This window comes from Rattus norvegicus, assembly GCF_036323735.1.
Source record: "Rattus norvegicus strain BN/NHsdMcwi chromosome 3 unlocalized genomic scaffold, GRCr8 chr3_unlocalized_1, whole genome shotgun sequence".
Classification (NCBI taxonomy): Eukaryota; Metazoa; Chordata; class Mammalia; order Rodentia; family Muridae; genus Rattus; species Rattus norvegicus.
The window spans coordinates 707,548-851,726 of record NW_026947362.1 but is presented as its reverse complement, the minus strand read 5'-3'; positions in this window follow the sequence as shown (position 1 = coordinate 851,726).

Below are 144,179 nucleotides of genomic sequence, written 5' to 3'. Positions count from 1 at the left end.
CAGCCATTTTTGGATCCATCTGTAAAAATGTATGGCGCCCCCTGTATAGGAACACTGGAGGTAACCTTAGAAAGATCACGGGAGTGTTTTGGATAATGTTTATCTATCTCTCCATGGAATCCACAGCATAATATAGCCCAAGCATCCACAGTGCCACACAAGATCTTCATCTGCTGACCTGTATAGGGCACTATGATCGAGGTTGTAAAAACACCAAAAAATTGTATGCACTGCTGGATCCTATTCATGGCTAAGCGTGCAACTGCTGTAGGATAATACTCTACTGATCTAGCTGGAGAAGCCTTGGGATTAACACAAAGCAGAGGGCCATCTTGCCACAACAATCCTGTGGGCTGCATGTAGGTGTCTGGAATGCATAGCACAATGTCTGCACCCTCCTTCCATCGATGTAAAATTGTGCCTTGTAATACTTTTTCAACCTTCTTTAAAGCTTCCCTTGCTTCATAAGTCAATTGTGTAGGAGAACCCAAGGCCGAATCCCCAACTAAAGTATTATACAATGGTTTTAATTAATAATTTGGTAATTTTAAATAACATCTGACCCAATTAATATCTCCTAGTAATTTTTGAAAATCATTAAGAGTCTTAAGATTATCTTTCCTCAATTCAACCTTCTGGGGGATAATGGTATAAGGACTTACTTTTGCTCTTAAATGATTTACAGACTGCCCTTTTGTACCTTTTCCGGGGCAATAATCAATCCCCTACCTTCTTGCAATTTAACTAAATTTCCATATGCTAAATCTAATATCTCTTCATTCATTGAAGTTAAAATGATATCATCCATAAAATGGAGGCATTTCATCGCAGGAGATCTCTGTCTTATTGGGGCAATGGCGATGCCCCCAAAAAGTTGACACATAGATGGGCTATTGGCCATACCCTGTGGTAAAACTACCCATTCATATCGTTGCTCAGGTTCTTCATGATTGCATGATGGTACAGAAAAAGCAAATCTTTCACTATCCATTGGACAAAGAGGTATGGAGAAAAAGCAATCTTTTATACCAATCACTACAACAGGACAACAGGCTGGCAGAGAGCATAAAAGAGGAAGCCCGCATTGCACTGAGCCCATGATTTGCATGTGTTGATTAATAACTCATAAATAATGCAACAGTCTCCATTTCCCTGACTTCTTTTTAATCACACATATTGGGGTATTCCAAGGTAATACTGGTGGTTTTATATGCTTTGTAGCCAGCTTTAGCTGCAGCAAGCTACTCAGAAGAAAGCAGCCACTGAGGAACCCACACCGGCTCCTCTGTTTTCCAGGTAATGGGAACCCATCCTCAGCGACCCCAAGGAAAACCCAGGTCCTCATGCCTTTCTCTCTGTTGGGCAGTTATAGGGCTAGTCCTACCCTGCAGGTATTTCCCTATTCCTTTACTGGGAAAATAGCCCACATGTTTCATAGTCTTTAGTGAAGTTTCATGATACTCAGTGGTCAATTTGAAACCCATATCTTTCCGCAAATCTCTCCCCCAAAGGGAAATGGGCAAATCCAACACATAGGGTTGCATAAATCCTGAATGCCCTTCCTGACCTCTCCAACTCAGTTGTTTTGCACTCATATCAGGAGCTCTTGCATAATGGAGACCTTGTAATGTTTGAGATGAGGCCTGTACTGGCCATCCAGAGGGTCAATCTTTCTTAGCTATTATACTTCTATCGGCCCCTGTATCTAACAGTCCTAGGATCCTTTTACCATCTACCCTTAGCTCCATTACTGGGCTTTGGTTTAAACCCAAGGCTAAAAATGTAAGGCCGGAGCCTGTGGAACTGAAACCATTCTCTCCCCTCTCCCTAGATTGGGCTGCAAATCTTCCATGAAGGCAAGGCAAAGTAATAGTTGGGCTATTCTTTCCCCAGGGGAAATGGCAGTAATCCCTTTCAGTGACTCTCCCATGATCTTGACTACCTCTGTATAATCTGGGTCCATAACACCTGGATGGACATGTAGTCCCTTTAAATCTGTAGATGATCTCCCTATAAATAACCCTACTCTGCCAGGTTCAAGGGGTCCTTTAAAATCAATTTCGATCAACTAGACCCCCTTCCAAGGAGTTCATACGAGTCTGGTGGTGGAGCAGAGGTCCAGTCCCTTAGTGGCTCTTGTTGTCCCCTCGTGACTCTGTTCTACATCCTGATTCTCGACTGGCCCATATATTTGTGGGCCCTGGGGTCTTGGACTGGCTGTCCATTTTTTGGACCTGCTCCACCAAAACCCGAGCTTAGAGGCTGCCCATTGATGTCTTTTACCGAGTGGCTCTCATGAGCCCAATGGTTCCCCTTTTTGCACTTGGGGCACAGCCCTTGTTGCCTTGGGCGTTGGCCACTTCCCGTACTGAATAGACTTCTCCTTTCTGGACATTGCCTTTTTAGGTGCCCCTGTTGACCACACTTAACACACACTCCTGAGCTTCCTCCTTTTCTCTGCGTCATCTGCATAACAGCAGCCGCGAGTCCAGCATTAGTCAAAGGTCCCCCTATTTCTCTACAGACCTTCATCCAAGCTTCAAGTCCCTTATTCTTGTAAGGAGTGATAGCGGCTCGACATTCCTTTGAGACTGTTCATAGGCCAACTGTTTAATCAAGGGCCTAGCTGTATCGGGGTCGCCAAAGACTCTCCCTGCTGCTTCCACTAATCGGGTTACAAAGTCAGAGAATGGCTCCATAGGTCCTTGAAGGATCTTGATGAGGTTTCCACTCACTTCTCCCTTATTAGGTAAGGATTTCCATGCCTTTGTTTCAACTTCATTAATCTGCTGGTAAACCTGTCCTGGATACCCTGTCTGAGCATTGGCAAAGCGTCCCTTACCGAGCAGCGTATCTCTATCCCAGGCATCTGGCTGCCCCCCCCCCCCACTACCAAGTTAGCTGCAGCCTGTTCATTGGCAAACTCAATAAGAAAAGCTCTCCAGTCCAAATACTGTCCCAGACTAAGACAGGCTTGAGCAAGTTTAATCCAATCACTAGGAGTCATGCAAAATCTGTGTAAGACCTCAACCTGAGGTATGGTAAATGAGGCCATAATTCCATACGTCCTACTGATTCCATCAGGGACTTGATCACCTTAAAGTCTAAAGGCTCATGATACCTTTGTTGATTAGCATCCACTTAAACAGGATAGGACAGATGCAGTTCTGTGCGGACTGGCTTCCACACTTCTTGGCAGAATGTACTACCCGGTTGTCGCATGCCCAATGTCTCACCAGCAAGAACGACGCGTGGCAACAGGATTCTTCGCCGAACAAGCCTTTAATGTACAGCTCCCTTGAACAGGGACAGGGGACCTCAAGAAGCAAAAGGGCTTGCCTTATATAGACAGCAGCTGAGGCTATGCTAAGTGTCCTTCAGGGATTGGTGGAGCATGAATTACCTCATTAGCATGGTGCTGCTCCCTCATTAGCATATTATCAGCCAACTGATGCCAGGTGCAAAGCTTGCACATGCTCAGTACCATTGTTCACCACAGGAGGGCGCCCTGCACCCGAAACTCTACTTCCTTCCTCTACAACATTGCAGGGAGGAGGAGCTGAGAGGAACCACCCAGGAAGTTCCTCCACAATTTTAGGCTTTTTCCTTTTCTTCTTCTGTCTATTCCTTAGAGACTGTTTCCGCATTTGATCTATCAACTCTTGTAACTCTTCTTCTGACTCTGTTTCGTCTGTTTCTTCCTCTGTATCTGGCTTTTCTGAGTCTGTCTCCTTTGTGCTTCCCTGCTTTTCTGACCTCTCCTCTTGAAGCATTTCTAGGGCAGCTTGCCCCTTCTCTATATTTGCCTGAAAACATTTTTGATCCTCAAGGCAACTACGCACTAAGCACCACAGTGGATGGACCCCAGGTAATAGAGTCCCCTGTTCCTAGGCAAAATCAAGGTCTTTCCCTAGTTTTTCCCAACTTGCCACAGTAAGATTATCTGAGACTGTGAACCAGGGGGCAATGACATCGCATTCACTCAAAAATCTCTCTGCGGTGCTCCTTTTTATTTTTAGTTTCTTATGCTCAAACAGCTCTTGAAGAGCCAGAAAAATTGGATGAGACTCTGAGGTAACCATGACAAAAACTTTCTACGCTGCTATGGCTAGATTCACCAAGCGTCTTCCTAATTTTAGTTCGTTTCTACCGAGAACATTCTTGTTTACTACCCTGAGAATTTATAACCACTTATTTCCCGCTGTCCTTATGGTCCCACCTTACCTTGGGAACTTTCCAGCGCTGCCCAGACTGCAAGAAGTTCTGATATCAGGAGGTCCCTATATGGGCTACCACTTGCCGAGTCCAACCTCGACCAGCAAGGAAGACACGATAGTGAAGACCTTCTTCAAGCAGTTTTACTCAGGAATTTTGGTACAATCTTTTGACCCCAGGGAACCCTCACACCACACTTAAATAGCTAGTGCTGCCCAATCCTAGCAAGCCAGGTGGGTCATGCAGATCGGCTGTCACTATGCGGAAGCCAGCAGGCCAGGCAGGCTTAGCCAAATGAGGACTAGTTTACTACAAGGAGAGCTCACCATTGGGAGGGTGGAAGGCAGAAACCAGCACCAACTTTGAGGCCTGGCACTTAGCAGCTGCCTACAGTTGCTTTTCAAGGAATTTACAATAAGAAATGAAAATACAATATTCATTCAATTAAAGGTCTGTAGGGAAAATACTAGACTTTGGGAAACAGAGAAAACCTAGAAAATTGAACTGTATGTCACAGGAAAAAACCTGTGACATACATAATAATAATATTCTCTAGACGAATCTCCTACACTCCATGTTCCTACATCTTTACTACCCATGCCAATCACCTGAACAACTTTCTCCATTCAGAGCATGAAACCAGTAGTGAAGCAGAGAGAAGTCTCTAGATTTAGAGAGATGGAGTACATAAAGTTTTCCACTGTGTCACAGGAGACATACCTGGAAAGTGTTTACTATTTGGCATCTAATTCAGAGAAATTGGGGAGTGACAATAAAGAGGATGAAGAGATTGGAAATGGGTAGAAGGATGGTGGCCTTTTATCTTGGTATAAAAAACAAGGAAGAAATATGTGGTCCTTTGGAAAGCTCAGAGAGTCCTCGGTAGGGGTTGAGTGGGATCGCTGAAGAGATAGCCTTGATCTGAGCCTTCCACATGAGGGAATAAAGAACTGTGAGGCTCTTAGAAGCATCTGAACTTCCCTTTTCTTATGGTTCCTGGAAGTCAAAGGGTTTATATCATTCATTTCTTTATTCCAAAAGCCAAGTGTTGTGAAGGGCACAGTTGTTTTTCTGAGAGGTCATGACTTTTACTCTTTTTCTCATGAAGAAAAGGCACTAAGGAAGGAGGGAAAAACAAGTATTGTGTCACTAACTAAAGGTAAACACATACATGATTTGGATACCTATAGTGCTGTTTGTGTCTGACACTGATATTTGGGAGAGAGAAGTGCTTCTAGTTGAGACTTCAATAACTCAGTCATTTCACTAGTATTAATCTACCACTTTTGATTTCCAAGTCAATATTTGTGATGACTTTGCATCTTTCTTTTCTTTTATATCTTTCATTTTTTTATGTTTAAACAAACATAACAAACATAGGGAGGACAAGGGCTTCTCTTTCCAGTGTTGCCCAAAAAGGCCATCCTCTGTAACATATTCATTTGTAGCCATAGGTCAGTCCATGTACTTTCTCTGTATATTGGTCTACTTTTAAAAAGCTCTGGTTCATTGGCATCGTTGTTCTTATGGGTTTTAAAGCACCTTCAGCTCTTCTAATTCTTTTTCAAAATTTAACCACATGTCTGTTTTCAGTTCACTGGTGTGCTACTAGCATTCACTTCTGTATTTGACATGCTGTATCTGTGTCTCTCAGTAAATATCTATATCCAGTTTCTTGCAGAATGAACTTCCTAACTTCATCAATCTTATCTAGGGTTTTCTTTGTTTTTTTTTTTTGTCTGATGTGTACATATATACTTTTGGCCGCTCTTACACCTATGAAGTTAATTGGAAAGTTAGCATGGATTCTGACCAACTATGTCAAGAATATAGAATTCAAAAATGACAATTTCAAAGAGACTTCCCCTGTTCTTATGAGCCTATTGAAGTAGACTTTATTTTTTCTCTTTTATTCAGAGCTGGGGACCAAACCCAGGGCCTTGTGCTTGCTAGTCAAGCGCTCTCCATTGAGGTAAATCCCCAAACCTGAAGTAAACGTTTAACTGGTCCTCAAGTCATTCTTGTCTCTGCACATCATCCAGTACCTTACGTTTGGCCTGAAGAAAGAATCATGGTAAATCATCCTAAACCCTCAATTCTGGCCATGGGAACACTGGAAGCTAGATAGTGTAGTACTGAAACCAAATGGGACAAGGAACAGAATTCAGTAGTGCATGTTGTCCTTTGCTCTCCTGATGTCTGGTAATTTTTCGATAAAATAAGAATTTGGGAGATTACCATTTGAAATAGGTACACAGAATTTACACTACTATACTTACTCTATATCTGGGCCCCATTTGTGACAATATCATTGCAGTAAATGGTATTTGAAAACAGAATTTTTGAATACATTGAGAAATATTTACAATGTCCCCTAACAAGGAATTTACAATAAGAAATTGAAAACCTAGAAAATTGAACTGTGTGTCACAGGAATGAACCTAGAATAAAAGTATTATCTAGGAGAATCTCCTACACTCCATGTTCTAAATCTTTTTCACCCATGCCAAGCCTCACAGCATGTAACCACTAGTTAAGCACAGAGAAGTCTCTAGCTTTAGAGAGAAGGAGTATATAAAGGTTTCCCCTGTGTCACAGGAGACATACCTGGAAAGTGCAAACTTGAATCTGATCAATGTAAGGAAAGGTGTTCATCAGTTAGGCCATGACAGTTTTCAGTGACATCATCATTAGGCCCTCCCTGAAAACTCTCTTGTAACCTGGAGAGCTCTAGCTTCTTCTGTGATGTCACAAGTGTTGTTGTGACTGCAACTGCCTCTCAGATATTCTTTCAGTAACTTTAGGGTTTACTAATAGGCATCTTTTTCAGAGCAAATTTGGGAGTGAAAACAATTAGGATGAAGAGAACAATAATGGGAAGAAAGAAGCTGGTCTTCTTTCTTGGTATAAAAAACAAGGAAGAAATATGTGGTCCTTTGGAAAGCTTAGTGAGTCCTTTGTAGGGGTTGAGTGGTATCGCTTAAGACATAGCCTTGATCTGAGTCTTCCACCAGAGGGAATCAGGAGCTGGGAGACTCTCCGAAGCATCTGCACGTCTCTGTTCTTATCTGGACTTCTCTGTTCTTATGGTTACTTGAAATAAGAGAGTTTATATGATTAACTTCTTTATCCCAAAAGCCAAGTCTTGTGAATGGCACAGTTGTTTTCCTGAGAACTCATGACCTTTACTCTTTTTGTAAAGAAGAAAAGGTCCTAAGGAAGAAGGCAAAGACAAGTATTGTGTCTTCTGCTCAGTGTAAACTCCTCCATGCTTTGGATACCTATAGTGCAGTTTGTGTCTGACACTGATATCTGGGATAGAGAAGTACTTGTAGTTGAGACTTCATCATCTCAGTCTTTCCACTAGTATTACTCTGAATAAAACTTCAGATTTCTGCGTCAATATGTCTTTTTCCTTGGCAGGTTTCTTTCTTTTATATCATTCTTTTTTATTTTTTACCAAAATTGATTAGTTTTATAACTGAATGTTTCTATATTTACTTTTAAAATATTATTTCATTTCCCAGTTTCCTGCCCATAAGATTCCTACTCGTTCCATTTCCTTCTTTTCAAACCAGCCTTTCTGCCGTAATGCATTCCTTGAACTGTGAGACAAAGTAGGGAATACAAGGGCTTCTCTTTCCAATGTTGCCCAAAAAGGCCATTTTATGTCACCTATCCATTTGGAGCCATAAGTTAGTCCATGTACTTTCCTTGTATATCGGTCTATTATGAGAAAGCGCTGGTCAATGGCATTGTTGTTCTTCTCGGGTTGAAAGCACCTTCAGCTCTTCGAGTCCTTTTTCAAAATTTACCAACAAGAGGTCTGTTTTCAGTTCACTGGTTTGGTCTTAGCATTCACTTCTGTATTTGACAGAATACAGTAAATATTTATATCTGGTGTCTCTCAGTAAATATTTATATCTGGTTCCTGGCAGAATGCACTTCTTACCTTCATCAATCTTATCCGTTTGGTTGCCTGATGAATACAAATAGAGTTTTGGTGGCTCTTACACTTATTTTGTCAAGTGGAATGTTTACATGGATTTTGCCCAACTATGTCAAGAATGTAGAATTAATAAATGACAATGCAAAGAGACTCCGTCCTGTTTTTATGAACCTATTGAAGTAGACATATAACTTGTCCTCAAGCCATTCTTCTTCCTGCCCATCATCTGGTATCTTTCTTTTGGTTTTAAGAAAGAATCATGGTAAAACATCCTAAACCCTCAAGTCTGGTCATGGGAACACTGGAAGCTAGATAGTGTAGTCCTGATATTAAATAGGACTGGATAACCAAATCCAATAGTCCATGTTGTCCTTTGCTTTCCTGATGTCTGGTAATTGTTTGTTAAAATAAGGATTTGGGAGTTTATCATTTTATGTAGGTATACAGTATTCACGCTGTTATACTCATTCTATAGCTGGGCCCCCTCTGTGACCAAAATCATTGCAGAAAATGGAATTGGAAAACAGAATTATTGAGTACACATTGAGGAATATTTACAAAATCCCCTATCAAATAATTAACAATAAGGAATTGAAATACAATATTCATTAAATTAAAGGTCTGTAGGGAAAATACTTTCCTTTGTCAAACAGAGAAAACAGAGAAAATTGAACTGTATATCAATGGAATGAAACTGGGAATAAAAATATTATCTAGAATTATCTCCTACACTCCATGTTCCTAAATCTTTTCTACCCTGTCTAATTTTCTCCATTCAGAACATGTAACCACTAGTGAAGCAGAGAGAAGTCTCTAGCTTTAGAGAGATGGGTTATGTATAGGTTTCTACTGTGTAACAGGAAACATACCAGGAAAGTGCGAACTATAATCTGGTCAATGTAAGGAAAGGTGTTCAGCAGGAGGGCCATGGCAGTTCTCTGTGACATCACCATTAGGCATTCCCTGTAAACTCTCTTGTAACCTGGAGAGCACTAGATTCTTCTGTGATGTCACAACTATTGTCATGAATGCAACTGCCTGTCAGATATTCCTTCAGAACCAATAGGTTTTACTAATATTCTCTAATTCAGAGCAAATTGGGAGTGATAATAAAGAGGATGAAGAGATTGGAAATGGGGAGAAGGAAGCTGACCTTCTGTCTTGGTATAAAAAATAAGGAAGAAATACGTGGTCCTTTGGAAAGTTCAGTGAGTCCTTTGTAGGGCTTGAGTAATATCGCTGAAGAGATAACCTTGATCTGCGCCTAATACATAAGGGAATCATGAGCTTGGAGACTCTCAGAAGCATCTGGACTTCCCTGTTCTTATGGTTCTTGAGGGATTATATATCCTTCATTTCTTTATTCCAAAAGCCAAGTGTTGTGAAAGGCACAGTTGTTTTCCTGAGAGCTCATGACCTTTACTCTTTTTGTCAAGAAGAAAAGGTCCTAAGGAAGAAGGGAAAAACAAGTATCATGTCCCTAACTCAAGGTAATCTCCTCTGTGCTTTGGACACCTATAGTGCAGTTTGTGTCTGACACTGATATTTTGGAGAGAATGTTCTTCTAGTTGAGATTTCATTATCTCAGTCTTTCCACTTGTGTTACTATGACTACGACTTTAAATTTCTGAGTCAATAATTGCGATGACTTTCACATTTATTTTCTTTTATATCATTCATTTTTTTTTATTTTAGCATAATTAATTCCTTTTAACTAGACGTTGCTATATATAAATTTAAAATACTATTTCCTTTCCAGTTTCCTGACCATAAGTTCCCTACCTATTCCATTTCCTTCTTCTCTAACCAGCCTTTCTGTCTTGTGACATTCCCTTGAACTGGAAGAAAAACTAGGGAGGACAAGTGCCTCTCTTTTCAATGTTGCCCAAAAAGGACATGCTCAGCAACTTATGCATTTGGAGCCATAGATCAGTCCACGTACTTTCTTTTCATATTGGTCTAGTGCAAAAAAAACTCTGGTTCATTGGCATAGTTTTTCTTATGGGGTTGAAAGCACCCTTAACTCTTCTAATCCTTTTTCAGAATTTACGAACAAGAGGTCCGTTTACAGTGCACTGGTTTGCTACCAGCATTCACTTCTTGATTTGACATGCTTCATCTGTGTCTCTCAGTAAATATCTATATCTGGTGCCTGGCAGAATGCATTTCTTACCTTCATCAATTTTATCTAGTTTTGTTAGCTGATATATACATATATACATTTGGTGGCTCCTACACCTAGGTGTTTAAGTGGAAAGTTAACATGAATTCTGCCAACTATGTCAAGAATGTAGAATTCACACATGACAATGCAAATAGACTTTCTCCTGTTTTTATGAATCTATTGAAGTAGATGGTTAACTGGTCCTCAAGCCATTTTTCTCCCTGCCCCTCCTCCAGTATCTTACATTTGGCCTTAAGAAGGAAGCATGGTAAATCACCCTACCCTCATGTCTGGGCATGCAAACACTGGAAACTGGATAGAGTGTATAGATATCAAATGGGACTAGAGAACTGAATTCAATAGTCCATGTTGTCTTTTGCTTTCCTGATGTCTTGTAATTTTTCGACAAAATAAGGATTTGGGAGTATCTCTTTGAAGTAGGTGTACAGTTTTACGCTGTTATAATCACACTATATCTGGGCCCACTTTGTGACCAAAATCATTGGAGAAAATGGAATTGGAAAACAGAATATTTGAGTACACAATGAGGAATATTTTCACACCCCCTTAACAAGCAAATTATCACAAGCAATTGAAATACAATATTCATTCAATTAAAGGTCAGTAGGGAAAATACTGGCCTTTGGGAAACATAGAAAACCTAGAAAATTTAATTGTATATCAAAGCAATGAAGCTGGGAATAAAAATATTATCTAGAAGAACTTCCTACACTCCATGCTCATAAATATTTTCTACCCATGCCAAACCCTGACTAACTTTCTCCATTCAGAGCATGTAACTACTAATGAAGCAGAGAGAAGTATCTAGCTTTTGAGAGATGGAGTATGTAAAGGTTTCCACTGTGTCACAGGAGACTGGCCTGGAAAAGGCACCCTAGAGTCTGGTCAATGTAAGGAAAGCTGTTTAGCAGGTAGGACATGGTGGTTCTCAGTGACATCATCATTAGGCCCTCCATGAAAAATCTCTTTTAACCTGGAGAGCCCTAGCTTATTCTGTGATGTCAAAACTGTTGTGATGACTGAAACTGCCTCTCAGAAATCCTTCAGGACTCCTAGTGTTTACTAATTGGCCTTTAATTCAGAGGAAATTGGGGAGTGAGAACAAAGAGGATGAAGAGATTGGAAATGGGGAGAAGGAAACTGCCCTTCTGTATTGGTATATAAAAAAAGGAAGAAATATCTGGTTTTTCGGGAAAGCTCAGTGAGTCCTTCTTAGGTGTTGAGTGGTATCTCTGAAGAGATAGCCTTGACTTGAGCCTTCCAAATATGGGAATCAGGAGCCGGGAGCCTCTCAGAAGGATCTGGACTTCCCTGTTCTTTTGCTTCCTGGAAGTCAGAGAGTTTATATCATTCATTCCTTTATTCCAAAAGCCAAGTGTTGTGAAGGGCACAGTTGTATCCTTGACAGATCATGGACTTTATACTTTTTGTTAAAAAGAGAAAGTAACTAAGGAAGATGGGATGGACAAGTATTGTGTCCTCAGCTCAGAGTAAACTCTTCAATGTTTTGCATTCCTATATTGCAGTTTCTGTCTGACACTTCTATCAGGGAGAGAGAAGTGGTCTAGTTCAGACTTCATCATCTCATTCTTTCCAATAGTATTACTTTGACTATTATTTTAGATTTCCAAGTCAATAGGTTTGATTAGTTGGCAGTTTTCTTTCTTTTATATATTTCACTTTTTTATCAAATTTTATTTCTTTTCTTAACTGGATGTTTTATATTTACATTTAAATTGTTATTTCCTTGCCCAGTTTCCTGCCCATAAGATCCCTAACTAGTCCATCTCCCTTTCTTCTATAACCATCTTTACTACCCCTTGACATTACTTGAACTTGGTGTCAACCCTAGGGAGGACCAAGGTCTTCTTCAATTGGTGCTCACCAAGTCCATCCTCTTCCACATATGCAGTAGGAGCCATAGGTCTGTTCATGTACATTCTTTGAATATTGGCCTACACCAGAAAGCTCTGTTTCATTGGCGTTGTTGTTCCTATGGGGTTGAATGCACCTTCACCTCTTCTAATCCTTTCTCAAAATCGACCAATAAGAAGTCCGTTTTCAGTTCACTGGTTTGCCACTAGGGTTCATGTTGTGGTTTGCCCTGAAGTTATCTGTGTTTGATGCTAATTCCACTGCCCCAAGTTCAGCTGCATTGTCCTGTGCTCAGAACTCAGGTTACTTCAGCAGAACCATCTCCCCATTGAATTTGTAAAGTATATGTGAGTGGCAGGAACAGGATAGAAGGAGGGTTATCATGGGAGGAGAAGAAGAATGGGTGGGAGAGAAGTTTGAAGGAAAAGGAGGAGACTAGAGGAAAAAAAGAGAGAATGGAAGATGACAGAGTGAGAAGCCATGGTAGGTGAATTTAAGATTCTGCTCTGTGTATTTACAGGTCGTTATTAATGTCCCTAAGGGATGGATGGTTCCCAGCTTTGAATGTTTAAGTGGGCAATTATATGTAATCAACTGGATCAAAGATTATTATGTTGTGTGTTTTTTTATGTGAGGGTTTGAGTATAGGAAAGTGTGTGGATTCATGAAACATTGCGCAGCAGGAGAGAGATTGTGTTTCTGCCAAGATATCTAGAAGAGAATTTCAGACACTTTGGTGCCAGAGTTAGCAGGGTAAAAAAATTTTTATTTTTTATTTTTATATTTTTACATGAACTCATTCACTTGTATATAATATGCTCTTGCTCTGTCTCTCAGAAAGTATCTATATCTGGCTTCTGGAAGAATGCACTCATTAGCTTCATCAATCTTATCTAGTTTTGGTGATATATAGATATAGATATAGATATAGATATAGATATAGATATAGATATAGATATAGATATAGATATAGATATAGATATATAATCTCCTTTGTGTGGCTCCTAACGCTATGGGAATAGGCAGAATTTTCACATAGATTCTGTGCAACTAAGTCAAGAATGTAGAATACACAAAGGACAATTCCAAATAGACTCCCTCCTGTTCTAATGAACATATTGAGTTGAGGTTTCACTGGACCTCAAGCCATTTCTCTCCCTGTTTTTCCTCTTGTATCTTATTCTTCCTGAAGAATAATCATGGTAAAATATCCACAACACTCAAGTCTGGCCACGGGAACACAGTAAGGTTGATAATGCAGAATTGATGTCCAATGGGAATAGAGAACCCAAATTGTATAGTCCATGTTGTCCTTTGCTTTACTGATGTCTGGTGATTTGGGGATAAAATAAGGATTTGGGAGTTTATCATTTGAAGTAGATCCACAATATTTACACTGTTATACTCATTCTATAGCCGGGCCACATTTGTTGCCAAAATCATTGCAGAAAATGGAATTGGAAAACACGTCCTGTACACAATTAAGACAATGAATAAGGGAAGATCCCAGCAGGCAGTACTCAGTGAACCAATGAATTATTAACAAAATAAAACAGGAAAATATAAAGGACATGAAGGTGGAAAAGGGAATGAATCCAGAGGGAGTAGAACAAAGTTTAGGATCGGTGTGATCAAAGTACATTGTAAACATGTGTTAAGAATAAATAAAAGTTCTAAAATAAGAAAAAAGATCTGAAAATATATTAAGGATTTTTATATCCTATGGAAGTCATTTTTCCCTAAAAGTAGAATAGAGTATCCTAACTTTTGTTAAGTTGCAGAAAAGTCATTGAAAAAACATAGTTACATTGGTTCAGTGCATGCTCTCTGCTTCATAAAAATATCAAACTGAGGCTCATTAATCTGTACAGTTATCTTATATCACCTGTTCAAATAAAATAAAATGAAACACTGTATGATGATCCTCCAAAACCAAACTTCACACTAGAGATTTAAATGCAAACCGAAAAATGCCCTGTTCTTAAACTGAACCATTTTACTCTCTGAAACTCTGAATACATATGAATATAAAAGTTCTAACCTGATACACAGCATATATTATGGTGTCTTTGTGACTTACATGGTAAGAGTTTTAGGGTAGCACATCACTTATGACATTCATTTTTAAAATCCTAGGACAATAGGATCTAAAATCCATGGGCTTTGGTCCTGACAGCCAGGGATTGCATTCTGTACATGATCACTTTATATTAATTAGCTAAACTCTGAAAGGCAATTTGCTGCCTCACAAAATTAAATTGATTCATTGCTATGGTCATGATAAGGATTTCTTGTGAGAATATATATAAATTTCTCATGACAAATTTTTGCTTTCTCTTCTGGTGTTTTGTGGGCTTTTGATGAGCTTAAACCTCTCCTTCCCAACATAGCACTGACAATAGATTATTTCTCACTGTCGATCCTAGACCCACTAAAGAAAGGAAAAACACTGAAGTTAGTATGGGCTTTGTTTTCTGTCCAAAAGATCGTTTTTGACTTCTTCATCATCTTCACCACTACCACCACCACTACCACCACCACCACCACCACCACCACCACCACCACCATCATCAACATCATCATCACCTTCATCATATAATTTACATGAAATTGAATTTGTAATTTTGATACAGGAAAGAATGAAATGAGAAATATTGTGCTTGAAGAAGAGATATTAATGAATACTAAGTCCTGTACAGTCATTTTAATGTTATAAAGATATTGCAAAACTTGCTTCAGATGATTGATTGAAATGCTAGTGCCCTATACAACAGGGTTTGAGAGTCCCTTAGTGAGAGAATTGTCTTTTACAGCAAGGCCTTCATTATCAGACTTTGATTTAACCCATCTACCAACGAAGTGAAATTGTCCCAGAAATAGAACAGTGCCTCTCCAGAAACAGCTTTTATCCACTGATACACATTTATTTCTGTTTCTTAATTGTCATGTTGATATGGGCTTAGGATACAATATGTTCTGATTTATTAATGATATTTTAGTATTACTTGGTTTAATTTTGAAAATTTCAAAGGATCATACCTATGCCATGATTGTATCCCATACAACATTTAATTTGATCTTGAAGTGTTTCATGAAAACTGAAGTATCGAAAATGTATATCTTCCCATTCAAAATTTGTAACATCCATCATGTGAAGCTCCCACTGAACCTCAGTGGATTGATGTCTCTGAAAGCATTTAAAGACTCTCCTGCTGCATTATTGCAACTCTACAGAAGCTACACTCTCATAGTGGCAGTTCCAGATTGGCTGTAAACAAGTCATTTTCTGTGCCTTCGAAATGGTTTAAAATATTTTCATTAACTTTTGATATGAAGCTAGTTTGGACTTTGAGAAAAGGGGTAGATAGTCCCTAGAAAGTATATTTTTAAAATTCTTTTCTTAGAATTAGACTTTCTTGTGCAATATATTTGAATTATGATTTCCCTTCCCTCTATTACGCCATTCTTCTATGCCTCTCTAATCATCTGTATCTACATTCTTCTGACTCTCATTAGAAAACAGTCATCTAAGGGATAAAAATCAAATGAAAGTTAATGAACTGGAGTAGAACAAACAAGCAGATAGAAAAGAGCCAATGCAGGCTACAAGAATCAGATACAGACACTGAGACCCAGACTTCCATTCACACACTCAGGAATTCCATGGAAACATAAAACCAGGAAAAAATATATACACAAAACATACCGAGTAAAAATTAATAGATAAATAATCAAATAACAAAAGGAAGTAGAAATTATGAAGAAAAAGTCCGGACACCTCATGAGACAAGGATTCTCCAAAGATGATGTTCAATTCCCTTAGTGCTTTATACACAGTCTACTCTTAAAATTAGTTTGTGTACCCAGTGAGATTCCCTTGGAGAAAATTAAGTTTTCATTTTCAAATGATTATCCATTGGAGATAACTTCCAGTTTAGAGATAAGGTGATGTGCAGGTCTTGACTTCTTTCAAGGCCTAATGAATAGGTAACGAGATCTGTGAGATGCTGTCCTCTGAGCATGATACAGCTGTGGGACTCAGGAACTCACAATAGTTACATCTATCTGACAGACGCTATATAATATTGATCCTGCCGATTCAAAGGAACTAAGCACAGTGCTCGAGATTAGAAAATGATGTAGCCACGGGTGTCTTGCCAGTTGTTAAATGTATAGCTGCATGCCCATGTTCACAGAAGAGGCTCAGGTTAAATCCAGAGGGTCATGAAGCAAAAAGATAAAAGACATCCACATGCTATGGAGATATGGTCCAAAGAGGATATGTTGTTTGGGGCAGATAAGAGATTGGGACTGTAGAGGGCTTCCATACATGTGTTGTGCATGTATGGAATTGTCAAAGAATGACTTGCTTTCTTAAAACTTCCAAATGTAAACACTAAGAACGGTTTGGCAGACAGTCTTTCAAATCTGCTCTATTTGTTTTTAAAATTGGGTCTCATTGTGTAGCTCAAATTGACCTAGAACTCCCAGTGTTCTGTCTACTGCCTCCCCTGCTCTTGTATCAGGTTTACTCAACATTGACAAAATTATAGAATATGTGTAAGTCTTCTGTTTATGAAGTTTGATTACATAATGCAATATTCTGTCATTTGTTTTTCATTTAACAATATATCTTTAATACATGTGCTTGGGGAAATTCTTCATGTAACATCATGCAATTAAGAAATGGTAATATACTCTTTTGTTTAAGTAATAGCCTACCTGTGTAATTCAGATTATTTATATTTTCATTAACTAAAGTTCATTACTGAAAATCAGCATGAACACTGACTCATGCACTGTACTCAATGGTGATTATTTACATTATATTTTGTATAAATTACAAAACACATTGTTGGAAGGATGTCAAGGCTCTTAAATACTGTAATACTTGTATAAATACTGCCAAATTTCCATCTCAGAAGACTCTAATAAATATATATTGCCATCAATTTTACATGAGAACCCATACTATACCATTCAAAATTAAATGGTACATTTATTTTAAAAAGGTATCAGTCTCTGACTTCTGTCAGTTCTTTAATTAGGGGAAGGATTGAAGAAGTTGAAGGGGACGGCAACCTCTATAGGAAGACCAGCAGTCGCAACTAATCCGGACCACTGAGATCTCCCAGACACTGAGCCACCAACCAGGCAGGACACACAAGCTGGTCTGATGCCCTGACACATGTACAGCAGAGGACGGCCTGGTCTGGACTAATCCTTGAGAGACTTGAGGTCCCAGGGGTTATGGTGCCTGGCAGGGTCTGGGGAGCATCCTCCTCACGTCAGGGGAGGAAGAGGTGGAATGGGATGAGGAACTGTGGAGGAGACCAGGAGAGTGTACAATGAAATGAATGTAAATAAATAAAATAATTTATAAAATAGTTTCACTCATAAATCAAATGCTAGATTCTTTTTAACATCTACATTGCAATTCAATCGTGAAGTTTAGCGTTTTACGCTTACTGAACTGTGTAAGCATTAATCCTTAATTTACTCTTCATAACTATTTGCGAATTGTCTCCTTTCTTATTACATTGCATCAATTGTGTTTGCATACGTAGAAGGCTTAGTATTCATAATATGTGCAGAAAATACATTCATGAATCTATTTATTTTAATGATCTGTTATGTGTGAACGTCTATGTATAGATTTTTGCACATGAACACAGGCACCTGGGGAGACCAGGAGATGTCAGATGCCCTGGAGCTGCTTTTACAGCTGGTTGCAAGTGGCTTCATGGATGTTGGAAACTGAACGTGTTTGCTCTAAAGAGCAGTAAGTGCTCTTAACCACTAAGCTAATACCACAATACTTATTCCATAATAAACTCAACCTATTTATAATTTTCTCATGTATTTTAGGGTATCTTTGAATTTGAGACATCTTGGTTCTGAGACTACATTCAGGCTTTATTTTTTCCAGTTTTTTTTTCCTTTATCACCGTAAGATGTGTTGGATTAAATATGTTAATATTATGCAGTAAATCTTTCAAATTTTTACTTATAGAACCTTGGATAAGTATCTGTTTCTTTCCTCTGCAATGACTATATTAATTTTACAGTTTGCAGTTCTCTCTTTCTTTACACAATCCATCTCATGTGTTTATGCTTTCATATAGAATGAAGTAAAAGCCTTTTAGTTTTTCTCTGAATATTTAATGTACTAAGAAAAGTTGTTGAATTTCCTATTTTAAGGCCGATACAATACATTATTTCTTTAAAATGTTCCTAGAGTTTTGTTTTTACTTTTCTTCTTATTATTGTTTTCATTAGTCTCATTATTAATATTCTGTGTAAGCTTTTATGTGTTCTGGTCATGTAGTGAATATAGAAATCTTCCAAACATATGTGTGTAGTTACCAAATTTAGGTTCTTGGTTTTTCATGGCATGAAATTTTATCTGCTAAACCACCTCACTGGAACACACTATGACATTTTAAGGTGACCTTTAGCTCCAGGCTGCTTTTATATATAAAATGTTTTCATCATTTGGCTTTTAATAAATATTTTTTGATTAGTGTAATATATTTTTCCATGTCCACTTGGTAACTCTAGTATGCTATTATAAAATTTAATTATATAATATAATATTTAAGTAATAATTTAGTCATAATTATTATGCATTTGATACCTAGCTAATATGAAATTATACTAGATACAATTGAATACATGCAATTAGTTACCTAAAGCATGAAGTTTGGTACAAAATTTTGTTCATTATTCCTATGCATTTGCATAAAACAGAGAATATTTCATCGTCACAATCCTGATGCCTATTTTACACAGTATCACAGCTACCAACTATCTGTGACTTTTAATCACTTAAAAGGAGTTAGAATTATATTGTTAAATGATATTTCCCCACCATCAAGTAAATAGATTTTATTTTGCTTCAATTAATTAAACAAGCTGTAGCAGGAAAATTTTAATTTCCTCTTTTTGGTTAAGACTAAATTTAACTTTTAAATCCTCCTGCCTATCAGAAAGTCAATATTCTTATACAGGAAGATGTGCCAGGCACAGGTCGTATTTCTAGAATATCATGTAATTACAATCATCAGTCTTGTCAGTTTCAAGTGATTGTTCACCTCATGCCTGTGAAACACAATTATCAACATGGCAGGATAGCCATAAGGGCAGTGCAGTGACATAAATATCTAGGTGATAGCCAACAGCTCTCTAATTTTTTTAAGTCCTGTTCAATGAACATGGATGGTGCTGGTAATTTAGCCACGTATATAAGGCTATTGAAGCTGTGGTTATGGGGGAGAATGTACAGCCCCTTACTTACTTCAGCCAGTATCATACCTAATAACAATCATAGCCATGTGTCCTTATATACCGAATTAATTACAGTCTCTGCAACAAACATCACAGTGAAAATCCCAGCCATAAAAAATGCAGGATAGAAACTTCACGTCCAGTCTCAATGACTCTATCTACAAAACGTCACTTGATTCAAGGCTGAGGAACATTACAGAAGAGGAGAAAGAAGATTGTAAGAGACTAAAGTTTACCATGAGATGGTGTCTCAAAGTAACACCAGAAATTACACTCATAACGTCTCACTAACATGACTGCCTAAACAACACCTGAGGAAGACAGGGAATTGGGAAGAATGGAAGTTTAGTTTTCTTTTTGTTTCAATTCCCTCTTCTTCTTCTTCTTCTTCTTCTTCTTCTTCTTCTTCTTCTTCTTCTTCTTCTTCTTCTTCTTCTTCTTCTTCTTCTTCTTCTTCTTCTTCTTCTTCTTCTATTTCGTCTTCTTCTATTTCTTCTTCTTCTTCTTCTTCTTCTTCTTCTTCTTCTTCTTCTTCTATTTCGTCTTCTTCTTCTTCTTCTTCTTCTTCTTCTTCTATTTCGTCTTCTATTTCATCTTCTTCTATTTCTTCTTCTTCTTCTTCTTCTTCTTCTTCTTCTTCTTCTTCTTCTTCTTCTTCTATTTCGTCTTCTATTTCGTCTTCTTCTATTTCTTCTTCTTCTTCTTCTTCTTCTTCTTCTTCCTCTTCTTCTTCTTCTTCTTCATCTTCTTCTTCTTCTTCTATTCCTTCTTCTTCTTCTTCTTCTTCTTCTTCTTCTTCTTCTTCTTCTTCTTCTTCTTCTTCTTCTTTTCTCTCTCTCTCTCTCTTTCTCTCTCTTTCTCATTGTTGGGTATTTCCTCTTTACATTTCGAATATTATTCCCTTTTCCAGGTTTCGAGTCCATAAGGCCCTTAACCCTTCCCCCTACCCTCTATAAGAGAGTTCAAATCCCCACACGGCCTCCCCTCACCTCCCCACATTCCCCTTCACTGGGGGACAAACCATGTCAAAAAATTGTTTCTCATTCCATTGTTTACAGCAAGACCATCCTTTGCTCCATGCAGTAGGAACCATGAGTCAGTCCATGTACAGTCTTTCTGTTGTGGTTTGGTCCCTGGACACTCTGGGTGGTTGACATTGTTATTATTATGGGGTTGCAAATCCCTTCAGCTCTTTCAATCCTTTCTCTAATTCCTCCAACTTGGGTCTCATTCTTGATTCAGTGGTTTGCTGATGGCGTTTGCCTCTGTATTTGACATTTTCTGGATGTGGCTCTCTGGATGGATCAATATCCAGTTATTGTCAGCCTGCACTTCTTAGCTTCATCCATCTTATCTAGTTTTGGTGTCTGTATATGTCTGGGCTACATGTGGTCCAGGCTCTGGACGGCAGGTCCTTCAGTCTCTGCTATAAAGTTTGTCTCCTTATCCCCTCCTGTGTGTATTTTGGTTCCCCTTTAAAGAATGAGTGAAGCATCTGCATTTTACTCATCCTTCTTGAGTTTCATGTGGTCTGTGCATTGCATGATGGGTAATTCAAGCTTTTTGGATAATATCTGCTTATTAATGAATGGATACCGAGTGTGTTTTTCTGTGATTGAATAACCTCACTCAGGATGATATTTTCTAGTTCATTCTATTTGCATAGAATTTCATGAAGTCATTGTTTTTACAGCTGAGTAATATTCTACTGTGTAGATGTCCACATTTCTGTATCCATTCCTCTGCTGAAGGGCATCTGGGTTCTTTCCAACTTCTGGCTATTATAAGTAAGGCTGCTGTGAACACAGTCGAAAATATTTCTCTGTTGTATGATGGACTGTCTTTTGGGTATATGCCAAGAGAGTTATAGTAGGGTCCTAAGGTCATGGAATGTCCAATTTTCAGAGGGACCTTCAGACTGATTTTCACAAGGCATGTTCAAGTCTGCAATCCCACCAACGATGGAGGAGTGTTCCTCTTTCCCCACATCTTCGACAGCATCTGCTGTCACCCGAGATGTATATCTTAGCCATTCTGACTGATGTGAGGTGGAATCAAGATTGTTTTGATTTGAATTTCCCTGATGACTAAGGAAGTTGAATATTTATATAGGTGCAACTGTTGGTTGCAATTTTGTCCAAATGACAGTATCTTTTAGCTTACAGAAGCTTTTCCATTTCATGAGGTCCTATTTGTCAATTCTTGATCTTAGAGGATAAGTCATTGGTGTTTTGTTCAGGAAATTTTCTCCAGTGCCCATGTGTTCAAGACTGTTCACAACCTTTTCTTCTTTCATTTGAGTGTATCAGGTTTGATGTGTAGGTCCTTGATTACCTTGGACTTAACCTTTGTACATGGTCATAAGTATGGGATAATTTGCCTTCTACATGCTGGTTTCCAGTTGAACCAGCCATCTATTTGGAAAATGCTATGTTTCTTCCTTTGGATGGTTTTATCTCCTTTGCCAAAGATCAAGTTACAGGTGTGTGGGTTCATTTCTGGGTCTTCAATTCATTTCCACTTGTCAATCTGTCTGACTCTGTACCAACACCATGCATTTTTTATCACTGATGCTCTTTAATACTGCTTGAGTTCTGCGGTGATGATTCCCCCAGAGGTCCTTTAATTGTTGAGGATAGTTTTCACTATCCTGGCTTTTTCTTAATCCAAATGAAGTTACACATTGCTCTTTCATCATCTATTAAAGAATTGAGTTGGAATTCTGATGGAGATTGCATTGAATGTGTAGATTGTTTTTGGCAAAATGGTCATCTTCATTATATTAATACTGACAACCCATGAACATGTAAGCTCTTTCTATCTTCTGAGACCTTTTTCAATTTCTTTCTTCAGATTCTTGAACTTCTTATCATACAGATCATTCACTTCCTTGTTTAATCTAACAGCAAGATAATATCTTTATTTGGGACTATTTTGAAATGTGCAAATTCATTATTTTCTTTCTCAGCCTGTTCATTGATACATTGAGGAGAGGAAGGTTCCTGGTATATTTGAGTTAATTTTATACCCTGACATTTTTCTGAAGTTGTTTATCAGGTTAAGAAGTTCTCTGGTGTAACTTTTGGGATCACTTAAGTATACTATCATATCATGTGCAAATAGTGATATTTTGATTTCTTCCCTGTCAATTTGTATCCCTTTGTCTTCCATTTGCTCTCTGATTGCTTCAGCTATGACATGGAGAACTATATTGAATAACTAGGGAGAGGGTGGTCTGCCTAGTCTATTCCCTGATTTTAGTGAGATTGCTTCAAGTTTCTCTCCATTTAGTTTGATCTTAGCTAGAGGTGTGCTGTATATTTCTGTCACTATGTTGAGATATGGGCCTTCAATTCCTGATCTTTCCATGACTTTTTTCCTGAATCGTTGCTGAATTTTGTCAAATGCTTTCTCCGCATCTAATGAAATGATCATGTGTCCTTATCTTTGAGTTTGTTTGCATGTTGGATCACATCAATTGTATGTCTAAGTGGGCAATTATATCTAATCAACTGGATCAAAGATTATTGTGTTGTGTATTCTTTATGTGAGGGTTTGTGTATAGGAAAGTGTGTTCGCACGAAACATTGGGTATCCGAGGAGTGGGTATGTGTTTCTACCAATATATCTAGCAGAGAAATTCAGACACTTCAATGCCAGAGTTAGCAGGGTAAAAGACAAATTTACTTTTTTATTTTTATATTTTTACAACAACACATTCACTTCTGTATTTGATATTCTCTAGCTGTGTCCTTCAGGAAATATCTATATCCTTGCTCCTGGCAGAATGCATTTCTTAGCTTCATCAATCTTATATAGTTTGGTGAGTGATGTGTGCATGTGTGTGTGTGTGTGTATATATATATATATATATATATATGGGTGTCTCCTACAATTATGAGGATAGGTGGAATTTTCACATGGTTTCTGTGAAAGAGGTCAAGAATGGAGAATCAACAAATGAAAATGCCACAGATTTCCTCCTGTTCTTATGAACATACTGAAGTTGAGGTTTCACTACACCTCAACTTCCTGCACTTCAACCATTCCACTCCAAGCCCTTCCTCCTGTATCGTATTATTCCCCTAGAAAGAATCATGGTAAAACACCCAAAACCCTCATGTCTGGCCCTGGGAACACAGTGCGGTAGATAATGCAGAACTGATATCAAATGGGACTAGAGAACTGAATTCTATAGTCCATGTTGTCCTTCGGTTTACTGATGACTGGCATTTTTTACCTAAAATAAGTACTTGGGACTGCATCTTTTCAAGTAGGCACAGAATATTTACACTCTTATATTCACTCTATGGCTGGGCCACATTTGTTGCCAAAATCATTGGAGAAAATGGAATTGGAAAACAGAATTTTTGAGTACTCATTCAGCAAGATTGATCATGTCCTGTACCGAGAAATTTACAATGAGAAAGTGAAATACAATATTCATTCAATTTAAGGTCTGAAGGGAAAATACTGGCCTTTGGGAAACAGAGAAAATCTAGAAAATTGAACTCTATTTCACGAAATATACCTGAGAGTAAAATTATTATCCAGAAGAATCTCCTCCACTCCATGTTACAATATCTATTCTACCCATTCCAAACGCTTGACTACATTTTTCAATTAAAAGCATGTAACCACTAATGAAGCAAAGAAAAGTCTGTAACTTTAGAGAGATGGAGTGTGTATCACAGGAGACACACCTGGAAAGTGCATCCTTGAATCTGGTCAATGTAAGGAAAGCTGTTTAGCTGGTAGGCCATGGCACGTCTCAGTGACATCCTTAAGCCCTCTCTGAAAAATCTCATGTAACCCAGAGATTACTAGCTTCTTCTGTGATGTCACAAGTGTTGTTGTGACTGCAAATGCCTCTCAGATATCCCTTCTGCACCTCTAAGGTTTACTAATTGGCATCTAATTCAGTGTAAACAGATATTTGGGAGGGAGAACAAAGAGGATTAAGAGATCAGAGATGGGGATAAAGAAGCTGCCCTTCTGTCTTGGTATAAAAAATGGAAGAAATACGTGGTCCTTGGGAAAGCTCAGTGAGTTCTTGGTAGGGTTGAGTGGTATCGCTGAACAGATAGCAAAGATCTGAGCCTTCCACATATGGGAAGCAGGAGCTGGGAGCCTGTCAGAAGCATCTGGACTTCCCCGTTCTTATACTTCCTGGATGTCAGAGAGTTAATATCATTCATTTCTTCATTCCAAAAGCCAAGTGATGGGAAGGGCACAGTTGTTTTCCTGAGAGCACATGGCCTTTATTCTTTTTGACAAGAAAATGGACCTAAAGGAGACAGGAAGGACAAGTATTGGATCCCTGGCTCTGAGTAAACTCCTCCATGCTTTGGATATCTATAGTGCCGTTTGTGTCTGACACTGATATTATGGAGAGAGAAGTGCTTCTAATTGAGATATCACCATCCTACTCATTTAACTATTATTTCTCTGACTACCATTCCCTGAGAGTGACTCATTAGAATTCTGAGTCAATAGTTGTGATTAGCTGGTAGTTTTCTTTTCTTTTATTTCTTATATTTTTTTAAATTTTTTACAAATTGTATTTATTTTTAAAAAATGTACATTTATATATGTACATTTAAAATATTTTTTCCTTTAAAATTTCCTAACATAATATCCCTAACAGGTCCCTCTCCAATTCTTCTATATCCCCCACCCTTACTTTCCCTTCACATTCCCTTTAAATGCAACTCAAACCAAGAGAGGACCAAGGACTTCTCCTTCCATTGGTGCCCAACAAGGCCATCCTCTACTACATATGCAGTTGGAGCCATAGGTATTTCCATTTTCCATCTTTGAATATTGGTCGCGTACCAGAAAGCTCTGTTTCATTGGCATTGTTCTTATGAGTTGAAAGGGTTTTCAGCTCTTGTTATCCTTTCTCAGAATCTACCAACAGGAAGTCCATTTCCAGTTTACTTTTTAGTTTACTTTTTAGTTTGACATGTTCTAGCTGTGTCTCTCAGGAAATATCTATATCCGTTTCCTGGCAGAATACACTTCTTAGCTTCATCAATCTTATCCAGTTTTGGTGGTTGAATATATAAACATATATATATATTTACAAATATATATACATATATATGTATATATATATTTACATATATATATATATATATATATATATATATATATATATACACTTTTGATGCTTCCTACACCTATTAGGTTACGTAGAATGTTTACATTGATTCTGTGCAACTAGGTCAAGAATGTAGAATTTACAAATGACAATATCAAATAGATTCCCTCCTCTACTTATGAAGGTATTGAAATTGAGGTTTCAGTGTTCCTCAAGCCTTTTTTTTTGCCCTGCCCATCCTCCTGTTTCTTATATTTGGCCTTAAGAAAGAATCATGATAAAACATATAAAACCTATCAAGTCTGGCCATGGGAACACAGGAAGGTAGCCATATCTGGATTTCCCTCCTTCTAGTGGTTCCTGTAAGTCAGAGAGTATATATCATTAATATCTTCATCCTAAAAGCCAGGTATTGGGAAAGACACTATTCTTTTCCTTAGAGCTCATGGCTCTTATTTTTTTGCCCTGGTCCTAAGGAAGAAGTGAAAGAAAAGTATTGTGTCCTCAGCTCAGAGTAAACTCCTCAATTATTTTGATACTTATAGTGCAGTTTGTGTCTGATACTGGTATTTGGGAGAGAGATGTAATTCTAGTTCATCATATCAGTCTTTCCACTATTATTACTCTGACTCCCATTGCCTGATATTTACCCTTTAGATTTCTCATTCGATATGTCTGATTAGCTGGCAGTTTTCATATTTTTAACTTATTAATTTTTTTTATTTTTTAGCAATTTTTTTGCTTTTTTAATTTGATTTATCCATATTTACATTTCAAATATTTTGGCTTTTCTGTTTCCTGTCCATAAGATCGCTATCTGGTCTCCCTACACTTCTTGTATAATCCCCCTTACTGCCCTTTTACATTCCCTTCAATTGGTAATAAAATCTAGTTTACACCAAGGTCATCCCATTCTTTTTTTTTTTTTTCGTGGTTCTTTTTTTCGGAGCTGGGGACCGAACCCAGGGCCTTGCGCTTCCTAGGCAAGCGCTCTACCACTGAGCTAAATCCCCAGCCCCCAAGGTCATCTCCTTCTATAGGTGCCCAACAAGGCCATTCTCTGCTACATATGCAGTTGGAGCCATAGGTTTACAATGTAAAATCTTTGAATATTTGTATAGGACCAAAAACTCTGGTTTGCTTCTTATCGGATTAAAAGCTCCTTCAGCTCTTGTAATCCTTTCACAAAATCTACCAACAAGAGGTCTGTTTTCAGTACACTGCTTTGCCACTACCATTCACTTCTGTATTTGACATGCTCTAGCTGTGTCTCTCAGGAAAGAAATATATACATTTCTTCTAATCATGCAATTCCAAGGTTAATCAATCTTATCTAGTTTTGGTAGCTGATTGTCTATCTATCTATCTCTCTATCTATCTCTCTATCTATCTATCTATCTATCTTTCTATCTATCTATCTATCTATCTATCTATCGCTATCTCTCTCTCTCTCTCTCTATATATATATATATATATATATATATATATATATATATATATATATATATATATCCTACAGCTATGAGGTTATTTGGAATTTTAACAAGGATTCTGGGAAACATGGTCAAGAAAGTAGAATCCACAAATGGCAGTGCCACATAGACTCTCTCCTGTTCTTATGCACCTAATGGAGCTGATGTTTCACTGGACCTCAAGCCATTCCTCATACTGCACATCCTCCTGAAACTTATGTTTGGCCTGAAGAAAGAATCATGATAAAACATCCAATACCCTCAAGTTTCTTCCTGGGAACACATTAAGGTAGATAATGCAGAACTGATATCAAATGGGGCTAGAGAAATGAATTCTATAGTCCATATTTATCTTTGCTTTACGGATGTCTGGTAATTTTGGGATAAAATAAGGATTTGGGACTTTATCATTTCAAGTATGTTCACAATATGAACACTGTTATACTCATTCTATAGCCTGGCCACTTTTGTTACCAAAATCATTGCAGAAAATGGAATTGAAAACAGAATTTTTGAGTACACATTCAGCTATATTTATTAAGTCCCATATCGAGGAATGTACAATAAGAAAGTGAAGTACAATATTCATTCCATTGAAGGTCTATAGGGAAAATACTGGCCTTTGGGAAACTGAGAAAAACTCCAAAATTGAACTATATTTCATAAAATGTCCCTGGTAATAAAATTAATATCCATAAGAATCTCTTCCACTCCATGTTACAAGATCTTTCCACCCATTCCAATCCCTTGACTAACTTTCTCCATTCAGAGCATGTAAAAACTAATAAAGGAAAGAGAAGTCTCTAGCTTTAGAGAGATTGAGTACACAAAAGTTTCACTGTATCACAGGACACATACCAGGAAAGAGCACCCTCAAATCTGGTCAAAATATAAGGAAAGCTGCTTAGCAGGTAGGCCACGGTAGTTCTCAGTGATGTCATCATCAGGCCCTTTCTGATCTCTTATAACCTTGATAGCTTTATCTCTGTGATGTCCCAAGTATTGTTATGACTGCATCTGCCTCTCAGGTATTCCTTCAGTACCTCTAAGGTCTAGTAATTGGCATCTAATTCAGAGTAAACAGCAATTTGGGAGTGAGAACAATGAGGATGAAGAGATCAGAAATGGGGAGAAGGAAGATGACCTTCTGTCTTGGTCTAAAAAAACGAAGAAATATGTGTTCTTGGGAAAGCTCACTGACTCCTTGGTAGGGTTGAGTGGTATTGCTCAACAGAAAGCCTTGATCTGAGCCTTCCACATATGGGAATCAGGAGCTGGGAGCCTCTCAGAAGCATCTGGACTTCTCTGTTTTTTTGGTTCCTGGAAATCAGAGAGCTTATACCATTCATTTCTTTATTCCAAAAGCCAAGTGGTAGAAGAAGGAGATACTTGAGCATCTTGGGACAATATGGAATATCCAGCATGCCCTTGTAAAGTTTGGCAACTTTCCACAAACCCTTCTTCATTTTTGGAAGATTCCAAGGCCCTTTGTACAGATGGAGAAGGGGTGGGCCTCACCTGAGGAGTAGTTGTAGCTTTTGATGTCTCTTTGGCAGCAGAAGATGGCACGAGACCCCTTTTGGCAGAAGGTGGAAGGTTGAAACTGTCTTCCTTATAGGAGAAATTTCTCAAGACTCCATCAGGAGGATCAAATCTTAACCCTGTGTTTCTAGAAACTGGATGCCTGTGGTCCACTTTGGTAGAGGGAGAATGTCGACTATTTCTCCCCAGAGTGGACATGTGAAATAAATCTACTTGGGTAGATGGGGATAGTTGTAAAGCATGCTGTTCAGATGCAGTAGATCCTAAGAAATCCTTCTCAGATGAGGAAGGTCTTAATGTACCGTGTATATGTGTAGAAATCCTGACTGTGATGTCAGAAACGGGAGTAGGTATTAGAGCTACCTCTGAAGATGTGACCTCTCCTAGAGCATCATGGACATATGTGAGAGGTCTGGGAGCCTCATGACCAGATAAGGATGTTTCTAGATATCGTTGTGTAATTGTGGAAGTTCCAAGAAAAATTTCTTCTGCTGGAGAAGTGGAAACAGACTTTCATATAGAAGTGTCAGGTTCCCTAGCCTGCTTGATAGGAAAAAGGCTTCCAAGGCCCCTTCAGGAGATAAGGTAAAATCCAGAGCCTTTGATGTATTTGGCAGATGTTCTGAGTCTGCATGTGGGTATAAAGAAGGACTGGAAACCCTTTGTGCATATTTGGAAGAGTGTGTAGATTCTTCTGAATTTGGGGAAGATTTCTGATCTTGAGGAGATAAGGAAGTTCCTATAGCCTCCTGTGAAGTTTCCGGAGGTCATATGCATTCTTTTGCACAAATGGAATCCATGGAATCCCTTTCCTCAAATATCGAGGATGCTACAGACACTGGTGTTTGCATATCATGTACCCCTATTTCGCGTTCACATATGGTTGGATCCATAACCTTCTCTACAGATGGAATATGTCCTAGACCATCCTTTGTACGTGTGTCACATACACAAGTCATTTCTAAAGATGTGGCTGTGGGTAGAAATCCTTTTGTAGATGTTTCTTGTCCAACAGTCTCTTTATGAGATACAGTACTACTCAGAGAAACCTGCTCAGTTTTGGGAAATTCTAGCATCTCTGATGTACATTTGGAAAATTTTGGAGCCTCTCCTTTCAAGAAAGAACGACTCCAGTCCACTGAGGAGGTAAGGGATGTTTTATCTTCTCTCTGAATTGTATAAATATGGAGTTTGCATGGCTCATTGACTGTGTGTTGTGGTAAACTTGGCTCTTTTGGGCCTGATGACATATCCGGAGGTTCCTTCTCAGTGGTAGAGGATATTTGAATAATTCTCCGTTGTATAGGGACATTTTAAGTACTGTGGGAGATGGTGAGGGTGCTAGAACATATATTTTATGTGAAAAAGGCACAAGAGTTCCTTGGGTGGACTCAGAATTTTCTCCCACATCTTGCGTGGGTGGGGAACTCTCAAGAGTCTCTTCTGAAACTGGCAATGGTCCTTGAACTAATGGTGTACATGCAGAAAGGTTTGTCTCTGCTTGGTCTGGTATGTGTATTATGAGGTTCGCATGGGGATTTGCGACTGTATTTTGTCCCTCTTGGACCATAAGTGATGATTTAAGCCCATTTTTAATCGTGGAGGACGTTGAAGGTCCCCTTGGTTTAAAGGGAAGTTCTGAAATCCCCTTCATCAGCAGAATCAGGTTTCAAACTCATTTTACACGAAGCAGATTGCATAAGGCACTTTGGTGGAGATGGAGGAAATCTTTGACTGTATTTGTGAGTGGACATAACTCTCTGCCCTGCTTTGGCAGCTGGCTTAGTTATTAAAGTCTCATGTGGAGAGGGGGCAGGATTTAATCCATTTGTGGAACATAGAAATCACTGAGATTACCTTTAAGAGAAGAAGTTTTGCAGCCCTCTTCTTCTGATGGGGCCTGTTGTACCTCCCCTTTATCAGAGGGGTCTTGTCCAACACACTATGGAGGAGAATTGGAAAGACTGGATACCTGTAGGATAGGGAATGAATATTTGAAACTCCTTTGGAAACTCTGTGGGACAGAGAGCTGATCACCCAGAAGAGTGGGCAATACTGAGACCACAGGAAAGGAGAGACTGCCACTTCTGCACACCTGTGCACACAACCCTAGCCCAAGAGGAAACTGCAGAGTGCCTCTGGACACATGAATATAGGAGCAGTCAAGCTTCAGGTGCCCTTCATTCCAAACTGCACCTGGATCTGAACTGGTTCAAACAGTATTCTACACCCAAATCTTGTGTGGGGTGGGTAAGTCTTAGACCATCAGAGGGGCAGAATCCCCTGAAAGCTCTGCTCACATTCCTGACTCAAGAAAAAACACTTAGCTCCCCCTGGGCCTCCTGTGCATAGGGACCTAGGAGCAGTAGGGGCAGGACATTTCTGGTTGCAGCCCTCATGGAAAGCTGAAAGTCAGCCCAAAAAGCAAGTTCAGGCCTGAGACCAGAGGTGAATCCAACTTTTCTGCTCGAAGTGAGCTGACTGGTGGACTCAGGACACGCAAAGGCAGAACTCCTCTTGGACCAGGCCCTTCCAGTTTCTAGCTGACTCCTGAACCTCCCTGATCCCGGCCCAGTACTCCCTGATCCTAGATGCTGTGGAAGAGAGAGCTGATCACCCAGGAGTGTGGGCAATACAGAGTGTACAAGGCACAGAGACTGACACTGCTGCCCAGCATTGACAACATCTCTGGCCCAAGACAAAACTGCATAGTGCCTCTGGACACAGGAATATAGGAGGAATAAAGCTGCAGGACCACCTTGTTCCAGACTTTGCCTGGATCTGAACTGAACTGGTCAAACAGCTCCCTGTACCCATATCCTGAGAGTGGGGGAAATATACCTTCAGAGAAGCAGACACTCCTGGGAAACCAGAGGAGACTACTCTCTGCCCAGATTCCTGACACAAGAGGAAAACAGTTTGTGCCATCTGTGCACTTTCCCCCCACAGAGAGACCTAGGAGAGGTATGGGAATTTCCTTCTGGTTCCTGCTCACAGGGACAGCTGAAAGCCCGTGAACAGGATAACCTACATGCATGAAATTCTCTGTTCCCATAACTGGGTAAAAGAAAACAGGAAAACAGGTCTACAGTGGTCCTGACAGACAGGCCTACAGGACGGTCAAGCCACTGTCAGAAAGAGCAAGACAAGCTAACTCCAGAGACAACCTGATGGCTGGAGGCAAGCACAGGAACACAAGCAACAAAAATCAAGACTACATGGGCTAATCAGAATCCAATTCTCCCATCACAACAAACACTGGATATCTAAACAAATCAGAAAAGCAATCTCTAGATTTATATTCACATTTCATCATGAGGATGGAGTATGTTAAGAAGGTTATAAATGACTTCCTTATGAAAATACAGGACAACAGAAAATACAGAAGTAAACAAGTAGAATCCCATAAGGAGGGAAACAAAAAGGTACCTTAAAAACTACTGAAAAAACAACAAAACAGGAGAAGGAAATGAACAAAACCATCCAGGAGTTAAAAATGGAAATAGAAACAATAAAGAAAACACAAAGGAAGACAACCCTGGAGATGGAAAACCTAGGAAAGAGACCAGGAGTCATAGATGTGAGCGTCACCAACAGGGTAAAAAAGATAGAAGATATAACCTAAGGAGCAGAAGATTCCATAGAAAACATTGACACAACTGTCAAAGATAATGGAAAACAGAAGAAGCTCCTAGCCCAAAACAGGAAATCAGGGATACAATAAGAAGATCAAACCAAGGATAACATATATAGAAGAGAGTGAAGACTGCCAACATCAAGGGACAGTAATATCTTCAACAAAATTAAGGAAGAAAACTTCCCTAATCTGAAGAAAGAGATGCCCATAAACATACACAAAGCCTACAGAACTCCAAATAGATTGGACCAGAAAAGAAAATCCTCCCATCACATAATAGTCAAAACACACAATGCATAACACAAATAAAAATATTAACAACAGTAAGGGAAAAGTTGAAATAACATATAATGGCAAACTAATCAGAATTACACCAGAATTCTCACCAGAGAGCATGAAAGCCAGAAGATCCTGGACAGATGTCATACAGACACTAAGAGAACACAAATGCCAGCCCAGGCTACTGTATCCAGCAAAACTCCCAATTAAAACAGATGGAGAAACCAAGATATTCCATGACAAAACAAAATTTACACAATGTCTTTCTACATATCCAGTAATACAAAGGACATTGAAGATAAACACACAGCTAGTGTTTCACAAATTAAATTGCCATTACTTGTCGAATAAGCTTAGTTTTAAGTGGTTATAGACGGTAAGAAGCATACTTTTCTATATAGACAAAACATGTGTTTCCCAGTCTGAATCACACATTCTTAGGGGAATTCTGTTCGTTCAAAGCGGGAAAAGTTTGTAGGAAGTTGACTTTGAACATAAAAACACATCTAGTGTTTTACAAAGTGAATTGTACTACTTGGCGATTAAGGTTAGCTTTAAGTAATTCAAGATAGTAAAAAGCATACTTTTCTATATAGACTAAAAAGCTTTTCCCAGTCTCAATCTCTCATTCTTTGGCGAATTCTGTTCGTTCCAAGAGGGAAAAGCTTGTAGGAATTGACTTTCAAGATAAACACGCAGCTAGTGTTTTACAAAGTGAATTGCTGTTAGTTGGCCAATAAGCTTAGTTTTAATTGGCTGTAGAGTCTAAAAAGCTTACTTTTCTGTCATGGTTTGCCTTGGATTTCTCTCTGAATTTGTAAAATAAAGGCAAGAGTGCAAGATTTGGGCAGATGGAGGAGTCGGGAGCGAGAGGGGAAGAGGTTCAGAGAATAGGGTGAGAGACGACAGTTGGTGACAGTTGAGCCAGTAGAACCTGAGGAGGAGGGAGAGGATTGGACAGTGGAGAGTGTTGGGAGAGGAGGAATGAAGATAGGTGGGAGAGCGAGAGTTTAGAGACATGACGGGGAACTGAGAAAAAGTTAGAGGAGTCAGGGGAGGAAAAGGAAAGGAGCGAGGAGAGAGTCGTCATGGGAGAAGGAAAAGCTGGAGACCTGGCAAATAAAAGGTTCAAGGGATGAGGGATTTGGGAGCTAGGAATAGGACAGTGTAGAGTGGATCTGCCCAATCTAGACGCTGGATTGTTTTCACATTAATTGAGTTGTGTTTCCTTTGTATGGGCCGATTCTGGTTGGAGAGGAAACTACAAAAAACTGCAACATTTACATTAGGAAGGTTGAGAACCACTCTTCCTGACCCCTCTAAGATATGCCTGTCGGTAAGAACTGGAGGTATAATCCCTTTTATTCAATCAGGCAAATCCAGAAAAACCAAAACACCACCATAAGGTTATGAAGGATAAACAGCCACTGTACCCACAGTGTCAGGACTGCTGACATCTTAGACAAACGATGTCAAAATGGAAATCACAGCACAGCATGACCATCCCCCTAAATGAAAAGCAGAGGAGAAAAACCAGTTCCTTGGTGGTGGCACCAAGAGAAAACCCTTGTCAGAATTGTCAGCAAGGATTTTAAAGCCTCTATTCAAGCGTTGTCAATGAAAAACTTCCAAAACGAAAGGATACACATCATCTTGGTGAGGTAATTGAATAAACAAGAGAAAATCTAATAGGAACTCACTGAATTAAAACAAACACTATGAGTAGGAATTAAAGGCATGTCTGGGCAAGATGAACAATGAAGTGGAGTTTAGAGCAGGCAGAAGAGGCTGGGGAGACGGCTCACTGCTTAGGAACACTGGATGCTCTTGCAGAGGATCAGGGTTCAGATGATCTGATAGACTCTTTGGTCAAAATACGCACACACACACACATACACACACACAAACACAAACACACACACACACACACCCACTCACATACACACACACACATACACACACATACACACAAACACACACAAACACACACACTCACATACATACACATACACACACATACAAACACAAACACACACAAACACACACACATACACACACAAACACAAACACACACACGCACAAACACACATACACACACACAAACACAAACACACACACACTCACATAAACACACACACACATACACACACACAAACAAACAAACACACACACACACACACACCCCATAGAGATAAATTTAAAAAAAAATAAAAAAGAACGAGCCAGGTATGCCCTTTAATCCCAGCACTCAGAAGCAAGCTGATCTCTGTGAGTTCAAGGCCGACCTGGTTTATACAGTGAGTTTCAGGCCAGCCCTACCTACATAATGAAACCCAGTGTCAAAATAAAACAGAGAAGAGTGTTCTATTTATTTCTGATAATGTAGGCAACAGAGAAACTATTTCTACAGCGAAAGAACTTACTGTTGAGAGAATCAGTGGCCTGGAAGGAGACCCCAATTCTTTGTGTCACTAACGCCATCACAGCCTCTGCAGGAAGCAAGAATGGGTACAGCTAACAGGAAGCAGGACGATCATGAGTAAAGCTGTGAACACGCATCAGCCCATCAGCAAAAGAAGCAGGCAGAAAACCAGCTGGGATGAGATGGCATCACCAACCAATGTCTCTGACTGACAGTCCCTAGTAGCAACAGGATGTTCTTTTCCTTCAAGTACCCTGGACTTTTCAGACACTCAGAAACCACAGAACAAAGTGTGGCAAATGCCTAAGAAAGGATGTCCTGTGGGACATATTTGTTTATACAGGTTTCATGTAGCCCAGGCTGGCCTCAAACACACTATGCACCCGAGGATGATTTTGAACTCCTGGTTCTCGTCCTGGTAATGGGACTATGGGCATGGATCACCACACCAGGCTGATGAGGTACTGTAGGTGGAGCCCAGAGCTGTGTGAGAGCCAAGTGAGCACTCTGTCCACTGAGCTGCATCTCCAGCCCCTCGGGATGTGTTCTGCTAATACAGCAAAACTAAAGTAGAAGACTTCAATGAGAGTCTCCCAGTCCAGAAACATTAAAGTATACATTCACAATAATACAGATGTCAAGAAATAATGAAACTATGTAACAGTAAGAAAAAAAGTAGAAGCTAGGAAATATACTGTCAAAATGTGTGAGACATAACTATGACGGTGCTAAGAGGAAACTTTTTTTACAACACTAATTTTTATCTACCTAATTTTAGCAACCTAATTTTTATCTACACTGGAAAGTAAGAAAATAATTAATTCAATGAAAAAATAATTGGTAAAAGGAACCCCAAAACACTAAAAATAAGAAATTAACAAAAAAAGACAATGAAACACAATTAGTTTTCTTTTTTAAAGCAAAGAATGGTATTTCATCGTCTCAGTTAGACCTAGTTAGAAAAATATAAGGTCCATACTCTTTGGTGATTTAAAAAAAAAGAAAGAAAGAAATTGCCGTGCTTTAGAGTTTATGCAGAACACTGAACCTGGTACCACAGACAAAAATTTAAAAATACATATTCATCATTTAAACTCTTTTTAATGACAGTGTTTATACTCAACTTGTCTCTCCTGTAATCTGTTTAATATCAGACAAGATTTCCATGGTTGCTATATGGGGATATACAGTGTTGAAATGGAAGCTCTGCATTGTATTCCCAACACAGACTCTGGTTGAAAACATCATTGTTTTTATCACGAGGAAACTAGCACAAGATCCAAGCCCAGTCTCCCGAGGCATTGTCCCATCTTAGAGCCATTTCCTCAGACAGCACTTCCCATGTGTCATATTTTTCTTCAACAATCGAAACAGACTTGTTTGCTGCACTGTTTGGTTTGCCGTGCTCCTTGGGAGATCCTGGACCATCAGACATGACAAAACTTCTCCCCCACACCCCCAAACTACAGCACTGGTATCAGCGTAGAGGAAATAGGAGAGACAGAAATGAAAAAGGAAAAAAAATCTGTTGTTGTTTGGAGAAGAGTCATGTAAGTAGGCCAAGCTGAACTTGGACTTTCTATGTAGCCCAGGTTGGCCTTGGACTTACTATGTAGTCCAGGCTTGCCATGGACTTACTCTGTAGCCCAGGCTGGCCTTGATTTACAATGTAGCCCAGGCTGTCTTTGGACTTACTATGTAGCCCAGGCTGGATTTGAACTTGTGATCTTCGCGAGTATTGAGAATATAGGTATTGACTACCACACTCAGCTTTGTATCTGTTATTATAAGTTACTCAGCTCTGGCCTCTCATTTGCCATCATCCCTCAACATCAACAAGAGCATCCATAATCACCCACTAGGATATTCCCATCCTTTAACTCATCTGTTAAGGTAAGATTTTACAGAACAGAGAGTCAGCAGGGTCCTCCTCCTTATTAGAACACATTTGTGTGGAGGGATTTGAGTGATTGTTTGAGTGAGCCAGTCATACCTTAACCTGGTTCTGATATTATGACCAAGACGGAAAAAAAAAAGAATAAGAAAACAAAAGTAAAGGAGATGGGTCCAACAGTGGGACTTGAACCCTAGCAGTTGAGGAGATGGCTCACAGGTCTCAGGTAAATGATGGGTAGGTTTTGTGGCCCACACAGAATCCCAGTCCAGGTAGGTAGAGATAGCGCAGATCCCCAGGGCAAGACAGCTGTCAAGACTAGTCATATTGGTGAACTCTGGGTTTGACTGAGAAATGCTGCTTCAATGAATAAGGTAGAAGAGAAAATGGATTAGTCCCTACATTATACACTGCACATGCACATATGTACACACACACACACACACACACACACACACACACACAGGAACAAAACAAAAAACCTTGGACTTAAGGCATTGCCTGCAATATAGTAGCACATAGTAGGAGGTGGGGATCTAAATAAGTGTTCCTTTCCACCCCCACAAAGACCAACATACTTATGAACCCTCAGCCCTGGATCTGTACAATCTGCTGAGGACTCCCAGATGTTTAGTTTAGTCTCCTCGCTCTCTAACATATTCTGGTATTCTGTTTCAGGAATCCTGAGCTGGGGCTGAGATGACTTGAGCCTCACTCCCAGTCTTGCATCCAAGACAACATTCAGCTGCCATGTACTGATCCTTGGAATTCCCTGCCAAGGTACCCTGAATTGCATTTCTCACAAGGCCACGCCATGAAGCCAGAGAAAGTTCGGCTCTCTTACTCTGCCATTTATTAGCTTAGAGTATTGGGAAATTGGCTCGACCTTTAAACCTCACTTCCCTCATGTATAACTGAGCAGGCGAACAATTCCAGTTCATCAGATCTACATTAGGTGTGAGTTAGAAAAACACATCAAAACGATTAGTGCCAATGTGTTTTATGAATGATAAGCAGTATTATTTATATGATTTGTAACATTGGAAATTATGGTACCTGGAACGTCACGGTTTTCATTATCTTTGCACAGAGGATGCAAAGAAAGCATCTAGGATGCAGAAATGCTTACTTTTTTGCTTTATTTCCAAGAAGCATTTCCTTCTGCTCCAATTATTTTTTTAAAACTTACTTTCCACTCCATCTCCCCTTAGGTGATTGGGTTAGAACGGGGTTTGGTGAGAGGGGTTATAAAACATGTTACAGAATATATCTACAAGATCAACTGTTGAGTTCAAATAGAGGCACCCTCCATGGACAAGCCATGCTCCCCCTGAAGCTATTGATTTCTTTTCTTTTTTTATTTTCATTGATTTCTTGTGATGGCTAGTCTTGGAGGAAAGAACCTCCCTCGAGGAGCTTCCTCCATCATATTGGCCTTGACTATGTCCAGGTGGCATTTCCTTGACTGTTGACTGATGTTGGAGGGCTTGGTCTACTGCGGGCAGAACCGCCCTATGCAGGTGGGTCTGTACTCTGTAAAGGTAGTTGAATGTGCGCTCAGACGCAAGTCAGTGAGCAGTCTCTGTAGTTCCTGTTTCACAATCCTGTCTTGGTTTTACTTGATGACAGGCTGGAACAGATAAGATGAAATAAGGATTTCCCTTCCCAAGCTGGCTTTGTTGAGTGTATTTATCGGAGCAACAAAAAAGCAAAATTAAGCAAAATCCCAGTGCCAGATGTGGGATGTCTTCCTGAAAGTTGATGACCAGCGAGATCCCAAAAGCCCTCACAACTTTACAGGTTGTTGCCATTGTTCTCCGTAGCCCTCCAGAACGTTATGGTAAGACCCTATTGCTGAGGACACTGTATCCTTTTGGTCACAGGTCACAGAAGGGTCGATCTGAAGCTGAGGTGGAAGCATCCTCTATAATGGCAAGCCTTCATGGTTCAATGGTGCTATGTAGGCTTCCAGGGGAGAAAATCATCTACAACCTTACTCGGGGGCGAACCATTCAAGCTAAAATGTCAGCAAGATGTGCCTCTGATGTGTTAGTGGCATCGCAGTCATGGGAGTAACCAGTGGCTTTCCAATCGGACACAAGGCATATTCCACACAAGGGAATACACACCAGGTTCTGTAAACTGGTCAAGAACCTATGGTTAGGGTGATATAGGCCCTATAAAAGAACCTAATGCTAAATACATTGTCGAACTTCCTTCCAAACATCCATATTTGTATCTACAGATCAGCGTTGCACTCAGCTCTCATCAGACAAGAAGCCTCTGACTACCATGGCCAGAGACGTACAACTGGACAAAGTGCTGGGAATCAGTGGTGTTGGACTGTTCAGGTGGAAATATGACAGCTAAGTCTTCTCCTCCACAGCTCAGAGAACATCATGAAAGAGTGGGTGGAAGGAATATAAGAACCAGAAGATGGGGAAGGGGACAGCAAAAGGACATCTTTTAGATTGGACCTAGTCATTGAACTCTTAAACTGATGGTGGCTATGGTCACGGGCACAAGACTGGGCCCCTCAACACTTCATTACAGATGGGAAAGGCCATGAAGACCCTCCCCTCCCTTGGCAATCAACATTTATTGGAGGAGGGGTTCTATCCTGCAGGCTTAGATTTTTCAAGACCTACTTTAGTAAGAGTTTTTAAACCCTTTAACCTTCCTCTAGCCCACCACACACCAGAGGTAGTAGAAAGGAAAGGACAATAGGGCAAACAAAGGACGATGTGGACCTGCTTAGAAATAGTTCTCTGGGGCGATTTCAATCTTTATCATCAGGATATCATTTCAGTTGACATGAATTAGCAGAGGTAGGTCGAGCTACTTGCAAACACCATTCATGAATCACCAAGGAGAGTTCAACCCAGAAGAAATTGCTGAGCTCTTCCAATAGGCCTGGGTTCGAAGAGGCAGCAAGAAGCCACCGCATTGTCACCACAAGAAGTTCTCTGGGGCTTTTCTCTCTACAAAGCCATGACAAACAATGGTCAGTGAAGAAGGAAAGGTGAACCAATGCAACAGCATGGTCCATGAAGACCAGGGTCATCAAAGTCCGTTGAGCATCAGCAAAGAGTGTCAAGTCAAGCCAATGCCGTGGTGTTGCCCACTGTTGTCCAGGGTTATACTCGTACCCTTTCTAAACATCACATGCCCTTGGCCCAGGCAGCTACCAGAAACACCATGTGTTTGTTTTCAGCAAAACATCCTCTCCTAAGACAGTTGCCAGAACAACATCCATGACACAGTTGAGTCTCCAAAGAAACCAGAAATTTCTGCTCCACTCCCTTCTTCATTCCTGTACCCACAGATAAGTTGTTCTGTCGAATACCTCTGTTCTCATGTAATTAATTAAACTTAGGAATTACACGCAGAAAGGAGACATGAAATAGGAGGGGGGACTTATTCAGAATATCGGTGCCAATTGGAGAGGGAATGGCGTGAGAGAAGGGGTTGACCGAGGGGATGACAGAGGAGGATGAGGGAGGAAGCAAGGGAGACCTGAAGGAGTGGATGGGAGAATGGGGGAGGGGGATGAGGGAGGGGAAATGGGAAGGGAAATACAGAAAGGAAAGTTCTAAAACTCATTATATAAGTATATGAAATTGTTAAACAAAAACATCAAAATCATCATTTTTTTTAAAACATAGTTTAATGTTTCTCTTTATAGAGGGTCAATCATTACAACTTAGGGTTTATTTTGTTGGATCAATTTTATGTTTAAGGCTTTTTTTTCCTTCAAACAATTGTCAGATGTGAAGTTTTATTTCGAGTCAGTGCGATCCAGGGTTCTGTGTGACTGAAAAATCAAGTCAATAAACACTTTGTATTTATCATCAAAATCTCAGTGAGTTCTCTCCAGTAATTTTCCTTTTATCACACTCCACCCACAGCCCTTCTCAAAATGCTGGCTGAATTAAGTACCTGCCACTGAATGGGACACAAGTTCAAACCAGTGGAAGTGGGAAAAAGTAACTAAAAGCAAACGAAGTAACAAACAGCAAAACTTCTTCCCTCTGCATCTGGGATTCCATTTTATGGTTTTGGAGAGTCTACTACACTGACACAATGAAAGAGTAGGGTCTGAGGTGGTGTTTAACTTAGTGAAGAAAGGCAGGCATAGCTGTAAATGGGGGTAGGCGGTGGTAGGATGTCAGGGTGGTTCCTCTCTCGATGATGTGTGTAAACACCAAAGCTGAGAATGAAGAGAACCTCCAAGTGAAAACGGCGATGCCAAAATTTATGAAAACAAGAGCGTTTGTATCACACTGACTGAACATTCACACAAATAAATCACACTGCACGTCTAGTATGCGTGTTTACACACATCAAGTGGTGCTGTGTTTGGGGGCTGTATAAACAATGATTGTGTGTGACAGGAGAGGTGGCTCGGTAGTTGAGAACCATTACTGCTCTTGCAGAGGACCTGAGTTCAGACCCTGGCACCAACATGGTGGCTCACAAGCATTGATTACTCTTGTTCAGTTCTGTGCCCTGCTCCTGTCTCCTGTATTGATGAATACACATGTGGTCTTGAGGGAAAACGACTTGAGCCCCGTGGCCTCCCATGTCTTATTGACAGCTATACCTGCTTTTCTTCCCTAAGTTTCTTGTGGCTTCTGTATATGTATCTTTTATACAGATTCATAAAAGCAAGGGAAACACCCATATATGGAATTTAAAACAAGGAAACAAACAAAGAAAGAAAGAAAGAAACAAGGAAAGAAAGAAAGAAAGAAAGAAGGAAAGAAAGAAAGAAGGAAAGAAAGAAAGCTGAACACCCTCCATGTCTGCAATGTGACCATCACACTGGAGTTGCTATGCTTTACCCATCATGATGGATGGTACCAGCTCAAATAATGGGTCAAAATAAACACTTCCTGTCTCTTTTTTTATTGGAATTTTATGTATTTAAATTTCAAATGTTATCCCCTTTCCTGGATCCCCTCTCTCCCATTCTCTCTCCCCCTGCTTCAGTGATGATGCTTTTCTTCCCACCCACTCCCATCTCAACACCCTGGCATCCCCCACTTTGGGGAAATGAGCCTTCAGAGGACCAAGGGCTTCTCCTCCTATTGATGACAGACAATGCCATCCTCTGCTATATATGTGGCTGGAGCCCTGGGACCCTCCATGTATACTCTTCGGTTGGTGGTTTAGTCTCTGGGAGTTCTGGGGGGGGGTCAGGTTGGTTGATATTGTTGCTCTTCCTATGGGGTTGCAACCCCCTTCAGCTCCTCCAGTCCATTCTTTAACTCCTCCTCCATTGGGGTCCAGGTGCTCAGTGGAATGATTAGCTGTAAGCATCCTCATCTGTATCAGTCAGGCTCTGGCGGAGCCTCTCAGGAGACATCCATATCAGACTCCTGTCGACAAGCACTCCTGTCTTCGTTAAGTTTCTGCCTTGTATTTTGTCATAGCAACAACAAGAAGAATCAATATGCACCCTCTTCATGTCAGGGCCATGTGAGTTATAGTCAGTGCTTCACTGAGCCCTGTGGGGTTCTCTTGGCTCCATCCATAGAGCCTGGAGAGGGCGTGGACCCTCACACGGACCTGGTGTGGCCATGGTCAGCATAGACGCTTGATGATCTATTCTCTGAGAAACAAAACTTCATGTCATTGATAAATACAATCAAGGAGAGTGTCACATGTAGCTATAGTAGAGTCTATTTTGCATACTTATTCTCAGCAACCCTCGTTGGGAGTCAGGGACACTGCGAGGCACCGAGAACATCTCAGTTCTATGGACCACCTTATGCATTCCGTGACATCATAGACCTCAGCCCTGGAATGCACATTCTTAGCTCAAATATCTAGCTCTTCCTTCCAGGTGTAGCTGTGTCTTGGGTCTATGACTTCTAACATGAATCAAAACCTACAGGTTTTGGAGAAAAATGGTCTCATGTTAATGGGAAATGTATCTGTAATGCATGCCTTCGATATAGTTATCCAAATGAAATTTATGGAAGGAATGGTGTGATCAGACACCCAAAAGACAACCTAAATCGTAAATTCAAATTCTTTGAGTGTTTATCCTAATGCAGCTCTGTGTGTGTGTGTGTGTGTGTGTGTGTTCACACATATTTCTGTGTATGTGCATGAGCACAACAGAGGGAGACCCTGCACATCTCTTCATTCATCTTCCTCTTCTTTAGTTATTGAGACAAAATCTCTTACTGAACTCAAAACTCACTGTCCCTGGCTATCATAGCATCCCACACATGTTATCCCCTTTCCTGGTTCTCCCCGTTCCCATTTCCCTCTCCCCCTGCTTCTATGAGGATGCTCTTCCTCCCACCCACACCCACCTCAACACCTTGGCATCCCCCACACTGGGGAACTGACCCTTCACAGGACCAAGGTATTCTCCTCCTATAGATGCAGACAATGCCATCCTCTGCTATATATGTGGCTGGAGCCATGGGACCCTCCATGTGTCCTGTCATTATCCCTCCAATCATGGGTTATGGGCTGTCATGCAGGTGCTGGTAATTTCACAGCAGGCACTGCTTCCCACAAAACTATCTATCCAGCTTTCATTTTATACATGTTTCCGGCATGCTGGAGATCCTGTATTTTGTTTATTTGGCCCATAGCTAGACGCTCTTTCTTGGACTATAGGTCAGTGATCTACCTTCCTAATGCTGCCCCCTTTAAGACAGTTCCTATGTCGTTACGACCCTTGATGACACAATTATTGTTGTTGCTACTTCATAGTTGTAATTTTCCTTCTGTTATGAATCATAGTCGGTAATTTTGCAGACTGAAGTTTGTCAAAGGGATCGTGACCCACACGAAGATTGTGAACCGCAGCTATAACCGGTTGGTGGCAAGATATATTTGAAGGACAACCTGGGGAAGACAACCACCAGCCCTGGGTCCTAAGGCCATCGTTTCATGGACCTAGCTCACCTCTTCACCTCCTTCAATATGGAGTCATGGGAGGAGCGTTTGTCACTTTGAATAAAACAAACCTTAACAGAAACACACGATGGATCGTTGTTGCTACCATGTTGTAATTTCCTTCCCCCAAACACCACATTTTAAACATCATCAAAAGCCAAGAAAATAGGCATAAAGATCTGTCTGTGTGAGGCACTGCCAACAATTCATTTCATTCACCTGGGCCTCAACTTTAGAAGACTGCAAGCATTAGCCATTTGAGAAATCCACTTCCTGCTCATGTTTCGTTGAAGAAAAAAATCAAGCTAAATAGAACAATAGAGATAGAGTGTACAGGACGGGTTGCATGGTTAGAGCTCTTAAGGAAAGCTCACACACAGTGAGGTATGTCAACACACCTCAGCTGACTCAGAAGCAAACAGGTGAGGACCATAGGAAGCCTTGTGCATGAACAACAGGGATGAAGGTGTCTTTCCAAGGCAGCGAGACAGAGCAGAGCATCCTTCCTTGGGCTAGTTGAAGTGAGGAAGCTAGTGGTTCTCCACCTAAGTCATCGCACACTGAGCAAGCTAGTGATGTTCTGGACCCGTCACTCTCCAATGCCTGAGGTTGAAATGCAGCCATCCCCCCCGACCCCATAGGAACAAGCACTTGTTCCAAGGAGAGGTGCTTGGAGACTCCATTCTTTGAAGCCATCTACTCTGAAGGGCAGGTCTCCAATTCCTTAGCAAGAAAGTCATCACGTCTTCAACCTTGTCGTCTTTCCAAATCTGCCATCTCTGTGAAGCCCCATCTCGAAGGTCTTGGCCAGCGCATCTGGCTTTCTGAACTGATGTCTCCAACAGGTTTCCTAAATTCTCAGCTTAGCAGTTTTCGACGGATTACCTGTGCCTTATCTAGAGTGGAAACAGGTAATGAATTCTGGCTTATCTGAGACCCTGGAGGTAGTAGGTGCTTATAGAGAGCAGGTGAAGGAATCAAAGACATGAAAGTGCTAATCCATTCTTCGGGTGCGAACTTCTCTAATTTTTTATACATTTTTAATCATTTAATAAAGTAAGTCAGTATCCCTGACAGGGTGAGTGTCTGGCTTATGCACCAGCCTCTCTTTTCATCCTAACTCCTGGCTGCTCAGGCTGTGATATCCATTGGAAGTAGAGTCATTGCAGATGTAAGTGGTTATAATGAAGGCCACCCTGGAGTGTGCTGGGCCCCTAATCCAATATGATCATCGACCCTATCAGAATAGAAGCGTTAGTGGGTTGAATGGCAGGCAGGATGGATGGGACCCAATGTCAGGCTGTGGTTGACTGGGAGCTGGTTTTATTTCCCAACCAGGAGTTTGGGCTTTAGCCTGAGGTTCTAGTAAGCACTGGAGAATTTTTATCAGGGATTTCCCTTCAGGGATCCCTCAGGATGATCCCCTGGGGATGTACAGAGGAGGACCTAGAGGAGGCTGCAAGGGCTGTCAGCTCAGAAAACAGGAAAAGCTGTTGGCTTTGCAGGAGGCACATGCTGCAGAGTGCAGGCCAGCAGAGACAGTGACTGAACAGTTAGCGCAATGTCCCTCTTTGCATCAGAGCACCCCCCCACGCTATCCTTCTGCCATGACAGACTTACATGTTCAACAGACCGTCAAAACCCAGTCTGACTGAAGGGACACCATTGCACTAAGGAACGAACATTGCATAGTACAAGACACAATGGATGGTGAGATGTTTCACAAATGATGCGAAACTGAAATAATCTCAGTTAAGATGGATTGCATTCCTCTCAGAGGACCCGGGTTCAGTTCCCAGCAACTATATCAGATGGTGCCCAACACTAGGGAGTCTGATGCCCTCTTCTGACCTCCGTGGGTCACTGCACATGGGTGTACATACATACATTCATACATACATACATACATACATACATACATACTACTTTTATACACATATATTACACACATACATACTATACACATACTACATACATACGACATATATATTATGCAAGTGGGTTACTCAGTGATCTGCTATTCTTGGTCAGTGGATTACTCATGCCCTCAGGAACCCTCAGAGGAAGTGGAACTGTCCGTTTCTCCTTCTCTGTCAGTTCATTTCAGGGGTCTAGGGCCCTCTTACTGACTGAAGCCTTTATATGATCTTTGAGTTTCTGAAGCTTTTCTGTAACACGAGCATCAGGTTTTTTGAATCTCTGGTCTTCATTGGGTTTTGGGCATCTGAACTTGTGCCGAGTCCATCTAAGTAGTCCAGGATGTGGAAAGTCGCTCGGGTCTCTGCTGTTGAAGTGCTTCCCGCGTTGGGGTAGGATGTTATAATCCAGTTGGGGAACCTGAAGGTGGTCTCAGGGGCGGAGGCTGGGAACCCTTCAAGTGCTTCCCCCATTGGAGTACGGTGTTATGATCCGCTTGGGGGACACTGAATGGGCTTCCAGTCTGTGGAGGCTGGGAATCCTTCCACTGATTCCCCTATTGCACTTCGGGGTTATAATCATCTCGGGGACTCTGAAGGGGTTCCCAGGCCATGGAGGCTGGGAAATCGCTGGTGCATTGTCAGAGGGTAAAGTCCGGGATGGGGCTCTCTGTCCTCTCTAAACACTACCCCGTGAAGGGGCAGTGAAAGGACTCGGCAGTGGTGAGTCCTGGTGAGCATCAGTCGAGCTGTATCCTTTGAGTATTTCTCTCTCTCCCGAGAACTGTGGACAAGTCCGGAAGGCAAAGCAGGGAAATCTCGAGTGACCATTGATCTCAGGAAACAACCAAAGCTCGAGAGGGGCTTCCTCGAGTTTGCATGAGGAAGTAGCGAGGTCTGCACGGGGCTGTCCTCGAGTTTACACGGGGCAATAGCAAGGTCTGCACCGGGCAGTTGCAAGGTCTGAATGAGGAAGTCGCCAGGTCTGCACGGGGCAATCTCGAGGTCTGCACGGAGCAGTTGCGAGGTCTGAATGGGGCAATCTCGAGGTCTGCACGGGGCAGTTCCGAGGTCTGCACGGGGCAGTCTCGAGGTCTGCACGAGGCAGTTGCGAGGTCTGAATGGGACAGTCGCCAGGTCTGCACGGGGCAGTCTCGAGGTCTGCACGGGGCAGTCATGAGGTCTGCACGGGGCAGTCATGAGGTCTGCACGGCCCAGCCAGGAGATGCCTCACTTGTCAGTTCTGCTTGTAGTAGCGGGCGATCATCCAAGCTTTCTGAATGAGGAGGGACCATGTCGACTCTCTTCCTTTGAGTCCGGAGTGCTACCTGTTTTGTGCCCACTGTCAGGGGTCGTGACAAGTGACTCCTGAAGGAGCAACATGAATGGAAAGGGCAAAGGGCGCTTCGGAGACTGTGCTGTCATGAGCCTCTTACACCAGCTTTGGTGCAGGGATGTGTCTTGGAGCCTCATAGCCGAGTGGGAAAGGCTGATCCAGACCCTTGCTCCTCAGAGACTGCAGGGACTAGAAAATCACTGGTGGACTGTGTTAGGGAATGAACATGTGATAGGATGTGAATAGAGCATAGAATGCATGGGATTGATATTAGAATTCCATGTGAGTTCCAGGTGTTACTGTGACGCTTCTGCCTTGATGTCTCACTCCCTATTTTTTCTTGTCCTATAGCTCTTAATATACTTTCCGTGATGATATTATTGAAATATTGAGTATGATAAACAATGGAAAGTATTTTCTCTAGTCACATATATTGAAATTCTAAATCTCTCTTGACATTGTATGCATTTTCCTGGCCAGAGGTTCTGTGATGCTTTCAATACTGGTAAGTTGATTGAACACAAACTGTTCGCGTTACAAGCTTTGCTTTTCATGACCCCCAATTAGATTGTACAAATGCCTCCTGCCGTTTACAGATATAACTACAATCACCTTTGCTTGGAGAAAGGAGTTAAGTGTTATGCCTTCTGTGAATGAAGAGGAAGATCTAAGTCTACACTCATCAGAGAAACAAGAAACCAGGTACTGTAGGAAGAAATATGCATCTAGGCAACAATAAATGTTCCAAGCTAACCTGTGCTGTAAAATAATGTATGGAAATTACCACTCCTTTATTTGTAATATTATTAACCATTGTATTTGTTTATATTTCAAATATTACTCCCTTTCCATAAACCCCACCTTCACATATTCCTCCTCTTTGTCTCTAAGAGGGTGACTCCGTAAGCCCCGTTCATTCTTGCCTCACCCTCTAGAAACACTCTTCTTTGGGACATCAAGCATCCAAAGGACCAAGTGCTTTCCCTTCCACTGATGTGAGATGAGGCCGTCCTCTGCTACATATGTAGGGTACCAGACCATGTATAATCTATGGTTGGTGGTTAGGTCCATGGGAGCCCTGAGGGGTCTGGTTAGTGGATATTGTTCTTAATTACAGTCTCCTTCAGCTCCATCATCCCTTCCCCCTACATCGTCCATTGGGATCTATAGGCTCATTTCAATGGTTGGCTGTGAATATCTGCATCTGTATCAGTCAGGTGCTGGCAGAGCCTCTCAGAGGACAGCCACACCAGACTCCTGTTTGCAAGCACATCTCAGCATCAGCAACAGTGTCCATTTTGGTGTCTGCAGATCTCCTGATGGCCTTTCTTACAGCCTCTGCTCCATATTTACCCTGCATTTCAACTAGACACGGATAACTCAGATTTAATAAGAAATGGGTGAGTGGTCCCATCATTACACCGTGGTCATGTCTATCTACTGCAGGGGGTGTCTTCAAGTTCAATTTCACTGTTGGTGTTGATGTTGGCTAATGTCATCACTGTTGGGTCCAGAGAACTTGTTGGATCCTTAGTATCTGAGACATGCTAGAGGTTACCCCCATCCTCCAAAGTTCCTTCTTTCTACACTCATTTTCCTGGTCCTCTGTGCTTCTCTCCTGTCTCTTCCCACATCTTATCCTGCTTTCCTGTTTTTCCATTTAACTCCCCTCTCCCACACACGGTCCTTCCTCCATCTGCCTCCCATGATAATTTTCTAACCCCTTGTAATTTGGATTGAAGCCGTCCCTCTTTGCCCTTTCTTGTTAAGCTTCAGAGTGTATATGAGTTTATTGTGTATATTCTGAGCTCTTGGGCTAATTTCCACTTACAAGTGAGTGCATTCTATGTGTGTTTATTTGTGTTTGCGTTACTTCCCTCAGGATGATATTTTCTAGTTTCATCCATTTGCCTATGGTCTCCTTATGGACTCCTGTAATTATTTAAGGGATTTTTCTGTTTTCTGTTTAAGGGCTTCTATCTCTTTACATCTGTTGTCCTGTATTTCTTCGATGGAATTATTTATGTCCTTTTAAAAATCCTTTAACATCATCATGTTAAGTGATTTGAAGTACAAACCTTTCTTTTTCTTTTCTTTTGTGTTGAGGGTATCCTTGCATTGTGCTGGTGTGAGAACTGGGTTCTGACCATGTCATGTAACCTTGGTTTTTATTGCTTAGGCTATTATACTTCCCTCTCACCATCTCCTTATCTCTGGGGTTAGCTGGTTTTACTGTCTCTGATAATGGACTGATCCTCCTGTAACATATGTGTCAGTACTCTAGGGACACTATCTCTCTCCTGAAGGATCTTGTGTACCAAGAGCTGTGGATCAGGTTCAGCGACAAGGAATAGATAGAAACCAGAAGTATCCTGTTACAGACTGCCCCTCTGTTACTGGGTTCTGAGGGCTCCAGGCAGTTCCCCCAGAAACGTGGTAGTCTCTCCTGTGATCTTGAGTTTGTCAGCACTCCTGGAAGTCCAGCCTTTTCCTGGTGGGATATGGGGATAGAGAGATGAGGTACAGGTTCAGTTTTGTAAACACAGCTTTGGGTCCTCTTGGTTTTTAATCTTTCACTGAAAGAGCTCACAAATGAAATTTGACACAGTTACCAGTAAGCCCCTAGGAATGATTATCTCTTTGTATTTTCAGAGATGGGACGACAAATGATTGGCACCTGGCATTTTTAAATGGGTGCTATCAATTAAAATTAGGTATCTTTTTCTTTCAGGTCAAATGTATTCCTAGCTGAGATAATTGCTCAGTCAACAAAGCATTGCTGTTGAATATGAAATAGACTATCATTGAGAAATAAAATTATTTAGGCAATGTCATCTATGTCATTGAATGGTAATATATTGAAGAACCTATATAAATATTCATGATGGTTTAACCAATGCATGAAATGCATATTCCTTAATACGAAGAATAGTATAAAGTTTATTTTTACAACTTACTGAATCATGGAATAAATAATAAGTCTCCATTAATGTACCAGGCTCCATAATGATGGTATAGATTAGGAATGAATAAAAAGTATTATGAGCTTTCTCTTACAAAAATTGCATTACGATATAAGAAAAAAGAAAGATGAATGCATAAATCAGTGTGTTGGAGTTGATTGTATGCAAATAATTGAAGTATCTATATTAGAAATAAGGTCATGGAGATTGTCCAAAGAAGTGACAGCTAAGTTAAATTAGATGAAAAATAATTGAACTATATTTCGGGCAATATTACTATAAATATAAGGTCAATAAAGGAAAAGAGCTTGACATATACAAAAAAAGTGACTTATTAGCTTCTGCCATGTGGGTCATAGGGATTTTTCTCAACTAACTAGTAGAGATATACTAATAGTTTGTATAGATTAAGTGATGGAAGAGAGGACCAAATAAAGCTGAAGCTTAGATAACACATATGGGCTTACAGAAACAATATGAGAGATATAAATTTTTATTTATGGAAAATGTCTAAGAAATAATTGAATAGTGTTAAATAAGTTTGTTTAACTCTCTATGTACATAGTAAGGGACTCTGGAAACTTATGTATTATGAAATGATATGCAGAATGATTTGAAGGATGTTTTTGAAGTCATTCTGGAAGTAGTGTCAGTGATAAAGAAAAAAGATTCATATCAGACAGCAATGTTGGAAAATTATGTGTTTGGTACAAGACTGATTATGGAGCGGGCCAGAAGAAAGAAAGACAATGTCTTGGTTTGAGCAAATGAAAACATGTTGGAGTTATTTATTGTGCTGTGGAATATTTCATGATAAGTGTATTTAAGAGAATTTTAAAGGAATATATTTTAGATCGATTTATTGGAAGATGCTTGAGAGAAACTCTAACTCACTAGAAATTGCTAGTTACTGTTCAATTTTTGGTGATTTAAGCCATTACTCAGACGATGAATTAATAGCTGTTTTATAACAAAAAAATACTTTAATAGGTGTATTTTTTCACATTATATCTGGTAGTTATTATTTCATTAAGAGCAAACCTATGCTTACATTAGATGCTGGTTTAGGACATCCGGACAAATAATTTGCCGATTTACCCACTCCAAACAGTTTGGATTGCAATTAGCATTTAATCCAACTTTATGGGAGCTGACAGAGCAGTTTGATTAGAATATAATAGCTCATGAATGTGAATTTCACAGAAAGAAGTGATTTGCTCATATTTTGTAAAGTTTCAAACCCTAGAAGAGTAAAAATATTTAATAAATATCTAGCTCTTCTAAATTTTCTCTTTAGTATTTTAGCGTGTTATGATATTCATGCAAAATTCCTTACCCAGATGATTTTAACTATAATATCCAGTACTATTAAACATATGCACATCATTTTACAACAATGAATCATATATGATTTCAGAAAATTTTCATCAAATGAGCCAGAAATTCTTCCTGACTTCAACACAACATGGCCATTGGGAACAGAATAAACCACAAATAAGGAAATGGAGAAAGTGGTTGACACACGCAAAATTCTTGGTTTTAAATTTAATAATCATGCTAGTTATGGGATGGAGCTTTGAAAATAGAGCCAATGACAGGATGAAAAACACTGACGAAGAGTATTTAAATTGAATTTTTACTAAATAAAAGAAAACAGTGGATCTGAAGGTAAGCAACATTTAACAAAATGACGCTGTTCTTCTGCCACTATTTATTCAATGCTTTGTTTTTTGTTCCTATATATGTTCCAGAAACATCTCAATGATTCTGGTTAGTCTTAAATTAATGAACATGCAGTTCAACTGATTTAATATTCCACATTATCTTAATGTTCTTCTGCATCTATGGTTATAAAAATTATAGAGAATTATTTTGACTAGAATAAAATTTTATTGTTTCTTTATTATATGAGAAAAGCAATTATTTACAGAGAATGGATACCTGATATTTTCTAAATAATCTCAATAGAGTTTTAAACCACATATATTAGATCAATCATTCATACCTTCTCCAAATGAAACTCCTTAAATGTTACTTCACACATAGTATGTAAAGGGAGTGATATATAGAAATAAAAACATCACCTATGCAGCCACAATCATCTATTATCCCCATAATGAAAGTCAATACTAGGAAGAGAAGATGGTACAGACACATTGCAGGAAAGATCAGCATCTTTCAAAATGAAGATTGAGCTGGAAAGTGATTTGAACTAAGTATAGTTAAGAATAATGTAAATAAGTTTAATGTTATGAGAACTAGTTTACCTGTTAGGGTCGCCTTATCCCTTCTTAACATAGTCAGTCACAATTTCTGCTCTGTGGAATGCGACAGTCTCCACCTTCTCAGCCCTCACATATTTCAATCTGTCACTTGGTTCTCAGGACATCCATATACCTGGCAATGAATTTTTCTTCTTGGAAATTTGAAGTGTTCGTATTTCCTGAATTCGGAGAGAGGGTTAAAAGCAAATGGGAAGTGAGTGAAATACCATAACTCTTCTGTATTATTATCAAATTTTTTTTTCAGGGATGGGATACTTGAGGTGAAAGAAAGGAAAGGTGCTGCTTTATTTGAAATACGTTCTTACCTCATTCTGTGCCCCTTTAAAGGGCCCAGCCTTATCTGTCAGGCCTGGCCATGTTCCTGTCACTACTCCACAGCCTTTCTCATGCAGTTCTTAATTCTAGTTCCTGCTTGCCACTCTTGGTTTAATCTTCACCAGATTCAGCTCATCTCCCTGTGATCCTGCTCTGAAACATATGCAAGTTTTTCTTTCTTTTTTTTCATTTTCAAACATTTAATTGTTTATGTTAATTTTTGTTTAACCTGTTTTAAGAAAGCCTCAGAGGAGAATTATTCATGGATGTCTGTTTTGATTGGAACGAGAAAATAATGGGAAAAAACAACTCTTTTTAATTTTACAAGACATTTTCATTTGTAATTGTTTCTCTTACATAAACCCACCATGCTAATTTATCTCCCTGTCTTGTCCTGAGTTCTTTCTTCCCATTGCTACTTGAATACTGCCTCTTAGAACTTACTGCAGAACTGTAAATGCTGGCATACACGAGGAAGGAGTTGATTCTTCTACATTTTTCTCACCCATTTTTAGATGTATCTTCCTACTCTCTTGAGCTATTTGAATTAATTTAGATCACTGTACTCAATACTATAGTACTATAGTGCTTGGGCCTGGAAAATATTTGTCATTATTCCCTTGTCATAGTTTTACAGCTCAGGATTGGGCCTACTTACATTTTGGATCTTTAGTCCAAGAAGTTTGTGAACTTGGAAAAAACCTAGAAAGCAGGTATCAATACTTTCAAATGGTATTTTAATACATGAGGGCTGTAAAAACCGTTAATAATTCATGGAAAAGCAGTCTGAGATTCCTGTTTCTGTAAAGTACTTGAAAAACATGAAAGGGAGAAAGACGATGGCCCACTCACTTTTGTCTTCACATAGTGTGCTGAAATGTGACTTTAGTTTTGGTGCCTTTTCTGGTTAGAACGTAAAGTTGTTTGTGGTAGTTTGCGTTAATGGTTTGCTTCTATTAATATAAACTTTTGTTATTGTTTTTTTTGTCTTCATCATTACCATTAGGGAAATGGTTCCCCACTTTGTATAGATAAAAGGTGGGTTCAGTCCAGCTATTATTGTCCTGAGGAACAAACCACAATTTTGGGAACAAATGTTCACAACTATATTTGACCATGGTTTGAAATTCTTGCCATCACTTTCTTGTAGCAACATAGTTGTTAACTTCTGCTCCATTAATTGCATTGACCACGCTATAATCCCATTATGTATCTGTGTGTAGGGGGAAAGGGAGTCTTTAAATTATCTGTGGTATGTGGTTTTACTCTTCCGTAAATTATTTCCCACCACCACATGAGCACAGCACACTACCTGGCATTATTGCATGCTGGGACCATTGGGGAAGTGTAGTGTGAAATTCGTCACTGATCTTTGTTTCAGAGATACTTTTTTTTAATAAGTAATCCATACTATTGAAATAGATATTTAACTCTTGTATTCTCCTTCATATATGGCTGCTGCTGTGAATAAATTGCATATTACATTGATAAACAATAACAAAATCCCATAAAGGCACTAACATACATAAAGAGGGAAAAGTATTCACAAAGAAAAAATGCATTTAAAATGGAGAAAAAAAATAAGCAAAATGAGATCAAAAGTTATAGTCAGAAATTATGAAAATAAAAATTTCATTATAAAATTACAAATTTGTAAGGTTAGATAATACAAATATAGATTCAAACTAAGAGGAAAACATTAAATGCAATGTATGCACAAAGAGTTAACTCAAAATGTAGTATATAAACCAAGATTGGAATGGAGAAAACACTCTTGCTACTGTAGAGGCAAAAATGGAAGAACTACCACTAGGTTTAATCCAGTCTTTAAACTATCAAGAAAGATGATGTTTCAAAAACAACACATAAATAAATCATCGATAATTTAAAGAAATTCAAAAAATAATAAAATATTGAAGAGTAGCCCTAGTCCATGGTGATCTGATAGGATGCATAGGATTACTTCAATATTCTGGTATCAATTGAGGACTCTTATGTGAATGAGTATATGGTCAAATTCGGAGAAGTTACAGTGAGGTGCATAGGAAAAGGTATATTCTTCTGATTTAGGATGAAATGTTCCCTAATATCTGTTAAAACCATTTGTATTTTTTTAAGTTATTAAAATGACTTCTGTTATTTTAACCATATCTGTTTAGTTTCAGTTTCTATAAATTGTCCGTTGTTGAGAGTGCAGATTTGAAGTCTCCAACACTTTATTGTGTGTAGAGCAATCTTTGCTTTGAGGTATATTTATGTTGCTTTTATGAATTTAGGTTTCCTTGCATTTGAAATATAGTTGTTCAGAATTGAAAGTTCATCTTAGTATTATTTTTTCTTTGACAAGTATGGTTCCCTTCCTTGTCATTTTGATAACTTTTTGTTGAAAGTCAATGTTGTTCAATATTAGAAAGGGGCTACTCCAGCTTTTTCTTGGGAACATTTGCTTAGAATTTTTCTCCATCCTTTTACCCTGAGATACTCTGTCTTTGTCTCTAAGGTGTATTTCCTGTATGCAGCAAAATCTTGGATCCTCTTTACATATTCAGTCTTTTAGTTTATGACTTTTTATTTGGGGAATTGTGTCCATAGATGATAAGAGATATTAAATGAAATGGACTGTAGCTTCCTGTTATTTTTGTTGTTAGAATGTAATTACAATTGTGTGGCTATCATCTTTTGGGTTTGTTTGAAAGATTAATTCCTAGTTTTTGCTAAGGTGTAGTTTCCATCATTGTGTTGGAAGTTTCCATCTACTATCAATTGTAGGGTTGGATTTGTGGAAAGATGTTGTGTACATTTGGCATTGTCATGGAATGTCTTGGTTTCTCCATCCATAGTAATTGAAAATTTCACCAGATATCTTAGCCTGAAGATCCAGAAATGAATGCACACACCTATGGTCACTTTGTCTTTGACCAAGGTGCTAAAACTATGAAATGGAAAAAAGACAGAATTTTCAAGAAATTAGGGTTCAACTGGATGTCAGCACATAGAAGAATCAATTATGTAAATAAACTCCAGGGGGGGAATAAATGATCATCTTTTTAGATGCTGACAAAAAAATTTGAAAAATCAATATTTCTTCATGTTAGATGTCTTGGAAAATATTAGGAATTCAACGCCGATTCTTAAACATAGTAAAAGCAATATTACAAAAAAAAAGTTGCCAACATCAAACTTACTGGAGAGAAACTTTAAGCAATACAACAAAAATCACGGACTAGAAATGGTTGCCTAATCTCTACTTACCCCATCAATATAGTTCTGGAACTCTTATCCACAAAAATTAGACAGAAACACGTGGGAAAACGGAAAAATTTAGAAAGCAAGAACTTAAAATATCACAATTTTAGATGATGTGATTGTAAATTTTAGTGACCCCAAAAATTCCACCAGAATACTCCTTCAGCTGATAAACAACTTCAGCAAAGTGGCTGGATATAAACTTAACTCAAACAAATCAGTAGCATTCTACTTCAAGGATGAACAGTTGGAGGTGAAGTTAAGGAAATGACAGCCTTCAAAATAGTCACAAAAAATAAAAAAATACCTCAGGTTGACTCTAAACAAGCAAGTGAAAGTTCTGTATGACAGGAACTACAAGTCTCTGAAAAAAATATTGAAGATCGCAGAAGATGGAAAAATTTCTCATGTTCATGCATGTGCAGGGTTAATATTGTAAAAATTGTCATCTTGCCTAAAGCAATCAACAGATTCAAGGCAATCACCATCAAAATTCCAACTCAATTCTTCACAGAGTTAGAAAGAACAATTTGAAAATTCAGTTGGAATAACAAGAACCCCATGATAGAGAAAACGTTCATCAACAATATAAGAACTTCTGGGGCAATCACTATCGATGACTTCAAGCTGTATCACAGAACAATAATAATAAAAATTGAATGGGAATGGTAAAGAGACAGTCAGAAAGATCAATGGAATATAATTGAAGGACCAGAAATGAAGGCACACACCTATGGCCACTTGATATTTGACAATGAACCGAAACCATCCAATGGAACAATAACATTTTCCACAAACGGTTCTCATTAAACTGGAGGGTAGCATGTAGAAGAATGGAAATCAATCAATTCTTATCGCCCTGTACAAAGCTCAAGTCGAAGTGGATCAAGTATGTCCACAAGAAACATATAATCTTAAACTAATAGAAGAAAAAGTGGGGAAATTTACTGAACAGAACACCAATGGCTTTGCTCCAAGATCGAGAATTGACAAATGGGACTTCATAAAGCTTTTGTAAGTCATAGGACACTGGAATTTGGAAAAAGGTAAAATCAATAGGGTAAGAAAAGATCTTTACCAATCTTCCATCTGATAGAGGGCTAAAATCAATCTATACAGAGACTCAAGGAGTTAGACTCCAGAATATCAAATAGTCCTTTCAAAAATGTTGAATAGCACTAAACAAAGATATCTCTACTGAGGAATATTAACATCCTTATCCATCAGGTAAATGCAAATCAACAAATACTGAGGTAACACAGCACGCAACTCAGAATGGCTAAGTTAAGAAATTCACAACAGATTCTGGCAAGGAGGTGGAGAAAGAGGAACTCTCCTCCATTGTTGGTCAGGTTGCAAGCTCGTTTAACCATTCTGGAGAACAGTCTGGAGTTTTCTCACAAAGTTGTACATAGTACTATCTGAGGATACCACAATCCCATTTCTTTGATATATACCCAAAAAGATGCTCCAACATATAAGAAGGACACATGATGCTACAGGTTGAGAGCAACCTTTCTTTTTTATAATAGCCAGAAGCTGAAAAGAAACCAGATGTCCCTCAACATAGTAATGGATAAATGAAATACTTACACATGTGTGTTCTTCTAACCTATCAAAAACAATGTTTGCATAAAATTCTTAGGATAGACCAAAAATTATCATTCTGTGTGAGGTAACCCAGTTACAAAGGAACACAAATGGTATACCTTTATTGGAAGTGTGTATCAGCCCAAAAGTGTGGAATACATAAGAAAGAATTCACAGGTCATGTGAAGCCCACACAGGAAGAAGACCAACATGCAGATGTGGCATTCCTTCTTAGAAGGGATAAAAAATATTCATGGGAGGAAATTCAAGGATAAAGAGTTAAGCAGGGAGTGAAGAAAGGGTCAACCAGAGACTGCCCCATGTGTGGATCTGTCCCATATGCAGTCACACAAACCAGTCACTATTGCTGATGCCACCAAGTCCTTGTTGACAGGAGTCAGATATGGATGTCTCCTGAGAGACACTGACAGAACTCTACTGACACTGGTGAGGATGATTGTAGCTAAACATTGGATTGAACAAGGGGGTTCAATGAAGTTGTTAGAGAGTATACTTAATGAGATGAAGGGGTTTGCAAAACCCCAGGAAGAACAACAATATCAACCAACCAGACCCACCAGAAATTCGAGGGATTAACCCACCCACTAGTGAGTACAGATTGAGGGACCCATGACTCCAGCCACATACGTGGCAGAGGATTGCTTGTTCAAACATCATTGAAAGGAAAACCCCTTAATCCTGTGAAGGCTTGTATCCCCAATGTAGGGTAATGCCAGAGAATTGAGGTTGAAGTTGATTGGTGGGAATTGGAACATCCTCACAGGAGACGGGCAGGGCTGTTATGGGAGAAAAAGAAAAGGAAATAACATTTGAAATGTAAATACATAAAATATTCAGGAAAAATTATTAAATAAAAGTGATATCTTGTCTCATTAAATTAATAATACAGTAATTATCATTTGCCATTTCTGATATTGATCCAAATATTAGAGTTTGGTACTATTTTCCTTAGGTCTCTTTTCCTGTCTATATAATATTTCCCTTGTTGTTATGACTTATATAAATAAAAATGTATTTTACAATTTAAAGTAATATAGAATGAAAAATGTATTGACATAATTGGTGACTTCCCTTTTTTAAAAGTTGGACAACTCCTTGAAGAAACTTTCATGGATAATATCAAAATTTGTTATAGGAGTTTTTTTTATTAATATTTTTTAATAGCCACAGACAGGAAATGATTCTTATATTTATGCATTATGGTATTTGATTTCGGAAAATCTCAATGATCTTAGATTTTATAATAATGTACATAATGTACAGAAGTCATTTATTCTTAAAATTTGTTCACAGAAGGAAGTCATCAATGAATAAATATATACAATGTAGCACACATTTCTAATATAAATAGAGCAATTTAAAATAAAAATATATATATATATATATATATTATGGACCAAAGATGAACAATCATGTTTAAAAGGAAGACATAACATTGAGTGTACCTACATTTGAAGTTGAGATGATTCATGATTCCATGTATTTCTTTCTAGACACTAATAAGATAAAATTAGTGTTAGAAAAAGCTAAAACTGCAAATAGAAGGCTTAATTTAGTATACATATCTAAACAGTGCTTTGAAAAAATATACATAATATATTTTCATATATATAAAGTATATATATATAGTTTATATATAAAGTATATACAAAAATTCTCAGTGCCCATAAATTATCATTATCACTAAAGAATTTTCCTGGTCATATTAGAGTTGAATTATCAAACACACACACACACACACACACACACACACACACACACACACACACACACACAAACAGAGTTACCTATAATTTAAACATATTAGCAAATAATATTCTTTCAGATAAAATTAATGAAAACGGATGAATTAAATATACAAAATAATGTTCTCCCAAAAGTAAACTTTCTAGCATATAAAATATTGCCTTATGATAGGTGGTAAATCTATGAAAAGGAATACTATTCAGCTATCAAAAACAATGACTTTATGTATTTCATAGGGAAATGGAGGGAAATGGAAAATATCATCCTGAGTGAGGTAACACAACCACAGAAAAACACACATGTTATGCTCTCATTGATAAGTGGCTATTAGCCCAAATGCTTGAATTACCCTAGATGCCTAAAACAAATGAAACTCAAGATGGATGATCAAAATGTGAATGCTTCACTCCTTCTTTAAAAGGGGAACAAGAATACACTTGGCAGGGAATTGGGAGGCAAAGATTAAAACAGAGACTGAAGGAACACCCATTCAGAGCCTGCCCCACATGCGTCTCATACATATACAGTGACCCAATTAGACAAGATGGATGAAGCAGAGAAATTCAGACTGACAAAAAGCGGATGTAGATCTCTCCTAAGAGACACAACCAGAATACAGGAAATACAGAGGCGAATGCCAGTAGCAAACCATTGAACTGAGAACAGGACCCTCATTCAAGGAATCAGAGAAAGAACTGGAAGAGCTTGAAGGGGCTCGAGACCCCTTATGAACAACAATTCCAAGCAACCAGAGCTTCCAGGGACTAAGCCACTACCTACAGACTATACATGGACTACCCTGGACTCTGACCTCATAGTTAGCAATGAATAGCCTAGTAAGATCACCAGTGGAAGGGGAAGCCCTCGTTCCTATTAAGACTGAACCCCAGTGAACATGATTGTTGGGGGGAGGGCGGTAATGGGCGGATGATGGGGACGGGAACATGCCCCCCCAAAAAAGAAAAAAATACATTTACATGAAAATTCTATACTTACAATTAAACAGTAAATCTTCTAGATCTTTATAAAAAAATTAATGAACAATAAATATACTTACGAAAAAAAAGAAAAAAGAAAAAAAGAAATGTGGGGAATTGCATTCTAAACAGGAGTATGCAATTGTATCTAAAACAAATGTACTATTTAGATGCAGGAGAAATAAACATGTTTTCTTATACAAACTGATAGCCTGTATATTATTCGTGTCGGACAGTTAATCCTTAGCGTTAATTTTTTTTTTTTTTTTTTTTTTTTTTTTTGGAGCTGGGGACCGAACCCAGGGCCTTGCACTTGCTAGACAAGCGCTTTACCACTGAGCTAAATCCCTATGGTTAGCGTTATTACGGAGGACTATTCATTGGTCTTTTTTATTTTGTTGTTGCCACATACTTTTTCCCTCTTCCGAAGAATTACTACAGGGTTATTTACCAACTCAGTCCTCTTGAGAATATCCCTTTTTTTCAGAATGCGGTTTCCCATTTTTAGATTAAGATCGCTGAAGAGACATGGCTTCCTGGTGATTATGCTATGTAAAGTTTCTCCTCTTCTGTTGATGTGATTGATACATTTCCTCAGTAATAAATTCTAGGGTAGTATCTGTATTCTTTGAAAACGTTTTGAAAGGTGATCCAAGCCCATTTTTATTTTAGAATATCCAATGAAGATTCAGGTGTTAGTTCATGTTATCAGCTTTATGTGTGACTTAGCCTTTTTCCTTCACAGTTTTTGTATTTTTATTTCTCTGTTCATTAGGCTTTGATGATGATAATTATGATGATGATGACTTTATTTTTATTATTATTCATTATTATAATTATTATAATTATATTTATTATAATTTTCTCATCACTTTTATTATATTAATTCTATTATTATTAATATTTACTGTTTTATTATTATTATTATTATGTGTTTACTTGACATTTTCTTTGATTCTAGTACTTTAACAGGTATCTCTTTCTTGTTTGGGAAATATTGTTCCCAGAAAGTCACATACAAATAGTTATTGCAGTTGACTTTATTCTCATGCTTCTCATACTGTCCTAAACTTAGGAATCAGGGACCCTGCCTCAGTTGGTTCTGATTGGAAAATAGAGATATTGATAGCCAGTGTCTAGGCAGGACAGACAGAGCAGGAGTTTCAGGACGCTTGGACAAAGGTACAGAGAGGAAGAAGACATGGAGATTCTCCAGGACAGACTTTCAGGACAGAGAAGCAGCTGACATAGAAGACCATGAGAATAAGCTGACCCAGGCAATCTGCCCAATGGTGTCCAGTGCAAGAGAGATGGGATATAGATTTTAACAAATAATAACATGGGACTATCAGTGGGGGATAGTTCAGCCACTTGGAGGTTAGGAAGTGGCCTTGCCATTGAGCTGTTAAAGGCACAGAAAAATATAAAGACTGTTTGTGTATGGCCTCCATCCATAAGCCCTCTATCCCTATCCTCATCTGCTGCCCTGTCCTCTTCAAAGGGTTGGTCTCGCCTGTGTTCTCAGTTGTGTTACTTTTCCTGGTCACTGGCTTTCATCTCTGGACACAGGTAGATACTGGAATGATCCCCTCCCTTACTCTTCCTATGTTCCTGTATACATTGGGCTGTAAGCAGCTTCCTCCAAGCACAGAAATGTGAGCAGAGGTAATGGTTTCCCCTAAATTATCAGAATTGTCCATGATTCTGGGAGTCCAGCTTTCTCCCCCACCGAATTTCGGTACAGAGAGTTATGGTACTATGTCATCTCTGGGGGCATCCAGAAACAGGAAGCTTGTATCTTCTTGAGAGTATCATCCTAATAAATGGAAATATCAGGATAGACATTTCCTGTATATGAAATATACATATTGAGGGGATTGTCATGGGGAGGTGGATTCAAATAGATACAAAATACACGTGAATAAGCGTGGTGTATTAAGATACATACTGACTGGAATCTGTCGAGAAGAATGACAGAGACTGTATTATATAAAATGGATTATGAAATTGAGTGGAAAAATTCTTCTAATAAACATAATATAATTTTAAATTGAATTTTCTTCATCATTTATTTATATAACACATCTTCACTAGTCATCTGGAATTTCATCGATTATGATATATTAAGGATGCTAATAAAATAAAAAAAACTCATCTTCCATAAACAGGAATTCTAGATTTTTTTTTTGCATCTTAACCAGAACCATGGATAATTCTGAGAACTTAGGGAAAACCATTACCTCTGCTCCCTGAATGTAAAGGGAGAGAAAGAACATAGTGTTGTCAAGCATGTGCTCACGGGTACTTACTTATAAAATGGGTCCAGGGTCTTTATTTTCAGTGAGCTGGGTGTTAGTTGTGGGTAATCTGAGTTGGAATTTTGTGATTTATTTTTGTGTTTGATAACTTATTTTACTATATTATTTTTCTTTTATAAAGATTTATATTTTATTCACTGAGTTTATTTACTTTACATTTAATTTAAGCATTTCTGCTGAGAAAAGATCTCTCAAAAGTAAATGAACTAAAGAAATCGATTTTGATATTATACTAATATACCAGATTACCCCAGACGACGTGGCTATTTGATTATAGGAGAGCACTAACTATGCTTCCTTTGGTATAGAATATGAAGATGAAACCAAAACACATGTTAAATAATTCAAATATTGTATTAGATATAATGGTTAATTTTGTAATTGGATTCATTCACTATCATTATAATTAGACCTGATATGATGTAGAGAATTACAAAGAGCTAATGTGTGACTATTTCAATACAAAAACCTAATATACAGTGACTAATTTCATTTTCATTGATATTTTGGTTGGGTCACAAGCCTTTAACAGCTGAGGTATTTTTGTAGCCTCTTATGTGGAGATCTCATGCACAATAAATATATTTACTCTATAGTATGCATGAGAGTTCAGAATGCACATGTCTATTGTATTACTTCTAGGTATTACAAGCATAGAAAAACTACTGTACTAAAATAATTTTAATTAATTTGATAATTAAATTTTTATGTAAGTCAGAGTAAATACTAGGATGAGAGAGGCTTCTTTGTATCTTACTATGAAAATAAGTGATAAATAAAAAGAATAGAGGTAGTCAATTTTTTAAACGCTGTTTGACTTTTATTTCACTAGAGATTAGAATCTGCCTCACGATAATAGTATAGTCAAATCACCAGACAAAAATATACAGTATAAATGTAAGTATGTGAATGTTTGGTAAGTTTTTGTGTCCTCAATGAAATAATAGCAGAGAAATCACTATCATCCAAACAGCCAAAAACAAAGGGTCTCCATGATGGCATCATAAATATAAATTAAAGAGAAATCAGTATGCCAAAACAGTGAGCATAAATTGATGTAGAGACATAGTCATCAACATAAGGAAGCTACATAATACTATCAGCAGAGGTTGTGCTTGTTTGCCAAACAGGGTATTTTACAACACATATACAAGTGTAATGAGTAGTGCATAAAAATAGAAGAATGGGTAGCATTATAGCACTGTGGCTATAATGTACAAAATTAATTCCCACATAATCACTTTCGACTAAAATAGTCCAGGTAATAATTCTGAAGTCATAGAAATGTTCTCAGATAGTATTAGGAAATATTAAATTTGGGGATTGCATAATGGTTCCCTGGCTAAGGGTGGTTGTATGCCAAGCTGAGCTTGAACAGCTGATATCAATCCCTTTGACCCACATGGCAGAAGCTAATAAGTCACTTCTGAAAATTGTCCTCTCAACTAACTAGAATACTGTATCATATGACCATACAACTAATGAATAAACAAATGTAAGGGAAGAAGAAAAGTAAATGAGTAAATACTATCACTGAGGGGAAAGGAGAAGGGAGATGTGGGGGCAGTCACAGAGAGCATGGTAAATCTCTTTATTTCAGCTGCATCAATACATGAGACCTCTTGCAGAAATATGTTCACAATATACATTTTTCTTATGCTTGTTCTTCTCTATAAATTGTTTATTTTAATCATCCCAGAAAAACTAAAAAAAATGAAAAGGTAAGGATATCATGGTTTTCTAGAAGTTATGATCTCTGCAAATTTCATAAATACCAAAAACTAGAATCTATACTCTTAGACATTGAAAACTAATAACTCTAAAGAACAGCTCATACACGTGAAACCGTGATGAGCAATACCCAGGCTCCATGCAGGTGGAAGACCCATGAGTCTACAGAAGACTAAAATGAGGAATATTCAAAATAAGAAGAGAAAAGTTTGCAGGCATAACAATGAAGGAATTGAAGAATGAGAACAATAAAATCCTCAACCAAACATATTTCAGGCATGATAAATAAAAAGAAATCTGAACCCAGGTGACCAAACTGAACCCAGCGATAGTAGAAACATAGTTCGTAGAAGCATCCAGAAAAGAAACATAAATTTCCCACGAAAGAGGGATAGCAATTGACATAAATGACAGAATAGTCTTCAAAAACATCCTCCAAAAATGAAAGAATGTAGCTATCTAATGAAAACTCCATGAATTATGAAAACTATCTTTCAAGAATGTGTTTAAGGAACATGTATGGCTTTACATTGGAGAAGGATGTTGACACTATTGTAATCCACACTCAGTCTTAGCCACATCTCAGCAACAGCTCCTTATGTCACCTGAAAGAGGAATGATAAATTGTGTGAAAGAACCAGTGAAGGTCTGACCCAAAGGTTCTAAGTCTGTATCCCCTGTTATTCCAAGGAGGTAATCCATAAATCCCAGGAACACTATAATGATATAAAAGAAAGCCATTTAAAATGAAAATATACAACATATAAGGCCAGATATATCAAATGTTCCTATGCTTTTTTTGGTTTAGAAAGTGAGAGATAAAGGTTAGAGTTTAGGAGATTTACATTTGAACACAAAAGGAATTCTAAAAACTAATCACAGTTTGCTTATTTGAAAATCATTCAATAGAGAAGTACCTGAAATTTGAATGAAAAAATTCAGTTGTGAAGATCAAAGACATAACCAACTGTGTGCCAGGAAGGCCCTGACCTATATTTCAAGCTCTTAGGATTTTGAGAAAAGTTCTCACGTTTTTCATATTAAACTTGTACTAACTGCTCTGAAGCTCTCACATGTGAAGTTCTGGCCTCCTACTTGTCAGCCCTTTCTCAGATTTTATGGTATAACTAAAGGCATGTGTCATTACTAGTATATGAAAGCAAAGCAAATAAAACAAAACAAAACCACCTTTGAAATTATATATTTTTTGTAGTGTGTGTGCCTTCATGTATGAATGTGTGCCTTCATGTATGAATGTGTGCATCTCTATGTTTATTTGCATATATGTCTGAACATGTATATGTTACACTTCACAGGTGGATAACTAGAATCCAACTTTCCAGCATCGAGTCATGGACCCAATGATGTCATGAAACTTGCACAGCAGTTACTCTTATCTTAAATCCATTTGAATTCCCTTCCAACATTTCTTTTAAAAGCAAATTAATTTACCACTAAAGAAATGATGTGAAGTTTAAATGTATCAGTGTATTTTCCAGGATGTCTACATAGTTTATATTAAAAAAAAAAAACAACTGAGACACTAATTTCACTTTTTTTCATGTCCGTACATGAAAAATCAAGCAATGGTGTCTATAAATCAGACCTACAGATGAGAAAGGATGATGATGCATCTTAGTTCAGAGGAGATACTCAAGCTTAGTTTGCCTTTCACAGTAAGGTAAGTTCTTGTCCCAACTTTATATTTATAACAGACTTAATTTCTAATCTACATAGAGACACAATAATTTTACCTATACGCTATTTTATTCCTCATGAAAATGTAGAATATTCAGGGTTATGTTTCAGAAAGTAAGTTATTTTATTTCCTTGGAGTTAAAGAATAATACATTCTATTTCTGATTCCACATAATCAGAAATTAAAACATGGCATAACATATTGAGAAATAAATAAAAATAAATATTTGATATAAAAATAGTGGTGATCATTTCAGGACATATCAGAGCTAAGTTGCATGGTTAGAAATATTTATGTCCCATTTTTCATTATGTATATTTTTACGTTTATTGTTTTCTAAATTACCAAATGGTAACATCCTCTGCCCTTCTGTTTATTTATAAAGGTTATATTTTAAAATGCTGAAATGTTTAAGATGAATTCAGTAAATAATTGGCCTACAATAAATATTGATTTGAAGAATAGATCACAAAATTTGATAGTGAGAAACTCAAGGAGAGAGGATGGGGATTCTTTTGTATTTGGAGATGCAACATTGTAATTTGCTACAGAACTGGACTATTGTGAAACCTCTGTCCAGGTGCAATGCACTAGGGGACACTGAAACAACACAATAACAGTGCGATTCATGTCTGTATCAGTTAGTTGGAACAGACATTCTTTGTACGAATGATCAAAATAATAAAAGGCTCATTGGGTTCCTTAACCCAATGCATATTTTACATGTAGATTTGGAAGTTCCTGATATTATAGTTGACATAAAAGTCCTTCTCTGACCTAGACTGAAACATACCTTATAAATCTAAAATCTTGTCCCGAGTCTAATGACAGAATAAAGAAAGTCATGAAATGTAGTTACAGTGCTGGTCATTTGTATAAAAATAAATTCCACATTCTGAAGTGCATTGGAAGAGCCGAGGCGACATGCTAGATTATGAATGGTTGACTGTAGCAGAAGGTGATTGCTTGTCAACCCAAGTCACAGTGACTCTCTTTGGAAATATCTCACTGCATATCACACATCAGAGGAGGTGCTATGTCTAAACATCATAGGGCAACTGCCTTCCTGAAATGCAGAAAAATAAGTGAGAAAGGTTTCCATTGCACAGATATACTCTGGCAAGAGACAGAAGAACAGTATGTCACAGATCAAAAAAAATTCCTCCAATTATCAGTTACCCTAGTCTATGACACAGGTGAGAAAATGTCCTCAATTATCATTCTGCCTAGTCTAAGTCACAGGTGAGAAAATGTCCTCAATTATCAGTGTACATACTCTATGTCACAGATCAGAAAATGTCCTTCAATTATCAGTGTACCTAGTGTATGTCACAGATCAGATCAGTCTCCTATGGGGCTCTAGCATTTATATGTTCTCTGAAAAGTCTCCAGCATTCCAAATGTTACACACGTGCAAAATCTATCTGTTGGTAGCAAAATCACGCCCCTGCTAGAGCACGAGGCAAATCATAGTCAGCCACTGTTGAGAATTGGAAGCAACCCCATACACCACAGCCTGGATTAAAACAAAAACATAGTCTTATAATATTTCTATGTTTTTAAATACACCAAAATTCTCACTGCAAATAGCCAGTTTCATTTGGATATTAGTATAATTGGTTTTCTATCCTTTAATGCACGGAGGGCTCCTAATTAATTTGAATCAGTCTTGCTAGCTTTGTTCTCTGCATGTCACTGGTGTTGAGGTGCATCAGAAGACTCACTGAGACACACCAAACATCTTCTGAAGAAAGATTTTTTTCTGCCTGTCAAAAAGAGGGAGGTATCCAAGACAATTTCATCTCTCTTCCTCTTCCTCCCATCCAGTGTTGGGGTTCTGCTGTGCTGTCAGTTGTGGGGGTATAATTGATCGTTCCCACATGCCTTGTAAACCTTGGGCCATTATCTTTCTGGGCCAGGCTTCAGATAATGGCCATACATCAAGTTTTGCTACTACCTAGCCCTGAGAGAGAGCATGAACACATAACCAGCTGAATGGGCTGAAAGTGCCATTGTGACTGAACGGAGGATGTGTGAGGCATCTTTATCTAATAACCACCATTTGTGATAATAAAGATTTCGAATCAAAGCCGATGAGTCAAGTTCTTTTCTTTTAATCTGCTTCTTCCAATAGCCCTATACATCTGTAACCAATTTTACTGCCGTCTCTTCTACTGAGAGCGGAGGCAAAGGATTTCTATTCTCCCCAACAGACTCAGTACTGATTCCTTTGGGCTCTCCGTGGAAGGGTACATTTAAGCCTAAACCCGCAGGCACCTTTTGGCGGGGGGGGGTTGTGTGGGGTTGAATGTCTCATTTTGTGTGTCGAGCTTGCGCTCAGTTCTCACATTACGTTCTTTTATCCGCGTGCTCGCCCACCCCGAATCATTTCAGACAATGTTGTACCCGCTTTCTTTTGCCAGGTGGGGCTTCTGTTCTCTTCTTGTCTCTTGGACTTCACGGAAAGGGTGTCACCCACAAGTCCCCTGAAATAATTGACAAGGTAAAGCACATCATTAGGTGACCAGCAGGGGTTTTCAGAAGTAACAGGCACAGCGGAAGAAATATTGGTAAGATTTATTAAGTGATGAAGTAGTCCCAGGACTAACTATATATATAAATAAAAAAAAGAAACCCAGCTTAAATAACAATGCATATGCGCACACACACAGAGACACACAGTCCTTCTACACAAGCATGCACTCGCACTCAGGAGTTCACAGTTCACAGACAGGTGTCATCTTCTTCTGTGTTCTGACTGTGTTCACAGCTGGCTGAACTTACTGTGGTAAAGACCGCCACCTATTTGATTATTAACCCTGCCTTTCCCCCTGGGCATCCAGCTCAGTGATATGGCCTGGCATCCGTGGACTCAGTGCCAATGCAATGGTCAGTGTTTATGACTGGATTACTGGCAGCCTCCTCTCCAGCCCCTTGTGTCCTTTCTCCCCTCCTTTCTTGGCTAGCTCTTTGGGTTCTTAGGCTCAAAGTAGGGCAGAGCTATGGGGAAGAGGAAACCTGGGTCCCAGGAGATAATGTGGAGTCATGTTAAGAAGGTAATTGCAGCCAGAGAGGAGGTCTGGGCCATGGGTTGGCAGCTGATATCTCAGAGGCTCTTGTCTGAGTCATTTATTGACTTCCTCTTCAGAGATAACTCTACTCGGAGAAGCAATCCTCTCTATACCCCACCAGCTGGAAAGGAGCTTTCTTTATTGAATTTCTACATTTCATTTTTCATTTTTGTAATGTATGCATCAAGTGTACTAACGGTCGTGTGCACATGTTGGTGGAGGCTGAAAGACTGGTGTCAGTCTCGGGAACACCATCCACATCATCTGAAACAAGGTCTCCCCTTGTCCTGGATCTCACCAGTTAGGCTAGATAGGCTGGCCCCCCAAGCCCCAGGATCCACCTGTCTCTACACATCAGCACCGTATTAATAATATACAGTGTGCACACACACTCCCGACATTTCCTTCAAAGTAAGAGCACGTACTTATGGACTACAAAGTTAAAATAATCAAGGGGCTGGAGGGATAGCTCAGCGGTTAAGAGCACTGACTGCTCTTCCTAGACATCCTGAGTTCAAATCCCAGCAACCACATTGTAGCTCACACCCATCTGTAATGGGATCTGATGCCCTCTTCTGTTGTGTCTGAAGATGGCTACAGTGTACTCATAAATAAAGTAAATAAATAAAAAAAAATTGAATTCAGTGTTTTTGTGGCTTTCATAGGGCTGCCTCCTTCTCTTCTCTTTCTTCTTCTTTTCCTTTTCCTCCTCGTCTTCTAAGGGTTACATATATATATATATATATATATATATATATATATATATATATATATATGTGTGTGTGTGTGTGTGTGTGTGTGTGTGTGTGTGTGTGTGTGTGTGTGTGTGTGTAGGGGTGCTTTATTTGCATGCATATATATACCTGGGCATGCACGGAGCTCAGGGAAGCCAGCAGAATGTCTTTCCTGAAACCGGAGTTACAGATGTGTGGGGGCTGCCTTGTGGGTGCAAGACATCAAACCTGAGTCCCCTGCAGGAGCAGCCAGTGCTTTTAGCTTCTGAGCTGTCTCTCCAGCCCACAGTGGGGTCTGATCCTTAACGGCAGAAGGGATCATCTTCAGTCTTTCTGATCTGGTAGGAGGTGGATGCCAGAGTGATCATGAGAACTGCTGAATTAGAAAGGAAGGATGGGGTAGAAGGCTCGTTTCCTACATCCTCCAAGGAAAAGGCATCTAGGTTTATAGTTACTGGAGAAACAGGGACGGCCTCATGCATACATCAGTCACCTATTAGAGTAAATGTCGACTGGATTGTCCTCTTCTCTGCTTAACAACACTAAAGTAAATGACTCATAAAGTAGAATTATGTTCCCCCACCCCTTTAACAGAAAGAGCTTAGACGTGCAAATGTTTTGACAATTAAAGGGTAGGTAATGAGAGAAACGTGATGCCTGTTTTGACTGAAGGTTGACACGGCTTCTGTAAGCATTTGAGTTGGGAACTGCAGTGGATGTTTGGATTTGTTACCTCTGTCCTCTGTCTGGTGGCTTGCACTGCCTGAGTGCCATCAGCCTTATGAAGATCAGCGTGTGTTGTGGTTAAGGTGGGATAACAGGAGCTTAAAAATTCGTTAATGACTAGAAATTGGAGAAGGGGGAATGGTGGCCGCTATCTGTTTAATGAGATCTGGAATTTTCCTTGAGTTCTTTTACAGCAAGATGCTGAGTTTAGGGCAGCAGGCTCAATGCTGCACTGTAGGCAATACTGTAGCCCTCTCTGTCAGTTAAAAACAGAAAACTGAGAAAACACCACGTGAGCAGCAGACACGCTCCAAGACTGGGTCTTTTTATATAGCTCACAACCCACCTGCCTAGGGAAAGGTACCGCCCACAATGGGCTTGGCCCTCCTAATCAGTGAACAATCAAAGCAGTTCCTCATAGACATGTCCATGACTCACAAACCTCTGGGCAGTGCCGCTGAGGCAGGGGCATTATTGAGATACTTGTGTTTCTTTCATCTTGTGGCTCTCTTCTTTCTTTCTTGACTTAGAACCTTCTGTTTGATTACTGGGTGAGGGAAGGGAGCCCACACAGGAAATGTACTACAGAGTCCAGCTTCACCTCTGCATCTGGTCCTCTCGTTGGCCCTGTGGGAAGCGTTAAGTTCTTCTCTTTCTGTTCCCACTGCTAAACGTTATAACCGCTGGGTCATTAGCACTCTTTCTTGTCCGTGGAATAAGGACAGAAGTGACTGTGTCATCTCCTCGGTAATGCCGACTGTCCGTCCTTCTCTTGAGCCTGCCCAGGTCACTGTGGCTCACAGTGATAGAAGAGACAGAAGCTGCAAGCTCAGGCTCCTGGGAATCTGTGAGGCATCAGTCCTCCCTGCTGCCCCATGGAGTCTGTTCTAGTTTCCTTTCTGTGGCTGTGATAAAACGCTTGGATGGAAAGTAGTGTAGGGGAGAAAAATGTTTTGACTTCAACTTTCAGGTCATGGAGGGGAGTCAGAGTAGGAACCCCAAAAAGGTCTTGAGGCTGATGACACCAAGGGACTCTGCTTGTTGGCTTGCTCCAGCTCCACTAGCTTTCTTATACATCTCATAACGACCTGCCTAGGGAATGGTGCTGCCCATGGTGGGCTTGTCCCTCCTAAGTCAGTCAACAATCAAGGCAATTCCTCATGGGCCTGCCCACAGACCAACACAATAACACAATAAGACAATTGTTAAGCCCCCCCTCACTTGTGTGTCTGTCTGTATGTCTGTCTGTCTTTCTCTCTTTTCAAGTGATGCTGAGTTGATAAGAGGTTATAGTTAACCAGTTCATGCTAGCTGCAGCATGCATCTTGCTTTCTTGATTCTGTAGACTCATAAACGGTGCAGACATGTGCCCCACGGTGAATCATTCCTGAGTCTCACCAAGAACTGATTTAGATGAGATTTTTGATTCAGGAGTGAGTCAGCACTCTGAAGTACTTGGCTATGAAAATGACAAGCGTTTTGGATGCCAGAGGGTAGAATTGGATTGAGTTGTGTTCTCTTTAAAAAGATACGCTGACATCTGTGATGTCAATGGCATGGTGGGTTCCATGGGGAGGTTGAGGAGACAAATTACTCTTTAGAAAGAACTTTATGAGGAAAAGGTCAGCACCACAGACAGCCATCACAGCCATGATCAGGCCCTGAAGCAGCAGTGAAAAACCTCTGGCCCTGATGGGGAAATTCCTTAGGAGAGATGGTCCCAAAGGGAGCTGTTTTGTCCTCACTCCTTCGGCTTCAGTGTCTCATCATGGGCAGCAACAGCATTTGTTCTGGGAAAAGCGAGGTCTGACAGAGTCCGTGAAGGGGCCCTCCTGGATCTTACACCCTCTGGAAGACCAGACTTGCAGCTGGTCCTAGTTGGGCTCTGCTCCCTGTTGGGGACAGAGTCTACTGAGTGAGGCCCGAGACGTGGGATCTAATCCCCCATCAATTGTTTTAGACGTGTTTTCTTTTTCTCATGCATCGCTTTAGAACAGGCCTGTTTATCAAGGACCACTGGTCCGTGAAATTCCTCAGCTAAGGAAAATGCTCAAATGGCTTTCTTTCAGACTAGCAGGATTTTAAAAGGCGGATATTTAATTACAGGCTACTCGTGAGAGGGACAGATAAGCCTAATAGAGCATTTTATTTAGTGTGGGAATGACACCTGAGACACAGCAGACACGTGTGTGTATGTGTATGTGTGTGTGTGTGTGTGTGTATGTGTGTGTTTATGTCTCTGTGTGTCTGTGTGTGTGTGTGTCTGTGTGTGTGTGTGTCTGTGTGTGTCTGTGTGGGTGTCTGTGTGTGTGTATGTGTGTGTGTATCTGTGTATGTGTGTGTGTGTTTGTGTGTGTGTGTTAGTGTGTGTGTGTGTCTGTGTGTGTGTGTTAGTGTGTGTGTGTCTGTGTGTGTGTGTCTGTGCGTGTGTGTGTGTGTGTGTGTGGTGACAGCAATGACACTGTCAATTTCTCCCTGTCTACTCTTCAGGTTTGATGCTAACTTGGAACTTTTAATGTGACTTCAACCTCTCCCCTACACTTTGCCTCCTTCTCTTTCCCGCATCCTTCTCTCCTTTTCTCCAACCTCCAGGGAGGGACACCAGCTTTCAGTTCACAGGGTAAGAAAGCCCAAGTCTTGAAGATGTAGCCAGTCTTCTCTGTCCCTCACGGGCTGCAATCAGAACATATCCACCTTTGAATTAGTTCTCCTGATAAAAGAGACACTCTGTTCTGGGTGTAAGCACAGAGGCATGTGGGGGTGGAACCGCTTCTGTGAGAGAATATCCCTTCGGACACTGAGACACACACACAGCAGAAGGAAGGGCATGAAGGTTGTGATAGACCATATCCTGATGGGGACTGGGAAGATAGCTCAGTGGGCAAGAGCCTTTGCTCTGCAAGCCCGAAGAGTTCAAATTCTCTCTACACCTTTGTAAAACTCCAAGCATGGCTAATCATGTCTGCAACATGGTAGGGTGGAGGCAGGTGGATTGCCAAGAGCATCCTGGCCATGCACACTAGTCAAAATGGTGGGCTGTGGTTCAATGAGAGACAGAGAGTAGTGAGGAAGAGAATGGACATTCTACTCATCTCTGAATGTATATACACACATATGTGCCCTCACACTTGGGAACAGGCACTCAACTAATACACAGATATGAATCCCCCAACCACACCCCTGTGGAACCCTGAGTTCAGCCGCTCTATAACCTTTGTGACTGAGTATTCTAGCAACACAAAATTTTACATTCTCCTTGTTTTGTTAACCCCATTTTCTGTTCAGTTTACAAACACAAGAAGCTAAACTTATGATTTCCCAGGCTCGGGATGTTGTGTCATACCTTTTGGTCTTCTGGATGAGCATCTGTCTATCAACAGAGGAACTTCAACAGAGGGGCTTTCCAACTTACGCTCAGTAACATGGAGCCAATTCAGGGTTTTAACCGGGTGACTGGTGTGCTCATTTTTCCTTTTGAGAAATAGATTGGACAGAATGTACAACATCACTCGGTTACGGGATGAACAACACATCAGAGCCTGGGAACAGTGAACTGATTGTCACTGGGCATTTGTGTATGTGGAGTATGTTAAGGCTGTGGATCTGAGAGAGAGAGAGAGAGAGAGAGAGAGAGAGAGAGAGAGAGAGAGCGCTTGATCTTAAAATATCTGTTCAATGTATAATGTGATCAGAATACTACACCTCATACTTCAAACGTATACAGTCTCCATTTGTCAAGCATACTCAATAAATATAAAAAAAAGGTAAAGAGGAGTTGGGACAGAAAGTTCTGGAAGGGGCTAGGGAGAGAGTCTAGCAGTTAAGCTCTCGCTCCCCAGAAACTTACATAGATGCCCCGTGGATGTGGAGACCATCCTATAAGTCCACCTTGGAAGGCAGAGGCAGGATGCCCAGAGCACGCTGTCTGGAAAGGTGACCCACACCAAAAGGAGCTTTGTCTGTGAGTGAGAGTTGCTGCCACAGTGAATAAGACAGATAAGACATTAAGGATATTTCCTGAGTGTACCTTGTTCTTCCACATGTGTGTGCATGCACATGTGTTAACTGGGTGACTAATTATTTCTCTCTCTCTCTCTCTCTCTCTCTCTCTCTCTCTCTGTCACACACAGAGTCTTTCTTTCTTACACACACACACACACACACACAAACACACACACACACACACACCGAACAAAAAAGTTAAGATCTGGTAGAGGGATGCCCAGACTGGATGGATAAAATCAGAAATAACAAATTGTGTTGGAACTCACTGTGAAGGAAGAGGGGGACCAGAGGGAGAGTTGTGAGTGTGGCTGTCTGCTTGTGCCAAAGTGTAAGGCCCTATAAACCAAGTGCCACCTCCTTCAGGATGTTAAAGCCACAGCTCTAGCTGAGTTATAGTTAGTCAGTGATGTCCGCTCTGTGTGTTTGTGTGTGTGTGTGTGTGTGTGTGTGTGTGTTCATGTGTTTCACAGTGTCCAGGATCCCATCTACAAAGTCTGCACAGATAAATCCCAGAATAGTCGGGTGGAGACTCTGGAAGCTCCTCTCCCCCAACTGAAGAACTATCGGGAACTGATGACTATAGGGCAGAGGGCCCGTTTTCTTCATGGATTTGGCCCCGACGGCTGTCCATGCTCCCCTGGATGTTTGTACTCACCCCACACATCTAGTCAGAACGAAATGGACTCAGCAGTTTCTATTAAAATGCAGATGGAATTAGGAGGGAAGAAAGGGGAGGGATTTGAGGGGAGGGGATGGGGATGGATTTGCTCAGACACATAATGTGTATGTACCAAGTTCTTAAGGAAAAATATTAAAACAAAGTAAATAAATAAGTAAATAAATCTGCTCATGTGTGCACATGTGCATGGGTTTATGTGTGTATGTGTGGGGGGGGGTTGCAGCACCCTGCTACAAGAGGATACCATGCAGTATCTTTCTCTATGTCTCTCTGCCATTTTCTTTTGATGCACTGTGGTGGTTTGAACATGCTTGGCCCATGGGAAGTGCCACTAGTAGGAGGTGTGGCCTTGTTGGAGAAAGTGTGTCACTGTGTAGGTGCGCTCTGAGGGCTCCTAGTCTTCAAGCTCTGCCCAGTGAGGAAGATGGATGCTCTTCCTGGCTGCCTGTGGCTGCAAGTCTCTCTCTGGGCTGCCTTCGGATTTAGATACAGAACACTCTCCAGCACCATGTCTACCTGGACTCTGCCGTGCTTCCCACCATGATAATAACGGACTGAACCTCTGAAACTGTAAGCCAGCCCCAATTAAATGTTTCCTTTAGTAAGAGTTGCCTTGGTCATGGTGTCTCCTTACAGCAATGGAACCATAACTAAGACAGATGGTGTCTTTGCCTGATCCCAAACTCTCATATTTTCATCCAGGCTGGAAGCCAGCAAACCTTAGTGATTCTGTTTCCCCTTCCTGTCCCTGGGATTACAGGTTTCCCCTGCCTGTTTCATGATGACTGGGATCTGAGTTCAGGTCTTCTTAGGCAGCAAGCGGTTTCACCCACCAATCTTCCTCAGACCAATCGTGTGGTTTTTACTTACCAGACAATTACAGTCAATATGCAAACAAAAATTGGAGATTGAAAGTGCATCTTGACTGCACTTTGTTTCGGTATATTTGAGTTGCTTCCGTGTCTTGATTTCACCTTTTTTCGGTATATTTGAGTTGTTTCAGTGTCTTGATTTCATCTTGTTTCAGTATGTTTGAGTTATTTTATTGTATTTGAAAGATAGCTGAGGACTGGGAGACTTAGCGCAAGATGCGAAGGAGAAAGTGAGGATGCAAAGATGTATCAGATCCCTGCCACTTGCACTTGCATTCAACGTTTCCTATTTAAAAACAACAACAATCACCCCAGCGACAATAGTCGACAACAAGGCATGAATACAACAGACTGGCAGAGAAGACACTAATAGGCATGACATATTTGTAACCTCACTTTCTCCCCTAAAGCCTCATGTATTGAGCCGATGGATTTTGTTTTCAAACCCTGATGGTTAATAACTAGATTGGAGCCCCATAACACTGTGATGAATGACACCATGATCGACGGGATAGTCAGAGCTTGCGACTTTCTTTCCATATAAAATCAACCCAGTAGGGAACTAATAACAACAGCTCACATATATAAATAAAAGAGCCTTTCACACTGACGATTGGAATTGTTACTATATATCCCCGTTCTTTGCATTTTATTTTCATTAATATGTTGTTTTCAGCACCATTTGCTACATAGAAAACTGTGCATTTTCTACAATATGTATCTTTTTGGGGTGCACTCTGTAAGCTAAAGACTAAATCAATCCACATCAAAGGGTTCCTCCCTGTCCTGTATACAGAACTGAAATTAAACGGTTTTCACAAAACATTTCGCACTTGCCTGGCTCATTGTCGTTAGGGCTTGAGTGTGAAATTTCCCCAGGGTCTCAGCTGTGGGAACACTTTGTCTCAAGCTGATGGCACTGTCTAGGAAGGTGGAGGAATCTTTCAGACTGTGCCCTAGCAGAAGTAGGTCACTGGGGCAGGAAGGAGGGAGCTGGCTGTTCAGACTGAACTCTTGGCTCCCTGACCCACCCAAATATAAGCAGGGCTCATGCAGGCTCTCAGTGACACAGATCAATACACTGTGGCTATGTAGTCATTGCCACGACTGTCTGAACCCAATGACTGTGACTGTGTGCCCTAAACAAACCTCTATTCCTTTATTTTGATTGTGTCATGAATTTTAACACCTTGACATAAAAATAATGTAAGTGTACATCTGCATGTGTGTGTGTGTTTGTGTGTGTGTGTTTGAGAGATAGAGAGAGACAGAGAGACAGAGAGACAGAGAGACAAGAGATAGAAAGAGACCGAAAGAGGGAGAAAGTGCATTATATTAAGTAGGTATAATTTCCTCCTTGAATCATAAGGCAGTCAATTGGTTTGATTAATGTTCAATATGTGAATTCTTTAGAGTCATACAGCCTTACATTACGTAGCTAAAGCTAATAGTCTAAATGTTCTATTAAATAATAAATTGTCTTTTTCCTTGAGAATTTCATACATGTAAACAATGAAACATGGCCATAACCTCTTCCATTTCACCCTGTGCTCTGCCCAAATTCCCTGCCAATAACCATCCCTCAAAATTCATATACTCTTTCCCAACCTATAACCACTAAGCCCATTTAGCATTGGTGATGTACTTATGGGTGTGTGACCATCTACAGGAATGTGGGAATTCTACCAGTGACCAAACCCTCAGAGAAGAATGATTCTTTTACCCCAGCAGCCATCAGCACCCGAAAACCTCCTCAGTAAGGGATTCTGTCTAGCTGGTGGTCCTTTATAGACCTATGCAGGTGACCACAGCTGCTGTGAGCTCACGATTGCAGCAGCCACGTCCTGTCCTGAAGGCAGCAAACAACAGCCCTTCTTCCCACCCTCTGGGTCTTACAATCTTCCCACCTCCTTGTCCAAGATGCTTCCCGAGTCCCAGGAGTTTAAAGAGACTGAGTGCTCATCCATAAATGGGGCATCTTTATTGCTTCCCACGCTAAACTGCTCTCTTAAGAAACTTTATTTTAGGGCTGGAGAGATGGCTTAGTGGTTAAGAGCACTGACTGCTCTTCCAAATGGGCTGAGTTCAATTCCCTGCAACCACATGGTAGCTCACAGCCTTCTGTAATGGGATCTGATGCCCTCTTTTGGTGTGTCTGAAGACAGTGACAGTGTTCTCAGATACATGGAATAAATAAATAAAGCTTAAAAAAAGAATCTTTATTTAAAATTTTACTGGAACCAGAAACTTTTTTCTTTTTATTAACCCTTATAACATTTACACATACACACACAAACACACACACACACACAAACACACACAAACACAAACACACACACACACAGAGAAAGAGAGAGAGAGAGAGAGAGAGAGAGAGAGAGAGAGAGAGAGAGAGAGAGAAGGGGAGGGGGGCAAGGGGAGGGGGGAGAGAGAGAAAGACAGACACAGAAAGAGAGACAGACACAGAGACATACACACAGACACACACACAAACAAACACACACACACAGAGAGAGAGAGAGAGAGAGAGAGAGAGAGAGAGAGAGAGATCTAAAGGACTAAAATACATTCCTAAGTCAAAGATAAAGGCCAGACACTTGTCAACAGGATGGTGGAGAGTTAAGGGAGGAATGACCGTGGAGCCTCCAGAAGGCAGGAACCAGAGACAGAGGCTCTACCAGGGAGGGCGTCTACTGTTTTTCGATGCCTTCATGACCAGGATTGGTGAACTGCAGACCAGCCATGTGGGTGTCGGCCTGCAAAGTGCACTTTGTATGGAGACTGACGTGGGCTCCCCAGGCTGCCTTGGTTCCCTCTCATGTCTAGGATTTCTAGGACAGTAGGAAAGGTTTCACCAGGTTCAGTGGTATTATACAACCTGCAGTCATCGGTCACTTTCTACACTGTTATCTGTCTGTGGAGTTTGGCTCCAAAATTCTTCAATAGCCTTGAAAGGGATTCTGTTTACCTCATTCTAGGCTGATCTGTCTTTGTTTTCCATAAAGGTTCCGTGAGATAGACAGTGATCTGCTCCCACGAGTGAACAAATGTCTTGAGCTTCTGAATCTTCCGAATGGAGTCCTTGGATGAGTTTAGTTAGAACGTCAATCTCCTCCCAACAGATATCTGTGCCTGGAAATGTATCCTTTATGTAGGTCTATTCTTCTGGTGTGTGTGTGTGTGTGTGTGTGTGTGTGTGTGTGTGTGTGTGTGTGTGTGTACATGATGGTATCGCAGAGAAGGCTGTCAAATTTGCCATTTATTTTTTTACTGTGTGTGCGCTTTCCTATTAAAATTGTTCTTAAGTTTCGTAAGAGTTTCCGTACAAGCTTCGTTTTTAGGGAGAGGATCTTCCAAATGGGTCTTCCTCTGGTCTCAAGAGATGACAATGAGTCATTAGCATGGAGGGCTGAATGAGAGCTGCTGGTTGGGCCCCAGGGATGCTGTGGGCCCTAACTTTGTGCGCCAGCCAGAGCCTCTGTGTTCTTTGAGCCCCTCCTTGGGAGGTGAAGTATGCATTGTTTGTACTGTTTGCCTAGCACCTAGCCTCTTTTTGAAATTGTTTTCCCTGCCTCCCTAGACAGAGTGAATTGTGAAGTCCTTCCACATGGAAAACTGCTGTCCACATTGAACAGGGGAGAAGGGAGATTCACGGTAAAATACAAATGAAGAAAGCAGGAGTGACAGCCGTGTATGCGATGCCCCTACAGCTAAGGGGGTGCGGAAACATGCAGGTGGCTGCAGAACTTGCAAAATTTGGTTGGCACTCATTCCTCCACAAAGCTCACATAATTTAGCACCAAACATTCGGGTCCTTTGATGGGTGTCTTTCTGTAAGTCCTCAATTGGGCTGTGTGTGTCTTCCTGTGTATCTCTGCATGTGTGTGTCTGTGTGTATGTCTCTGTGTCTTTCTCTCTTTCTGTGTCTGTCTCTCTCTCTCCCCCTGCCCCTCCCCCTCTCCTTCTCTCTCTCTCTCTCTCTCTCTCTCTCTCTCTCTCTCTCTCTCTCTGTGTGTGTATGTGTGTGTGTGTGTGTGTGTGTGTACGTTCAGAGAGTGTCCACAGGGACAAGTGGCACTTTTGCTACCAGTCTTCGGCAATTTTGCTGTGATAAACTCTGAAAATGAGGATGGTCCTTCGATCCATTCCCTGCTGCTGGCCTTTCCCGTACAAGTCTTCTGAATTCTCCTTTCTTGGTTTTACAGATTTCCTCTAGCTCTTTTTACCACACCCCACCTCCGTGCTTTTCCTAGTTTGCTGTCATATAGTGGGAACCTCCGAAGTTGCAAACTCACTTCTTGTGCGGCGTTGTTCCGCCTGAGAAACCACATAATCTGGAAGCTTGTGCTAAACCTGGACACGTAAAAGTTACTAGTTATTAGAAATTGTGTTTAAATTTAAAAACCATTTCCTCATTTGTGTGGCCTCACCTGACACGTGTAGGCAGTGCTTACTGTTTGATCATGGTGCCGTACACTTCAGACATCACACAGACCCTGACGAGGATTACTTCCGGTTCTGTGTGACTTATTTCTTCTCCTTCCAATGAAGGTGCAGACTTGAGCCATTTCTGCTGTCAGCACTTAAATGACCTAGTTCCGGTTTCTCACAGGCTTCCAGCATCTAGGTTGAGTCCTTGACATGGGACATCTGGGACACAGCACAGCGTTCCGTCAGGCTGAGCAAGAGGGATCTCTAGTTTGGATTGTTTTCTCTGCCCAAAGTACATGAGATTAAATTCGCAGACCCCATGAGTCTATAGTGGCTTCTGTGAACTCTGTGTGTTATTATCTTTTCAAATCCTCTTAGTTCTTGGCCGAGTCGCTGACAGCTGCCTCGCTCTGTGAACTGGCTGCCGTCGTTCTATTACAGCGATTTGATCGATATGTCGCCTTCATTTTTAAGCTCTCCCAGCTCCATTTTCTGAGAAAGGCTACTTCCCTCTGTGCGCAGGCCTCAGGTGTTGGACGCTACCTCTTACGAGGTCTCAGGCCCTTCCTTTGAGGCTCTGCATCCCTGCAGACAAGGAGCTAAAGTCTTTGAAACAAAATCCAGTAACTCCACGGCGGCTTTTTAATGCCTTTTGAGAAATCCGAGGACAAGTCTTTCCACTGGCAGCTGTTCACACACGTTACACCCTCTCTCTTTTTTTTTTTTTTTTTTTGGTTCTTTTTTTCAGAGCTGGGGACCGAACCCAGGGCCTTGCGCTTCCTAGACAAGCGCTCTAACCACTGAGCTAAATACCTAGCCCCGCATGTTACACTCTTAAGTCGAGATATCCAACCTGCGTTTTAATCCAAATATCAACAAACACACGAGTTACCGGTAGATTTATTGAAAGAACCAAGTATGACTTTGGCCACTCCTTTGTCTCTCTCTCTCTCTGGAACACAATTTTCCCCTTTGAAAGCTAAAATTTCTAATTTTATTCAAGTCCATTAAAAATCCATATTATTCTTAATTTTTTTTACTGGAATGACTTTAGTTATCTACAGACTGGCCTGCTCCACCCCCCTCTTTCCATGACTAAAAGGAAGGCTATTTTAAAAACAGTTCTGCCTAATGGAAACCTAGTTTTTTTCTCTTGTCAAATATTATTTCTTGACATCAGGAATTTTTTTTAATACCAATAAGGCACCAACTGTTCTCTAGATATCTCCCCGCCCACATATTACTTTATTCTTTGGTAAACATGTGGTGAGCCCCCTCTATGTTCATTATCAAATGCTTCTGATTTGATGGGTTGACAAAAACAACGTACAATTTGTCTTTTTCTAGTGCTGTTCCTTTTCAGTGAAAGAGAAATACCAAAGCCTGCCTGAGAATTAGGATTTTTCAAAAGTCTCATCTCAGTGTGGATTACAATTTCCAAAGTTGACATTCATTAAGGGGAACGGATATGAACTTCCCATCACGGTTTGGATGTGTATTTTTTTTCTTGTTATGTTTATTTTCCCTTTGTGACTTGAGATGTAAGCTACCCACAGACAAAAAGAGGTATTTAACTAAGTTCCCATCTTCCCCTCTCTGTAAGCTGAGATTTCTAAGGCTGAAGAGGAGAATAAAGCAAAATGAAGCGAGTCTGCAGATGTTGTCCACGTTCTTCCTAGAACAAGAAACAGAGAGAGACGTGTTCCATGAACACGTGTATCAGATGGACCAATGAAACTGCAGGGGCCCTTGCTAGATCTAAAATCCCTATAAATGTGTGTGTGTGTGTGTGTGTGTGTGTGTGTGTGTGTGTGTAAACCTAGGTATATATATATATATGTATATGTATATGTATATGTATATGTATATGTATATGTATATGTATATGTATATGTATATGTATATGTATATGTATATGTATATGTATATGTATATGTATATGTATATGTATATGTATATGTATATGTATATGTATATGTATATGTATATGTATATGTATATGTATATGTATATGTATATGTATATGTATATGTATATGTATATGTATATGTATATGTATATGTATATGTATATGTATATGTATATGTATATGTATATGTATATGTATATGTATATGTATATGTATATGTATATGTATATGTATATGTATATGTATATGTATATGTATATGTATATGTATATGTATATGTATATGTATATGTATATGTATATGTATATGTATATGTATATATGTATATATGTATATATGTATATATGTATGTATGTCTTAGGGTTTTACTGCTATGAAAAGAAACCGTGAACAATGCAAGTCTTACAAGGACATTTAGTTGGGGCTGGCTTATAGGTTCACAGGTTCAGTCTATTATCATCAAGGCAGGAACATGGCAGCATCTAGGCAGTCATGGTGCAGGAGGAGCTGAGCGTTCTACATCTTCCTCTGAAGGCTGCTAGAAGACTGGCTTCCAGGCAGCTAGGGTGAGGGTCTTACAGCCCATACCCACAGTGACACACCCACTCCAACAAGGCCACACCCACTCCAACAAGGCCAAACCACCTACCAGTGCAACTCCTATTTGGCACTATTTGTCTTCAAACTTGAAACTTATTCATAAAACTGTTCAATGGACAACAGGTAACTTTAATGAAATAAATACAGTAGTATTTGAAAAATAGACAGGAAGATGTGTGCCTTAGTTACTGTTCTATTCCTGTGAAGAGACACCATGACCAAACCAATTTATGAAAGGAAACATTTAATTTTGGTCTTACAGTTTCAGAGGGTAAATCCATGGACCATCCTGGTAGACACCATGGCAATATGCTGGAAGGCAGGCAGGCATGGCTGGAGTAGTTCCTGAAAGCTCACATCCTGCTCCACAGATGAGAGAGAGAATGGAAGAGGGAGAGGGAGGGAGGGAGGTAGGGAGGGAGGGAGGGAGGGAAGGAGAGGGAGAGGGAGAAGGAGAGGGAGAGAGAGAGAGAAGCATGGCGGGCTTTTGAAATCTCAAGGCCCCAACCTCCTATTGACACATTTCTTTAAAAAAAACACAATTCCCAATCCTTTCTAAACAAGCCACCAACTGGAAACTAAACACATTCAAGTATTTGAACCTCTGAGGGTCACACTTATTCAAAATCCTAAAGTATGTTTTTTTTTTCTTTTAAAAGAAATCAAGTAATGAGTGTCCATCCCATTTGGAAGTATATTTTATCATTACATATCATTTCTCAGAGGATAGGGTTATTTGCATAACAAGTTTAAAATCAAGCCATTACTCCCTCATAAGACAAAGGCATTATACCCCCCCCTTCTACTTGATTATCCACATTGGTGTTACTTATTTGTACGGAAACAAATCCCTTCAACCTGATTTAGTTCAAAGCATGGGGAGATATTGAAGTGCAATTAATTGCTATTCATAATGGGATAAAACAGAAGCCAACATGATTGAGTCTATTGTTGTTGGGAGCTGAAGATTTCCCTTCCATTTAATAAAACGTGATAAAAATGATTTTAACGCAAGCCTAGAAACCCCAATGAACCCTTTAGTTTACATTTGTTTTCAGTATTTCCAGATAATTCTCTGTGATTCACAGGAACCTAGAGGAGGAGAACTGTGTGGAGTCACTGACAAACTCTCAAAAAGGATTTGTTTGCACAATAAGGAGATATATCCTGTCCGCTGCGAGTTGGCCCCAGGATGCCCAATGATCTAAAAGTACTCAGGATCCTTGGCTAAAACGACACTGTATTTGCATATAACCTACGCAAGCCTCTTGTATACTCAAGTCATATTTATATGTGTGTGTTCGTGTGTGCATAGAGACATGTAAGTTCAGAGGCTGGCAGAGGGTAGAGCGTGTTCTGCTCCTTCACAACCTAGTTTTTTCCCTTGTGACACGGTCCCTTGCTGAAATTGTGGTGAGGCTCACTGTCAGGAAGGCCTGGTCATCCTCCTGTTCCCATACCAAGCACTGGTGTTTGCATGTGTGACCACACACTTGGCTTTACCCCTCTGCCGTCTCCCCAGACCCTCCTACATTTTAAATAATCTCTGAATTACTTTGGTACTTAATGAAATGAAATCATGATTGGCTGTTATTTAGGAAATGACAAGAAAAATGGTTTGTATGTGTTCAGTACAGATATGGTACTTTAAAAACCAATTTTATTAGTTCCTTGAGAACTTTGTACATTATATAATGATAGAATTTACTTCTCATGTCTCTTCCTAACTCCTCCCAGATCCATCCCCACCTCATCTCTTCTCCCAACTTCAAGCTCTCTCTCTCCCCTCTGTAGTAACCCACTCAAGTCATTTATGCTGCCCATAAATTCATGGGTCTTGGGCAAGCCCCTGGAGCCTGGCCAGCTTATCACCAGCTATATCTTTGTAGAAAACTGAGTCTCCCTTTCCTGTCAGCTAGGGCTGAGGGATAGTGGTCCTGTCGTGTATAGAAGACACTGCTTTGTTCTGGTTCTCGCTGACATCTGTATCTTATATTTCCACTCCCTCTTCCTTGAGGGTTCCTAAGACTCAACTCCTTCCCTTTTTGCCTCTCTCTGTGAGTCTGTGTATATGCGTGTGTGTCTATATTATAGATGTCCCATTTTACATTCAAGCACACACATGGTGGGGGGCGTCTTTACAATTGACTGCTGATGGTATCTCACCCCAGACAAAATACTGCAATGCAGACATGGTGTAGCTCAGTCCCAGAAAGAAATAGGGGATGTTGATAAACCTACCCAGCTGTTTCTAATGTGAGGTGAAGTTTAGACCTCTGACACAACCTTCTGGCCCTGCCCTATGGGTTTAAGATACACATTGTCTCAGTACAATGTTAAAAGGTGGGACTATGAAAATCGATTGGACCCTGTGGGCTGTAATCAATGAGTTCATCTGTTGATGGATGTGTATGAAGGTGGCGGGAAACTAGGAGATAGGAAATTAAGGAACTTGGTCATTTGGGACATGTCTTGGAGGGTGTTTTTTTGTCCTTGGTCTATTCCTGTGTTGGTGCTTCTTGGATGACAGTGAGGTAGTAGTTGAGCTCTATCATGCCCCTTTCATTGTCATGTGACCATTGACCGAAACCTATGAAATCATGAACCAAAATAAGTTTGTTTACTATGTGAGTTGCTAGGCAACTTGTAAGATTGATGAATGTGATTAACATGAAAGTGGCCAAAAGTGATGCTGACCATACCAGGTCAGGTCCAGGTTTGGTGTAGGTGGACCCATGACTAAATCCTTTAAACTCTTTGTCTGGAGGTTGTACGTTAAGAGAAGACCCAATGTTTCCCAAGTGGTTTTATACAGAAGATTCTGCCAATGTATCTGTCGTTTAAGGATATCAAGAACCTTGCTGCTTTCCGCTCTGGTCCTTCTCCTGACTTCACTTCTGTGTTTTTAATAGACTTCAATATCATATGAACTAGTGGGAAATGAAGTATAAAAAAAGGAAGGAAGATATAAATTTTGCTTTAAAATCATTAAATTATACACTTAAAATAAATGGATTTTTTAAGAAAGTAAATTATACTTCAATAAGGCTGCAGAAAAGGATTGGCCAACTGTGATGCTTGTCCTGTGATTTGCTATTTGTCATAGTTCCTGTGACTTTGATCTTAATAGTAGTGGGTTTTATTACAGATGACTCAGACACCAGGGTAACCATGCAGGGAGAACACTCCTTTCTGTCAGGGAAAATAAATCAAGTCAAATTCATTGGCTTTATTAATGAGGGTTTTTCTGGTAACAGCTTAGTTGGCTGGAAGTTGGACAGCTATTGGCTGAGAGCAAAGATGGAGAGAGCACAATGTTAATGGGGATAACTGAAGGTTGTTCTCACAAAAGGGTCTGAGTCTCACGGAGTGCATTTGCAGTAGCTCCAGCAGCTGGTGGATCTGGGGCCTAGGAGCCTTGCAAGATGGCCATTATATGTTTTGTGATGTCATGGCCAAGTGTGAGATAAGGCTAGATGAAGTGGAAAAATTTTGGTATTTATGGAATCTCACTTCTGTCATAGGATGTTTTTCTGGAAGCTATGATAGGAGAGCATGTTTTGCTGAAGCAGACACATGAGAAGGCATGTGATTTTTCCCTGGAGCACATGCTTGAAGGGAGACAGGATGTTTATGGAGTACATAAATGTAATCCCACAGAGAGGGAGAGGACATCTTTACATTGCTACACCTTGCAAGACTTCGGTGGTCTATGCTGGTCTTCGTTCCGTAATGAGAAATGCACAAAAGAACCTGTGCTATCTGGGCTGCTTCTGGATGCTTCTGCTGCTTCTTGTTGGTTTGTTAGAGCCTTGTGGTCTCTGCCAGGTCAAGGAACTGCTACTGATACGTGTTTGGCGTTTGCTATTGGACCGTACTGCACAATGAATATTGGAGTTACCCCAAAGAATTACTTCTAAATAGGTCCACAACTCTCTCCCTTTTCCTATCAACTTTCTCTCTCTGCTACCTCTGGTTGGTGGGCTAGAAGGTTTAAGAACCCTAAATAAAGTAGGTTTTGAAAAAATCTAAGCCTACAGATAGATTCATGGGTTTTGAGAAAGGGTGATGTCTCCTGCTGAGAGGAGATGATCTGTAGGTTGTGACTTTTTGTTTCTGTGGTCTACTATGACCCATGAAATGGCCAGTGACTGACAGTCTCCCAGTAAGTGCAGCACACACTAAAATGCTTTTGCTTGGTGTTGAGAGCTGTAGAATGTATTCATTTCTTGTCACATATCCTCGAGTATTCATATTGGTGACAGTAGTTACTCTTCAGTTCTGCCATACAGGGAAGTGGGTCTATACACTGAGAGAAGAGAGTGGCTGGTGGTGAGTATGTAACATGGAGTAAGAGAATAATTATGGTGGTGGGTCTCTCTTTTCTTTTTTTTTCCAACTTGACAAACTGGAGCCAACTGAGAAGTGAGAATATTTCAAGAACTGCCTCCATTAGATTAGTTTTTGGGTCAGTCTATGGAACATTTTCTTGATTAATGATTGTTGTGGAAGGGCCCACCATTTTGGGCAAATTCATCAGTAGTCATGTGTAAAAAGAATAGCCTTTTAGGCTGTAAGAAATAGTAATGGAGCAGCCATGGTGAGTGTGGCGGTTTGAAGAAGAAAGGCTCCCACAGACATATATTTGAATATTTAGTTAACAGGGAGTGACAGTATTTTCCAGGATTAGAAGGATTAAGATGTGGGCCTCATTGGAGGAAGTGGGTGTGTTCACAAGGGTGTGGTTTGAGTTTTCAAGAGCCCCATGCTTTCCCAGAGTTTCTCTCTCTCTCTCTCTCTCTCTCTCTCTCTCTCTCTCTCTCCCTCCCTCCCTCCCTCCACCTCTCTCTCTCCGTCCCTCCCTCTCTGTCTCTCTCTCTCTGTCTTTCTCTGTGTCTCTATCTCTCTCTGTCTCTCTCTGTCTCTGTCTCTGTCAGTCTGTCTGTCTCTCTCTGTCTCTGTTTCTGTCTCTCTGTCTCTCTGTCTCTCTGTCTCTCTGTCTCTCTGTCTCTCTCTCTGTCTCTCACTGTGTCTGTCTCTCTCTGTCTCTCTGTCTCTCTGTCTCTCTCTCTTTGTCTCTGTCTCTGTCTCTGTCTCCTCCCTCTCTCTGTCTCTGTCTCTGTCTCTGTCTCTCTCTGTCTCTCTCTGTGTGTGTCTCTCTCTGTCTCTCTCTCTCTGTCTCTCTCTCTCTCTCTGTCTCTCTCTCTCTCTCTCTCTGTCTCTCTGTCTCTCTCTCTCTCTCTCTCTCTCTCTCTCTCCTTACAGAGCAGTAGCTCTCTGTTGCTCCCGTGTTATGCTCCCTGCCATGATGATGGACCAGACGTCTGAAACTGTAAGTTATCCTCCAATTACATGCTTTCATTATAGTAGTTCCTTGACCATGGTGTCTCTTCACAGCAACAGAACAATGACTGAGACAGGGAGCAGGCCAACAAGCAGAGCTCCTTGTTACCGCTTCAAGCTCCTGCTCTGGTTTCCCTCAGTGATGGTCTGTAACCTGTAAGGTATTAACCCTTTCCTCCCCAAGTTAGTTTTGATCATGGCATTCATCACGGAGAGAAGGAAGCAACTAGAACGTCACAGGTCAGTACATGAGCAAGTCTTACCTTTAAATTAAACAAAGTGTCTATACGTTTCTATTTGTGGTTATGAGGTAAGCATCTGTGGCTCGACTAGACACACTGTTTCGTTAAGAAATTGTCTTACTTAGGGTTCCTATTGTTGTAAGGAAACACGGTGACCAAAGAGCAAGTTAGGGAGGAAAAGGTTTATTCAGCTTACACTTCTACATTGCTGCTCATCACCAAAGGAAGTTGGAACAAGAACTCAAACAGGACAGGATCCTGGAGGCAGGAACTGAGGCAGAGGCTATGGTGTGGCACTGCTTACCGTCTTGCTCCTCATGTCTTGCTTAGCTTGCTTTTTTATACAACCCAGGACCACCAGCCTAGGAATGGTGCCGCTCACAGTGGGCCGGGCCCGCCCCCACCAATCACTAAGAAAGTGCCCTCCAGCTGGATCTTATGGATGCATGTTCTCAACTGAGGCGCCCTCTTCTCTGATGACTCTAGCTTGCGTCACGTTGGCATAAAATCAGGTCGGTGGTTAGAATGTGATTGTCTCATGGAAAGTGTGGCACAAGTAGGAGGCGTGGCCTTGTGGGAGTAGGTGTGGCCTTGTTGGAGGAAGCATATCACTGTGGGGGTGATATACTTCTTCTCCAACACCATGTCTGCCTAGACGCTTCCATGATTCCTGCCTTGATGAAAATAGACTGAACTTCTGAACCTGAAAGCCTGCCCTAATTAAATGTTGTCCCTTGGGGTTGGGGATTTAGCTCAGTGGTAGAGCGCTTGCCTAGGAAGGGCAAGGCCCTGGTTTCATTCGCCAGCTCCAAAAAAATAGGAACCCAAAAAAATGTTGTCCCTTATAAGTTGCCTTGGTCATGGTGTCTTTTCCCAGCAATGAAACTGTCAGACAACCAGTCAGTATAAAATCTCCCAAATAACAGAATTAATCAATGATAGAAAGTATTTTCTAGTCCTGCAGTGAGAAACTTATTCTTGAGAGAAGAAACAGCAATGAATGAGTCCATGATAAGCTTGTCTCCAAAGACACACTTGGAGTGTAGATGTGGCTCAGGGAGACCCCATGGGTTGCACAGGGGCATCTCAGGAGGAAAGAGGTACATGGTCAGGAACCTCAAAGCATTTAAAGTCATGGCAAATGGCATAGGAAAGAGCTCAGCACCTCTGCATTGGAGGCACCATCAAGAGTTTCTGAGGATAAGCTTACATGTGAGTCAAAGACGGGAACTTCCGGGGGCTAGATAGGGTAATAGGGCCTACAGGTGTAGGAAGCCATTCAGTCGAAGGAGAGCCAGGCAAGTCAAGCCAGTGCAGGAGCTCTTTGAGGTCATCTAGGGGCATTGAGAAGAGACCTCAAAAAATATTACAGGATGCTACAGAGTCTAACTTGCTCAGGGAAGCTAAACACAGGATCCACGTAACACCTGACAGAAGCTCACAGTATCCTCATCTTCTCTTTTAAATTACTTTTTACTGATAATACAAAATAATGGGCTTTATGATACTTTCAGGAATCGATAGATATAAACTGAGTTTGGCATTCACTACTCTTGAGTTATCCTCGTCAAAATGTCCTCTGGGGAAGCTTCCCCCTCACATCCACCTTCTGTAGTGATGGTTTGGCTGTTCTTTAAGGAACCAAAGAGACCAATATGGATGCGGCCCAAGTTCAACTCATTCTAGACCCTTTCTGTTCTTCCTGGTCTCCTGCTTCACTTTTTGAGAACTCCATCTTGGAATTCCTGCGTCCCTCAGTGTCCTCTACTCCCTCATGTGTTCTTTAGTCTTTCTTCCACATTCCCCATCAATTTAATCTTTCTTACCCTCATCCTGGTCTCTTCTCTGCATGTGAAGGTTGGATTTATTTGAAAAGATGATTTTAGGGGCCTGGAGAGATGATCAATGGATTAAGAGCTCGTCTGCTTTGAATGAGGACGTGGATTTGTCCTTTGAGCTCATGTCCAATGGCTCCCAACCACCTTTATTCCAGCTCCAGGGGACCTGACTATTCTTGTCTCTGTGGTCTCCTGTGTTCATGCCCTGCCCCCACCCACATAATTAAAAATAATACATCTATAGATGAGAAAGAGTTTTCATTAGGTTTCGTTAGTCAAACAATCCCCGACCTTCTCTGATTCTCAGTCTGCTTGGATCAGTTTATTGGGTTTCCCCTTGAGTTCCAAGACCACCTCCCTGTTCCCTGCCACTCTTCCCCAACAGTCTTTTTCTCCCTCAAACTTCACCTCTGCGAGTCTATATATTTCTGCCCCCCCCACTGCTTCCTAAACATCCCTCTTTTTTTCCGTGCCATCGCTGCTCCTCTAAGCCTCATCTCCAGTTCTTTTCTCTCCCTAAAGACCAGACCAGCTCAGTCCTGTTTGTTTTAGCCTATGTGACATTAGACTTACTGTTTACAGCGTTGATTTTTCCGGCTTCCTCTCCATGTTCCATCCACCAAAGCCTATCTCCTCCACCAAAGTGTTCACACACAACACATCACATCGCACATTTAATTTTTAGAGCAAAAACAAATTCCACTGGAAAAGATACTGGGGTTGTCAAAGGCCCTTGTGTATCTGAAACACAGAAAAACAAACATTTTCCCTCCAACCCTATAAATTCCCCATCTATGTCACCCACACTTTGTGAATTTCACCTTAACAGATCTTTTCCACCAGATTATAGACTTAAATGTGGATGTCGCCATCAAACTTGATGAAGTACACGGAAAGCTTGGTAAATGACTTTGCTGATATTTTTGGAACCGTCGCTTATGGTGTACTGTACACATTGACCTGTTAAGATGTCGCTGTCAACGTCTGACTTCACCTCTGCTGGAGGAGTCTCTGGAATGATACGGAGGTTACCTTCTGTGTAATCGTCCTGGAGCTGGTAGATGTATAGGACAGGATCTTTCTCGTAGGTGATATAAAACCAGTCCTTCATGATCGGCACCTGGGCTAGGACCACCCCCCTCCAGTTGACCTTAGAGCCAAGTTTGCCCTCAAATTTATGCTCCACAGCTCGGCCAACCATGGCACTTGCGAGATGGGTGTCTTTCACTTGAGGAAACTCTACTTTGTGAGCAAGAACTTAACCTTTAAAATCCTCTCATCGCTTTGAGATACCGTAAAGTTTATTGATATTTTCCTTCCCACAGGTGGCTCTTGCCATTTCGAGCTTGATACTGGTGACAGGATATGCCAATAAGGTTTGTGTTTGTACCTCATTAATCACTCGGAATTCACGTCATTCAGTGAGGCTACCATGGGGAAGGAGGTAGTTATAGATCTTAAGGGTACACGACGTGGGAAGAATAATGCCCACCCCCACTATAGATATCCAAATATTCACCCTCATCTCTGGCTTGAATGTGTTCGCCCAAAAGTAATTTTCTAAAGATAAATCCCCACTGGGAATGTAGTTGTGAAGAATTGATTAGGTCAAGAGAGATGCTACATACAAATAAAGATCCATTAATGATGCAATTCTGGAAAAAGGTTCAGTTATGAAAGGGCGTTTGGCTCTCTCTCTTGTCTTCCTAACCCATTGGATCCCTTCTGTGGTGACACATCCCACAAGAACTCCTTCCTCTGCTGATGGTCTCTTCCTCTTGGATTTACAGGCTTCTGAATCAGAATCATACAGAATCAGTGTCATTACAGACTAGCCAATCGGTGCCATTCTGTTTGTCCATACAAGCATGAACATGCCTCAGTATTGTGACCAACTGGGTCATAGATAGAATGGATAAAGATTAGCAATGAATAAAAGTATTATGAGCTTTCTCTTATAAAAATTGCATTACGATATGAGAAAAAAGAAAGATGAATGCATAAATAATTGTGTTGGAGTTGATTGTATGCAACTAATTGAAGAATCTATCTTAGAAATAAGGTCATGGAGATTGTCCTAAGGAAGTGACAGCTAAGTTAAATTAGATTTAAAATAATTGAACTATATTTCGGGCAATATTACTATAAATATAAGGTCAATAAAAGGAAAAGAGCTTGACATGTGCAAAAAGTAAATGTGAAAGTAGTGTGTATAGATTAAGTGATAGAAGAGAGGAACAAATAACGCTGAAGCTTACATATCACATATGGGCTTACAGAAACAATATGAAAGATATAAATTTTTATTTATTTAAAATGTCTAGCAAATCATTGAATAGATTTAAATAAGTTTGTTTAACTCTCTATGTACATACTAAGGGACTCTGGAAACTTATGTATTATGAAATGATACACAGAATGATTTGAAGGATGTTTTTGAAGTCAATCTGGAAGTAGTGTCAGTGATAAAGAAAAATATTCATTTCAGACAGCTATGTTGGAAATTTATGTGTTTGGTAGTAGACTGATTATGGGGAGGGCCGGAAGAAAGAAACACAATGTCTTGTTTTGAGCAAATGAAAATATGTTGGAGTTATTTACTGTGATGTGGAATATTTCATGATAAGTGTATTTAGGAGAATTTTAAAGGAATATATTTTAGATCGATTTACTTGAAGATGCTTGAGAGAAATTCTAACTCACCGAAATTCCTATTTACTGTTCAAGGTTTGGTGATATAAGCCATTACTCAGATCATGAATTAATAGCTGTTATTTAACAAAAAATTACTTTAATAGATGTATTTTTCACATTATATCTGGTAGTTCTTATTTCATTAGGAGCAAACCTATGCTTACATTACATGCTTGTTTAGTACATGCGGACAAATAATTTGCCGATTTACTTACTCTAAACATTTTGGACAGCAATTAGCAACTTAATTAATAAAATTAATCCAACTTTATGGGAGCCGACACAGTAGTTTGATTAGAATATAATAACTCATGAATGTGAATTTCACAGAAAGAAGTGATTTGCTCATATTTTGTAAAGTTACAAACTCTAGAAGTGTAAAAATATTTAATAAATATCTAGCTCTTCTAAATTTTCTCTTTAGTAGTTTAGCGTGTTATGATATTCATACAAAAATTCCTTACCCAGATGATTTTAACTATAATATCCAGTACTATTGAACATATGCACAGCATTTTACAACTATGAATGATATATGCTTTCAGAAAATTTTCATCAAATGAGCCAGAAATTCTTCCTGACTTCCACACAACATGGCTATTGGGAACAGAATAAACCACAAATAAGGAAATGGAGAAAGTGATTGACACACGAAAAATTCTTGGTTTTAAATTTAATAATCATGCTAGTTATAGGATAGAGCTTTGAAAATAGAGCCAATGACAGGATGAAAAACACTGAGGAAGAGTATTTAAATTGAATTTTTACTAAATGAAAGAAAACAGTGGATCTGAAGTTAAGCTACATTTAACCAAATGACGCTATTCTTCTGCCACTATTTATTCAATGCTTTGTTTTTTGTTCCTATATATGTTCCAAAAACATCTCAATGATTCTGATTATTCCTAAATTAATGAACATGCAGTTCAGCTGATTTAATATTCCACATTATCTTAATGTTGTTCTGTATCTTTAGATATTAAAATTATAGAGAAATATTTTGACTAGAATAAAATTTATTGTTTCTTTATCATATGAGAGAAGCAATTATTTACAGAGAATGGATACTGATGTTTTCTAAATAATCTCAATAGAGTTTTAAACCATATATATTAGGTCAATCATTCATACCTTCTCCAAATGAAACTCATTAAATGTTACTATACATATAATACGTAATGGGACTGATATATAGAAATAAAAACATCACCTATGCAGCCACAATCATCTATTATCCCCAAGATGAAAGCCAATACTAGGAAGAGAAGATGGTACAGACACATTGCAGGAAAGATCAGCATCATTCAAATGAAGATTGAGGTGGAAAGTGATTTGAACTAAGTAGAGTTAAGAATAATGTAAATAAGTTTAATGTTATGAGAACTAGTTCACCTGTTATGGTTGCCTTATCCCTTCTTAACTTGGGCAGTCACATTTCTGCTCTGTGGAATGAGACAGTTTCCACCTTCTCATCCCTCACATATTTCAGTTTGTCACTTGGTCCTCAGGACATCCATATACCTGGCGATGAATTTTTCTTCTTGGAAATTTGAAATGTTCATATTCCTTAATTTGGAGAGAGGGTTAAAAGCAAATGGGAATTGAGTGACATACCATAACTCTTCTGTATTATTATCAAAATGTTTTTTTTTTCGGGGATGGGATACTTGAGGTGAGAAGAAAGGAAAGGTGCTGCTTTATTTGAAATACGTTTTTACCTCATTCTGTGCCCCTGTAAAGGGCCCAGCCTTATCTGTCAGGCCTGGCCATGTTCCTGTCACTACTCCACTGTCTTTCTCATGCAGTTCATAATGCTAGATCCTGCTTGCCACTCTAGGTTTCATCTTGACCAGATTCAGCTCATTTCCCTGTGATCCTGCTCTGAAACATATGCAAGTTTTTTTTCTTTTTTTTCATTTTCAAACTTTTAAAGGTTTATGTTAAATTTTGTTTAACCTGTTTTATGAAAGCCTTAGAGGAGAATTATTCATGGATGTCTGTTTTGATTGGAACGAGAAAATAATGAAAAAAAAACTCTTTTTAATTTTACAAGACATTTTCATTTCTAAGCATTTCTCTTACATAAACCCACCATGCAAGTTTATCTTCCTTTCTTGTCCTGAGTTCCTTCTTCCCATTGCTTCTTGAATACTGCCCCTTAGGACTTACTGCAGAACCATAAATGCTGGCATACACGAGGAAGGAGTTGATCCTTCTACACTTTTCTAACCCTTTTTTAGACGTATCTTCCTACACTCTTGAGCTATTTGAACTAATTTGTACTCAATAGTATAGTACTATAGTGCTTGGGTCTTGAAAATATCTGTCATTATTCCCTTGTCATAGTTTTACAGCTCAGAGTTTGGCCTAGTTACATTTTGGAACCTTAGTCCAAGAAGTTTGTGAACTTGGAAAAAACCTAGACAGCAGCTATTAGTACTTTCAAATGGTATTTTAATACATGAGGTCTATAAAAACCTTTAATAAATCATGGAAAAGCAGTCTGAGATTCCTGTTTCTGAAAAGTACTTGAAAAAAATGAAAGGGAGAAAGACCATGTCCCACTCACTTTTGTCTTCACACAGGGTGATCAAATGTGACTTTAGTTTTGGTGCCTTTTCTGGTTAGAACGTAAAGTTGTTTGTGTTAGTTTGCATTAATGATTTGCTTTTATTAATATACACTTTTGTTATTTTTTTTTTGTCTTCAACATTCCCATTAGGGCCATGGTTCCCCACTTTGTATAGATAAAAGTTGGGTTCAGTCCAGCTATTATTGTCCTGAGGAACAAACCACAATTTTGGGAATAAATGTTCACAATTATATACTTGACCATGGTTTGAAATTCTTTCTTCCCATCACTTTCTTGTATCAACATAATTGTTTACTTCCGCTCAATTAATTTTATTGACCACTCTATAATCCCATTACGTATCTGTGTGTAGGGGGAAAGGGATTCTTTAACTTTTTTGTGGTATGTGGTTTTATTCTTCCATAAATTATTTCCCACCACCACATGAGCACAGCCCACTACCTGGCATTATTGCTTGCTGGGATCATTGGGGAAGTATAGTGTGAAATTCATCACTGTTCTTTGTTTCAGAGATTCTTATTTTTCATAAGTAATCCATCCTATTGAAATGGCTAATTAATTCTTGTATTATCCTTCATATATGGCTGCTGCTGTGAATAAATTGCATTTTAACATTGATAAACAATAACAAAATCCCATAAAGGCAAGAACATACATAAAGAGGGAAAAGTATTCACAAAGAAAAATGCATTTAAAATGCAGAAAAATATAAGCAAAATGAGATCAAAAGTTATAGTCACAAATTATAAAATTAAAAATTTCATTATAAAATTATAAATTTGTAAGGTTAGATTTTTAAGTTATTAAAATAACTTCTGTTATTTTAACCATATCTGTTTAGTTTCAGTTTCTATAAATTGTCCGGTGTTGAGAGAGCAGAATTGAAGTTTCTAACAATTTATTTTTTGTGGTGCAATATTTGCTTTGAGCTATAGTTATGTTTCTTTTATGAATTTAGGTGTCCTTGCATTTGAAACATGGTTGTTCAGAATTGAAAGTTCATCTTAGTATTATTTTTTCTTTGACAATATGGTTCCCTTCCTTATCATTTTTGATAACTTTTTGTTATTTATTATTATAATTATTATTTTTATTATTATTTTTATTTTCACTTTTATCATAATATATTATTATTATTATTATTATTATTATTATTATTATTATTATGTGTCTACTTGATATTTTCTATGATTCTAGTATTTTAACAGGTATCTCTTGCTGGTTTGAGGAATATTGTTCCCAGAAAATCACATACAAATAGTTATTGTAGCTGATTTTATTTTCATGCTTCTCATAATGTCCTGAACTTTTGAATCAGGGACCCTGCCTCAGTTGGTTCTGATTGGAAAATAGAGAAAATGATAGCCAGTGTCTAGGCAGGGCAGACAGAGCAGGAGTTTCAGGATGCTTGGACAAAGGTCCAGAGTGGAAGAAGGCATGGAGATTCTCCAGGACAGACTTTCATGACAGAGAAGCAGCTGACATAGAAGAGCATGAGAATAAGCAAACCCAGGTGCGCTGCTCAATGTTGTCCAGGGCAAGAAAGATGGGATACAGATTTTAGCAAATAATAATGTGGGAATATCTGTGGTGGATAGTTTAGCCACTCAGAGGTTAGGAAGTGACCTTGCCATTGAGTTGTTAAATGCATAGAAAAATATAAAGACTGTATGTGTGAGGCCTCCATCCATAAGCCCCCTATCCCTATCCTCTTCCACTGCCCTGTCTTCTTCAAAGGTGTTTCCCCTCCGCAAAAACATCCCCTTGCTGCCTCCCCAGCATGCCATTGTATTTACTGGAAGATCTAGCCTTTGCATGACCAAGGGCTTCTCCCATTGGTATAGAACATGGTCATCCTTTGATACATATGCAGCTAGAGCCACCAGTCTGTCCATGTTCAATCTTATGGAAGTGCTTTAGTCCCGCGGAGCTCTGGTTTGTGACCACTATTGTCCTTACTGGGTTTCAAGGCACTTCAGCTCCTTTAATACTTTCTCTATCTTCCCCAAAGGGGACCCTGTTCTCATTTCAATGGTTGGCTGGAAGAATCAGCCTCGGTGTTTGTCATGATCTCGGAGAGCCTCTCAGGAGACAGCAATATCAGGCTCCTGTAAGCATACACTTGTTGGCCTCAGCAATATTGTTTAGGTTGGGGGCTGTATGCATGTGGGCTGGATCCCAGGTGGTGCAGGCTCAGAATGGCTATTCCTTCAATCTCTCCTCTAAACTTAATCTCCATATCATGTCCTATGAATATTTTTGTTTCCCCTTTAAGACAGACCATCCTCACTTGGTTCATCCTTCTTCTTGAACTTAAAGCGGTATTTGAATTGTATGTTGTGTAATTAAAGGTTTTGGGGTAGTGTGTATGTGTGTGTGTGTGTGTGTGTGTGTATTTTGTTTTTTCTTTTGTGTGTGTGTGTGTGTGTGTGTGTGTGTGTGTGTGTGTGATTTGGATGCCTCATTCAGGATGGTATTTTATAGTTCCATTCATATGCTTATGTATTTCATGATGTCATTGTATATGATTAGTGAGTTGCACTCAATTATGTAGATAAACCACATTTTCTGTATCCATTCATGTGGTCAAATCATCTGGGTTCTTCCTAGCTTCTGGCTATCATAACTACAGCTGCTATAAACAGAGTACAACGTGTGTCCTAGTTAAATGTTGGGGCATCATTTGGGAATATGCCCAGGAGTGGGATAGCTAAGTCCTCAGCATATACTATGTCCAATTATCTGAGGAAAGCACAGAGTAATTTCCGGAATATTGTACCTCATTCCAATCCCACCAATAATGGAGGAGTCTTCTTCTTTCTCCACATTGTGACCAGCATCTGCTGTTAACTGAATGTTTCATCTTAGCCATTCTGCCTGCTGTATCTTTTGATTTGCATGATGAATAATGATGGTGAACATTTCTTTATATATTTCTCAGTCATTCAAAATTCTTCTGCTGAAAATCATTTGATTAGATCTGTACCCCATTTTTAAAAGGGTTATTTGACTTTCTGGAACATAACTTCTTGAGTTCTTTGTACATATTGAATATTAATTCTCTTTCAGATATAGGAGGGCAAAGATTGTTTTTCAAGATATTAGTTTCCATTTTGTCATAATGACCGTGTTCCTTGCCTTACAGACACTTTGCATTATGTCAAGGTCCAATCTGTCAACTCTTCATCGTAAAGCATAAGCCAGTGGTTTGGTGTTCTGTTCAAGAAATTTTCCATTGTTATGATGTGTTCAAGCTTTTCCCCACTTTTTCTTCTATTGATTTGTGTTTATCTCTTTTTTCTCGATGCCCTTAATATGCTTGGAATTCAGGTTTTTACAGCATGATAAGAATGGATGGATTTACATTAATTTACACGCTGACATATAGATGAACCAACACAGCTGTTTCCTTGCCTGTCTCTGTACCAATACCATATAATTTTTATCACTATTGATGGGTATTCAGCTTGAGGATAGGGATGTTGATTTCCACAGAATACCTTTTATTTTGAGAATGTTTCCACTTCCTTCTTTTTTCTTTTGTTTTTTCTTATTCTAAATGTATGAAGAATTTTGTTGAAATTTTCTTGGGGACTGCATTGAATCTGTACATTGCTTTTGGCAAAGGTCCATTTTTGCTATTTCAATACTGCCAATCCATGACCATGAAAGGTATTTCCATCTTCTGAGATTTTCTTCTTTTAGAGAAATTAAGTTCTTTTCATATGGCGCTTTCCCTTGCCTGGTTTGAGTTACACGGAGGTATTTTTTGTTATTTGTGATTATTGTGAAGAGTGTCATTTTCCTAATTTCTTTCTTGGTCTGTTTATTCATTGAATGTTACTGAAATGCTTGAGTTAATTCTATATCCAGGATTTTCCTGAAGTTGTTTATCATGTGCAGTATTTCTCCGGTGGAAATTATGGAGTCACTTAAGTATACTATCATATCACCTGCAAATAGTGATATTGACATCTTCCTTTCATATTTGTATCCCTTTGTCCTCCTTTTGTTGTCTAATTGATCAGACTAGCACATGGAGTACCATATTGAATAAGTGGGGAGAGAATGAATAGCCTTGTCTAGTTCATGATTTTAGAGGGAGAGCTTCAAGTTTCTCTTATTTAGTTTGAATTTTGGCTACTGGTTTGCTGTACATTACGTTACTGTTGTTGAGTATGGTCCTTGAATTCCTATCATTGTAAGACTTTGGCTATGAAGGGGTGTTTTATTTTATCAAATGCTTTCGCAGCATATAATGAGATGAAAATATCATTTTTTTCTTTCAGTTTGATTATCTGGTGGATTATGTTGATGGAATTCCATATTGAACTATCCTTGCATTCCTGTTTTGAAGTCTCCTTGATCGTGATGGATAACCATTTTGATGTGTTCATGGGTTTGGTTTGCAAAGATGTGATTGAATATTTTTGTCAATATTCATAAGGGAAATTGGTCTGATGTTCACCTTCTTTATTGGGTCTTTGTGTGCTTTAGGTATAAGCGTAACTGTGACTTCATCGATGGAATTGGGTAGTTTCCTCTGTTTGTATTTTGTGGAAAATTTTGGACAATATTTGGTTCTAGGAAGTGCAGATAGAATTTTCCACTAAAATCAATTGGTCCTGGATCTTTTCCCAATTGGAAGCCTTTTAATAATTGTTTCTAATTTTTTAGGATTCATGGTACAGTTTAGATATTTTTTTTCTGACCCTGACTTAACTTTGGTAACTGCTCCCTGTATAGAAAATTGATCATTTTGTCCAGATTTTCTACTTTTCTTGAATATAAATTTCATTAATACGGTATGATGATGTTTTGAATTACTGCAGATTCTGTAGTTTTGTTTCCCTCTCCTTTCTGATTTTGTTATTTGGATACTTTCTCTGTGCCCTTTTGTTATTCTAGCTCAGGTTTATCTGTCGTGTTGATTTACCCTTGGATCCAGCTCTTGGTTTTATTGATTCTTTGTAGAGTTCCTTTTCTTTCTCCTTAGTTGATTTCAGACCTGAGTTTGATTATTTCCTGCCTTCTGCTCCTCTTTGGTGTATCTTCTTCTTTTTGTTTTTGAGCTTTTATATTTGTGTCAAGAGGCTAATGTATGCTCTCTCCAGTTTCACTTTGGATACTCTCAGAGCTTTGAGTTTTCCTCTTAGCTATACTATCATTGTGTCCCATAAGTTTGAGTTTGTTGTGCCTTACTTTTCCTTAAACTCTAAAACATTCCTATTTTTTCCTTAGTTCTTCCTCTACCAAGTTATCACTGAGTAAAATAAGTTCAATGTTCATGTGTATGTGGGCTTTCTGAGATTTTTGTTTTTATTGAAGTCCAGCCTTAGGTCATGGTAGTGTGAGAAAATGCATGGGATTATTTCATTCTTTTGTATCTGTTGATGCCTCTTTTATGACCCACCGTATGATCAGTTTTGGAGAATGTGCTATGAGTTCCTGAGAATAAGGTATATTCTTTTTTTTCAAGGATAAATATTCTATAGATACTTCTTGAATCCATTTGGTTCAAAATCTGTTAATTTCTCCGTGTCTCAGTTTCCCATTCCATGATCGGGCCTTTGCTGAGTGTGGGTTGTTGAAGTTTCACACTACTATTTTGTTAGCTTGAGCTTTAGTACGGTTACCTTTATAAATTTAGGTGCCCTTGGTTGTAGCGTATAGACATTCAGGATAGAGATTGACCCTGGTGGAATTTTTTTCTTTGATGAAAATTACGTGTCCTTCCTTATCTTTCTTTTGATAACTTTTGGTTGAATTAGATACTGGAATATATGCTCCAGGATGTTTCCACAGACCATTTTCTTGGAAAATTGTTTTCTAACCTGTTATTCTGAGATACTATCTGTCTTTTCACTGAGCTGTGTTTCCTTAATGCAACAAAATTCTAGTTCTTCTTTATGTATGCAGTCTGTTATTCTATGTCTTTTTTATTGGAGAATTGAGAATTGGTGCTAAGAGATATTAAGGAATAGTTATTGTGGTTTTCTGTTATTATTTTTTGGTAGAGGTGGAATTATGTTTGTGTGACTCTCTTCTTTTGGGTTTGTTGCAAGAGGATTACTTTCTTGCTTTTTATGGGGTGTAATTTGCCTCCTTGTGTTGGAGTTTCCCATGTATTATCTTTTGTAGGGCAGGATTTGTGAAAATATACTGTGTAAATTATGTTTATCATAAAATTCCTTGGTTTCTCCAACTGTGTTGATTGAAAGTTTGGCAGGGGACAGTAGCCTGGGCTGGCATTTATGTTCTCTTAGTGTTTTATAAAATCCACTCTGGATCTGACTTTCATAGTCTCTGGTGAGAAGTCTGGTGTAATTCCTATAGGTATGCCTATATATGTTACTTGACTTTTTCCCTTAATGCCTTTAATATTCTTTATTTTTCTTTGTGCATTTGGTATTTTGACTATTATGTGAAGGGACAAATTTCTTTTTGGTCCAATCTATTTGGAGAAATGTATGATTCTTTTATTATTATAGGCATTTCTCCCTTTAGGTTAGGGAAGTTTTCTCCTATAATTTTTCGAAGATATGTACTGGCCCTTTTATATGGCAATCTTCACTCTTTTCTATACCCATTTTTCCTTTGGTTTGATCTTCTCCTCCTGACCTGGATTTCCTGGTTGTTTTCCATTAGGAGCTCTTTGAGCTTTACATTTTCTTTGATGGTTGTGTAAATGTTTTCTACAGTATCTGCTGCCCGTGAGATTTTTATCTTTTATCTCTTGTATTCTCTTTCTTATGCTTCTGTCTATGACTTCTGATTTCTTCCCTAGGTTTTCCACCTCCAGGGTTGTCTCTCTTTGTGCTTTCTTTATTGCTGCTATTTCCACTTATTGATCCTAGAATTTTTAAATTCCTTCATCTCTTTGACTGTGTTTTCCTGTGATACTTGAAGGAATTTTGTGTTTGCCCTTTAAGGGCTTCTAATTTTTACCTGTGTTTTCCTGTATTTCTTGAAGAGTTTTATATGTTCCCTACTCAATATCCTCTATCATCATCATGAAAAATGATTTTGAATCCACATCTTGCTTTTTCTGTTTGTTGGGATATCCAATATTTGCTTTTTTGGGATAAGGGAGCTCTGATGATGCCAAGTAGTTTTGGTTTCTGTTGTTTAGGTTTCTGTGCTTGACTCTTGTCATCAGGTTTTCTCTGGTGTTTCACGGTCTTGCTGTCTCTGATGGTGGCATCACCATTCTGTAACACTCTTAGTCACTGTTCCTATAGACTTCTTTTCTCCCACCAAGATGTGGGTACAGAGATATGTGGGACCAGATCAGCAATGGGTGCAGGTGGAAACAGGAAGTGTCCTGTCCCAGACTGCTCTTGTTTTCTGTGTCCTGAGGCCTCCAGCCTGGTTGCTTGGAGCAGAAGGTTTGGTCTCGCCTGTGTTCTCAGTTGTGTTACTTTTCCTGGCCACTGGCTTCCATCTCTGGACACAGGTAGATACTGGAAGGATCCCCTCCCTTACTCTCCCAAGGTTCCTGTATCCATAGGGCTCTAAGCAGCTTCCTCTCAGCACAGGAATGTGAGCAGAGGTAATGGTTTCCTCTAAGATCTCAGAATTGTCCATGATTCTGGGAGTCCAGGTTTCTCACCCACCGAATTTGGGTACAGAGAGCTATTGTACTCTATCATCTCTGGGCGCAGCAAGAAACAGGAAGCTTGTATCTTCTTTATAGTATCATCCTAATAAATGGAAATATCAGCATAGGCATTTCCTGTATATGAAATATATATGGAGGGGTTGTCATGGGTAGATGTATACATATAGATACAAAATACACTTGAATAAGCGTGGCGTATTAAGATATATCCTGACTGGAATCTGTGAAGAAGAATGACATAGTCTGTATTATATAAAATGGATTATGAAATTGAGTGGAAAAATTCTTCTAATAAACATAATATAATTTTAAATTGAATCTTCTTCATCATTAATTTATATAACACATCCTCACTAGGTATCTAGAATTTCATCGATTATGATACATTAAGGATGCAAATAAGAAAAAAAAACCCTCATCTTCCATAAACAGGCATTCTAGATTTTCCGTTGCATTTTAACTATAACCATGGATATTTCTGAGAACTTAGGGGTAGCCATGACCTCTGCTTCCTTAATGTAAAGGGAGAGAAAGAACTTAGAGTGTTGTCAAGCATGTGCTCACAGGAACTTACTTATATAATAGGTCCATGGTCTTTATTTTCAGTGAGCTGGGTGTTTGGTGGTGGTAATCTGAGTTTGAATTTTGTGATTTATTTGTGTTTTATAACTTATTTTACTATATCATTTATCTTTTATAAAGATTTATATTTTATTCAGTTTGTTTATTTTATTTATATTTCATTTCAGCCTTTCTGCTGAGATTAGATCTCTCCAAAGTAAATGAACTAAAGAAAACGATTTTGATATTTTACTAACATACCAGATTACCGCAGACGATGTGGCTATTTGATTATAGGAGAGAACTAACTATGCTTCCTTTGGAATAGAATAGGAAGATGAAACCAAAACACAAGTTAAATAGTTCAAATAAGGTATTAGCTATAAAGGTGAATTTTGTAATTGGATGGATTCACTATCATTATAATTAGACCTGATGTGATGTAGAGAATTACAAAGAGCTAATATGTGACTATTTCAATACAAACACCTAATATACAGTGACTAATTTCAGTTTCATTGACATATTGGTTGGGTCACAAGCCTTTAACAGCTGAGGTATTTTTGTAGCCTCTTATGTGGAGTTCTCATGCACACTAAATATATTTACTCTATAGTATGCAGCAGAGTTCGGAAAGCATATATAGTATAATAAACACAAGAAAAGTAAAATTTTATAGCCATAATCATAGAAAGATTATTTGTCCTCAACATTTATGCTTGCATGTCAGAACAGGATTCAATGTGCAATTGTCTTAACACTCTTCCAGTCAAGCCACACATCCAGGGAGGGGCTGATGTGAGCGGATCCACACTGAGTTGCAGTGACCTAAATCTGAGCTGTTCTCGCCATACTGAACGTGTTACCTTTCATCCTCTGTGGCTGAGACCTTGTATGAACAACCCTAAGAAACCTAGACTCTCCTGTTCTGTCTGCAACTCATTAAGTCTCTCAGAAACCATGTTAGGAACCCCAGTGTGTTCCGTTACCATAACCTTTCCCTGCCTGAGGCATCTCATCAGTAAAATAAGAATAAAAAGCCTCTTTGTTTAACAAACACTTAATGTGGCTGAGACCCGGGAGCTGTCCCAGGTGCTGAACACAGAGTACAGCCAGACACAGGTTCAGTGATCATGAGAGTTAAAAGCTGAGCTGGGAGAGATGCATAATTAATACGATCATATATTTATATAATAAAGAACTTGATAGTGGAAAAGCTTGAAAGAAAAAATAAAACAAGGAAAAGAACAGAGAATCAAAACAGAAGGTACAGGTGTGGTTAGACTGGAAATCACGCCCACTGCAAATCAGGCAGGATGGCACAAGTTCACTTCCGAAATAAATAACTCTAAAGTTCCAGTTCTGTGCTCAGAAGAAAAAAAGTGCCTATTAAAGATAAAACTTTTAATTTTTTCCCAGACATGATCTAATGGAATTGCTAACCAACTGGACTAATTGAAGAAATGTTAAAAAGGTGCCACAGAGACGACAGAGTAATTAAGAATGCAAACTGCTTTTACAGAAGATCTGAGTTTGGATTCAGGCTCCCGTGTCCTGTGACCCACAACCACTTGTTATTTCAGCTCCTGGGGATATACCGCCTCTACTGGCTTTCTTGGACATAGTGCTCATATGTGTATACACAAACACACACACACACACACACACACACAAACACACACACACACACATGTTCACTCACAGAGATAATTAAAAATTAAAAAGTAGACTTTGAAAAAGAATGTTATAGAAGAATCATTTAAGGAGACAAAATAATGAGTCAGAAATTGATATTCATACACAGAGATCAGTGCATGAGGAACAGAGCAATTAAAACAGGACTAAAATTAACATTTTCAGTCATGATTGCTCTGTAACATGAAATAATAACAATATATGTTCACATCTGAAGTAAATATAAAATAGACAGCAACCGAGAGACGATGGGAAGGAGTAATTGGAAATATAAGATTCCACGGACTGCGTATTAATACAACTAAAGAATATTTAAGTAGGGGTGAGTCTGTATTCTTTGACACCTATTGTAAATTCCAGGTGTTGTGGGAACATGTAAAACAAGTGTTTTAATTTTTTAATACATCTCGATGCTTAGGACCAGGGATACCAGAACATCTGCTTACATCCTGCTACTAGAAAAAGAGTGTCCTCATCTTTAGTGCCCATTCTTGGGAAGGTGAAAAAAAAGGGCTGGTTATGTCTACTGGGTTTGAAGAACATGTGGACTGTGACGAGTTGGTAGCCAGAGAGCCTGCATTATCCACAAAACAGTACTGGGGAGAACAGTGAAAGATTCAAAGAAGATCACACTGTGCCTGGGCCTCCTTCTGCTGACTCTTCTACTGACAAACTTGGACAGGTAATTACCCCACACATTCCAGGTTCACATAAACCTTCCTCTCTTGCCATAGAGATCTTGGATCTTCCACTTTTCCAGGAGTTTCTGGAACTATCCAAATGTTTCCAAAGATCTATAGGTCATTCCACATTTGCCCAGGTGTCCAAAGTCTTCCCACAGATCCTGAAAAGAAATCACACATTCTCCTCTTCCAGAAGGAGTGTTTTTTTTTTCCATCTTTATTAAATTGGGTATTTCTTATTTACATTTCAAATGTTATTCCCTTTCCTGGTTTCCAGGCTAACATCTCCCTAGCACTTCCCACTCCCCTTCTATAGGGGTGTTCCTCTCCTGATGCACCCCCACATTCTGCCCTTTACCAACAATCCCATTCACTGGGGAGTTCAGTCTTGGCAGGACCAGAGACTTCCCCTTCCACTGGTGCAGGACTCCCAGCAGCCGAGATGATTATTTTCTGCGCATGTGCACACACGTGTGCTGATAAGCCCGCAAACCCTCTATTCCTCTGGGAGAACGTTGTCCTAGAGATATAACAGCCAGAATATAGGCATCGAGGCCCTGGCAGCCTGAGAGTCCTGCAGAGGCTGACAGTCTCCACTGCCCCTTCTGTGACAAACAGTGTTGAATGTCTGGGGATTCTGAAGTGGCTTTTGTTGTATCGACTGACTTGTTAGCAGAAATGTGAGAGCATCAGTAACCCACACAGAGGTAGCTCATATCTCACAGGTGACAGGCGTGGCACTTGTGCTTGCCCAGATGCTCTTTTATGGTGTGCATGTGTTTCTCTCCCTCTCCAAGCAGGTTTCGGTGCAGGTAAAATTCCATTAACTCTTTCTCCATGAAAGGATATTCATCTCTGGTTTGAAAGTCAAACCAACAGCCATGTGTGCCATGGGACAGCAATGAGGAAAGATTCTTTTAGCTATGCAAATGTATTCCGAGTGATATTTGGATTTAATTGTAAGATTATTACCATCAGGTAATGAAGTTAAGATTTAAATATCATGCTCCATTTAAATGGCAGCTAAGCTTTTGGCTGAATCAGGAATCAGCACATTGTTGGGTAAATACTAATCGGGCTGTGATGACATCCCGTAATTAGTTAAGACTTGGGGGGGGGGTAAGATTTCCTTGGCTACCTGCCATTTTAGCTCAAGTCACTTTGAGGCTTCAGGGAGAACGCTCTCAGTCTCTGAAGGGTTTCCATTAGAAGGAGGTGATGTTTGAAGCAGTTCATCCAGCTCCGGGTGAGAGTCTAATTCTAGACCTGGATAATTAGATCAACAGTTAGATCTAACTGCAGACACACAATAGGAAGGAGTTCAGACTGATTAGCCACACAAGGCCATTAGGTGGATCAATGAAAAGTCAGCATTTATCTTCCTGAGCAGAACAATCCGCACTGCAGCTGCGCGTGGGTGGCTGCAGGCTCGAGTCTCTACAGCTGCTCTCTGAGCCACCTGCAGGTATAGGATGGAGTACAGTCTTTGTCCCAAGCCTACAGTGAAGAGGTGCTCATCCTGTCTCTGGGCTAGAAGGAACTGAAGTTCAGAGATGTCTTTGTTCAGGTCCACACAGCAAAGGGCAGGGCAGAGAGAGATTGACTTTCGGTATGTCTGATGCTTTAAGACATCCTCAGAGACACTGCTGCAAATCTCCACCCCCAACCATTGATCCCAAAGCAAGAGTGACCATCAAGATATCTAAGACTTGACTTCCACTGTGCACGGTGAGAAACTTCTGTCCGAGTTGAGATCTCTTCTAGGGTGCACAAGGAAAACCTTCTTCCAGTACCTCCCACCAGCTCTGGGGTGGCGGGAGAGGGAGCAGGCAGGGTCCCCCCATCTTGACATTTGCAAGGCTTTTTCATGCCTAGTCCCCACCTTCCGGGTTAGGGTGGGTTGGGGGTGGGGGTTTGGAGAGCCCTGCCTGGACTGTCCGAGATTGAAGAACACACGGAGGGGCTCCAGGCCACGTGCGCCCTCTAGCGCCAGTCAGAGGGACGGTATCTCCGTGACTTCTCACCCGTGAGACCTGCATCCAGCTCTGAACTAGGCATAGCTATATCTCTCCGATTTGAGAGGGAAACCTGCCCTTTGGTAGGTCAGTGAGCGTCTAATAGGGCTGCAGGAAGAGCATTTAGCTGCACAAGGTCTTGGATTTGGTCTTCAGCGCTACTTAAAGAACAAAACAGGGCATTTCGATCCAGCCCTTTCTTTTTACATCAAAAACGGATAAATGGAGCCTAATTGCAGTTTCTACTTATGTATTTTATCTATCCATTTCTTTCCTTCTCTCTCTCTCTCTCTCTCTCTCTCTCTCTCTCTCTCTCTCTCTTTCTCTCTTTCTTTGTGTGTGTGAGAGATATGTATGTGTACTCATGTGCTTGAATGTGTATTGTGTTGGGTTGGGGATTTGGCTCAGTGGTAGAGCTCTTACCTAGGAAGGGCAAGGTCCTTGGTTCGGTCCCCAGGCCCTAAGGAAAAAAAAGAATGTGCATTGTGCAGACATGTGTGTATGTGTGATATGATGTCATAGATTTTCATTGCTTTCCTATCAGATTCTCCACAGCAAGGTCTTTAAGTCAAAACCAGACTCATTGATATGACCAGTTCTGCTTGCCACTTTCCTCTCTGGAATCCCTAAATCTGCCTTCCCAGGCTTTAATTATAGTCAACTTCCACACCCACCCCCTTTGATCCCTCCCCCCATTTATATGGGTTTCTATGGGAGGGGAGTTGTACTTAGGTCTCTGTGCTTCGATGGACAGTGCTTTAGTTGTGAATCCATCTCCCTGGCTTCTGTTCTGTATGTCGAATGCTCATATTTGACTGAGCGAGTGTTTTTAAATTTCAAAGGAATGATTCCTAAGGCATCTCAGGCCAGGGGCCCATGGCTCTTGGTGCATTTGGAATGTAGGTGGCGGTCCTCAGCCTCATCAGAGTCTCTGACCCTGAAATTGTGACCTTTTATTTTTCTTTTTCCTTCTTCATTTTTTATATCAATGTTTATTCATTTTCCACAGTGCTGGGTTGCATCAAGACAACTTCCTTTAACCATGTCATGTTCTTTACCATATCTGACTTTCCTGCTCACACCCATCCCCCACTTCCCTGCCTAGTCTCCTTCCTTCTCCAGGCCTTTGTTGCCTTCGTGACATATGGACATAGCTGTGTTTTATTTTTGTTTTTTTGTTTTTTTTGGTTTTTTTTGTTTTGTTTTTCTGTTTGTTTTTTGTTTTTTGTTTTTGGATCTGTTAAGAACCCATAAAGATTCTTTAAAGAATTACAAGACTCACAAACAGGACAAAAATTACAGTATTTGCTTCTCGGTGTCTGGTTGATTTTGCTTAATGCAGTGGACTCCAGTTTTCCTACCAAAGACTTAATTCCATGCCTTTTGTGTCTGGATAAAATTCCATTTGTATGTGTACCAGGACATATTCAATGGTCTACTGATGGATGCTCAGGCTGATTTCACATCTTGGCTACTGAGAATGGTGCCAGGGTAAGCATGGTGTGCAGGTGTCCTCTGATGTGTTGCCTCTGAGTCCTATGGGCACGGTGTCCAAATGCTCAGGCTGACTGCCATTCACCGAGAGGCTCTGAGCCTAAGCTGTGTGCTCTCTCTTTGGATGGAGGCTTTGCATGAGATGACTGTGTGTGCCTGTGTTTGTTTGTGTGTGTGTGTGTGTGTGTGTGTGTGTGTGTGTGTGTGTGTGTGTGTGTGGTGAATGACTGTGCACTCTTACATTAGGACTCTTCATGGAGTTTGCGAAAGCTATAGTTGTGTTGGTGAGCATTGGAGATAGATGTTTACAGCACCCCATCCCTCTATCCCTCCTTACCCCTCTGCTTCCTTCTGCTCCTTTTCCCTTCCCCTTCTTTGCCAACTCCATCTTTTAAGACAGTGTCTCACTATATAGCCTAGGCTGGCCTCATGCTTGCAATGATTCCCCTGCCTCAGCCTTCCAAATACCAAGAAGTCCTTTCCTTGGAGGAAGAGAAAGACTTTCAGAGGTGCAGTTGTGGGCATGGGTTGCCAGGAGAGGAGTAGACACCAGACTGTCTGAATTTGTACAAGGAAACTAGGACCAAAGCAGATAGCATTGGGGACAGTGAGGTTGGCCACTGTGCCCACTCCCTGTCCCCCGCACCTAGAACCAGAGCTCTGGCAAGTCATGTTTTCTAAGCCATCAAGTCATTTCAGTGGTAAATAGAACATGGCACAGGGATCCTTGGGAACATGTAAAGCAGAAATTATTACCTTCAATTTCTAGTCTAGGAAAAGAAAGGGCAGCCAGATTCTGTGTGTGTGTGTGTGTGTGTGTTCATGTGTTGGGTCATAGCAGGAAACAGGGTGGATAGCTGGATTTCTAGATTTTCTGAAATTTGAGTATTTTCCTGAGATTCTGGGGAGAGATATGGCTGTGTGGGTCTGTTTGGTATCTGATCTTTTAAATAGAGAAGGGCTTCCATGGGGAGGGCCCATCCGAAGCAAAATGGACAAATACCACATGGTTTCACTCATTTTGGGGGCCCTAAAATTCTTTCAAGACTCATTTCGCTCATAGGGAATGGGAGAAGCAGGTCTGGGGCTGGAAGGGGGTTGAAAGGACCTAGCTGGATGCAGAGGAAGAGGTGCTGCTCCTCTGTTAGCCACCAGACTTGCCAGGACAGCATCAAGTGAACAGGCAAACCATGTTGTCATAACTTGGGGAAACCATGATGAATTAGGATGAAAAGCATCTCTCCTGTCCCAAGCCAGATTCCCCAGGGCCTCTGGGCCATCTCAGACACTAACAAAGGCACCAGTATCAGAGCTGAGAGATCCACATCAGAAACTAGTCACATTCCTCAGTTTCCCCTCTGGGAGAAACAGATCAATTACAGTCAGGACCAGCTTAGGCACAGCCTAGGTTCCAGCTGCCTTTTCCACCACCACCACCAACCTTGTTAGTGAAGGTGATCTGTCACTGATGAGTGGGCTGCATTCTTGGGTTATGGTTATTCTAATCCAACCACTATAGGAGACATCTGTTGCTGGACATAGCACCGTAGGCATGGCCATGCCTGGTTGGTTTCTATCAATATCATTCATGAATCACAGGCTTAAGTGGATGGAGGGCTGAAAGGGTTTGTGGCTGTGGGACCACTTCACTACTGGGGACGTGGCAGGACTTGGTCTACCCTGGACTTTCTCCAGCATCCTCCCGTTATGTCCTTCCAATTAAGGTGTTAAACCAGAGAGAGAATGGGTCCAGGTGGTATCCTGGAGACCGTGGCTCTGACATCACGGAAACATCGTGTGATCAGGCTGAATTAGCACTAACTCAATGTTCTCATGCTCTTCTTCAAGCCAGTGGCCTCTGCACTGAACCCCATGATTATTGATTAGTGAGTGAATGTGAGCCTGAAAGGGGGTGGAGCTGCAGTATTGCCCTGTACATGGCTCCCGGATGTCTTCCTGTTGGCAGAGCCCACATCGGAATGACTGCGGCTCCAGACAGAGTGCCCAGGGCTGAGAATTTAAATTCTGATCCTTGAGTCCCTAACATAATGAGCCATCTCCCAGCCCCTGGTGTTTTGTCTGATGAGTCTGCAAGTTGCATATTTAATATGTAAGGAATGGGAACCATGAGGAATGGGAAAAAGAGTGTGTTTGACTCCTCTGCCCACCCTCTGGGCTCCCAGGGAGGTTGTGGCAATGGCAGGGTGCCCTCATCTTCTCACTGAACTGGACTTCGTGGATGTTCTCAGGACCTTGGAGAGGGCCAGAGACAATGCTTTGTTCTGCAGGATGTTTCTGACTCTTGAAGGTTCTGGATGAATTCCAGGTGAATGGATACCTTTACCTCACAGAGAGGGAAATCAAGAGTCTCAATTATTGCACCAGCATCTGGAGTCTGTAGGACCCGTGGGGAGGGCTCTGTCCTTTGTCAGCAGTGGGGGAGTCACTGGATACTGCAGTCACAGCCTGAGCAGTTACTGTCCCACTCAGGTACCTCCATTCAGGTAAAGCTGGATCCCCTACTATACCTCAGGGGGAAATCAGTGAGTTTATTACACAGAGAAGGTGACTGTAACTGTTTCTGATTTGAAAATGGGCATTTAGAGAGAGCTTTACACACAATTCTTTGCCTTTTCAGGCACCATTGTTCTAAAGATATAATTTACAGCAAGGTTGAAGGACAAACTTAAGTTTAAAAATTAGGTAAAATATAGTGATTGTATATACTTGTTTTTTTAATTTTTTTAGATTTATTTTGTTATTTTATATGTACCTACACCTATGGGCATGTGCTATATGCATACGGTACCCTTAGAGATCATAAGAGGGTGTCTGATCCATTAGAACTGGACTTATGGATGGTTCTGAGCTGTCACGTGGGAGCTGGGAATGGAACTCGGGTCCTCTGCAAGAGCAGCCATTGCTCTTTAGGACTGACCCATCTCTCTGGCCCATCACTTGTTTGTCTTAGGTGATTTTCTTTTTGTAAATAAAGTTCCAAGATGGTTTTATGAGTTACATCGTTTGGATCTAGGGATGAGAGTGGATTAGTAACAGCATGAACCCAGAGGCCATATATTCCCTGACCCTCAGTAAGAACGGTTTCAATTGTGTATGTGTGCACACACACGCATGCAAATTGTTTGCAGATTCCCTTGGAGGCCAGAAGAGGACCTCAGGTTCCTGGGAGCTGATTTACAGGCAGCTGTGAGCTGCTTAAGTGGATCCTAAAAACAGAATTTAGATTCCCTGCGATTTTGGAACATGCTCTTAACTGATGGGCTCTCTCTTCAGGCCCATGTTTTTCTCAGCCTCGACTGAGATAACTTTAGGAAAATGTGCACTATCTCCGCAGGCATCCTTGGCTGGGTCGGTTGAGTTGATGTTTCTGATGCTCAGCCATCAGGAGACAAAAGCTAGACCCCAGAAGATAGCTTCTCTCCATTTTAGCGTCACCCTTAACTCTCCAGTTCCTCTATCCTGTCTTGTTCGAACCACAGGCACAATGCTGCTTCCTCCAGGAATCTGGAGGTGTGTTCTCGTCAATTGAGCAAGACGTGAGGCTATAAATAAAGGTCAGCGTGACTCAGTGCCTTTTGCTGTACTACGTATGAAATGTTTTGGCTGGAATTAGGGCCGGGGCTGGTTTAGGTGTGTAAATTAGAGACAGCCTAAAGGTCTCTTGAGTTGAGCCTCTTTTATACCCTTAGAGGCTCTCTGGGGAGCACGTCACCAACCAAACCACCTTTACCCCTGAGCCGATGGCTGAACACAGGCTTTGGGTCCGAGATACTTCTACAAGCTGTGAGACTGTGGAGTCAAACTGCTGTCGGGTCCTCAGCTTCCCACCTTCTGTCACATGCAGCTCTTCAGCTTGACATCACAAACTGGAGGGGAAGAGAACTGGGAGCTCATTACCATGGGTGTCTTGGAAAGTTTGGGGGCGAGTTCTGCATTAATTAAACCTCATTTGAATAATGAGCACATGCTATTTATTTTCTTGGAGAGCTGCTCTGAGGGAAGCAGAGAGGCTTCTCCTACAGGAAGCCTGGTGGCCCGTTTGCCCGCCGGCCATCACTTGGGGAAGGAGGGGAAGGAAAGGGTGATATTTTAAACTCTCTGTTATTGAAGGAAACACCCATAACTGGAACATTGTGGGGCGATTGTCAGCTGTTTCTGTGAGAAAAGGCCTGGGGTAAGCCAACGTCTTCTTCAGTCCTTTCCACGCTGTTCTCTGCCATGCATAGGAAATGGTCTAAAATCTGCACATCTCATCTCCCGAAATCATGTGTTCTTCTTCATCTGTTATGGGGCTGAGAAGAATGGTGGTGAACTTGGCGTCATGTGGCCACCTTAATGGTCATGAGGGGGACTCCACGGGAAGAGAGATGTTCTCACACCACACACCCAGATCTGCCTGATCTTAAAGTGGGTGCTTAAAAAGGACGGCATCTCTGCACCAAAAAGCAATGATTCTTTTGTACATATGGATATTTAAATCTGATCCGGGCTTATGATCTTTTCTAGGTAAAACAAGCATCCTATGTGCCTTTTCTCTGTGATTTTTTTTTTTTGCAATTGGCTGGACAGATTGACTTCATCTCTCATGTGGGACAGGAAGAAACCAGCCAGATTCCTCCAGCTCTGTAATTAAATAACATACCTTCATGCCTTTGGCTGCACCCAGCAATCTTTCTTCCCGGAACTACTTTCCCATCAGTCTAGGCCAGAGTTCAGAGTCATAAACAAAAGAGCAGAAAGCTCAAGCCTGATTCTGTTGAGAGTGCGGCTCAAGAATTCACACATGCCGGCACGTATGAGGCTGCACACTGGAGCTGCACACACTTAACATTATGATATTGCAGAGGAATGGAGGGGCTGTGCATACATGCCAATTTCATACTTCAGGGTAATAAAGGACTTTATGTTCTTGTAGTTTTGGGGCCACCGAGACCCAACGAATGTTCTTCACCCAAACATCATGAGTCTTTAAGCAAGACTTTAAAACAAGGGTGCAATTATCATATATGGGAAGAACACTGTTGTGGTTTGAATGTGCACTGCCGAGGAAATGGCACTATTAGGAAGTTGGCCTTCTTGGAGGAGGGGTCTCCCTGTCGGGGTGAATTCTTGAAATGCTACGCCCAGCCATGTGGGAGACAGTGTGCTCCTGGGTTCTTTTAGATGAAGATGTAGAACTCTCAGCTCCTTCTCCAGCACCATGTCTGTCTGCACACTGCCATGGCCTCTGCCTTGATGATAATGGACTGACCCTCTAAACCTGTATGCCAGCCCCGATTACATGTTGTCCTTGGTCATTGTGTCTCTTCTCAACAGTGGAAACCTAACTAAGACCGCAGACTAGATAGTTCATGGGATTGCTCAAATGTCCTTGGCACCATCACTCTTTTATCTTCTGCAATAGCCCAACCCAATCTCTCTCCAGTCCAGGGTGCTCCTCCAGTCTTGGTTCTCACAGGACTCCCCTATACAAGGCACTTTCCCTCAGAGTCTCCTAGTGTCTACAATACCACCAGCCATGGCATCCTCTTCATTGATAGGGTGAAGTCTATTCTCGAGGACGGGCACCAAGTCTCCATGTGGTTTTGTAGAGTAGCAAAGCATCTCCAGGGACAGGGCACAGATTCTGGGACTTAGAGAGACGGCTCAGCCATGAAGAACTCTTGCAGGTTCTATTCCCAGCATACCTATAATGGCTCACAGTTGAACTGTTAGCCAGTTTCAGGAGATCTAATGCCCTCTCTTGGCCTCTTCAGACATCAGGCAGGCACGTGGTGCACATAGTTCCATGTAGCCAGAACTTTCACACATTTGATAATATAAACACATCTGATTTTTAAAAGGTATGAGCTTGGAATATGGGTGATGCTGAGCATGGATCCCAACAGCTCTCTTTTAAGGGGAGGAGGGACACCAGGAGTTTGGAACCCGGTGGCTGTAGGTGAGGGAGCACCGTATGGTCATGTCAGTATAAAGCCTCCTGGTAAGGAAGTGCTCATCTCACAGCTCTGATGGTGCCCATGAGGCAGAGGTATTAGCACTGAGCTTGGGAACAGTCAGCACTGGGGGAAGGCGGCAGGTGAATGACTATGTCTTTCTTCAAATACAAAGAAAGAGGTTCTTTTCCCCGTGTTTTCTGTCATCATACAGTTCTAAAAACCCCCGTGGTCCAGATGAACTTAATTTGAAAGTCATTACAATGGAGATGGGGGGGTGTGAGCTGACAGTTCATTAAGGAAATATTTGATGAGCCAAGAAAAAATTGACAGAGTTAACATTATAAACACGATTAATGAGCAGGGTGGCTCCAAAAATTCATAAAAGAAAATAACAACACAACACGCAGGACCTCGTCTCTGTTGGCCTGACAGGCTGCTGACAGTGTGTCCTGATTTGTTTTTGTTAAATGGTTGAGGCTCTAGGCTTGCCCACATGGCCGATGTTGTCTCTCATCTGAACTTGACAGGAATAACTTTATGTTTCTGTGTAAACACTTTCCTAATGCCATAATCACTTTAGCTGATGTGGGCTCGGGTGTTTGCCAGCCAGTTAGGGATGAAGAGGCTTAATGTGTTTCTTCTTTAAAAACAACAACAAAAACAACAACAATAACAACAACAGCAGCAGCAACAAAAAAAAACCCCAAAACAAACAAACAAACAACCAAGTTTATATATTTTTTTAAAAAAACCACAACAACTTCATATTCACCAGAAAAGTAAACTGGAATTTATGTTGTCTGGTGGGTACTTGTTCCTCTCTCTAGAGCGCTATTGTATTAGGGTTTCCAGAGAAACAAAAATGGCAGAATGAATTCACATTGTCTTAGTTAGATTTCCATTGCTGTGAACAGACACCTTAGGCAAGGTAACTCTTTTTTATTTTAAGGCTTGTTTTATTTTAATGACTGATCATGTGAGGCCACAGTGAGGTCACTATGCACAGACATGAAGGAAGCTTTATTTCTTGGTCTCTTCCTCCTTGGACAGAGTCTTGATGATCTCCTCCTTCTTGGCCTGGAGGTGCTCCTCCCACGCGTTTTTGTGCTTCCTTGGTCTTAGGCCTGCGAGCCTCAGCCTGGTCAGCCTGAAGCTTCTTGCGGGCCTCGTCTGCCTTTGGTTTGAGGATCTGCTCCATAAGAATCCATTGGTTTTATGAATACATTCCTTTGAACCTTCAGGTACAGGCTGTGATACATGTGGTGGTCCATCTTCTTAGATTCCTAGTATCTCCTGAGAAGCCGGTGCAGGATCCTCATCCTTCTCATCCAGGTCACCCTCTCAGGCACCCAAGTGTTGGCAATACCCTTTCCCTTCCCTATGACCATATGCCTGCCCTTCAAGGTGTGTTTCTGGCAGCGAGTCTGAGGATGGACAGTTACAGGCTTCCAGATGATCAGGCCATCTTCAATCAGCTTCGTGATCAGCTGACGGGAGTTGGCATTGGCGATTATATTGGTCTCATTGGGGTCCAAGTGGACCTTCTTTTTAGCACAGTGGAGGACAGTAGAGGCAAGACAATTCTGTAGACTGAGCATGCTCAGGGCTCAAGGTAACTCTTACAAGGAAAAGGTTCCATTGCAGCTGGCTTACAGTTTCAGAGGTTCAGTCCATTATCATCATGGCAGGAATCATGGGAGCATCCAGGCAGACTTGGTGCTGGAGGAGCCCAAAGTTCTTGATGCACAGACAGCAGAAAGGGATTGTCTGTACCACTGAGCATAGTTTGAGTATATACAAATCTCAATGCAAAGCCACCACAGTGGCACACTTCCTCCAACAAAGTCACACCTACTCCAACAAGGCCACACCTACTCCAACAAGGCCACAACCAACCCAACAAGGCCACACCTACTCCAAAAATGCCACACCTACACCAACAAGGCCACACCTACTGCAACAAGGCCACACCCACTCCAACAAGGCCACACCTAGTCCAACAAGGCCACACCCACTCCAACAAGGCCACACCTACTCCAACAAGGTCACACCTACTCCAACAAGGCCACACCCACTCCAACAAGGCCACACCTACTCCAACAACACCACAACTACTCCAACAAGGCCACACCTACTCCAAAAAGGTCACACCTACTCCAACAAGGCCACACCTACTCCAACAAGGTCACAACTACTCCAACAAGGCCACAACTCCTAATAGTATCACTCCTCATGGGTCAAGCATTCAAACACATGAGTCTATGGTGCCCACTCCTATTCACACCACCAAACACATCAAAAGGTAATTTGGCTTACAGGACACTGGATAATCTAACAATGGCTGTCCCATACAAGGGTCCTGAGAACCCCATTTGCTACTCAGTCTATGATGATTGATGGCTCAGCCATCTTAACCTGGTGCTGAAGGCATGTGAGTTTCCTGGAGGCGTTGGTCTTCAGTCTACAATGAGATATCAGAGAAGGTGGTTAGAATATTAGCAAAGGAATGCAGCAGCCACAGGAGAGATGAACTTGCCAGTGAGAGTGAAGGCAGGCAGACAAAAATCAAAGCCTCCTTCTGTCACATTCTTAAATCTGGGTTGCCACCAGAAGGTCCCACCTACACTTAGGGCAAATCTTCCTGATTCCAATAACCTGATCAAGAAAATCCCTCACAAGAGTGCCCAGATGCGTGCATTTTAATTGAATTCAGAGTCACTCAAGTCATCAACCAAGATTAGTGATCATGTCTGCCAACTCTCTCATACAATTTATTTTTCTTGTTTGGTTTATATTTTGGGCCCGAGATTAACCAAGCCGTGCCACTCATATTGCTTAGCCTTGAAGCATTCATCTGCATTCTGTTCTCAGTAGAAATCAAGAAGCACATTGTATGTTCACCCCTCTCCTGGCTGATCCCTGTCTCACCCAGGAACCAGCCAGCTTGCTGTCACTCCAGTCTAAGAGACTGGATGGCTGATAATAAGGCTTCAGTCCAAGATCAGAGCTCTGGGAAATTTACTGAAGCCTGCTACTTGGCTTGTAGATGGTGCGTTAGCCCATATCTTCCTGGGCTGAGAAAGTCCAGGAAGCTCTCTGGGGGTTCTTTTTAAACATAGGTGCACCAATAACACAGAGGAGGAGTCCCTCTTTATGACTGAAGTCACACCCTCCACAGTGCTGCTTCCCAATGATGTCATCTTTGGTGACATCTTCCTAGGGGTGGGGGGGGAGACATTTAGATCACAGCAACCTCTACCGACGGAGATGGCTCTCCTCCAGTTGCACCGGCATCATCAGGCTTCTGCGTGGTGGCAGCACAGGCAACCTAAGTCCCAAGAATGTCCCTGTTATGTCTCCTTTCCCCTAATGTCCCCTGTACCATAACCTTCACCCGGGAACACCTGCCCTTGTGTGCACCAGAGCTCAGCTTCCCTGATGTCAGTCACCTGGGATCTACCTCTATCTCCTTTTAAACCCATTTGTTAACTAAAGGATATGGGTCGGCAGGTAAACAGCTTGCTGTACATGCATGGAGACCTGAGCCTGGATCCCCAGAGCCAACTGACAAGTCTAAAGAGGTAGCATGCATTCTGACCCCAGAATCAGGGAGACAGAGACCTGGGAACCTCTGAAGTTCACTGGCCACCCCATAGTCAATGTTTTACTTGGTGTTATACTCCTATTACCGGACATCATATCCAAGGTAACTCTTATAAAGACAACATTTAATTGGGGTTGGCTTACAGGTTCAGAGGTTCAGTTAATTACCATCAAGGTGGGAACATGGCAGCATCCAGGCAGGCACAGTGCAGGAGGAGCTGAGAGTTCTACATCTTCATCTGAAGGCTGCTAGGAGAAGACTGGCTTTCAGGTAGCTAGGATGAGGGTCTTAAAGCCCTCACCCACAGTAAGACACTCACTCCAACGTGACCACATCCAATCTAACAGGGCCATACCCTATAAAGCTGCCATCACTCCCTGGGCTGAACATACACGCACACACACATGCAGTCACACAGGCATGCACGCACCCAAACCATCACAGGCATTAGTTCCCAGATCCCAGTGAGAAAAGCCTACCTCACAAACCAAGACAGGCACTGGCAAGATAGCTCAGCATGCAAGGGCACTTGCCACAAACCCTGAGGATCTGAGTTCTATCCCCAAGACTCACAAGGTGGAAGATGGGACTGAATCCTACAACACGTCCCTTGATCTCTACATATGTGTTGTAGCATGTATGTGTCTCCCCTGACTAAGGAAACTATCTAAAAGAGGAATGACACCCAAAATTGTCCTCTGACCTCTACATGCATGCACATACACAAGTCATGAGTGTACACACACGCACAGACACACACAAACACACAGCCACACACGAACACACACAAACACACACACACACCACTTGCCATGGAGACCAGTCTCATGTAGATGTTTTTCAAGATAATACTGGTCTTAGTGCAATTCTTGTTCTATTGTCCAAAGAGGGACACATCTCTTATAGGGCCAGGTATGCACAAGGTTTCCCATCTAACGAAACAGGAAATGTGAACGTTATGTTTCCCAATTTCACGATGAAAATCAATGCATTCTGCTCTGTGACGTTGCACATTCCTGCTTATCTTCAGAAGTGATAGCCAGCCATTGCTGTCACCTGGTCAATTGGAAGTGCCAATATGACATTGGGGTGGGACAGGGATGAGAGACAATTTGGTACTGGTCTATACACAAACCTACAGCTGTAGGGAGCCGTTCCCAACTTCATTTGGCATAGTAGGGACAGCATCAGAAGGAAACGTGCTTATGCCTCTTAAATAAGAAAGATGTTTATGCAGTTTCATAGGAAATAAGCTGACACAAGCTTGGGTTTCTGTTGATTCTTGTCTTAAGTTAGTGAAACACAGATTTCAGCTTTTCCTAATAGGCTCTGGGTTTCCTTTTAACATTCTCATCTCAATGCTCCGAATTCCCACTCTCTGTGTGTAATGCCCTTATGGTGCTTGAATCACTCTGGTCAGGCCATTAGTCCTAATTGTTACTTAATGTTTCCTTTTCAAACACACTGCTTGGGATGAGGGAGACAGCTTGGGGTGGAGCCTGAGGAACTGGACACAAGATAAAAAACTAAGCATTGGTACAAGTTCTTGTACAAAGAGTTGGAGAATTCCTGGGATTTACTGCCAGCCCTTCTGGCCTATACTTGTGAGATTCAGGCCACAGAGAGACCCTGGGTCAAAAACAAGGTCTGCATGTCACACACATGAAAACATACACACATAGCACCTATCCATATATGCGTACACATAAATGGGAAAACATGTTATTAAACATCCATGCATGGAACGAATTTTCCTCCGAAAACGTCCAGAGCACTTTCTTTAAAGAGGAGATAGTTGCAAAAACAGATGCAAGGGAAAAGAAGTTGTAATGGAAATGAGTCTGACACCCCTTCATTATATGGGGATTCATGTAGACTTAGATTTTTTTCAAACCTACTTTAATAAGGGTTCTCAAATGCTTAGAGCCCCCTTCTAGCCCACTGTCCAAAGGTAGGGGAGAAAAGAAGAAAAATAGGGCAAGTGGATGTGGACCTGTTTAGAAGTAGTTCTTTGGGGCAAATTCAATCTGAGCTGTCAGGACACAGGCAGTCCAGTCCTGTAGTGTCCGGATACCAATAGTCCAGTAGAAAAAATAATGTCACCAAACACAAATCATCACTGGTAGCACAATCTAGCAGAAACAGTCAGGCCTCCACCAAACTGGCACTAGTCAGCAGGAGTGACCAGAACCAGCTGGAACACCAGGAGCTCTTTCCACACCTCAATAAAGTGAAGGTCAGTGAGAATCGAGACCAAGGAGGGATTGCAGGCAAACAATGCAAGCACCTCATCAGTGTCTACTTAGTCATACTCGTAATCTCTCCCAATATCACGTGACTCGCCTTAACGAAACCCCACATGAGTCTGCATCACAGGACACCCAGAAATTTCCACTTCAGACACCAGAGTGTGAGGAAGGAGAGAGAGTCTGAGACATATGGAAGAAACAAGGATATCCCCTTGAATTGTACCATGTCCCCAAATGACTGGGAAGGGAAGTTACCTCTTTGCCGAGCTGCTAAATTCCATTTAAATAACAGTGGCCTCCAACTGGACTGTTTCCTAAAATTGTTTCTGTTGTTACCTGATACACACGCCTTATACTTTGTGGCTGATGATGGACCTTCATTCAATAGCTCTAGCCGTCCTTTTGCTACTTTGTAGGTTCTCCTCCTCTTTCACATTCAACCCCCTAACACTAGACAGGAGAGAAAAGAGGAGAGAGGGAAAGGTGTTCTATCACCATTAGACGACCTCCTGTTGATTAGGGGCATCGAGTTCCTTGGGGGGCAAGTTTGATCTTCATTGTCAGGATGTTTAGTTTCTTCTTTGGGCGTGACTGTTTAACAAACTGCAACCAACAGCAGCCCACCTCTGGGGCTCTAGCATTTATATGTTCTCTGAAAAGTCTCCAGCATCACAAATGTTACACACGTGCAAAATCTATCTGCTGCTGGCAAAATCACGCCCCTGCCAGAGCACGAGGCAAATCATAGTCAGCCACTGTTGACAATTGGAAGCAACCCCATGCCCCACAGCCTGGATTAAAACAAAAACATACTCTTATAATATTTGTATGTTTTTAAATACACCAAAATTCTCACTGCAAATAGCCAGTTTTATTTGGATATTAGTATAACTGACTTTCTACCCTTTAATCCACGGAAGGCATCCTGATTAGCTTGAATCAGTCATACTAGCTTAGTTCTCTGCATGTCACTGGTGTTGAGGTGCATCAGAAGACTCACTGAGACACACAAAAAATCTTCTGAGGAAAGATTTTTTTTCTGCCTGTCAAAAATAGGGAGCTATCGAAGACAGTTTCATCTCTCTACCTCTTCCTCCCATCCAGGGTTGGAGTTCTGCTATGGGGGAGTTTGATGTGTCTTTCCCTGATCCCAAACTCTCATATTTTCATCCAGGCTGGAAGCCAGCAAACTTTAGTGATTCTGTTCCCCCTTCCTGTCCCTGTGGTTACAGGTTTCCCCTGCCTGTATCATGATGACTGGGATCTGAGTTCAGGTCTGCTTAGGCAGCAAGCAGTTTCACACACTAATCTTCCTCAGACCCTTCGTGTGGTTTTTAAGTCTTACCAGACGATTACGGTCAACATGCAAACACAAATTAGAAATGTCAAGGGCATCTTGATTTTACCTTGTTTCGGTATATTTGAGTTGTTTCAGTGTCTTGATTTCACATTGTTTTGGTATATTTGAGTTGTTTCAGAATATTTGAATGATAGCTGAGGATTGGGAGACTTAGCCCAAGATGGGAAGGAGAAAGTGAGGATGCAAAGATCTATCAGATCCCTGCCACTTGCCCTTGCATTCAACATTTCATATTTAAAAGCACAACAACCACCATCAACGACAATAGTCAACAACAAGCCATGCATACAACAGACTGGCAGAGAAGACACTAAAGGGCATTACATACTTGTAACCTCACTTTCTCCGCTAAAGCCTCATGTATTGAGCCGATGGATTTTGTTGTCAAACCCTGATGATTAATACCTAGATCAGAGCCCCATAACACTGTGATGAATGACACCATGGTAGATGGGATAGTCAGAGCTTGCTATTTTCTTTCTTTGTAAAATCAACCCAGTAGTGAACTAATAATGACAGCTCACATATATAAATAAAAGAGCCTTTCACACTGAAGATTGGAATTGTTACTATATATCCCAGTTCTTTGCATTATATTTTCATTAGTGTGTTGTTTTCAGCGCCATGCTTGCTACATAGAAAACCGTGCATTTTCTACACTATGTATCTTTTGGGAGTGCACTCTGTAAGCTAAAGACTAAATCAATCCATGTCAAAGGGTTCCTCCCTATCCTGTTTACAGAACTGAAATTAAACTGTTTTCACAAAACATTTCGCACTTGCCTGGCTCATTGTTGTTAGGGCTTGAGTGTGAAATTTCCCCATTGTCTCACCTGTGGGAACACTTTGTCTCAAGCTGATGGCACTGTCTAGGAAGGTTGTGGAACCTTTCAGACTGTGCCCTACCAGAAGTAGGTCACTGGGGCAAGAAGGAGAGAGGTGGCTGGTTCGGACCGAACTCTTGGCTGCCTGATCCACCCAAATATAAGCAGGACTCATGCAGGCTCTCAGTGACACAGATCAATACACTGTGGCCATGTAGTCATTGCCCCAACAGTCTGAACCCAATGACTGTGACTGTGTGCCCTAAACAAACCTCTATTCCTTCATATTGATTGTGTCATGAATTTTAATACGTTGACATAAAAATAATGTAAGTGTGCACCTGCATGTGTGAGTGTGTATGTGTGTTTGCGTGTGTGTTTGAGAGAGAGACAGAGACAGAGAGACAAGAGATAGAAAGAGACCGAGAGAGGAAGAAAGTGCATTATATTAAGTACATATAATTTGCTCCTTGAATCATAAGGCAGTCAATTGATTTGATTTATGTTCAATATTTGAATTCTTTAGAGTCATACAGCCTTATATTACATAGCTAAAGCTAATAGTCTAAATTTTCTATTAAATAATAAATTGTCTTTTTCCTTGAGAATATCATACACGTATAGAATGAAACATGGCCATAACCACTTCCATTTCACCCTCTGCTCTGCCCAAATTCCCTGCCAATAACCATCCCTCAAAATTCATATCCTCTTTCCCAACCTATAACCACTAACCCCGATTAACATTGGTTATGTACTTATGGGTGTGTGACCATCTACAGGAATGTGGGAATTCTACCAGTGACCAAACCCTCAGAGAAGAATGATTCTTTTACCCCAGCAGCCCTCAGTACCCGAAAACCTCCTCAGTAAGGGATTCTGTCTAGCTGGTGGTCCTTTATAGACCTATGCAGGTGACCACAGCTGCTGTGAGCTCACGATTGCAGCAGCCACGTCCTGTCCTGAAGGCAGCAAACGACAGCCCTTCTTCCCACCCTCTGGGTCTTACACTCTTCCCACCTCCTTGTCCAAGATGCTTCCCGAGTCCCAGGAGTTTAAAGAGACTGAGTGCTCATCCATAAATGGGGTCTTTATTGCTTCCCACGCTAAACTGCTCTCTTAAGAAACTTTATTTTAGGGCTGCAGAGATGGCTCAGTGGTTAAGAGGGCTGACTGCTCTGCCAAAGGGGCTGAGTTCAATTCCCAGCAACTACATAGTGGCTCACAGCCATCTGTAATAGGATCTGATGCCCTCTTTTGGTGTGTCTGAAGACAGTGTCAGTGTTCTCACATACATGGAATAAATAAATAAAGCTTTAAAAAAAAGAACCTTTATTTTAAATTTCTACTGGAACCAGAAACTTTTTCTTTTTGTTAACCTTTATAACATTTTCACACACACACACACACACACACACACACACACACAGAGAGAGAGAGAGAGAGAGAGAGAGAGAGAGAGAGAGAGAGAGAGAGATCTAAAGGACTAAAATATACTCCTAAGTCAAAGATAAAGCCCAGACACTTGTCAACAGGATGGTGCAGAGTTAAGGGTGGAATGACCGCGGAGCCTCCAGAAGGCAGGAACCAGAGACTGTGGCTCTATCAGGGAGGGTGTCTACTGTTTTTCGATGCCTTCATGACCAGGATTGATGAACTGCAGACTAGCCGTGTGGGTGTCAGCCTGCAAAGTGCACTTTGTATGGAGACTGACGTGGGCTCCCCAGGCTCCCTTGGTGCCCTCTCACGTCTAGTATTCCTAGGAGAGTAGGAAATGTTTCACCAGGTTCAGTGGTATTATACAACCTACAGTCATGGGTCACTACGCGGTTAGCTGTCTGTGGAGTTTGGCTCCAAAATTCTTCAATACCCTTGAAAGGGTTTCTGTTTACCTCATTCTAGGCTGATCTGTCTTTGTTTTCCATAAAGGTTCCGTGAGATAGACAGCGATGTGCTCCCAGGAGTGAACCAATGTCTTGAGCTTCTGAATCTTCCGAATGGAGTCCTGGGCTGAGGTTTGTTAGAACGTCAACCTCTTCCGAACAGATATCTGTGCCTGGAAATGTATCCTTTATGTAGGTCTATTCTTCTGGTGTGTGTGTGTGTGTGTGTGTGTGTGTGTGTGTGTGTGTGTGTGTACATGATCATATCACAGAGAAGGCTGTCGAATCTGCCATTTATTTTTTTACTGTGCGTGTGCTTTCCTATTTAAAATTGTTCTTAAGTGTCATAAGAGTTTCCGTACAAGCTTCATTTTTAGGGAGAGGATCTTCCAAATGCGTCTTTCTCTGGTCTCAAGAGATGAGAATGAGTCATTAGCATGGAGGGCTGAATGAGAGCTGCTGGTTGGGTCCCAGGGATGCTGTGGGCCCTAACTTTGTAAGCTCGGCCCTGTGCGCCAGCCAGAGCCTCTGTGTTCTTTGATCCCCTCCTTTGGAGGTGACGTATGCATTGTTTGTACTGTTTGCCTAGCACTGAGCCTCTTTTGAAATTGTTTTCCCTGCCGCCCTAGACACAGTGCAGTGTGAGGTCCTTCCACATGGAAAACCGCTGGCCACATTGAACAGGGGAGAAGGGAGATTCACGGTAAAATACAAATGAAGAAAGCAGGAGTGACAGCCATGTATGTGATACCCCGACAGCTAAGGGGGTGCGGAAACATGCAGGTGGCTGCAGAACTTGCAAAATTTGGTTGGCACTCATTCCTCCACAAAGCTCACCTAATTTAGCACCAAATATTCGGGTCCTTTGATGGGTGTCTTTCTGTAAGTCCTCAATTGGGCTGTGTGTGTCTTCGTGTATATCTCTGCATGTGTGTGTCTGTGTATGTCTCTGTGTCTGTTTCTCTTTCTGTGACTCTCTCCCTCTCTCTACCCCTCCCCCTCCCCCCCTCTCTCTCTGTAGGGTCAGAGAGTGTCCACAGGGACAAGTGGCAATTTTGCTACAGTCTTTGGCAATTTTGCTGTGATAAACTCTGAAAACGAGGACGGTCCTCCGAGACATCCCTGCTGCTGGCCTTTCCCATACAAGTCTTCTGAATTCTCCTTTCTTGGTTTTACAGATTTCCTCTAGTTCGTTTTACCACACCCCACCTCCGTGCATTTCCTAGTTTGCTGACATATAGTGGGAACCTCCGAAGTTTCAAACTCACTTCTTTTGGGGCGTTCTTCCGCCTGAGAAACCACATAATCTGGAAGCTTGTGCTAAACCTGGACACTTAAAAGTTACTACTTATTAGAAATTGTGTATAAATTTAAAAACCATTTCCTCATTTGTGTGGGCTCACCCGACACGTGTAGGCAGTGCTTACTGATTGATCATGGCGCCGTCCACTTCCGACCACACAGACCCTGACGAGGATTACTTCCGGTGTTGTGTGACTTATTTCTTCTCCTTCCAATGAAGGTGCAGACTTGAGCCATTTCCGGTGTCAGCACTGAAATGACGTAGCTCCTGTTTCTCAAAGGCTTCCGGCATCTAGGTTGAGTCCTTGACATGGGACATCCGGGACACAGCACAGCGTTCCGTCGGGCTGAGCAAGAGGGATCTCTGGTTTGGATTGTTTTCTCTGCCCAGAGCACATGGGATTAAATTCACAGACGCCATGAATCTATAGTGGCTTCTGTGATCTCTGTGTGTTATTATCTTTTCAAATCCTCTTAGTTCTTGGCCGAGTCGCTGACAGCTGCCTCGCTCTGTGAACTGGCTGCCGTCGTTCTATTACAGCGTTTTGATCCATTTGTCGCCTTCATTTTTTAGCTCTCGTAGCTCCATTTTCTGAGAAAGGCTACTTCCCTCTGTGCGCATGGCCTCAGGTGTTGGACGCTACCTCTTAGGAGGTCTCGGGCCCTTACTTTTGAAGAGTTAAAATAAAAACTTCATAAAAACTGCAAAAGAACAGCAGATAAGGGGACAGGACAGAGCAGGCCAGAGATGTGCCCGGCCAAGCCTAAAAACAAGGTTAAGGGATTGTTCAAGGAACTGACAGCCAACATCTAGACTGAGTCGGGGTCCATCCAGACAGATGACTCCCTGTTCTACAGATAAATATAAGACGCTCTCCTATATTGAGAACACTCCAGCCCGCACGTACTGCTTGCAAATGAGTCCTTGTACCCATTTCCCTTGCAGATAACCACACTGAATCCCCTTCCTTCCCCTATAAAAAGCCTTAAATTTCGAGTCTTGGCATCGATTCCTCTGCCTCCTGTGTGCGACATATTTTGACCCGATTTCTGGTTAATAAACTCTACATCTGGGGCTGGGGATTTAGCTCAGTGGTAGAGCGTTTACCTAGAAAGCACAAGGCCCTGGGTTCGGTCCCCAGCTCCGAAAAAAAGAAATAAATAAATAAACGCTACATTTTCCTGTTACATCAAGACCGGCTACTCGAGTTTCCTAGGGAACTCCATCCCGCGACTAGAGTGAGAGGTTACCCAAATTTGGGGCGGCTCTTTCACTTTGAGGCCCTGCATCCCTGCAGAGAAGGAGCTAAAGTCTTTGAAACAAAATCCAGTAACTCCACGGAGGCTTTTTCATGCCTTTTGAGAAATCCGAGGACAAGTCTTTCCACTGACAGCTGTTCACACGTTACACTCTTTTTCTTTTTTTTTTTTTTTTGATTCTTTTTTTCAGAGCTGGGGACCGAACCCAGGGCCTTGCGATTCCTAGACAAGCGCTTTAACCACTGAGCTAAATCCCCAGCCCACACGATACACTCTTAAGTCGAGATATCCAACCTGCGTTTTAATCCTAATACCATGTGTATGAGTTACCGGTAGATTTATTGAAAGAATCAAGTATGAGTTTGGACACTCCTTTGTCTCTCTCTCTCTCTCTCTGGAACACAATTTTTCCCCTTTGAAAGCTAAAATTTCTAATTTTATTCAAGTCCATTAAAAATCCACATTGTTCTTAATATTTTGATGGGAATGACTTTAGTTATCTACAGACTGACCTGCTCCACCCTCCTCTTTCCATGACTAAAAGGAAGGCATTTTTAAAAACAGTCTGCCTAATGGAAACCTAGTTTTTTTCTTTTGTCAAATATTATTTCTTGACATCTGGATTTTTTTTTAATACCAATAAGGCACCAACTGTTCTCTAGATGTCTCCCCCGCCCCCATATTACTTTATTCTTTGGTAAACATGGGGTGAGCCCCCTCTATGCTCATTATCAAATGCTTCTGATTCGATTTTTGGACAAATGCAACCTACCGTCTGTCTTTTTCTAGTCGTGTTCCTTTTCAGGGAAAGAGAAATACCAAAGCCTGCCTGAGAATTAGGATTTTTTAAAAGTCTCATCTCATTGTGGATTCCAATTTCCAAAGTTGACATTCATTAAGAGGAACGGATATGAACTTCCCATCATGGTTTGGATGTGTATTACTATTTCTTATTATAGTTATTTTCCCTTTTGTGACATGAGATGTAAGCTACCCACAGACAAAAAGAGCTATCGAACCAAGTTCCCGTCTTCCCCTCTCTGTAAGCTGAGATTTCTAAGGCTGAAGAGGAGAATAAAGCAAAATGAAGTGAGTCTGCAGATGTTGTCCATGTACTTCCTAGAACAAGAAACAGAGAGAGACATGTTCCATGAACACGTGTATCAGATGGACCAACGAAACTGCAGGGGCCCTGGCTAGATCTAAAATCCCTGTAAATTGGGTGTGTGTGTGTGTGTGTGTGTGTGTGTGTGTGTGTGTGTGTAAACCTAGGTGTATATGTATATGTATATATGTATGTATGACTTAGGGTTTTACTGCTATGAAAAGAAACCATGACCAATGCAAGTCTTACAAGGACATTTAGTTGGGGCTGGCTTACAGGTTCATATGCTCAGTGTATTATTATCAAGGCAGGAACATGGCAGCATCTACGCAGGCATGTGCAGGAGGAGCTGAGAGTTCTACATCTTCCTCTGAAGGCTGCTAGAAGACTGGCTTCCAGTCAGCTAGGATGAGGGTCTTAAAGCCCATGCCCACAGTGACACACCTACTCCAACAAGGCCACACCCACTCCAACAAGGCCAACCCCCCTAGCAGTGCCACTCCTATTTGTCACTATTTGTCTTTAAACTTGAAACTTATTCATAAAACTGTTCAATGGACAACAGGTAACATTAATGAAATAAATAAAGAAGTATTAGAAAAATAGACAGGAAGATGTGTGCCTTAGTTACTGTTCTATTGCTGTGAAGAGACACCGTGAACAAAACAATTTATGAACGGAAACATTTAATTCCCGTCTTACAGTTTCAGACGGTGAGTTCGTGGACCATCGTGGTAGACACCATGATAGCAGGCTGGCAGGCAGGCAGGCTTGGCTGCAGTAGATCCTGAGAGCTCACATCCTGCTCACCAGATAAGAGACAGAGATGAGAGAGAGAGAGAGAGAGAGAGAGAGAGGGAGAGAGAGGGAGAGAGAGAGAGGGAGAGGGAGAGAGAAAGAGAGAGAGGTAGAGATAGGGAGAGGGAGAGAGAGAGAGGGAGAGGGAGAGGGAGAGAGAGGGAGAGAGAGAGGGAGAGGGAGACAGGGAGGACGGGAGAGGGAGAGGGAGAGGGAGGGAGGGAGAGGGAGAGGGAGAGGGAGGGAGGGAGGGAGAGGGAGAGAAGCCTGGTGGGCTTTTGAAATCTCAAGGCCCCCACCTCCCATTGACACATCTCTTTTAACAAAAACACAACTCCCAATCCTTTCTAAACAATCCACAAACTGGAAACCAATCACATTCAAGTATTTGAACCTCTGAGGGACACACTTATTCAAAATCCTAAAGTATGATTTTTTTTTCTTTTGGAAGAGTAATGAGTGTCCATCCCATTTGGTAATATATTTTATCGTTACATTTAATTTCTCAGAGGTTAGGGTTATTTGCATAACAAGTATTCAATCAAGCCATCACTCTCCCATAAGCCAAAGGCATCATACCCCCCCCCCCCTTTCTTCTTGATTGTCCACATAGGGGTTACGGAAACATATCCCTTCATCCTGATTTAGTTCAAAGCATGGGGAGCTATTGATGTGCGATTAATTGCTATTCATAATGGGATAAAACAGAAGGTAACATGATTGAGTCTATTGTTGCTGGGAGCTGAAGATTTCCCTTCCATTAAATAAAACGTGATTAATATGATTTTAATGCAAGGCTAGAAACCCCAACAAAGCATTTAGTTTATATTTTTTTTCAGTATTTCCAGATAATTCTCTGTGATACACACAAACCTAGAGGAGGAGAACTGTGTGGAGTCACTGACACACACTCAACAAAGGATTCGTTTGCACAATAAGGAGATATATCGTGACCTCTGAGAGTTGGCCCCAGGACTCCCAATGATCTAGAAGTCCTCAGTTCCTTGGATAAAACAACACTGCATTTGCATATAACCTATGCAAGCCACTCATATACTCTAGTCAGATTTATATATGTGTGTGTGTGTGTGTGTGTGTGTGTGTGTGTGTGTGTGTGTTCATGTGTTTCACAGGGTCCAGGATCCCATCTACAAAATCTGCACAGATAAATCCCAGAATAGACGGGTGGAGACTCTGGAATCTCCCCTCCCCCAACTGAGGAACTACTGGGAACTGATGACTACAGGGCAGAGGGCCCATTTTCTTCATGGATTTGGCCCCTGACGGCTGTCCATGCTCCCCTGGATGTTTGTACTCACCCCACACATCTAGTCAGAATGAAATGGACTCAGCAGTTTCTATTAAAATTCAAATGGAGTTAGGAGGGAGGAAAGGGGAGGGATTTTTTTTTATAAGTAGAACAGATTTTTTTTAAAGATTTATTTTATTTATTATATATAAGTACACTGTAACTGTCTTCAGATACAGAGGGCATCGGATCTCTTTACAGATGGTTGTGAGCCACCATGTGGTTGCTGGGAATTGAACTCATGACCTCTGGAAGAGCAGTCGGGTGCTCTTAACCTCTGAGCCATCTCTCCAGCCCAAGGGGAGGGATTTGAGGGGAGGGGATGGGGATGGATTTGCTCAAACACATTATGTGTAAGTACCAAGTTGTTAAGGAAATAAATTAAAACAAAGTAAAGAAATAAGTAACTAAATCTTCTCATGTGTGCACATGTGCATGGGTTTATGTCTGTGTGTGTGGGGGGTTGCAGCACTCTGCTACAAGAGGATACCATGCAGTATCTTTCTTTATGTCTCTCTGCCATTTTCTTTTGATGCACTGTGGTGGTTTGAACACGCTTGGCCCATGGGAAGTGCCACTAGTAAGAGGTGTGGCCTTGTTGGAGAAAGTGTGTCACTGTGTAGGCCGGCTCTGAGGGCTCCTAGTGTTCAAGCTCTGCCCAATGAGGAAGACTGATGCTCTTCCTGGCTTCCTGTGGCTGCAAGTCTCTCCCTGGGCTGCCTTCGGATTTAGACATAAAACACTCTCCAGCACCATGTCTACCTGGACTCTGCTGTGCTTCCCACCATGATAATAACGGACTGAACCTCTGAAACTGTAAGCCAGCCCCAATTAAAAGTTTCCTATATTAAGAGTTGCCTTGGTCATGGTGTCTCCTCACAGCAGTGGAACCCTAACTAAGACAGGTGGTGTCTTTCCCTGATCCCAAATTCTCATATTTTCATCCGGGCTGGAAGCCAGCAGACCTTAGTGATTCTGTTCCCCCTTCCTGTCCCTGCGGTTACAGGGTTCCCCTGCCTGTTTCATGGTGACTGGGATCTGATTTCGGGTCTGCTTAGACAGCAAGCGGTTTCACCCACCCATCCTCCTCAGACCCACCGTGTGGTTTTTAAGGCTTACCAGATGATTACGGTCAACATGCAAACACAAATTAGGATGGCAAGTGCATCTTGACTTTACCTTGTTTCGGTATATTTGAGTTGTTTCAGTGTCTTGATTTCACCTTGTTTTGGTATATTTGAGTTGTTTCACTGTCTTGATTTCACCTTGTTTCAGTATATTTGAGTAGTTTCAGTGTCTTGATTTCACCTTGTTTCGGTATATTTGAGTTGTTTCAGTGTCTTGATTTCACCTTGTTTTGGTATATTTGAGTTGATTCAGTGTCTTGATTTCACCTTGTTTTGGTATATTTGAGTATTTCAGTGTCTTCATTTCACCTTGTTTCGGTGTATTTGAGTTGTTTCAGTGTCTTGATTTCACCTTGTTTCGGTATATTTGAGTTGTTTCAGTGTCTTGACTTTTCCTTGTTTCAGTATATTTGAGTTGTTTCAGTGTCTTGATTTCACCGTGTTTTGTTATATTTGAGTTGTTTCAATGTCTTGATTTCACCTTGTTTCAGTATATTTGAGTTGTTTCAGTGTCTTGATTTCACCTTGTTTCAGTATATTTGGGTTGTTTCAGTGTATATGAATGATAGCTGAGGATTGGGAGACATAGCGCAAGATGGGCAGGAGAAAGTGAGGATGCAAAGATCTATCAGATCCCTGCCACTTGCCCTTGCATTCAACATTTCATATTTAAAGACAACAACAACCACCAACAACAACAATAGTCAACAACAAGGCATGCATGCAACAGACTGGCAGAGAAGACACTAAAGGGCATTACATACTTGTAACCTCACTTTCTCCACTAAAGCCTCATGTATTGAGCCGATGGATTTTGATGTCAAACCCTGATGATTAATCCCTAGATGGGAGCCCCCTAACACCGAGATGAATGACACCGTGGTCGGTGGGATAGGCAGAGCTCGCGATTTTCGTTCCTTGTAAAATCAACCCAGTAGGGAACTAATAACAACAGCTCACATATATAAATAAAAGAGCCTTTTACACTGATGATTGGAATTGCTACTATATATCCCAGTTCTTTGCATTTTATTTTCAATAGTGTGTTGTTTTCAGTGCCATGCTTGCTACATAGAAAACTGTGCATTTTCTACCCTTTGTATCATTTGGGGGTGCACTCTGTAAGCTAAAGACTAAATCAATCCATACCAAGAGTTCCTCCTGTCCTGTTTACAGAACTGAAATTAAACTGTTTTCAAAAAACATTTCGCATTTGCCTGGATCATTAGGGCTTGAGTGTGAAATTTCCCCAGGGTCTCAGCTGTGGGAACACTTTGTCTCAAGCGGATGGCACTGTCTAGGAAAGTGGATTAATCTTTCAGGCTGTGCCCTAGAAGAAGTAGGTCACTGCGGCAGGAAGGAGGGAGCTGGCTGGTTCTGACCGAACTCTTGGCTGCCTGATCCACCCAAATATAAGCAGGACTCATGCAGGCACTCAGTGACATAGACCAATACACTGTGGCCATGTGGTCATTGCCCCGACACTCTGAACCCAATGACTGTGACTGTGTGCCCTAAACAAACCTCTATTCCTTTATTTTGATTGTGTCATGAATTTTGACACCTTGCCGTAAAAATAATGTAAGTGTACACCTGCGTGTGTGTTTGTGTGTGTGTGTGTGAGAGAGAGAGAGAGAGAGAGAGAGACAGAGAGAGAGAGAGACAGAGAGAGACAGAGAGACAAGAGTTAGAAAGAGACCAAAAGAGGGAGAAAGTGCATTATATTAAATACATATAATTTGCTCCTTGAATCATAAGCCAGTCAATTGGTTTGATTTATGTTCAATATCTGAATTCTTTAGAGACATACAGCCTCATATTATGTAGCTAAAGCTGATAGTCTAAATTTTCAATTAAATAATAAATTGTCTTTATCCTTGAGAATTTCATACATGAATACAATGAAACACGGCCGTAACCTCTTCCATTTCACCCTCTGCTCTGCCCAAATTCTCTGCCAATAACCATCCCTCAAAATTCATATCCTCTTTCCCAACCTATAACCACTAAGCCCCATTAGCATTGGTTATGTACTTATGGGTGTGTGACCATCTACAGGCATGTGGGAATTCTACCAGTGACCAAACCCTCAGAGAAGAATGATTCTTTTATCCCAGCAGCCATCAGGACCCGAAAACCTCCTCAGTAAGGGATTCTGTCTAGCTGGTGGTCCTTTATAGACCTATGCAGCTGACCACAGCTGCTGTGAGCTCACGATTGCAGCAGCCATGTCCTGTCCTGAAGGCAGCAAACCACAGCCCTTCTTCCCACACTCTGGGTCTTACACTCTTCCCACCTCCTTGTCCAAGATGTTTCCCGAGTCCCAGGAGTTAAAAGAGACTGAGTGCTCATCCATAAATGGGGCATCTTTATTGCTTCCCACTCTAAACTGCTCTCTTAAGAAACTTTATTTTAGGGCTGGAGAGATGGCTCAAGGGTTAAGAGCACTGACTGCTCTTCCAAAGGGCCTGAGTTCAATTGCCAGCAACCACATGGTGGCTCACAACTATCTGTAATGGGATCTGATGCCCTCTTTTGGTGGAATGTCTGAAGACACTGACAGTGTTCTCACATACATGGAATAAATAAATAAAGCTTAAAAAAGAATCTTTATTTTAAATGTTTACTGGAACCAGCAACTTTTTCTTCTTATTAAACTTTATAACATTTAAACACACACACACAAAACACACAAACACACACAAACACACACACACACAGAGAAAGAGAGAGAGAGAGAGAGAGAGAGAGAGAGAGAGAGAGAGAGAGAGAGAGAGAGAGAGAAAATATACTCCTAAGTCAAAGATAAAGGCCAGACACTTGTCAACAGGATGGTGCAGAGTTAAGGGTGGAATGACCGTGGAGCCTCCAGAAGGCAGGAACCAGAGACTGTGGCTCTACCAGGTAAGGCCTCTACTGTTTTTCAGTGACTTCATGACAAGGATTGGTGACTTGTAGACTAGCCATGTGGGTGTTAGACTGCAAAGTACACTTTGTATGGAGACTGAGGTTGGCTGCCCAGGCTGCCTTGGTTCCCTCTCACGTCTAGGATTCCTAGGAGTGTAGGAAATGTTTCACCAGGTTCAGTGGTATTATACAACCTGCAGTCATGGGTCACATTCTATGCTGTTAGCTGTCTGTGGAGTTTGGCTCCAAAATTCTTTAATGGCCTTGAAAGTGTTTAGGTTTAACTCATTCTAGCTTGATCTGTCTTTGTTTTCCGTAAAGGTTCTTTGAGATAGATAGTGATCTGCTCCCAGGAATGAATCAATGTCTTGACCTTCTGAATCTTCTGAATGGTGTCCTTGGATGAGGTTTGTTAGAACGTCAACCTCCTTCCAACAGATATCTGTGCCTGGAAATTTATCCTTTATGTAGTTCTATTCCTCTAGTGTGTGTGTGTGTGTGTGTGTGTGTGTGTGTGTGTGTGTGTGTGTGTACATGATGGTATCGCAGAGAAGGCTGTCAAATCTGCCATTTATTTTTTTACTGTGTGGTGCTTTCCTATTTAAAATTGTTCTTAAGTTTCATAAGAGTTTCCATACAATCTTCATTTTTAGAGAGAGGATCTTCCAAATGCGTCTTCCTCTGGTCTCAAGAGATGAGAGTGAGTCATTATCATGGAGGGCTGAATGAGAGCTGCTGGTTGGTTCCCAGGGATGCTTTGGGGCCTAACTTTTTAAGTTCGGCCCTGTGCACCAGCCAGAGCCTTTGTGTTCTTTGAGCCCCTCCTTTGGGGTGAACTATGAATTGCTTGTACTGTTTGCCCTAGCACTGGGCCTCTTTTGAAATTGTTTTCCCTGCCGCCCTAGACACAGTACATTGTAAAGTCCTTCCACATGGAAAATTGCTGGCCACATTGAACGGGGAGAAGGGAGACTCACAGTAAAATACAAATGAAGAAAGCAGGAGTGACAGCCATGTATGCGATACCCTGACAGCTTAGGGGGTGCAGAAACATGCAGGTGGCTGCAGAACTTGCAAAATTTGGTTTGCACTCATTCCTCCACAAAGCTCACACAATTTAGCACCAAATATTCGGGTCCTTTGATAGCTAAATTTCTGTAAACCCTCAATTGGCCTGGGTGTGTCTTCATGTATATCTCTGCATGTGTGTGTCTGTGTGTATGTCCCTGTGTCTGTCTCTCTTTCTGTGTCTGTCTCTGTCTCCTTCCCTCCCCCTTCCCCTCCCCTTACCCCTCCCCTTCTCCTTCTCTCTCTCTCTCTCTCTCTCTCTCTTTCTCTTTGTGTGTGTGTGTGTGTGTGTGTGTGTGTGTGTGTGTGTGTGTGTGTGTGTACGTTCAGAGATTGTCCTCAGGGACAAGTGGTAATTTTGCTACCAGTCTTTGGCAATTTTGCTGTGATAAACTCTGAAAACGAGGACGGTCCTCCGAGCCATTCCCTGTTCCTGGCCTTTCCCATACAAGTCTTCTGAATTCTCCTTTCTTGGTTTTACAGATTTCCTCTAGTTCGGTTTACCACACCCCACCTCCATGCTTTTCTTACTTTGCTGTCATATAGTGGGAACCTCCGAAATTTCAAACTCACTACTTGTGCTCCATTCTTCTGCCTGAGAAACCACATAATCTGGAAGCTTGTGCTAAAACTGGACTCTTAAAAGTTACTAGTTATTAGAAATTGTGTTTAAATTTAAAAAACATTTCCTCATTTGTGTGGGCTCACCCGACACGTGTAGGCAGTGCTTAATGATTGATCATGGCGCCCTACACTTCCGACCTCGCACGGACCCTGACGAGGATTACTTCCGGTGCTGTGTGACTTATTTCTTCTCCTTCCAATGAAGGTGCAGACTTGAGCCATTTCCTTTGTCAGCACTGAAATGACGTAGTTCCGGTTTCTCACAGGCTTCCAGCATCTAGGTTGAGTCCTTGACATGGGACATCCGGGACACCGCACAGCGTTCTGTTGGGCTGAGCAAGAGGGATCTCTGGTTTGGATTGTTTTCTCTGCCCAAAGTACATGAGATTAAATTCGCAGACGCCATGAGTCTATAGAGGCTTCTGTGAACTCTGTGTTGTTATTATCTTTTCAAATCCTCTTAGTTCTTGGCCGAGTCGCTGACAGATGCCTCGCTCTGTGAACTGGCTGCCGTCGTTCTATTGCAGCGATTTGATCGATGTGTCGCCTTCATTTTTTAGCTCTCGTAGCTCCATTTTCTGAGAAAGGCTACTTCCCTCTGTGCGCAGGCCTCAGGTGTTGGACGCTATCTCTTAGGAGGTCTCAGGCCCTTCCTCTGAGGCCCTGCATCCCTGCAGACAAGGAGCTAAAGTCTTTTTTTTGTTGTTTTTTTTTTTGGGAGCTGGGGACCGAACCCAGGGCCTTGCGCTTCCTAGGTAAGCGCTCTACCACTGAGCTAAATCCCCAGCCCCTAAAGTCTTTGAAACAAACTTCAGTAACTCCACGGTGGCTTTTTCATGCCCTTTGAGAAATCCGAGGACAAGTCTTTCCATTGGCAGCTATTCTCACACGTTATATTCTTAAGTCGAGAAATCCAACTTGCGTTTTAATACTAATATCAACTAACACATGAGTTACCAGTAGATTTATTGAAAGAATCAAGTATGAGTTTGGACACTCCTTTGTCTCCCTCTCTCTCTCTCCCTCTCTCTCTCTCCCTCCCTCTCTCTCTCTCTCTCTCTCTCTCTCTCTCTCTCTCTCTCTCTCTCTCTCTCTCTCTCTCCCTGGAACACAATTTTTCCCCTTTGAAGGCTAAATTTCTAATTTTATTCAAGTCCATTAAAAATCCATATTACTCTTAATTTTTAATGGGAATGACTTTAGTTATCTACAGAATGACCTGCTCCACCCTCCCATTTCCATGACTAAAAGGAAGGCTATTTTAAAAACAGTTCTGCCTAATGGAAACCTAGTTTTTTCTCTTGTCAAATATTATTTCTTGACTGCAGGAATATATTTTTAATACCAATAAGGCTCCAACTGTTCTCTAGATGTCACCCCTGACCCCATATTACTTTATTCTTAGATAAACATGGGGTGAGCCCCCTCTATGCTCATTATCAAATGCTTCTTATTCGATTTGTGGACAAAAGCAACCTACCATCTGTCTTTTTCTAGTGGTGTTCCTTTTCAGGGTAAGAGAAATACCAAAGCCTGCCTGAGAATTAGGATTTTTCAAAAGTCTCATCTCAGTGTGGATTCCAATTTCCAAAGTTGACATTCATTAAGGGGAATGGATATGGACTTCCCATCACGGTTTGGATGTGTATTATTATTTCCTGTTATATTTATTTTCCCTTTGTGACTTGAGATGTAAGCTACCCACAGACAAAAAGAGGTATCTAACCAAGTTCCCATCTTCCCCTCTCTGTAAGTTGATATTTCTAAGGCTGAAGAGGAGAATAAAGCAAAATGAAGCGAGTCTGCAGTTGTTGTCCACATACTTCCTAGAACAAGAAACAGAGAGAGACATGTTCCATGAACACGTGTATCAGATGGACCAACGAAACTGCAGGGGCCCTTGCTATATCTAAAATCCCTGTAATGGGGTGTGTGTATGTGTCTGTGTGTGTGTGTGTGTGTGTGTGTGTGTGTGTGTGTGTGTAAACCTAGGTGTATATGTATATGTACATATGTATGTATGTCTTAGGGTTTTACTGCTATGAAAAGAAACCATGACCAATGCAAGTATGACAAGGACATTTAGTTGGGGCTGGCTTGTAGGTTCATATGTTCAGTCTATTATCATCAAGGCAGGAGCATGGCAGCATCTAGGCAGGCCTGGTGCAGGAGGAGCTGAGAGCTCTACATCTTTCTCTGAAGTCTGCTAGAAGACTGGCTTCCAGGCATCTAGGGTGAGGGTCTTAAAGCCCATGCCCACAGTGACACACCTACTCCAACAAGGCCACACCCACTCCAACAAGGCCAAACCCCCTAGCAGTGCACTCCTATTTGTCACTCTTTGTCTTTAAACTTGAAACTCATTCATAAAACTGTTCAATGGACAACAGGTAACTTTAATGAAATAAATACAGAAGTATTAGAAAAAGATACAGGAAGATGTGTGCCTTAGTTACTGTTCTATTGCTGTGAAGAGACACCGTGAACAAACCATTTTATGACAGGAAACATGTAATTATGGTCTTACAGTTTCAGAGGGTGAGTCCGTGGACCATCGTGGTAGACACCATGACAGCAGGCTGGCAGGCAGTTAGGTCTGGCTGGAGTAGATCCTGAGAGCCCACATCCTGCTACCCAGATGAGAGGGAGAGAGAGGGAGAGAGAGGGAGAGGGAGAGAGAGAGAGGGAGAGAGGGAGAAGGAGAGGGAGAGAGGGAGAGGGAGAGGGAGAGAGGGAGAGGGAGGGAGAGGGAGAGAGAGAGAGAGGGAGAGAAAGGGAGGGAGAGGGAGAGGGAGAGGGAGAAGGAGAGAAGCCTGGTGGGCTTTTGAAATCTCAAGGCCCCCACCTCCCATTGACACATCTCTTTTAACAAAAACACAACTCCCAATCTTTCTAAACAATCCACCCACTGGAAACCAAACACATTCAAGTATTTGAACCTCTGAGGGTCACACTTATTCAAAATCCTAAAGTATGTTTTTTTTTCTTTTAAAATAAATCAAGTAATGAGTGTCCATCCCATTTGGTAGTATATTTTATCGTTACATTCATTTCTCAGAGGTTAGGGTTATTTGCATAACAAGTTTCCAATCAAGCCATCACTCTCCCATAAGCCAAAGGCATCATACCTCCCCCCTTTCTACTTGATTATCCACATAGGGATTACAGAAACATATCCCTTCATCCTGATTTAGTTCAAAGCATGGGGAGATATTGAAGTGCAATTAATTGCTATTCATAATGGGATAAAACAGAAGCCAACATGATTGAGTCTATTGTTGCTGGGAGCTGAAGATTTCCATTCCATTTAATAAAATGTGATAAATATGATTTTAACGCAAGCCTAGAAACCCCAACAAAGACTTTAGTTTATATTTGTTTCAGTATTTCCAGATCATTCTCTGTGATAAACAGGAACCTAGAGGGGGAGAATTGTGTGGAGTCACTGACACACACTGAACAAAGGATTTGTTTGCACAATAAGGAGATATATCTTGTCCTCTGAGAGTTGGCCCCAGGACTCCCAATGATCTAAAAGTCCTCAGGTTCCTTGGATAAAACGACACTGTATTTTCATATAACCTATGCAAGCCTCTCGTATACTCTAGTCATATTTATATGTGTGTGTGTGCGTGTGTGTGTGCGTGTGTGCATAGAGACATGTAAGTTCAGAGGCTCGGCGAGTGTACAGCGTGTTCTGCTCCTTCACTCCCTACTGTATTCCCTTGTGACAGGGTTCTCTGCTGAACCTGAGATGAGGCTCACTGTCAGGAAGCCCCGGTCATCCTCCTGTTCCCATATGAAGCCCTGGTGTTTGCATGTGTGACCACACACTTGGCTTTAGCCCTCTGCCGTCTCCCCAGACCCTCCTACATTTTAAATAATCTCTGCATCACTTTTGTACTTAATGAAATGAAATCATGAGGGGCTGTTATTTAGGAGATGACAAGAAAAATGACTTGTATGTGTTCAGTACAGATATGGTATTTTAAAAACCACTTTTATTAGTTCCTTGAGGAGTTCGTACATTATATAATGATAGAATTTACTTCTCACGTCTCTTCCTAACTCCTCCCAGATCCATCCCCACCTAATCCCTTCTCCCAACTTCAAGCTCTCTTTCTGCCCTCTGTAATAGACCACTCAAGTCATTTGTGCTGCCCATAAATTCATGGGCCTTGGGCAAGCCCCTGGATCCTGGCCAGCTTATCACCAGCTATATCTTTGTAGAAAACTGACTCTCCCTTTCCTGTCAGCTAAGGCTGAGGGATAGTGGTCCTGTCGTGTATAGAAGACACTGCTTTGTTCTGATTCTCGCTAACATCTGTATCTTATATTTCCACTCCCTCTTCCTTGAGGGTTCCTAAGACTAAACTCCTTCCCTTTTTGCATGTCTCTCCGAGTCTGTGTTTATGCGTGTGTGTCTATATTATAGATGTCCCATTTTACATTCAAGCACACACATGGTGGGGGGGCGTCTTTACAATTGCCTGATGACGGTATCTCACCCCAGACAAAATGCTGCAATGCAGACATGGTGTAGCTCAGTCCCAGAAAGAAATAGGAGATGTTGAGAAACCTACCCAGCTGTTTCTAATGTGAGGTGAAGTTTAGACCTCTGACACAACCTTCTGGCCCTGCCCTATGGGTTTAAGATACACATTGTCCCAGTGCAATGTTCAAAGGTGGGACTATGAAAGGCGATTGGACCCTGTGGGCTGGAATCAATGAGTTCATCTGTTGATGGATGTGTATGAAGGTGGCGGGAAATAGGAGATAGGAAATTAAGGGACGTGGTCATTTGGGACATGTCTTGGAGGGTGTTTTTTTGTCCTTGATCTCTTCCTGTGTTGATGCTTCTTGGATGACAGTGAGGTTAGCAGTTGAGCTCTACCGTGCCCCTTTAATGATCATGTGACCATGGACCGAAACCTATGAAACCATGAACCAAAATAAGTTGGTTTACTATGTGAGTTGCTAGGCAATGTGTAAGAGTGATGAATGGGATTAACATGAAAGTGGCCAAAAGTGAGGATGACCATAGCATGTCAGGTCCGGATTTGATGTAGGAGGACCCATGACTTAATCCTTTAAACTCTTTGTCTGGAGGCTGCACGCTAAGAGAAGACTCAATGTTTCCCATGTGGTTTTATCCAGAAGATTCTGCCAATGTATCTGTCGTGTTAGCAAATCAAAAACCTCCTGCTTCCCGCTCTGGTCCTTCTCCTGACTTCACTTCTGTGTTTTTAATAGACTTCTATATCGTATGAAATAGTGGGAAATGAGAATTAAAAGAGGGAGGGAAAGTATAAATTTTGCTTTAAAATCATTAAATTACACACTTAAAATAAATGGATTTTTTAAGTATGTAAATTATACTTCAATAAGGCTGCAGAAAAGGCTTGGCCAACTGTGATGCTTGTCGGGTGATTTGCTATTTGTCATAGTTCCCGTGACTTTGATCTTAATTGTAGTGGGTTTTATTACAGATGACTCAGACACCAGGGTAACCAGGCAGGGAGAACACTCCGTTCCATCAGGGAAAAAAAAATCAAGTCAAATTCATTGGCTTTCTTGATGAGGGTTTTTCTGGTCACAGCTGAGTTGGTTGGAAGTTGGACAGCTATTGGCTGAGAGCAAAGATGGAGAGAGCACAATGTTTACGGGGATAACTGAAGTTTGTGCTCATGAAAGGGGCTGAGTCTCACGGATTGCAATTGCAGAAGCTCCAGCGGATGATGGAGCTGGACGCTAGGAGCCTTGCAAGATGGCCATTATACGTTTGTGATGTCTTGGCCGAGTGTGAGATGAGGCTAGATGAAGTGGAAAAATTTTGGTTTTTTGGAAACTCACTTGTGTCACAGGATGTCTTTCTGGAAGCTATGTTAGGAGAGGATGTTTTGCTGAAGCAGACACATGAAAAGGCATGTGGTGTTTAGCTGGAGCACACGCTTGAAAGGGGGCAGGATGTTTATGGAGAACATAAATGTAATCCCACAGAGAGGGAGAGGACATCTTTACATTGGAACACCTTGCAAGGCTTTGATGGTCTTTGCTGGTGTTCGTTCCATAATGAGAAATGCACAAAAGATCCTGTGCTATCCGGGCTGCTTCTGGCTGCTTCTGCTGCTTCTTGTTGGTTAGAGCCTTGTGGTCTCTGCCAGGTCAAGGCACTGCTACTGATTCATGTTTTGCGTTTGCTATTGGACCATACTGCACCATGAAGATTGGAGTTACCCCAAAGAATTACTTATAAATAGGTCCACAACTCTCTCCATTTTCCTATCAACTTTCTCTCTCTGCTACCTCTATTGGTGGGCTAGAAGTTTTAAGAACACTAAATAAAGTATTTTTTGAAAAATCTAAGCCTATAGATAGATTCATGAGTTTTGAGAAAGGGCTATGTCTCCTGCTGAGAGGAGACGATATGTAGGTTGTGACTTTTTGGTTCTGTGGTCTACTGTGACCCATTAAATGGCCAGTGACTGACAGTCTCCCAGTAAGTGCAGCACACACTAAAATGCTTTTGCTTGGCATTGGGAGCTGTAGAATGTATTCATTTCTTCTCACATATCCTCGAGTTTTCATGTTTGTGACAGTAGTTACTCTTCAGTTATGCCATACAGGGAAGTGGGTCTATACACTGAGAGAAGAGAGTGGCTAGTGGTGAGTATGTAACATGGAGTAAGAGAATCATTACGGTGCTGGGTCTCTCCCTCTCTTTTTTTTTCCCAATTTGACAACCTGGAGTCAACTGAGAAGAGAGAAAAATTCAAGAACTGCCTCCATTAGATTAGTCTTTAGGCAAATCTATGGAACATTTTCTTGATTAATGATTATTGTGGGATGGCCCACCATTTTGGGCAAGTTCATCAGTAGTCATGTGTAAAAAGAATAGCCTTTTAGGCTGTAAGAAATAGTAATGGAGCAAGCCATGGGGAGTGTGCCGGTTTGAATAAGAAAGGCTCCCACAGTCATATATTTGAATATTTAGTTAACAGGGAGTGACAGTATTTTCAAGGATTAGAAGGATTAAGAGGTGGGCCTCATTGGAGGAAGTGGGGGTGTC